This window comes from Dasypus novemcinctus, chromosome 3 (assembly GCF_030445035.2).
Source record: "Dasypus novemcinctus isolate mDasNov1 chromosome 3, mDasNov1.1.hap2, whole genome shotgun sequence".
Classification (NCBI taxonomy): Eukaryota; Metazoa; Chordata; class Mammalia; order Cingulata; family Dasypodidae; genus Dasypus; species Dasypus novemcinctus.
The window spans coordinates 58,433,133-58,577,311 of record NC_080675.1 but is presented as its reverse complement, the minus strand read 5'-3'; the positions used below and the strand labels follow the sequence as shown (position 1 = coordinate 58,577,311).

The 144,179-nt window shown below is 37.2% G+C and overlaps 1 protein-coding gene across 8 annotated transcripts; it reads right to left on the bottom strand.

Moving 5' to 3' along the window:
• Window positions 1–48,636: 48,636 nt before the first annotated feature.
• On the bottom strand, window positions 48,637–140,721 carry DDHD1 (DDHD domain containing 1). Of its 8 annotated transcripts, XM_004449325.3 has the most exons (15): window positions 139,642–140,717; window positions 105,453–105,626; window positions 104,791–104,811; window positions 98,677–98,778; window positions 96,914–97,042; window positions 95,665–95,812; window positions 91,635–91,741; window positions 77,110–77,216; window positions 66,132–66,394; window positions 64,720–64,795; window positions 59,658–59,807; window positions 57,526–57,778; window positions 56,318–56,509; window positions 53,736–53,819; window positions 48,637–51,302 (listed from the first exon to the last, which is right to left on the bottom strand). In XM_004449325.3, the coding sequence occupies exons 1-15, from the start codon at window positions 140,492–140,494 to the stop codon at window positions 51,121–51,123; spliced, it is 2,841 nt and encodes a 946-aa protein (XP_004449382.1). In that variant the 5' UTR covers window positions 140,495–140,717; the 3' UTR covers window positions 48,637–51,120. The 8 variants fall into 8 exon arrangements, with proteins under 8 accessions (XP_004449382.1, XP_004449383.1, XP_004449384.1 ...); XM_004449326.3 differs by lacking the exon at window positions 53,736–53,819 and having other exon boundaries at window positions 139,642–140,712; XM_004449327.4 differs by lacking the exon at window positions 98,677–98,778 and having other exon boundaries at window positions 139,642–140,700.
• Window positions 140,722–144,179: the final 3,458 nt, after the last annotated feature.

Genomic DNA, 144,179 nt, shown 5'->3' with positions numbered 1-144,179 from the left:
GATATTTCATACCTGACTCTCATTTGTTCTTTCTTTAGTGGTTGGCATTAAACTAAGATGCTAGAGATACTGAGACAAGAAAAATGCAATGTCTGTTCTCAAGGGCCCCACACACCTAGTCCTGGATGTCTGGCATGTAAAGAGATAAATATGACTGCAGGTGGTTAGTCTAAGGTGGTGTATACAAATGTGATGTCGTGGGACCCTCCCTGCTTCCTTGGATACAGCAATTACTATAAAGCTGCACTTTCCCTGGACAAGGCTGTTGTTTTGTATTTTGGTACTAATCATACATTTTGATAGTTTAAAAAATATGGATGAACTAATAGAGGTTATGAAGTTAATTAGTGTTAGTTTTGAACGTCCTCAAAAATAAACAATTGTATTCAACCCAATGTAGGAGTCACAAAAAAGTTAAAATAAGAACAGAAGTTACATTTTCAATCAAACTAGGCAAGGTCTTTAATTCTACACTAACTTAGAAGCTTTTGACTACACGTAACAGAAACTCTGACTCAGACTGGCTTCAATAATAGGGAAACTTATTAACTCTTATAGTAGGAAATCCGAAGATAGGGCAGGCTTAACAATATCAAGCTCCCAGATTTTTTCTGACTTTCTTCACTTTTGTCCATTGCATTCATCCTTGTGCTCCTAACATGGTAGCAGGTAGCAATTTTGGTTACATGGTTATTGACCTTCACTGGGTGAGAAAATGAGTAAAGTCCTGATGGGCCAACTGAATTCACATGCCTGTCTCTGGATTGGTTACAGTCACTGAAGGGAATGCTACATGCTGTTTGGCTGAAACCTAGATCCTGAACCATACATTGGCAAATGGGGATTGGGGAGGCATTGAAATTACTTAGACCAATCTTAGCCCATGCCCAGAGTGGGGATATCTTCGCCTGAATCGCCTGGGCTGCATGTGGGAAGGCTGGATATCTGAACAAAGTTAGGTTTCTATGAATACCGAGTGGGCAACTAAAAGTAGTAACTGTGAACCCTGATCTACAATACCTGAAGGCTGCCAGAAGCAGTGAAGATTGTTGAGGACTGGGGAGACACCAGGAGGGGACACCTGTAGTAAGGGCCACAGACTACTTCTACCAAGTGGTACACCATAAGGGGGAACGCAGCAATTCCTCGCTAGAAACCATGGAAACAGGATGCTTAGGCTGGCACTGAGGAGAGTCAGGGGAGGTAGGGTTGAATGAAGAAGCACACAGTCTTGCTATATTTGCAGGATGCAACCTGCCAGTGAAAAGCTCTATGAATTGTGAACAGCCCTGCAGGTGTTGATCTCAGGGGATGGGGGAGAAGAAAAGGCTATAATATCACATACTTGCCCTGATACAAAACCTCATATTCTAAGGAACCAGGAAGCATTGTTACCAGGTGAGTACAACAGTCTGGTTCCTCCTTCACTCAACCTTCCTACAAATTGCTCTTCCAGGAATCCTCACCTCATGTCTCACTCTGCTACTTATTCACGGTATACTCTTAGAAAGTTGCTTATACTTGCTAACTTCATTTTCCTCATATGTAAAATAAGGAAAACAATAGTACCTACCCTACACAGTTGTTATGAGACTCAAATAAGTTCATATTTGTAAAGTACTTAAAAACATACCTGGAACTTAGTAGCATAATGTAAGTGCTTCATAAATACATGAAAAAGAAGAGAACAGAGAATTTTTCACAAATGGCAGATAGAATAATATTGCTATTGAGCTTTGGAAATTTTGAACAATCCTGAACCTGTGAATTGCTATGGACCAGTGACTCCTTTGTACCTCCCATTTTCTTACTTTCTGAATCCTTTACTGGTCTCACCATTGTGTGTTGGGTGTGTGGGGACAGATAGCTTATCTCTTTAGTTCCACAGATCCACAGATCAAGAGGAATTGTGCTGCAGGAGCTGTAAATAACAAACTACATTTGAGGAGCCTCAGCCACAACTGGACCTGATTTAGATGTGAGATTCTGGACTTCAAAGTCATGCTGTAATGGAATGAGACTTCTGGAGAATATGAGAGGGGGGCAAATGTATGTTGCATGTAGGAGGGACACAAGTAATTGGAGCCAGATGGTAGACTGTAGCAGACAGACTCTGATGTAGCTCCCAATGACCCATGCCTCCTAGCATGCACATCCTTATGTAATCCTTTTCCCTTGAGTGTGGGTGGGACCCACGCCTTGCTTCTAACCAATAGAATTATGGCATAGGTGACAGGATGTCACTTCTGTGACTATATTAAATAAGGTTGTAGTTTCTTTCTTGCTAGCAGATGCTCTTTATTGAGTCTTTCTTGCCAGCTTTGATGAAGTAAGCTGCCATATGGAGAGGCCCATATGGCAAGGAACTTAAGGCACTTCTAGCAGACAGCCAGCAAGGAGCGGAGGCCCTCAGCTCAACAACCTGCAAGAAACAGAGCCCTGGCAACAACCACATGAGCTGGGCAGCAGATCTTTCCAGGGTCAAGCCTCAGATGAGATCCTACCCAGACCAAAACCTTGACTGCAACCTTGTGAAAGATTCTGGGAGAGGACCTGGCTATGCCATGCCCTAATTCTTGACCCACTGTAACAGTAAGAAAAAAAGTGGTCTATTTTAAGGAACTAAGTTTGTGGTATTTTATTATACAGAATACTTAACTATTATACATAATTATGGAAATTTAGTATATGATAAAGGTAGCGTCATCATTTTAATGGGGGGCTGGAATTGATTATTCAATAAATGATATTGGAACAACTGGATAGCCATCTGGAGAAAGATATAGATGGAATCCTGCTTCTTCTACATTACAAGAAATTCCAGCTAGGCCACAGATTTAAATGCTAAGCAAATAATAATAATAAATCTTCAAATAGAAAATACTTTCTAAATGCTAAACTTCCTAGAAGCCAAAATGAAAAGATTAATAAATTCAACAACATAGAATTTAAAAAAGTTCTACATAAAATAAACATTATAAGTATGGAGAAAAGAAAAAAAAAACTGGAAAAAATATTTCCTATATATACTTTGAGAAAGGGCTATTTTCTTTAGTATATAGAGTTCAATGAATAAAAAAAATTTGAACAAAAATGTAACAGACCACAGAGCAGAAAACATGTGTGGTTCTTAAACATAAAGACGCATAGCCTCACTTGTAATAAGAAGAATCCAAATTAAAATTACAACACCATTTTTTAATCCATCAAGTGGCAAAGATAAAAACAGTTGGATAATATGCTGAGGAATAGGGGAAACAGGGCCTCTCATATGCAAGCATAAATTGGTAAATTTCTGTGGAGGGCAATTTGACAAAAATATAAATCAAAATGTCAAATTTTGTTGTAGTGATCCCACTTCTAGAAATATTTCCCACATATATACCTGCACACCATATACATTCAAAGATATTCACTGAAGCACTGTTCATAATAAAGATAAAAATCACCAACACATCTATTAACTGGGTATGGCTTAAACACCTAGTTAAAAAGAACAAATAAATAAGGTAGCTCCTATTTGTACTGATATGGAACTGTTTCCAAGATTGCAAAAAGGAAAAGCAAAGAGTGGAACATTGTGTAATGTGTGTTATTTGGACAAAATTTTCACATATATCAGAAATGCTTGTATGTGCAAAAACTATCGTTGGAAAAATACACAAGAAACAAGCAGCAGCATTTACTTCCAGGATGGAGAGCTAGGTGCTGGGGTGGGCAGAAGCAAGAGGGACAGTAAATTTCTAATCCAGAGTGTTTTGACTATTTTGGATTTTGTATGCTAAGAGAGCATCCTCTATTCATAATCATTAATAAAGTATTTAAAAAGCAATAATGTTTTAACTTCCAAATTCTATTTCCAGGATTAAAAGGGAGGAGTACTTTCAGGCACAGAAAAAGAGCCACTGAATGCCCTCTTTGTTGGCATAAAAGGAGAGAACGCCCACTACATTTTAAAAGTGCATCTTAAAATAGTGTTGCAAAATTCAGTGGGCACAGCCCTTTATGATTGTTAGTTAGAGGACAGTCAGGGATCATTTTCCAGCAGCCAATCTGCAATCTACCTTACTCCAGAAGGTTGTTTTTCTTGTGGAAGTTTTTAGGATTTAGAGAATGTGGCTAGAAGATCTGACAGCCCCACACCAAAGCAGGTGGGGAAGCTTCTGGGCAGCGGAGCCCATAGAGCTATTTTCTCCTTGTTTACTTTCCTCATTCCCACCAGTGTTACCACTCCTGTCTCCTGGATCCAGCCTTTGACACAAAGCTCTGCAGCTGAGGCGACTGATCCCTCCTCCTCCCATTCCCTCTCTCAGTCTGGAATAGCCCTTGCTGGCACCTCTTGCAGCTGTGACTCATTGCAAATGCTTTGCATTCCGGGATGTTCTGCAGGGTTTTGGATCTCCCCTGCGGCTCCAAGCATTAGGCAAGTTGAAAGGGAGGAGAAAAAAGAGGTCCCACAGCTGCCAAAACATTGCAGGGCCAGAGGGTGGAATTTGCCGAGAAAAAGGAAAAGGCCAGAAGGACCCCAGCCAGCCTCTCCCCGGTCTAGGCCTGCTGGTAACTTGAGCAGGTCTAGGGACCTCCGCTGCTGCGAAGGCATGAGACTTCCCGGGGCTTGTCCATTCACAGATCCAGAAGCACCGCAAGCCACAGGGAGACCATCTCCAGGTGTCCCTGAAGGACTGGATTGAAGCCACTCTGGAAATGTTTGTCTCAGATATTAGCTTACCTTTAATTTATTGAGCTTAGTTTGTTAGTTTATTCCTCCTCTCCACCACTTTCAGCTGCTTGCAGTTTATGTTTCTATTCAGGTCAATTAACATTTACTTTTAAAACACTGCTGTTCTTTCTCTTAAAGCTATGGAACCTTATGCTGAAAGTCTTTATGTTAAAGAGATAAATGCCAAACTGCTCAAGTATATTAAACTGAGAGGGGTGGGAGCTGGGGGAGAGGTAAACCCTGCCCACTGGCCCTCCTTCCTGTGGAGCACAGGTTCTTTTTATCCTTTTGAATAAAATTTATGGAAGTAAACTTACATGCAATAAAATGTATCCATTTTAAGTGTAGTTTTATGAGTTTTGGCATATGTGTATACCTGTGTAAGGCATATTTTGAAGCCGCTGATTTAGTAGATAATGAACAGAATGAAATAAATAAGCATTTTTGTTGGGGGGAGGAGAGGGAGTCAACAGTATTTAATATTCACCTATATTGTCCCAACCTTATAGGTGTGACATTAGGATGTTAAGGCTCTTTTGCCAGCAAACAAATAACATTAAATTTAATTTTACTGTATTTATAGAAGAAAACAACTTGGATTTAAAAGAAAAACGTAACTGAAATGAAATGTAGAGAACTACTTAATTACAAATACATTTTGCTCTTTATAAGAAATATTAGCTCTTAAAAGATGTAAGATTACAAAGAGATTCTCAAAGTCATTATGTTTTTTGGGGGATCATGTTTCCATTTTATACATCGACTGACCTCTTTTATGAAAGATGAGGATACTAACATTCTTGCACTTTCTCCCATCTTCACGTCTCTCTTCCAAACTTCTATGTTATTATTTTTATATTGATGAGTGTATAGTATTAACATTCTCTTCAGTGACAGTCCAACAGTTTAATATTGGTCTATATTTAAATGGTATTCACCCAAAGCCTTTTATACAGCTTCTCTGTTCCTTCGTTCCTTATTTTAATTCATCTGTTAATTGCCAGGATATCATCATTAAGTAGTTTTTTTGAGCATGGCTCACGTGTGCTGTGTTTCATGAGTTTCTTCATGTTTGGGGAACTCTGTTATTGCCTTTATACCTGAATGACTAGTTACTTGGTTAAGATATTTGTGGTTTATACTCTTTTCTGTCTTTTGCCTTTGAATGCTATGGTAAAAATTCTGAGTTTAGTCTGTCTCCTGCAAATAATTTGTTACTTGTTTGTCTGAATGTCCAAATAATTCTTTCTTTTCCTTGGAAATTCAATAGCTCTACCAAGATATTTCTCAGTATTGAATATTCCATGTTGACTTTTTCTGAAATACAACATATTCTTTAATTCTTCAGATTCATTTTTCTTTGTTTCAGGAATAGTTTCTTGAATTGTATCTTTAATGATTTTTCTATTTGATTTATTGGGCTTTCTACTTCAGGAACACCATTTATCATTATATTAGATAATCTTTTATACAGTCCCCACTAATATCTGTATTCTTTAATCTTTTAGTTTTGTTTTTTAATCTGCATTTACTGTGATTACTTCAAGTGTATGACAGTAACCCAAGTTTAGCTATATCTTATCTTCTGTTCCTTTCTGGTTTTTTTTTAGATTTTTATTAATTTAATTTAATTTATCCTCCCCCCCCCCCCCCTCCTTTGGCTTACTTGCTATCTGCTCTCTGTGTCCATTCACTGGGCGTTCTTCTGTGTCTGCTTGTCTCCCTTTGTTGTGTTATCTTGCTGTGCCAGCTCTCCGTGGGCACGGGCCAGCCTGCCTTCACAAGGAGGCCCTGGGACATGAACCCAGGGCCTCCCATATGGCAGATGGGAGCCCAATCGATTGAGCCACAGCTGCTTCCCTCTGTTTCTGTCTGTTTTAAAGTTATTCATTAGTTTTGTAATTATGTTGTTTTGCCTCATTTTGTTTCTTTCTGCTCAGTCCTTCCTTCCTTCCTTCCTTCCTTCCTTCCTTCCTTCCATCCATCCATCATAGGGCATTTGAGCTCTTGTTTTATTTAATTCTTATTCTTAGAATTGTTTTTGAAGTGTAAACATTTGTAGGACATTCCTTGTTCCTACAGTTATTCTAAGTTGGATCCTTTTCTACCATATTCATGCTTTTTCCCTCTCACTGATTTTTAAAAAAGCAAGAATATTTAAAAATTGTTTTTCTCCCCCCTCCACCCCTCATTCTGATCACATGTTATCTAGACTTTCTATTTGCTTTGATACAGGATTCTTCTTCCTCTATAAATATCTGAAACCAGATTGCTCCAATTTTTTTTTCCCTCTCTGTTCCCACCCATCTCCTGGAGGACACAGATCAGAGCAGCCACAAGACCAAAGAAGACATATGGTGCAGTGTCAGACATGAGCTTTGTTTATTGGGACTCATAGACAAGAGAGATTCTCTGGGGACAGCAAGCTGGATAATGAAAGTAACGCTCTGCAAAGAGGTGGGAAAATGAGGGGAAATAGAGAGGGTCTCAGAACAAAGACATTTCATAACAGTTTTTGCTAGGGTCCCATGAAGCACACAAGTGCCCCCCACAGTCTCCATTCCACAGTTTGAGGGTTAGAAATTTTGTGTCTTTACACTTTTCTGTACCTGAGGTAAGGGCAGGAGATAGAATAAGTAGATGTCAGCAGAGGAAATATGCAGTCTTGGTTAGGATATTTGGGCTCTGCTTTTCCTAAAATTTTGTTAAATATCCTGTACCAGTTTTATTTTACCCAGTTGGAGGTTATATACTATTCTTGGGTGTGGGAGTAGGGTATGCTCTTGGTTTTAGGATTATTTAACAATTAAGATTAAACATTTTAACTGAAATTTAATGATTAGTAATACTTAATAATTAGGATTGTTTAATAAGGGGTGGCTCATGAGCTTTATATAGCAACTACTTATTGGAATTCCAGGCATTTGGTTAAGCTTCTCTCCTTGTTTGCCAGTAAGTAGGCAAATATTTGTTTCACTATTTTTATAAACTATGTGTTCATTTTATTGTGCAGTGGGGTCTCTTTTCACCTCTGGAAACCTATGGAAGTAAAAGTCCATAATAGTGTCTGTTTTTATATTAGATAATTTCAAACTTTCAGAAAAATGTTAAGAATAGCCTCTGTAAGCAGATGAGAACAAACTACCATTGAGCTTACCTCCCTGATGTGGTAATGGAAATTGCAGCACCACCCCCCCTCCCTTTTTTGAGGTATCAGGGGCTGGGGATTGAACCTGGGACCTCCTATGTGGGAAAACACTGAGCTACATCGGCTTCCCTGAGTTGTTTTTTGTCCTTTGTTTTGCTTGCTGTTTGTTTTTGTTTTTTCAGGAGGTGCCGGGAACTGAACCCAGGACCTCCCATGTGGGAGGTGGGCACTCAACCACTTTAGCCGTATCTGCTCCCTGGATATTGCCCCTGAAACACTATCATCTGGAATGAGATGAGAAAAATTCTAGCAAGTCCAGGACCTAAGCATAGTCAATCAAATACTGCAAACTGGGACTTTATATCCTGAGGGAATAATGACAAGGCCTAGGTCAATTAGGAATGTTTCAGGGTGGTTTTGGCAAGAGGAGAGTCTGGAAGGGCAGAGACATGTGACCAGTGACAACAGGCCCCAGCACATGGGCAGTGAGTATCCAGTGGTGGGGATGCCAGCCTTGGGGCAGCAGGTGCCCTATGGGCAAGGGGAATGCCCTGAGTAGCTTTCACTGTGGCAACAGCTCTTCTGGTCCTCACCTCCCTTGGGTCCTATCTGATCTGCTTTCACCTTTCTTTGATTCTAGAAGCCACCAGATACCAATCCAACACATTCCATTTCTGCTTATATTAACTGCAGTTGGTTTCTGTTATTTAAAATCAAGAACCATGACAACTACAATATATTTGCGATTTCAGGATCCACAAATTAACTGAGGAAACTGGATATTTGGCAATTCATGTAAAAAGACCTAGGAATTTTAGTGTGTTGCAATGTATTGGGTGTCAACACATTGACATGGCTGCCAGAAGAGTACAGGAAAGAGGAGGGCAGAGACCTGCTTCATTCTCTGCTTTTGTCTAACCATAACAACAGTATTTTCCTGTTCAGAGAGTTTCATTTTAAGGGAGATGGGGACAAATTGGAATGCGTGCAGTGGAAGAGTGACCAGGAAGGTGATGAATCTATATGAGTAGCTGGAGAAATTTAACTTAGAAATGAAAAGCCATAGGGAAGCCATTCTATGGTTCTTCTAAATTATGTTACCACTGAAATAATATTATAAAATTGTAATTGTACATGGAAGCGGCTGTGGCTCAATCAGTTGGGCTCCTGCCTACCATATGGGAGGCCCTGGGTTCATGTCCCAGGGCCTCCTTGTGAAGGCAGGCTTGCCCACATGCTGTGGAGAGCCACCCAGGCCAAAAGTGCCGTGGAGTGCCACCTGGCCTGCAAGCACTGTGGAGAGCCTACACAGCCAGGTGACACAACAAAAATGGAGACAAGTAAAAACACAGAAGTAAAAAACACAGAGCAAATTGATACAACATACACACAACAAACAAGCCGCAAAGGTGGGGGGGGGATAAATAAAAATAAACAGACACACAGACGAACGCACAGCAAATGGACACAAAGAGCAGACAGCAAGCAAGCCGCAAGGGAGGGAGGACAGAAAAAAATGTAATTGTACCAAGATAGATGTAAAACTGTCTTAAAATAAAACATCATCTACATACAATTACTGGGTCCTTTGTATCACAAAAAATGAGAGAAAACAAGAGCTAAGATGTTCCAGAAGGGGTAGGAACAGAAATTAGTGCTATTTGGACACTGACTCCTACCACTTGGCTCAGAACAATCAGATTAACAAACACTTCCCCCTTGGGAGCCCTCATTCCTGGGGTGCAGTTATCTTTGTCTTGGACAGTGTTCATAAAATAACTAGTTGTTCCAGAGAAGCACAATTTTTACCTAATACTGGAATCCAGACAACTTACCTTTTCTATTGGAGAAAAAATGTAAGATCTAAATGTTTTGAAATATCCCAAAGCTATACTATTGTTTACTGTTGTGTTCTTATTTACACTGACATTTCAATTTGATTTGATTTAAAGAGAATCGCTTTGTTTTCTGGCTTCTAATGTGGTCAAAGGAGTAACAAGCCAAAAATCCTGTTCTTTCCTTCCAACTTCATAAAAAAATTTAAGGCCACTTCCACTGATGTGGGCTATGGGTGGAAGGCTCTTTGTCTCTTCAGAGATAACCTAAGCTGTTTGACTTGTGGGTGTGGAACGGTAAGAGGCTGCAGTCCTGCCCTTAGGGACAACAGCAACGACTCCAGTCCCAGGAAAGAGTTTAACAATGCAAGGGCTATAAACTTTAAGTATTTAGGGGAAATGCAAAAACCAAATATGCTAAAAGCTTATCTAGAATATCTGGAGTCCATGCTAAAAGCTTACCTAAGATGTGGAAGATATATATGCTAATTGAAGCCTATTGAGAACTGAAACAAAGGGACCAGTTGGCCTTTCCTCTCTGTATAAAAGACATTTGAAAATCTTGTTCAGGGCTCGGGATTCAAACAGAAAGCTCCCGAGTCCGGCCAGCTGTCAATAAACCATTTTTCCTTCTCAAAATCATTCCTGAGTCCTGGCCTCTCTATACTCAAATAATTGAACTTCTCTCAAATTCTACAACACCACCACAACATTATCTCTGAGTATAATGTGTGGCTATTTTAACTATTTCAAGTAGGAAACAATAAACTTGTTTTACACATGCATGTATTACTTGCACAATTCTTCCAACTTCTATGTGAAAAATAATTAAAATAATTGAGGAAATTTGCATTTTCAAGAAAGAAAACTTAGCTATCAAAATCTCTGAAGGTAATTAAATCCTTTTTCTAGCTTGTATGTAAACTGATTCTGCCACTCCTAGGATCCACTGGTATCAATTGAGGGAAGTTGTAGGAAATGGAGGTCTCCCCATTTTCTACTCTCCTTGGCAGAACTCGCAGGCCCAAAGCTCCTCCCTGGGAAATACAATCTGGGAACTGAATACTGGCAGGATTTGGATGGCCAAACAAGAGCTCCATTCAGGCTAATAAGGGTTGCTATAAGAAATATCTGCTGTGAGGATCCTTTGGATTACTGAGCTTGCATATTAACCAGCTTAACTTTTGTTCCTTGTTTTTGCAGTTATGGCAAGGGATCTGGGTTGAGCCATTGCCCCTTCTACTTGTCCTATCTTGGAATATACATTTCCACAAAGTCTGAATGAGGCTAGAAGAACAATCTACCAATGGAACAGGCTGTGAGCAACTTGTTGTAGGGTGTAGGGAGCGGTAAGTGTGACTTATTGAGATTTTCTCTCCCCTGCACCAGGACAGTTGTAAGCATATATTAAATGACTCTTGGATTAAATAGTAAATGGAATTAGTTGACCCGTAGTATCAAAACTACACACAGAGAGGGAATACTTGCCTGATATCTAGCCAATTAAATTAATTGATAAAACATCAGGTTAGCAGGGAGGGAAGCTGGGGATATATTTTTCCTTAATTGTCATATATATTGCATAATAATTTACTAATAATTAAGAGAACAAAGAAAGTCCAGTTTAAACAAAGCCATTAAAAAGGTATCTTGTTTTAGTTCTATTGTCACATTAGGTTTGTTGCTTAGGAAGAGTGGAATTGACAACTGTTCCAAAATAAAAACCACAGGACAATTAAATTTGCATTTACATTATCCTCAATAAAGAAAAAGAATTAAGGACGTCATTCTTCATTTCCTTACAAAATTTTGTTCTCTCTGGTTTTCAAAATTCTTCATTTGGACAGTAATAAAAATGGCATTAATTTTTATTTATTTAAAGTTTCCAAAATACTATACTAGGAACAAACTGGCAATATTGCAGTAACTCAGCAAAAGGTCTGTATGAATAAAGATAAAGAAGGTATTAAAGAATTAGAAAACAGAAAAATGGTAGCACTAATAAATAAAACCAAAGAACAAAAAAATTGATAGTTAAGCTAATTTTTTTTAATGAAGTGAGACTACATCGTAAAAATAGAAAATGGAAAAGGGTTAATCCTGCTCAGGCTTCCAATCAATCAACACGCCACTTAAAATGCTCCAGGGTTCTCTTCCCCTACCCAGAATCTTTGAACAACTAGTTAAATTTGGCAGAGCCAATAGCTAAAGAGTTGCAGTAACTATATGTGGACACTGAATCAAGAAAATGCAACTTAAAATCACTAGGAGAAACACATGACGTGGTTGGTAGCCCCTTTCTCACTGCTTCTCAGTCGCATTGTGGAGTCTGATATGCTTTCATTGTGGATCTCTGGCCCGATTCTGGAAGAAGTAGGGTAACCACTATGTGCATATTGGAGTGTCTGAATGTTGGTGCCAATCTATTGGGTAGCAGCCTGAAGGGCTGAACCAAGACACTTATCTCTGGTTTGTCATCCCAGAAATTGCCCTGCATGCAGAAGCAGCTTGTGAACAGCTAAAGCAGAATAAGAAACATTTAAATCAAAGTGGCCTGGGGCAAATCATTACTTGCTTTAAGTTATATAGTAGAGCACCAGGGAAGGGGAGAAAATCTATTTCAAAGGGAGCATTAGAACTTCTATAAGTGGGGGAATTCCTAAGACTATGAGTAAGCACAAGCCCAGGCAAAGACAAAGATTCAGAAAAAACAGAGAGGACCCTGAACTTTGCATTTGCCTCTGACTGATCTTCTTGATAGAAGGGTTGAACTCTCAAAGAGAGCATCAGCCAACACAGAACCAATTTGCAAAAACAGTAAAAAGTTCAGTTTGTTTTTGTTAGCTATTGGCTATCAAGGAAATCTCTGTCATATCACTAGCTGATTACAGATGTGAGGAACTGATGACTTGGGGACTAAAGTCCAGAGTTAATGCATTAAAATATTAAAATGTACAGTGTGCAACAAAGGATTTCAAGACAAAGAAACAGAAAATTATGAGCCATTCAAAGGAACAAGATAAAAATCCAGAAACGATCAATGAAGAAGACCAGACTTTAGCTACACCAAATAAACACTTTAAAGAAATGATCTTCGGGAAGTGGATGTCTACTGATAGAGCATTCGCCTACCATATGGGAGGTCCAGGGTTCAAACCCAGGGCCTCCTGACCTGTGTGGTGAGCTGGCCCATGCACAGTGCTGATGCATGCAAGGAGTGCCATGCCACGCAGGGGTGTTCCCTGCATTGGGGAGCCCATGTGCAAATGTGTGCCCTGTAAGGAATGGCGCCACACACACGGGGAGCTGACACAACAAGATGATGCAACAAAAAGAGACACAGATTCCTGGTGCCTCTGACAAGAATACAAGTGGATACAAAAGAACACACAGTGAATGGACACAGAGAACAGACCACTCGGGGGAGGGAGAGAAATAAATAAAAAATCTTTTTTTTTTTTTAAATGATCTTTGATACACTCAGAAAACTAAGGGAAAACATGGAAAAGAACTAAAAGATAGCAGGAAAATGATATATGACCAAAGTGAGAATCTCAAAAAGAGATAGAAATTATAAAAAAATAAACAAAACAGAAATACTGGGGTCAAAGATCACAATAACTGAAATGAAATATTCCCTCTTAGAGGGCTTCAATAGCAGATTGGAATTGCAGAAGAAAGAATCAGTAAACACAAAGATAAGATAAATGAAAATTTTCAGGCTGAGAAGCAGAAAGAAAAATGAATGGAGAAAAGTGAACAGAGCCTAACAGACCTGTGGGACACCATCAAGTCTACCAATATTTGCATGATGGGAATCCTAGAAGGAGAAGAAAAAGAGAAAGGGACAGAAGGAATATCTGAAGAAACTATGTGTATTAGTCAACCAAAGGGGTACTGATGCAAAATACCAGAAATTGGTTTTTATAAAGGGTATTTATTTGGGGTAGGAGCTTACAGATACCAGACCATAAAGCATAAGTTACTTCCCTCTACCAAAGTCTATTTTCATGTGTTGGGGCAAGATGGCTGCTGATGTCTGTGAGGGTTCAGGCTTCCTGGGTTCCTCTGGGCTCAGCTCCTCTGTTTTCTCCACAAGGTCAGCTATAGACATTGAGGATCTCTAGGCTTTGCCTCTCTCCACAAGGTCAGCTGTAGACTATTTGGTGAACAGCTCTGTCTCTCTCCCTGGGGCTCCAGTTTAAGGCTTCAGCATAAAACTCCAACATCAAAAACCTTCAACTCTGTCCTTTGCCATGTCTTTTATCTGTGAGTCCCACCCCATAAGTGCACGCATCAGCACTGTACATGGGCCAGCTCACTACATGGGCCAATAAGAGATGGGGACTCAATACCCTAATGACATGGCCCAATCAAAACCGTAATCATAACTTAATCCTGCCCAGGTACAGACCAGATTACAAACATAATTCTATATCTATCTTTGGAATTCATAACCATATTGAACTGCTACAATGGCCAAAAATAACCCAAATTTAATGGAATACTTAAACATACAGATTCAAAAAGCCCAATGAACCCTAAAAATGATTAACTCCAAGAAAATGATGATCGGACACATTATAATCAAACTATGAAATGCCAAAGATGAAGAATGAATTCTGAAAGCTGTGAAAGAAAAAGAACATGTCATGATCAAGGGAACCCAAATAAGAGTATGTGGCAATTTCTCGTTAGAAACCATGGAGGCAAGAAAGCAGTGGGATGAAATACTTAAAGTGCTGAAAGAAAATACTTGTTAACCAAGAATAGTATATCCAGTGAGAAGGTCCTTCAAAAATGATGGTGAGATTAAGATGTGCCCAGATAAATGCTGAGTGAGTATGTCACCACTAGACTTGCCCTACAAGCAATGCTAATGGAAGTTCTTCATATTGAAAGGAAAGGACAGTAGACAGTAGATTGAAGCAGCATAAAGAAATAAAGATCTCTGGTAAAGGTAACCACATGAGTACTTGAAAATGCCAGTACTGTTGTATTTTTGGTGTGTAACTCTACTTTTTACTTCTTATAGGCTCTAAAATGCAAATGGATAAAAGTAATGATAAATCTAGGGTGTTAGACACATAATGCATTAAAATATAATTGTAAAAGTACAAAAAAGGGTGGGGGGATGGAGGTATGTTGGGACATGGTTTGTGACTGCTATTGATTTAAAAGAAAATATCAATGGGAAGCAGATGTAGCTCAAGCAATTGGGCTCCTGCCTACCACATGGGAGGTCCATTGTTCAGTTCTGGGGGCCTCCTAAAGAAGACAGTGAGCTGGTGCGATAGGTGGGCACAGTGAACTGATGCAACAAGAGACACAAGAAGAAAAAGTTAATGAGAAACACAACAAGGCAGGGAGCAGAGGTTCCTGGTGCTTCCTAAAGAGGATGGGCAGGACAGCGAGCTGGAGCAATGGGCAGGTGCAGTGAGCTGATATGATCAGATGATGCAACAATTGACACAAGAGGAAAAACATAGCGAGAGATACAACAAAGCAGGAAATAGAGGTGGCTTAAGCAATTAGGCTCCTCCCTCTCACGTTGGAGGTCCTGGGTTTAGTTCCCAGTGCCTACTAAAGAAACAAAGAAGGGAAGCAGATGTGGCTCAAATAATTGGGCTCCTGTATACCATATAGGAAGTCCAGCGTTCTATGCCCAGGGCCTCCTGGTGGAAGCACGCTGACCTATGTGGCAAGCTGGCCCACATGGAGTGCTGACCTGTGTGGAGTGCTGGCTTGTGTCAGTACTGCCCTGTGCAGGAGTGCTGCCCCACACAGGAGTGCTGGCCCACACAGAGAGATGGCACAGCAAGATGATGCAACAAAAAGAGACACAGAGGAGAGACAATAAGAGATGCAGCAGATCAGAGAGCTGAGGTGGCATAAGAGAATGATCACCTCTCTCCCCCTCCAGAAGGTCCCAGGGTCAGTTCCCAGAGCCATCTAATGAGAATACAAGCAGACACAGAAAGCAGACAATGGAGGGGGGGGAATTAAATAAATAAATCCTGAAAAAAAAGAAACAAAGAAGGCAAACAGACGCAGCAAGTGTAAACAATGAGGGGGTGGAAGAGATAAATAAATAAAATAAATCTTAAAAGCAAAAAAAGAAACATCAAATCAAACATGGTTGTTATATATTTAGGATGTTAAATTTAAGCCCCAAGGTAACCACAGAGAAAATATCTGAAAAATATACACAAAAGAAAAGGACTCAAAATGGCTCACAATAACGACGACAACAAATAATTATGAAAGTAGGCAGTAATGAAAGAAGAGAAGGACAAGAAAAGTATTAGACATACAAAAAACAAATAGCAAAATGGCAGAAGGAAGTTCTTCATTACCAGTAGTCACTTTAAATGTAACTGGATTAAACTACAAAGTCAAAAGGCAGAGACTGGCAGAATGGATAAAAAATCATGACCCATGTCACACAAGTCAAAGACACAAGCAGGTTGAAAGTAAAAGGATGGGGGAAAATATCTATGCAAATAGTGACCAAAAGAGAGTTGGGGTAGCTACCCTAATATCAGGTAAAATAGATTTTAAGTAAAAAACTGTTACAAGGGACAAAGAAAGACACTATATACTGGTAAAGGGATCAATTCAACAAGAAGACACTGTAAGTATAAACGTATATGCCCTTAACAGCAAAACCACAAAATATATGAAACAAATATTGACATATTTGAAGGGAGAAACAGACATTTCTACACTAACAGTGGGAGAATTCAATATGCTATTTTCAATATGATCAATAAGGAAATAGATTTGACTGATACTAAAAACCAACTAAACCTAACAGTCATACATGGCACACTTCACTGCAAAACAAAAGAATGCACATTCTTCTCTAGTGTATGTGGATCATTCTACAGGATAGAACATATGTTAGGTCACAAAACAATTCTCAAAAAAATTATAAATATTGAAATCATACAATGTATCTTCTCTGACAATAATGGAATTAAACTAGAACTCAATAGCAGAGGGAGAAATGGAATCCTCAAGTATGTCAAATTGAACAACCAATGGGTCAAAGAAGGGAAATTAGGAAATATCTTGAGGCAAAAGAAAACAAAAGATGGCATACCAAAACTTATAAGATGTGGCAAAGGCAGTGCTGAGATCAAATTTATAACCCTATACACTTACATTAAAAAAGAAGAAAGATCTCAGTGACCTAACCTCATACCTAGAGGAAGTAGAAACAGAAGAGCAAACTAAATCCAAAGTGAGCAGAAGGAAGGAAATAACAATGATTATGATTTGAGTGTAGATAAATGAAATATGGAACTAAAAGAGAGAATGAATGAAACTGAAAGTTGGTTCTATGAAAAGAAACTTTAGCTAGCCTGACAAAGAAAAAAAGAGTAAGGATGCAAATAAAATTACAGACCAATATCCCTCATGAATACAGATGCAAATATCTTCAACAAAATACTAGTGAACTGAATACAACAGCAAATTAAAAGAATTATACACCATGACCAAGTGGGATTGATCCCAGGAATACAAGTGTGGTTCAACATAAGAAAATCAATTAATGTCATATTTAACATTTATAGAATGAAGGGAAAAAAAACCTCACATGATAGTCTCAATTGATGTAGAAAAGACATTTGACAAAATCCAGCACCCCTTCTTGTCAAAATACTCAGAAAACTAGGACTTGAAGGAAACTTTCTCAACATGATAAAGGGCATATATAAAAACCCCACAGCTAACATCATACTCAGTGGTGAAAGACTGAAAGCTTTCCCCCTGAGTTTAGCACAAGACAAGGATGCCCACTGCACTGTTGCCACAGTTATTCAGCCTTGTACTGGAAGTTCTGGCTAAAGCAAGTAGGCAAGAAAAAGAAATAAAATGGCATTCAAATAGGAAAAGAAGAAGTACAACTTTCCCTATTTGCAGATGACATGATCCTGTATATAGAAAATCCTGAAGAAATCCACAAAAGAGACTGATAAATTTAGCAATATGATAGGGTACAAGATCAACATGCAAAAATCAGTAGTGTTTCTATACTTTACTAGACATCAGTAATGAACAATCTGAAGAGGTAATTAATAAAATAATCCTATTTAAATATCAAGTAAAAGAATTATATTAGTCAGCCAAACGGGTGCTGATGCAAAATAGCAGTAATCTGCTGGGTGTTATAAAGGGTATTTGTTTGGGGTAGGAGCTTACAGTTACCAGGCCATAAAGCATAAGTTACTTCCCTCACCAAAGTCTATTTCTGCATGTTGGAGCAAGATGGCTGCTGACTTCTCTGAGGGTTCAAGTTTACTGGGTCCCTCTGGGCTCAGTTCCTCTGTTTCCTCCACAAGGTCAGCTTGTAGTCTATCAGGTGAATGGTTCGGTCTCTTTCCCTGGGGCTCCAGCTTAAGACTTCAGCATCAAACTCGAACATCAAAACTCCAATATCAGAAACCCTCAACTCTGTTCTTTGCCATGCCTTTTATCTGTGAGTCCCCACCCTTTAGTTGGTGGGGACTCAACACCTTAATCATAACTCAGTCATACCCAGGTACAGATCAGATTAAAAACATAATCCCATATCTATTTTTGGAATTCATAACCATATCAAACTGTTAAAAGAATCAATATCCATCAATAAATCTAACCAAGGAAGTAAAGGATGTGTGCATGGAAAACTAGAAAACATTGCTTAAAGAACTCAAAGAACACCTAAATAAATGGAGAGACATTCCATGTTCATGGATAGGAGGACTAAATATTGTTAAGATGACAATTTTACCCAAAGCAATTTACAGATTTACAATCCCAATCAAAATTTCAATAGCCTTCTTTGCAGAAATGGAAAAGCCAGTGATCAAATTTATAGGAAAGGGAAAAAGAGAAAAAGAAAATAAAAACAGTTAATAAAAGATTAACTATTAAGCCTAGAAACTGCACAAGTCCTTCTGCACCTACTATGCAAGTCTTTACTATCTTGCAACCTGATTTGGTGCTTTGCTTTCCAGAGAATGATCTTTTAATATCTAAAAAGAAAGTTTTTGCCTGACACAATGAGGCACTGAGTTATATGCAAAATTACCATATGCAGCTTTAGCCTCTTGTTCCCTTCTGTGAGGATACCTGCAAAGTTCCATGTGCCCTTCTTGCCCTTCTTGACTACTGATTGTAATGAAATAAATATATAATTCGGAGTCATGATACAGTACCTCAGAAACAGCAGCAACAACAAAAAACCAACTCAAAAAACCAACAACAAAAAACTACAGATAAAGATAACAACAACAACAAAATGTATATTCATTCTCAATTCTCTGTCTCTCTCAAAAGTCAGTCTTAATGAGGAAATATAATACTTTACCTGTGACGAATAGGAGAGAAGGAAAATGTCCTACCTGATTTTGGGGACCCAGACCCTCTCTCCAAGTCCTCAGCATGTAGCTGCCTATGTGACCTAGGCATAAGTAAAGGTTTAAACTGTGGCAGTTTGATATTATTGATGAATTCCAAAAAGAAATACTGATTATGTTTGTAAACTATTCTGTTCCTCTGGTCTAGAGATATCCTTAGATTGCATTGAATTCAGAAGTTTCTCTTTAGGTTTCACTTTTACTTGATTAAATTATGACTAGGGCTTTGATTGGGCCACATCAGTAGGACTCCAAGTCCCCATCTCCTTGGTGGGTGGGGATTCACAGGGAAAACAACAAGGCAGAGGAGACAGTTGGAGTTTTAATCCTGGAGGCCAGGCTGGTAGAGGCCCTGGGAAAATAGTTTACAGCTGTAACTATCCCCTGATACTTTACAGCTGGCCTTGTGGAGAGAGCAGAGCAGCTGAGCCCAGAGAGAAATGATCCCTGGGAGAGAGAAAAGACTGGAAGAAGACTGAACCCCTGCAGACTTTGCCTGCCATCTTGCGCCAACAGGTGCCAACAGATTTTGGTGAGGGAAGTAAATTATGCTTTATGGCCTTGTAACTGTAAGCATCTACCCTGAATAAATACCCTTTATAAAACCCAATAGATTTCTGGTATTTTGCATCAGTACCCCTTTGGCTAACTAATACAGGATTTGTACCAGATAGTGGGTCATGCTTTTGCAATTACCAAAATGCTAGAATGGTCTTATAAATGCGTAAGGTTATTTTCTGGAGTAATTGTGAGATGCTTGGTAGAAAAGACCTACAGTGTTTTGAGGAGACTGTTGATAGGAATATGGATGCTAAAAAGACATTTCATGAGGCCTTAGAAGTATTATTGGAAACTAGAGGAAAGATCTGTGTTTTAAAGTTGCAAAGAATTTAGCAAAATTAACTCCTGGTATTCTATGGAAGACAGAATTTGAAAATGGTGAGTCTGGGCATTTAGCTGAAGAGCTTTCCAAAGTAAACTCAGAGAATGTGGCTTGGCTTCTCCTTGGAGCTTATAGCAAAATGCTAGATGAGTGAGATAAACTGAAAACTGAACTCTTGGCCACAAAGAAAACAGAAACTATAATGGAACTTCCAAATCTTTGGAAATCAAGCTCTCAGGTAATAGTGTCCCATTTGAGGACTTAACTAAACTTGGAACTTGTAAGTAAGGATTGAAGAAGCAGTTGTCTAAGAAAGATTTGTGGAAAGCCTTACTGTCAGATGGCTTGAACCCCTGCTTCTTGCACACTAAACCAACAAGCTTTTTAGAGAGCTATATGAACAAAATTGTTGGACTGAAGTTGGACTTATTTGGGGTAGAAGCTTGCAGTCACAAGTTGGACTGAAAGGAACATGGAAGGGAGAGATCAAAGGAAAAACAGCTTTAAGAGGAAAACGGAAGCTGAGGTCTGGAATTAAGACATCACCTTGGGCCAAGAGAGGAAACCCATTCATGTGCACAGAAGTGAGTGAGTTTGCCCAGGCAGTTGAAGAGGGTGGATGTTCCCACCTGATGTTCTGGGACAGTTTTGCCACCCCAGAGTACAGAGAAGGTAGAGCACATTCACCAAGGATTAGTGAGGTTAAGGTCACCACCTAATAAGTCTGACAGGGGTGGACCTGTTCCCCATGGATTAGGGAAGGCCAGATTGCCAACTTGGTGCTCTGAGAGGGTTGGGCCTGTACGCCAAATGTTAAGGAGGATGTTATCTTCACTATGTTGTACTAGGGGGGTTATGACTCTAACCCAAAGATTGGGTAAAGTGTGGCAATCACCCCAGCACTCTTGGAAGGTGAGGTCTGGAGCTCATGAGGGTGGAACCAAGAAAATGGCCATTGGGAAAGCCTGTTGAAAGGGTGGGTCCTCATGAGGCCCCAGGGAGAAGAAACCATCATCTTAAGAACGAATCTCAGACTTTGACATCTAATGAAGTATACCCTGCAGGTTTTCAGAATTGTTCTAGACCCATGACGTACGTTTCCCTCCCAATTTCTCCTTATGGTAATGCAAATGTTTATCCTCTGTCTGCCTATTTATATATTGGGAGCAAATAAATGGTTTTGTAAATTTCAAAGGTCTGCAGCCAGACAGGACTTTGCTCCAAGACAAACTGTATTTCTTTAAACTGATTATGATATGATTTTGGACTTAGCATTGTTACTGATTTGGAGTTTTTTGAATATTGTAATGTCTTCGAATTCAGGGGGTGGAGTATGGCATTTGATATTATTGATGAATTCCAAAAAGAAATACTGGTTATGTTTGTAAACTAGTCTGTTTTTCTGGGCTAGTGATACCCTTAGATTGCATTGAATTCAGAGTTGCACTGTAGGCTTCACTTTTACGTGAATAAATTATAACTAGGGCTTTGATTGGGCCACATCAGTAGGACTTCAAGTCTCTGCCCCCTTGGTGGGTGGGGACTCACAGAGAAAACAAGGCAGAGGAGACACTTGGCAATTTGATCCTGGAGGCCAGGATGGCAGAGGCCCTGGGAAGAGAGATGAGCCATTCACCTGATAGATAACAGCTGGCCTTGGGGAGTGAGCAGAGCAGCTGACCCTGGAGAGGAACAATCCTCAGGAGAGAGATGACTCTGGAGGAAGACTGAACCCCTGCAGACTTTGCCTGCCATCTTGCACCAACATGTGGCAACAGATTTTGGTGAGGGAAGTAACTTAGGTTTTATGGTCTTGTGACTGTAAGCTTCTACCCCAAAGAAGTACCCTTTCTAAAACCCAATAGATTTCTGGTACTTTGCATAAGTACCCCTTTGACTGACTAATACAGTAACCCACCCCAGAGGGGAGAGAATGTAAAATCCTTATAAAGATGGTATCATAAACTATATTCTTCCCAAAGCAGTAAATGTTCTTGATAAACATCCTTCCTATGAGCATAACGAAAACATCACCTCACCTTATGTGCACACTTCATGTGACCCTTGCAGGAGCTCTGTTCTCATATCTCATGGGATGTCCTTGTTCTGAAACCCCTTATATTTCACCCTTCATTTCTTCATCTCTTTGTGGAGCAATAACTTCACTTATTCTTTGACCAGTCACCATCAAAGAGTCTCTCCTGTTCTAAGTCCCAATAAACTTATGTCTGACTCTCTGCCCAGTGTGTTCTTTGGTTTCATGGCTTCATCAACTCATCCCCTTCAGGAGCTGGTTTGGAACACTGATTCAAGTCTAGAACATCCAATAGAGCCTTTTTAAAAACAAAACAAAACGAATGAAACGAAACTCCTCTTGTGTAGTCCCCTTTACCAGAGGTAGAAAATCCTGAGACTCATTTCAGCCAGGGCTGCTCTTTGGGCATGGCTGTGTACCAATAAATCTTTATTTGTAGGCCCACGGACCAAAGTTTGCCAACTCCTACCTTAGACATTCAAGTTGCATCTAATTTTTCACTTTCATTAATGCTGTTGTGATAAAGTTTTGAGGATAAATCTTTTTTAGCATTCAGATTATTTTCTTAGGATAGATTCCTAAAAGCTGAATTAGGGAAAAGGAAAGGGGATCTTTCCTGCTTTCATCAAATTGCTTACCAGAAAGATTGTTCTAATTAACACCTCCACCATTAGTGGGTGAGGGGCCTGTGTACAGAATCTCACCAGCATTTTAAGTGGTTGCTGATTTATTAAGTGTCAAAAGATAGCTTTATGACTAACTGAAAACCATAACTCCATACACAAGTAATAAACAAACAAAACAAAAGGAAGCAGGTATGGAGTAAACATGCCAGGTGCTAGCACTGGTTATTTCAGTGCTATAGGCACTTGTATTGGCAATTGTATTCTCTGCTATAGGCAATTGTATTCTCTACTTTTCTACACTTTCAAGTTGCCTTCAATGAGTGTGTATGACCTATTTCTTTTATAAAAATAATTCAGGGCTGCTCTTTGGAATCAGCAGCCGAGCTGGCAAACCTTCTACCCCTGGAGTAAATGCCCGTGGGCATGAATGAGTAGGGAGAATTTGTATATGTGCATACCTTGTTGCCCATATCAGAATCATAACTGGGAAAACAATGCCTCATTTATTCTCTTTGGGATGACCCAAAGAGAATAAAAGGTTTAATTGATCCAACCTGTTATTGAGCTGGTGTTAAAGCCTTGTAGAATATCTTGATAACAGGAGATGAATGGGGACTGGTGATTTAAAAAACAGAGCGAGAAGCCGTTAAGAAACAAAGAGAAAATCCTGGCACTCAGTATATGCTAGAGCAAATTTAGAAGTCCCAGCAAAAAATCTTAAACAAAATCTAAATTTTGCTGAGGAGGATGCTAAATTAGAGAAGAGAGGAATCCTTAAAACTATATAGGGAATGAGTGAAGTGGTGTAGGAACTAAGGAAAAGTTCCTCAACTTTCCTTAAAAGCCTAATTGAGAAAAGCTGGTGCTTCAAAAGGCAAACAGCACTACTCAAAACTCTAATGAACCAAAGTCAATTAGAGTAAGGTTAGAATAAAAAGGTAAGACACCTGTGCCCACTCCTCAGGGATGAGACACATTTTTTTTAAAAGGAGGTACCGGAGATTGAACCTGGAACCTCATACATGGGAAGCAGGTGCTCAATCACTGAGCTACACCTGCTCCACAAGAGAGAGAGAGACATTTTTAAGAAATTAGAAAACTCCAAGAACAGCTGGGCAGTAAGGGACAGAAACCTAGAATGAAGGGGCTGGCAGAGGAAGGGAGCTTTGCTACTGAATTAAAATCAAATATTTATCCTCCATCAATGACATCCCACACCAGTGTTCCTCCCCTGCCATAGTTGAACCCCACTGTGGTCCAAAACTTCTTAAAAAATGAAGCCTAATATATTATTAAATTCAATTAATAGGAAAATGAAATAGTAGTGGTAGATTTAAGATTAGAAATAGAATACATACTAATTTAGAAAAAGTAAAATAATAAAAATAAAAGTAAATTGGGGTATTAAAAAATGAAAAATATCATAAAACCTTGTTTTTGACATTTTGCCTTTCACTGTATTGATGTTGCCCTGTATGTACAGTGGCAAGGCAATTTCTTTCATTTCTTCCTCAGTATCTGCATCCTTTTTTTTTCTTTCTAATTTTTAATTTTGTCTTCAAAAAAGTTTTAGATCACAGTAAAGTCAAATCACAATATAGGGGACTCCCATATATCCAACATTAAACCCTTTTCCCCCTTCTCCAGCAATGATCTTTTTATATGTTTATGTTATATTTGCTGCAGCTGATGTACAGATATTGAAACATAGCTATCAAACATGGTTCCATTTTAGTTTACATTATGGTTTATATTTTAGACTATGATTTTCTACATTTTTAGTTACCTTATGTTTTACATTATGGTTTACATTTTAGCCTATAGACTTTTATACATTTTTTGGTGTAATTTAACATGTTAGGGCATGTATATAGAGTACATTAAAATGTTCACATATATGTTGGGTATTTTCATAGTAGTTACAGTTACATTTGACAACTGATGGGGTGATGAGTTCCTAGCCAGAGGAGCTCTGTCATATTCCCCAATGGAACAACAACAATCCCCCAAGTGCAAGGGCAAAGACCAGTGAAGGTTGCTCCAATGATGAGCCCTTGATACTGATGACTATGTTTATGAGCCTGTGTGCCTGAAATTTGAACTAGGCCTAGAGCTGCAGGGTGACCTAAGATTGACCTTCTGAGAGCCTCCAAGTTGCTCAACTGTGGCCACTCTCTAAGCCAAACTCAGCATGTAAACACATTATCTTCCCCCCCATCATGTGACATGACTCCCAGGGATGAGCCTCCCTGGTGCTGAGGGATTACTGCCAATCACTAATTGGTCAGAAAAAGACCTTGAATAAAAGGGGGAAATGGTAAAGACAAATGAATATATATGGCTAAGAGTCTTCAAAAAAGAGTCAGGAGGTCATCAGAAGGGTTATGCTTATGCATGCCTCAGCAGGATCCAAGAGACAGTCAAAGTAGATACAACCCCAGGTACTGGTGCTCCTGAGGGCTACAAAGACACACAGGTTCTATGATCATGGCAGTTGGCTCTGGAGTTTAGTGCCTTGTCAGTGGGCCCTACTTTGAAATTTGTGTTCCTGAGTGTGATGGAGTTGGACTCAGATGTGAACTTTCTACACACGCCTCTTCTGTCACTTTTACTGAACCTGTGGTGCTGGGGTTAGTGTATACCCAGTAGACTTGAATCTCTGGACTGGCCATGTGCCAGCTGGGCTCTGAGCCTCAGCAGACTTGCAACTCCTACTGTCTGGTTTGTTGTACTTGCACAGGTCGACTCACAGGGAGGTGAAGATGGTCAACCACCACACCAAGCAGGAGAATAGCATCCATCAACCATGTGGGATATAAGCCCCCTCTTGATATAGAGGTGGAGTGGACATCACCAACCCAGGGTTCACAGGATGTAGGAATAAAATATGGATCAGAGTGAACTTACTGGTATTCTACTATAGAACTGTTGTGACTAGTAATGGAAGAAACTGTAGAATCGATGTGGAGAAAGTGGCCATGGTAGTTGCTGAGGGCAGGAAGAGGGAAGAAGAGATGTGATGTGGGGGTATTTTCAGGACTTGGAATTGAACTAAATGATATTGCAGGGAACGATGCTGGACATTATATATCCTGTCATAACCCACTAAATGTACTTGGGGAGAGTGTAAACTACATTGTAAATGAATCCATGTGGTGCAGCATGCCCCAAAATGTATTCACCAAATGCAATGAATGTGCCACAATGATGAAAGAGGTTGTTCATGTGGGAGGAGTGGAGGTGTGGGGTGTGGGGTATGTGGGAACCTCTTATTTTTTTAATGTAACATTTTTTTTGTGATCTATGTACCTTATAAAAAAGACAATTTAATTTAAAAAAATGAAATATTTAAAGCCTAAACTTTTTTTATGTACCTCCCTTTCTAAAACCAAGTAATGCCCATATAACTTTTCTCCAAATTTTAGGTAAGCATGTCCAAGGACAAGCTTGCACATTGCAAGCAATACTGCTGTTTGCCAAGAAAAATAAGTAAATCATTTCTATCCCAGAGGAAATTTTAAAAGTGAAAAAACCAGAGGTGTGGTCTGATGGAAACCTGGAGAAAAGCTATACCAAAAAATAAAAAATAACAACAAATATATAAAATAAAAAATAAAATAAAAAGAGTAACAGAGAGAATAATTATGAGTCAAATTAGTTTTTTATTTCTGTGTTTCTGTTTTTGTGTGTTAAACTTTCTATTTGTGTCTGTTCAATTTATATTTCCATACCTCCAGGTGGTAATATCAAATTAACAAATGAAAATCTTTTTTTTTCAAGATTTATTTTCTCTCCCCTTTCCCCCCCCCACCCCCCAATTGTCTGCTCTGTGTCCATTTGCTGTGTGTTCCTCTGCATCCGCTTGCATTTTCAGGCAGCACCGGGAAACTGTGTCTCTTTTTTGTTGTGCCATCTTGCTGCGTCAGATTTCCCTGTGTGCGGTGCCACTCCTGGATGGGCTGTGCTTTGTTTTGCAAATGAAAATTCTTAAGAGCTCTTTTGAAATTGCTAAAAAATTTTAAAAGTACACACATATATGTAAATGAGTACCCCTGGAGTCCCAGATTAGAAAAGTCAAGCTTCTGGTGCTCTTTTAAATTTATAATATATAATACTCAGGCCTCAGCCAATTAATTTTACAGGATGCAGATTGAAAGTCATACAGACATCTGAATAGAGAAACTATTTGGAGAAAAGGAATAGTTTTCCTAGCCCCAGGACCTTCTCCTAACTTTGAATTCAATGCTTTCATTACCTTGTTGGGAGAAAAACTGGTCGAGAGCGCTATGGGGGAAGAGCTGGGTGCAGAAAGATGGGGGAGATGTGGGTATAGTTTAGAATTCTTTCTAGTAGATCCAGAAATTAAGAGTAATAGGAACAGAGGGAATATTACAGAATAAACCTTGTTTTGCTTAGTTTGTTCTGTAATTTCCCAATTTAAAAAAATTTAAAAGCCTGGGAATGACAGAATTAATAAACTAACTGCAAAATTTTAGTAAGTAAAGGCAAAAGTCCTTGAAAGCTATGGAAACATTTTTCTAAATTATGAGTGAAACAAATTAAACAATTATAGTATATTCTCCAGAGCCTGGGAGTCAGTATGCTTTTGAGGCTGTTCATAATTTTAGGAAATTATGTAAACCAAGAGGTTTTAACCTCCTACAGAGGAAGAGGAAAAACATTTCCTGTGTTTCAATTTTATTCTACTTGGGTGTAATCTCCCTAGGGTTTATATGGATACTAATAAAATGAGTTAGCATTATATCTATTAAATCTTTAAGATGATGAGAATTGTAAATTTATGCTTAATGAAATTAAATTAGAGAATGTAGCTCTGTCCTAAAGTGAAATGGCTCGTTCTTTACAGACTGAGAAGTAGAAATGTTACCTGAAGTAGAAATATGAGACCTGAGTAAATCTGGAAAGTTGTAGAAGGTTAGTGGTATTCTTTTATTCAATGCTCATAGGCTTTTGTGATTTAGTCCTGAGATAAAACAGCTGGTTTTCACAGAATGAGAGGCAGGAATATGTAGAGCAAAATCTAAATGGTTATCAAAAGTTATAGAAAGTTTGTAGAAACATTTTCTAAACTCAGGCATTTCAATGTAAATGTCTGATTCCATGAAGCCATTAAGTAGAAATTTATGAGTTGATATTGATAACAAAAAGTAGCTTCATAGCAGAGAAACCTGTCAGACACACCTTGATTTGTTGTGATGGATGCTAACTAGGATTTGATGAACTTGTATGTTGCATGGTGTACTGATACAAAACTAAAGTTTGATTTTCTCTCTGTTAAAGTAACACAATTTTCTTTTTCTTTCTTTTTTTTAAAAAAAGATTTATTTATTTATTTAATCCCCCCCCCCCCCCCCCCCGGTTGTCTGTTCTCTGTCTATTTGCTGACTTTTGTTTCTTTTGTCATCAGCTGCACGGGATGTGTGTTCGGTGCCATTCCTGGGCAGGCTGCACTTCCTTTCATGCTGGGCGGCTCTCCTTATGGGTGCACTCCTTACGCGTGGGGCTCCCCTACGGGGGGGACACCCCTGTGTGGCAGGGCACTCCTTGCGCACATCAGCACTTCGCATGGGCCAGCTCCACACGGGTCAAGGAGGCCCAGGGTTTGAACCGCGGACTTCCCATGTGGTAGACAGACACCCTAACCACTGGGCCAAGTCTGTTTCCCAACAATTTTCTTTAATTACTGATGTTTTGAGTGGAGGCTTATAAAAGCTTTTTTGAAATAACCAATATATTAAAGAGTCTCTGCCTTGTCAGAATAGCTTCTTGTATTTCATGTTGACCTTATTGTATCATTAATGGTTTTTTTTAAAAAAGGAAAGAAAATAGAGACTCATTGCTATTTTGGAAGCTAAGTCTTTTTTTCACTAATTAATCTGTCACTTTGTTAGAGATCTGTTTAAACATAATATTCAAACCTAATGACTTTTAATATTCTTTAAAACCCTTAAGGATATCTTTAATTTCAAACTGTTGCAAAGAATTTTTTCTTTCAACCTTGTAAAAAGTGAGGTGCTAAAATATACACATTTATGAAATATTGAAGATCAGACCATTAACAGACACAATACAACTTTTTATACAGAAAATAATGTGAAAATAAGACCAAAACTGATGTCATTACTGAAATTAGCATTTTTAAAATGTTCATATTTTAAAGTCACAATGGAAAAATGTATTTCAAAACTGGAAACTCATCTTACTTGTATAAACTGTGAAAGGTTATTTTGAGTTATTTTGAGTTATTTGAAGGTTATTTTGACAAAGTTTTAAATTTGAGAGTCATATTTTATTCTAAAACTAGTTTGTCATAATATATTGTGCACAATCATGGTATTTATTTCCTAAGACTATTGTGAATGTGTAGACTTAGTTTACTGAAGGAACTATTATGGATAAAATGAGATTAAATCCAATATTAACTAGCCTATTCCAGACACTTAATTCTTGCAGAGATCCATGTCACATTTACCACACTGAAGTTTTTTAAAGAATCACCCTCATTGTTGAAAGTAAAGTACTTTTAGGGTACAAATATTAGTGTTCCAAAAGGCATATGATTATATTAAAAGGTGGTAGCAGGAAGATTATCTTGATTCCATTGGGAATCTTAGGTTTTCATAAAATTATTGGGAAAATTATTTTTCTTGTACTGTTGAAGTTTATTTGTGAATACTATGTATCTTACAGTGAACATTGTGGAAGCTGTTCGTTTTTCAATTTCAAGTAAAATACTTTCAAGAACTTTAAAAAATTAGTTTCACTTAACATATGTTACATTAGAAGTGTTCGGGAAATGTAAAAATTGAAGGAATTTTCTAATCTTCTGTTGGTTAAATCTGTATAAGTAAAAAGCTACTTATATGCTATTTATATATTTAGACAATGTATTAATGTAAAATTCTTAAAGACTTAAATTCTCACTGTCCATTTTCTAGCCTAATACTGATCTGCATGATGGTATTGTTGACTACAGTTTAGTTATTCTTAGAAGAGAGTTATATACTATGAAAACAACCAAAATTCCTCATCAGTTACACTGTTATGCTCTGATGCTTCTCTAAAAGAGCATGCAGTCACCTCATCTTTAATAAGAGACTTTAAAAGTGAAATAAGGGGAAGTGGATGTGGCTCAAGTGATAAGGCCTCTGTCTATCATATGAGAGGGCCCAGGGTCAATCCCTGGGGCCTCCTGGTGAAAAAGAAGAAGAGAAAGCATGCCTGTGTGGTGAGCCAGTGCCCGTGTAGCAAGTCAAGTACTCACACGGTGAGCCAAGTGCCTGTGTGGCAAACTGAGTGTCCATGTGATGAGCCAAGTGCCCACACATGTGCCTGCACGGTGAGCCTAGTACCGTGTGGTGAGCCGAGTGCCCGTGTGGTGGTCGTGCAGTGAGCCGAGTGCTAGTGCTTATGCCCGCGTGGTGAGCCAAGTGCCCACGTGGTAAGCCGAGTGCCCATGCAGCAAGCCAAGTGCCCACGCAGAGAGCCAGTGCCTGAGCAAGTGAGTCGTGCAGCAAGATGATGACACAACAAAAAAGAGATGAAGGGGAAGTCAAGGTGAAGCACAGCAGAGACCAGGAACTGAGGTGGCACAATTGACATAGAACATCTCTCCACATCAGAGGTCCCCAGGATTGAATCCCAGTTAATCTAGAGGAGAAAGACAAGAAGAGAAAACAAAAAGAGAAATCGATACAAGAGGTCACACAGTGAATGGACACAGACAGCAGAAACAGCAGGTTGGAGGAGGGGAAGAGAGAGGGGGAGGGGAAGGGGGAGGAAAAAATAAATAAAATTTTTAAAAAGAATTACTAAAAAAAAATTAAAAACTTAAATAAAAATGAAGCAAGGCAAATCTATCATTTATGTCCTACCTGTTGATTAATATAAACTTGGCAAAGTGTAAAAGTAAAATGAAACAAAACTTCTGCTATGGTCTGTAGTTAATGATCTCTAGAAGCAGTTCTTTTTAAAATACTCATAAGGAAATTAGGGCCTAGATTGTAAGTTCATAGAGGACTCACATTTATTCCTGGGCTTTGTTATTTCTAAATCCTGAGATGCTTTACCCATTATGTATAACCACATAGTTCCCGAGAATTTAGGTGTCTGTGTGACACCTGAAACTCAGAGGTAAAGTTTGCCAGCTCTAAAGGTGCTGAAGAAGCAGCATTAATTCTAAAAGACCACCGCAATTAAAGAAGCTAAAGAAAGACTCAGACTTCAATTAAAATGGTAAATGGGGTTAGGAACTAAGAAGAATCAATATTCAAGGAAAAAGTAATATTATTAATATTTTAAAACTTTAATAGAGACCAAAAAAGGAGCAATTTAGTTTGTCGAGAATTTTTTTTCTCTGGAGCACAATCTAATTTAACTTCTCTGGTCAGTTTGAACAACCTAAGCTAACATGAAATCTAAAATAGGGAATGAGATTGTGATATTCTGTACAGAAATGTTGGAATACCCTGATGCATTTCAAAATGTTTTGGGCATAAGATAGAAAGGTATTTGCTAAGTTCCTTAAGGCTGGGGAGAAAGTGTAGTGATATTGAACTTCTTCACCTGGGGAATTCCTACTATTCTCAATAGGGACTCCCAGTTTATCGAAATTGTATTAATAGAACTCTGCAAGGTAAACCTGTGAAAATAAACTCTAAAATATATGAGCCCTGCCTAATAAAAAGAAATATGCGAAAAAGCTGAGCTCTCAGTCTTGAGGCTTGCACTCATGAAATTTATTCCTGTAATGATGAAGCTAGGACTAACTATACTTTATTTTTGTATGTGTGGTATCAGGGCCGGGGATTGAACCCCAGACCTCATATGTGGGAAGCCAGTGCTCAACTACTGAGACACTCAGCTCTCCTGAGTTGCTTTTTTCAGGTTAGCTTGTTTTATTTATTTATTTATTTTTAGGAGGCACTGGGGACTGAACCCAGGAACTCCCATGTGGGAAATGGGCGCTCAACCACTTGCAGTACAGCCACTCCCACCTCATGTGGGAAGTTAAGGAAAATTATACTGTGAAGCATTGGGAACTTTTTGGTTATAAGCCAATAATTAAAGAACAAAATTCTTGGGCAAAACTGCATAGTCACAGTGTAGATTGTTTCTGTGTCTAACTCTCTATTTGTGTTTGCCTATTCGTTCAGTATATATCTTCATACATCAGGATTATAATATCAAATTAACAAATGAAAATTCTTTTTTTAGATTGATTTATTTCCCCCACCCCCCATTGTCTGCTCTCTGTGTCCATTCACTGTGTGTTCTGTGTCTGCTTGTCTTCTTTTTAGGTGGCATTGTGAACTGATCCTAGGACCTTCTGGAGTAGGAGAGAGGTGCTCAATCTCTTGTGCTACCTCAGCGCCCTGGTCTGTTGCATCTCTTATTGTCTCTCCTCTGTGTCTCTTTTTGTTGTGTCATCTTGCTGCGCCAGCACTGTGCTCAGTCTAGTTCGTAGCATGTGCTGGCATTCCTGCATGGGCCAGCATGCCTCTCAGGCCAGCTTGCTGCATGGGCCTGCACTCCACATGGGCCAAGTGTCCATTCAGGGCAGCTTGCCTTTACCAGGAGGCCCAGAAATTGAACCCAGGACCTCCAATCGCTTGAGCCCAATTGCTTGAGCCACATCTGCTTCCCCACATGAAAATTCTTAAAAGAGTTCTATTCAAATTGTAAAATCAAATATGCCCTTATATATGTGTAAATATTCCTGGAGCCCAAATTAGGCTGAGCAGGATGAAAGGGTCACACAGAAATCTGGATATAGAAACAATTGGGGAAGGGAAAAAGTTTTCCTAAGCTCTTTAACCTATCCAACCCCTAGGGCCTTCTTTTTGCAAGAGCTGTGGAGAAGCAAGAAGTATGACAGATTAAAAGTTTATCTTCTAGGCTGGGGAATTAAGAATCATAGTGGTTCCTATATATCCCTAATTTAAACTTTTACCAGCCTTAAAAATAAGAGTGGTTAATAATCCTATTACCAAATTTCAATTAGTAAAGAAAAAGTCCTTGAAAGCTATGGAAAGATCTTTTGAAACAAATTAAGCAATTATTATTCCAGATCCTAGCAGTCAGTATGCCAAGTTTATTCAGTTTCAATTTCATTTAGCTTGGGTGTTATCTCCCTAGGTTTATAGAATACTAATAAAATAAATCAATATTTATGTATTGAATCTTTAAGATGATGAAAGTTATAAGTTCATATCTAATGAAATTAAGTTAAAGGAATGTAGATCTGCCCTCTTTTAAATGGTAAGGTAAATTTCATTGGTTGCTAATTGTAATTTAATAAGTTATTTGAGGTAAAGCAACCAGTCTATATGGTTATGGTTAATTATAAGGAGTTCGTAAAAGTGTCTTCTAAACTGAAGCACTTAAATGGCTAATTCCAGGAAGCCATTATTTATTTATTTTTTAAAGATTTTATTTATTTATTTATTTCCCCCCCCCCCCTTGTCTGTTCTCTGTGTCTATTTGCTGCATCTTGTTTCTTTGTCCGCTTCTGTTGTCGTCAGCGGCACGGGAAGTGTGGGCGGCACCATTCCTGGGCAGGCTGCACTTTCTTTCGCACTGGGCTGCTCTCCTTACTGGGCGCACTCCTTGCGCGTGGGGCGCTGGGCTGCTCTCCTTATGGGGCACACTCCTTGCGCGTGGGGCTCCCCTACACAGGGGACACCCCTGCGTGGCATGGCACTCCTTGCGCGCATCAGCACTGCGCATGGCCAGCTCCACACGGGTGAAGGAGGCCCGGGGTTTGAACCGCGGACCTCCCATGTGGTAGATGGACGCCCTAACCACTGAGCCAAGTCCGTTTCCCCCCAGGAAGCCATTATTAATTAGAAACATAAACTGATATTAATAACAAAAGTAACTTCATAACAGGAAACCTGTCAGAGGTCACCTCAATCTGCATACTGAAGTGATGGTAAAGAAAGATAACCTTAATTCCATTGGGAATCAGATTTTCATAAAATAATGGAGAAGGTAGTTTTTCCCATGCTGCTAATGTAAAATACCTGTTGATTGGCGTAATCATGGTAAAGGTGTGGAAGTGGAAGGTGAAGTGCTAAAATAGTTAAGTTCATTTGATACGTTATACATTGCATTGGAAGTGTTTAGAAAGTGTGTAAAGATTAATATAAATATGGGAGGAGGATGTGGCTCAACTGATAGAGTGTCTGCCTACCATGTGGGAGGTCCAGGGTTTGAACCCAGGGCCTCCTGGTATGTGTGATGAGCTGGCTCACATGCAGTGCTGCCATGTGCAAGGAGTACTGCAGCACAAAGGGGTGTCCCCTGTGTACCATGCACAAGGAGTGTGCCCCCATTGAGCTGCCCCATGCACATAAAGCTCAGCCCACCCAGGAGTGGCACCACACACATGGAGAGCAGACGCAGCAAGATGATGCAACAAAAAGAGACACAGATTCCCAGTGCCACCGAGGATGCAAGCAGACATGGAAGAACACACAGGGAATGGACACAGCAGATAATAGGGTGGAGGTGGAGGAGAAAAGGGGAGAGAAATAAAAATAAATCTTAAAAAAAAAAGATTAAATAGACTTCAGTATTGTCAAACTTTCTTGTGCATTCAAGCCAGATCCAAATACCCTGTATGATAACTCTCCATTTGAGTTCTTGGCTAGCTGGTCACTGACCCCTAAAACAAAAGAAGTACCTACTACATCTCTGGTCATGCTCCTGAAGTGGATGGAGTTTAAGACTCCTGCAGCAGCTGGTGATGGCTCAATATGGCCAGATGTACAAAGGACACTGCCTCCAGACTGGCTCTCTTTCATAGTGCCGAAGAGTGCTATGCACCAGGCTGGTAAATCTGGAGCCTTACATTTCTAGCTACTTTCTAGGATCATCTGTGCAGCAGCATGTTGGCTGTGTGAAGGGCATACCAGGTGGACCAACAATTACCAGAGTACTGTGAGTAGAACTCAAACCAACACAACTGGCATTATGGCCTGCTCCCATGGAAAGATAACATGCATGATATTGCAAACCTGGTGCTTGGATCTATTAACTGCAGTTTGGTTTACTGTTTTTAACTTAAAGGATGCCTTTTTCTGCATTCCACTCCATCCAGACTCCCAATTCCGTTTTGCTTTTGAATAGAGGAGTCCAACTTTAAACCTCTTTTCCAGCTCACATGAACTGTATTGCTGCAAGAGTTCTGGGATAGCCCCCATATTTTTGGGAATGCCTGAGCTCAGATCTTTGCTGATCTTCACTTGTTTCAGAGCCCCCTCATACAATATGTAGATAATATGTTGCTTTGCAGTCCAACAAAGAAAATTTCCGATGCCAACCATTTTAGTCCTTAATTTCCTAGCCAATAGAAGCCACAGAGTATTAAATCCAAGGCACAAATCCATAAGCGGAAAGTCTCCTATTTAGGGTTTCTTCTCACCCCAGGGGAAAGGTCTCTCTCCCAAAAAGAGTTCAAGCTAAAACCCAGATCTCTCTCCTAGCCCTTACCGTAACTGTCCCTCTCATATACTGGGGAGAAATGGCAGACCCACATGCCATCCTGCCAAGATGGTCTATGATGGGCAACCTTTCCTCACCCAGGACCTGGAAACCAGGTTCTGATTAAGACCTGGCAGGAAAACAAACCTCACTCTCAATTGGAGCCAAAATGGAAGGGAACTTACTCTGTGGTTCTAATCACTCCCACAGCCGTTAAAGGAAATGCCAGCTGGGTGTACTTATCCCGAGTGAAGCCAGATGCCCAAGGAAGTGCCAACTCACCAAGCACCTGATGTGGCATATGAGTGCCAGCCATTGGAGGGCCTAAAATACCTCTTTAAGAAAAAAATCTAAGTAGTGTTTGTGTCAAAGCCAGCTGTTTCAACTCTAGCCCAAACACCTATTGCTAGGGGGAGGACAAGTCAGACACCCCTTAAGAAATCTTGTTGTTTCCTTTTCCTGTATTTTCTCCCAATACAATAACTTAAAGAGTAATGCCTCTTCTCATTTCCCTCTTAGCTGTCTTAAACATAACCACCACTGTGAGAACTGGGGTTAGCAATTTATACCAAACCCCACTGTCCACTACAATCTCTCCCTAGGGCTAACAACATAGAAGAAACTAACCATGCCTTAGCTCTAAGACAGCAAACGGACTTTCTTTCTGTTATAGGGCTGCAGAATTGCAGGGTGCTTAACATGCTAACAGCAGCACAGGGAGGAACATGTCTGTAGGAAGAATACTGTCTTTATGCACATCACTCTGAAATAGTCCTAAACAGCATTCAAAACCTGCAAGATAAACCCCACCAACTTTAGGAGGATGTAGCCTTTGAAAGCACCTGGCTTTTCCTACTCTCGTGGTCCAGTAACCTTTTAGTGGGAACATGTATTTTCAAATTCTAATTTATTTTTTCCAGAATCAATGCCTTATTAGTTATGCAGGGATTTCATCCAGCTCTACCCAAGGTGCCAGATTCATCTTCCCCCAAACACAATAGAGTAGCAAGAGGGTTTTACACCTTGTCAGGTAGGACCTAATGCCCCTAACCAGCAGGAAGTAATTACAGAAGAAAGACCATTGTCCTTCAGCACCCCCTTAAGAATAAGGGTGTAAGCCCTCTGAGGCAGGAGAGATGAGGAAGGCTAGTTTAGGGAATGGAAAGACTAATCTAAAACATGGAAGAAAACATGCCCGTGAAACATGTGGCTATGGAATCCCACCTGGAACCCCCTGAGGGAAAGACTCCACCAGAAAGCTGCTGGTAGAACCCCAGGATAATCTCCTATTTGGAATGCAATTTCATCGGGAGGAAGGAAAAGCCTCAGAGATTCTCCAGGGGCCTTATCATTGTCCCTCCCACACTGGGAATTGACATGTGGGGTAATCAAAACAGCAAACAGGTGGGACCCCTCCCCCAAACATTAGCAAGGGGAAAAAAAAATTAATGGTTTAAAAAGTAACCGCACAAGCTAAATCACACGTTCTCTGCCTGAAGAAGCCCACAACTACATCCGGGAACCTCTAATGTTATTTTTGCCTGTTTCTATTCTCTTCTCCCATTTCCTTAATAAACTATGATCTAATTAACCAGCATGTTCTTCTTTTATGTAACAGTCAAGAACGTAGAGAAATCTGGTTACAGTACATGGAGCAAATTTTACTGAAGTTTGCTTCGTTTCCCTTTTCTCATCTTTCTACCTTGAACTTACCTTTGCTCTTTACTGTAGTTTTCTCTCCTTTAGCTCAATTCTCTTTAAACTACTTACTCTCCTATTCCTTGATTCCAGCCATGCCTTTGCATGTCTCAAAGTTCATTAATATGTTTTGCAAAACAATGGCTCATCTAAGGGGTTGTGAACCTTGAGCAGCACTAAGAATTCCTGGCAAAGGCTTTTCTTTTGGTCTCTGTGTGAAGGAAAGGGAACTGATATTTTCCCACAGATAGGAGTTATTCCACTGCCCATACAAGGCAAAATGGCTATGATTTTGGTTTTAGGTAAATGGCTTCTTCTCCATCATAGAAAGGACTAGATTTCATAGCCATTTGGGTTAGTTTTTTTCCCCATACCTCACATTATTCACACATAAAAGAAACAATTCAAAAGTAAACGAAACAACAAACTACTTTTGTTGTCCTAGGTCCTGTGAGAAAGTACTGGATCTGGATCTAAATCCTGTTGAGCATATTTAAATACTATTACTAAAATAGGACCACTCAAAGACTATGGTTTATGAGCAAGTGTTATGATTTTCAAAGTTATTTAGGTTATTAGGTTGACTTAAAGCCATGTCTGAGCCAACATTCCAGTTACTGAAGTTCATCCAGAGCACCGGCATAGGTAGTTAAATCATCCTACTTTTAAAGATTCTGATCCTTTATTCCCTTAAAAGTTTTCCATTTTCCCAACATTCTACAATCTTCCAATATCTGCCTCTGGGATAAAAATCCTATTAATATTGTTCAATAATCTCAGTTGAAAGAAAAAGGAACATTTTCATTCCATGGTATTTAGATTGTAGTATGTAATCATCTTAGATTATCCCTCATATTATTTTATTTCTGCTATTAGTGTTACATTGTTTATTTCATAAAGAATTTTTTTTAAAACCCACAATTTTGGATAGTAACTCATGCATGCAATTAAAAATTCAAAAGGCACAAAGGGCTATATAGCAAAAAGTGATTCTTCCAGTCCTGGCCCTATTTAGCAAAAAGTGACTCTCTTCCACTCCTGGCTCTCATCTATCTAATTCTCTTCTGCTGAGGAAACAACTAGGACTAGTTTCTTGTCTTCCAGAGGTATTCATATTTTCTAGAGGAATTTCTAGAGGAACCCCCCACACAAATGGTATACATTCTGCACATTATACATTCTGTACACACCATTCTAGGGATTGTTGCATGCCTGTACATAACTACCTCATCTTTAATTTTTTAATCTTTAAACTGCATTTATTCCATCTATTTTATGGAGATATCATACTTTATTTAACCAGTCCCAGTGGGCATTTAGATTGCTTCTAATCTTTTGCTGTAACCAACAATTCCATAGTGAATTACCTTGTATGTAGATTATTCTGGTGTGTGATATTTTTGTAGATGTGGAATTGTTGCATTAAAAGGAATGGATCAGGGAAACGGACTTTGGCCCAGTGGTTAGGGCATCCGTCTACCATATGGGAGGTCCGCGGTTCAAACCCCGGACCTCCTTGACCCGTGTGGAGCTGGCCATGCGCAGTGCTGATGCGCGCAAGGAGTGCTGTGCCACGCAAGGGTGTCCCCCGCGTGGGGGAGCCCCACGCGCAAGGAGTGCGCCTGTGAGGAGAGCCGCCCAGCGTGAAAAGAAAGAGCAGCCTGCCCAGGAATGGCGCCGCCCACACTTCCCGTGCCGCTGACGACAACAGAAGCGGACAAAGAAACAAGACGCAGCAAATAGACACCCAGAACAGACAACCAGGGGAGGGGGGGAATTAAATAAATAAATAAATCTTTAAAAAAATAATAATAATAATAAAAGGAATGGATCATTTTCAACTTTGATGTTGCTAAATTGCCCTCCAAAGGGGTTGTACCAAATTGTTTCCAGTAGCAGTGTTTTTGAGTGCCTCATTCCTTGTAGCCTCACAGAGCATGCATCGAACTTTTGGATATTCTATGTGAAAAATGGCCTCTTATTGTACTTTCAGATTCTTCTTACTGACTGATCTGAAATGCTATCTTAAACATATATTGTTTCCCTATGTATTGCTGGGATTTCTAGTCTATTGATCTCTCTTGTTTCTTCATACACTATATTGTTTTGATTACAGTAGCTTTATACTATGTTTTTTTCTAAGTTAAGTCTAATACCCTTCTTTATTCTATTTCCCCAGATATTTCTTGGCCATTCTAGTTTATTCTTTCTATATGGACTAGCAAAACAGCGTGTCTATTTAAAAAAAAATCCAGTTGCATTTTTATAGGGATTCCATCACATTAGTAGACTTTCCTCCCTTGTTAAAGCTTATTCTTAAAGGTTTGCCAGTTCTTGTCCATATCTTCTGAGTCATTTTCCTTTTGCTTATGACAATTCCTTAAGTGTTATCTTATTAAGTCTTCATGGCAACTTTGGGAAGCAAGTGGGGCAGATAGAAGGCATTAGTCCAAGATTATATTTGGTAGCAAGTCCCAATCGTTTTTTTTTTAAGATTTTTAATTTTTTTCTCTCCCCTTCCCCCCCCCCCCCCAGTTGTCTGCTCTCTGTGTCCATTTACTGTGTGTTCTTCTGTGACCACTTCTATCCTATCAGCAGCACCAGGAATCTGTGTTTCTTTTTTTTGTTGCATCATCTTGTTGTGTCAGCTCTCCGTGTGGGTGGAGCCATTCTTGGGCAGGCTGCACTTTTTTTGCACTGGGTGGCTTTCCTTACGGGGCTCACTACTTGCATGTCAGTGTCCCCTATGGGGACACCCCTGCGTGGCTCGGTACTCCTTGCGCGCATCAGCACTGCGCGTGGGCCAGCTCCACACTGGTCAAGGAGGCCCGGGGTTTGAACCGTGGACCTCCCATGTGGTAGGTGGACACCCTAACCACTGGGCCAAGTCCGCTTCCCACCAACCCAGTTTTATATCTAATATTTGATAATGCCTTCCCAGATTTTATCCATATTAAAAAAAAATTTCTACAAAGGGCTGAATTTTCCTCTTGCAGAAAGCTAGCAAAATTAAGTACAATTCTGCAGTATAGTTCTTGTGTGATGTTCTGTCGCCAAACACTGAAGAATGCATTCCTATCACAGAGTAACAATCTCAGAAGAATTTTGAAAATAGAGTTGGCTTGAATGCTGTACAATGACACCCAGGATCTTGGCCCATTTCCTGGATTTTCCCTTTTTTGGTTTTCTAGCAAGTTCAGTGAAGTCTGGAAATTTGCTGAATATGGAACTTGGATCAGTTATTTACTGAATGAGGCACTGGGATTAAGAGCACTCTTCTGCCCAAGGGTTTCAGGATTATCATTTTTAGACAAAATATATTTGTAGAGGGAAACGGAGCTGGCCCATGTGCAGTGCTGATGTACGCAAGGAGTGACGTGCCACACAGGGGTGTCCCCTGCATAGGGGAGCCTCACGTGCAAGGAGCGCACCCCGTAAGGAGAGCCGCCCAGCGCGAAAGAAAGTGCAGCCTGCCCAAGAATGGTGCTGCACACATGGAGAGCTGACACAAGATGACACAACAAAAAGAAACAGAAAAACACACAGCAAATGGACACAGAGAGCAGACAACTGGGGGGGGGGGGGGATGAAGGGGAGAAAAATAAATTAAAAAAATTATATATATATATTTGTAGAACTGAGACCCTGGACTCCCTGTCACAGAGGTGAAAACCAGATGGGCAGTTTGTTAATTGGATTATGGAGATGTCAAAAATTCTTGTGAGGGTGTTATTTTGTGAATGTTGAGTTGCATACCTGGGCATACTGGAGATCCAGCTGGAGGACTGACAAGTCTTTAAAGATCTAATGGATTTAGGGAAGCAGATGTGGCTCAACTGATAGAGCATCTGCCTACCATATGGAAAGTCCAGGGTCCAATACCCCGGGCCTCCTGGCCCGTGTGGTGAGCTGGCCATGCACAGTGCTGCTGCGCACAAGGAGTGCCATGCCATGCAGGCGTGCCACCCACATAGGGGTGCCCCACGTACAAGGAGTGTGCACCCCGCAAGGAGAGCCACCCCACGCGAAAAAAGTGCAACCCACCCAAGAGTGGCACCACATACATGGAGAGCTGATGCAGCAAAATGACGCAATAAAAAGAGACACAGATTCCTGGTCCCACCTGACAAGAATGCAAGCGGACACAGAACACACAGTGAATGAACAGAGAGAGCAGACAATGGGGGAAGGGGAGAAGGGGAGTAGTGGAGAGAAATAAAAAAATCTTAAAAAAAAATCTAATGGATTTAAAAGCCAACTTTAATTTTTAAAAAAGATTTATCCCTTGCCGCACCCCCCACCCCCCACCCTCGCACCATGGTCTGCTCTATGTCCATTCACTGTGTGTTCTTCTGTGTCTGCTTGTCTTTTCTTTTTAGGTGGGACCAGGAACTGATCCTGGACCTTTCAGAGAAGGAGAGAGGTGCTCAATCCTTTGTGCCACCTCAGCTCCCTGGTCTGCTGCATCTCTTATTGTCTCTCATCTGTGTCTTTTTGTTGTGTCATCTTTCTGTGCCAGCTCTCCACTCGGGCCAGCTTGCCTTCACCAGAGACCCCGGGAATTGAAACCTGGAACTCCCATATGGTAGACGGGAGCCCAATCACTTGAGCCACATCCACTTGCCTAAAAGACATCTTTAATGTCTCTTGATGAAAGCCCACTCACTAAGGTCAGCCAAATCTTGATAAACTAACAGTTGATTATCTGCAGCAATCTGGGTACCTCCTACCATCACCCTAGGCCAGTTAACATGGAGAGAACTGAGAAAGTTTACTGAATATTTAGGATACACGTATGTGTTAACACACATCTGAGTGTTTTTGAATTACATTTCCAGAACAAGTATTGTATTCATTGTTTTGTTCTAGCCAACAATCTTCTCATTGCCATGTGTAATTAAAAGCTGATTTATGTAAAATATTTTTAAAAATGTATAAGCTGTAAGATATACATATCTAGGTAGAGTCTGAGTTTTCTACCAACACATAAATAGGAACATTCTTTAGCCTGACCCTCTGCAACAAAAAGACTACTGTGTTTTAAACTAGATGTTATGCAAGAATCTGAAGAGCACACAGTTTACTGAATGCTCAGCCTGTTTAGTGACATAACCAAAAAGTATGACAAAGGCTTAAAGCAAAACTTTAGGGCAAGTTCTAAGCAATGAAGTTAAAGTCATATGGATGATGATGATGAAATATTTAATTATCAAGGTAGAGACCAGGTTATAAAATTGGGCTAGTGAAAGTATAAAGATGTACAACATAAACAGTGAGCCCAAATGTAAACTATGGACTATCATAAATAGTACAATTATAATATTCTTTCATCCATAAGGTACCACACTAATGCAAAAAGTTAATAATAGGGAAAACTGTGTTAAGGGGGTTATATGGAAACTATTTCCTGCATGATTTTTCCATAAATCTACATTTCTAATTTTAAAAAAACAAAAGAACTATAAAGAACCTGTCATCTATCTTTAACAATTATCAATTCATGGCTATTGATTTAAAGCAACCTTTCTCAACTACAAAACTTCCATATAAACTTGGATATATAGCTGAACACTGTATTCCACTTTAATCAATGTGGTTATTAGAATTATATAAAATATACAAACATTTTTAAATACGAAAATATAGAATCTTTACAGTGCATTGTTAAGAGATAAAAAGTATAAGGTATGGGCCAAGTACTGTAACAGAACTAAAAATACAGACTCAAGATGGAAGTTTATTTTTCTTGTGGACAGTTCATGGTTGGTAGGTGGCTCTGATCCATGTGGTCAGCTAAGGACCCAGGGTCCTACTCTATCTCCGTTCTACCTTCCGCTCAGGTGCTCCTTGTCTATGTAGTTGAAGCTGGCTCACCACCATCATACACACAAAAGTATAAAGACAAGCTAGGAATGGGATAGCTGGTAAATTCAATGATCTCTCTGGTTTTGTTGAGCAACTCAAATGTTGCCAAAATCATGAAATTCAACCTTTCTGAACAGTAGAGGATTCATGGTTGAGATGGTATAGTATACCACTTGCCTTTATTCACACTGTCTTAACTCCTTGGGATATATTAATTATTTATACATGAGTTATTAATCAAGTGAGCAAAATGGGCAGCAAAAGGAAATTCTTATAAGTTATGCATATGGCATATAAGGTGAGAAGAGATTTAAGTCCAGGAAAATGACAATGCCTATTTCATGATTCTCCTTTTAATAGAATTTGTCTCAACCAACTCATATGAGGAACTTTTTATAAACATGGCCATGTTCCCAAGCTTTGAAATTTGTCTTAAGTACTTGTTAAATTCTATGGTTATAGGATTCAGCAAATCACAGATAAATGGAAATCTGAGTTTGACAAGCTTCTCAGAGCAATAAGAAACACGATTTAAACTAAAAAGAATTCCAGTTCCTTTTGATGGCAATTTATTTAAGATCTGTTTCATAGGTAGCTGGAGAGGACCCAAAAGGATGGGGAAAAGAGTGCTGCATAGACAAAACCAGGTAAAGTGTGAGGCATTCTTAGGTAAATGGCATGTAGTTTACTGGGACAAATAGTTTGACTGTTGGGACAACAGTCTCTGGGTGGTCAGGTCGAGCTGAGTTGTAAGGAGTCTTGAATGCTAAGTGGAGCCACCAAAAGGTTTGATTGAACTAATGGTGTGATCAGACCTGTGTGACCCTGTGCTGAAATGTCTAAACTGTTGAATAGCATGACCATGTATCAAGTTTGTTTCCTTCCCCGCATTAGCCTTTTTTCTTAATAGCCTGTGGGAAAAAGTTTAGATTGTGTTTGAACTTCATATGACCGGTTCCTTATTGTAAATGTTACACCTGTTCTACTGTAGATGTTGCAGTTGTTCCCTATTATTGTAGATGACCTTGCAGTTCAGATAGCAAACAGCTGTTTGGTAGTTTCCAATAAATATGAGGTGGAAAGTAGGGTTGAGGCTCTCAGTTCCAGAAGCTGTGAGTCCCCTGGTCCCATCTTTATCTCCTGTCTTGTCTCTCTTTTATTTCGTAAAGTTCTGGGTTGCCTTCCCTTCGAGCCAACCTATTGCTGAGCTGATCTCAGCAACAGCCCGCACAATGTCCCACCTCAATTCTATAATTAATCCGACATCCTGGCTATTCATTTCCCAATCTAAGGTTAACACCGCTTCTGGGAATTACTTTTGTCCAGAACTAAAATTCGAGGGCTCTTACAACATTGTTATCTAAAACTCTATTTTCAGTCACTCTGGCATTAACCAGGGTCAGGGAACAGGGAGGTGAGTGGAAATGTAGTAGTCTCAATCTGCATAGTTTCTTGGGGTTAATTTTCTATCAATTATCACAATATTAGTCTGAAAGCTTGGAAAGTTATGGTCATCTTTTGAATCCTGGACCAAGAAGTTGCGAATGAGTTATACTCTACAGGATCAGAATGTGCTAATCTTTTCCCATATATGGAACTTTATCCTTTGATGTTCTTGAAGTAACTTGTGTGCTGCCACTGCCACTGACCTTCCTCGCAGAACAGGTTGTTGTGGCCAGTCAGCTCACGGCTAGGTAGATTAAGATCTTTAATCATCATAAACATTTTGGGAGGGTTATCACAGACTGTAGGGTAAGGACTATGTTCCCTAGAATGCTTAGAGCAAACTAATCTTCAAGGTTGTTTACTCTATTGCACAATCACTTGCTCCTGGTGTAAAACAGTACCTGGCAATGGAAGAGGGTGATCATGTCACTGATCTTCACTTAATGCAACAAAAAGGAATTTTAGGAGGACACTGGAACTAGGGGTAGGGGTGAGAGATAACCAGTGGAGCAATTCAGCCAGAGAAACAGTATAATTTGGAGAAAATACCACATTTACCTCTCATTTCTTTTAAATTAAGTGTGCTGAGAATATTCAGAAACAAAATATGAGGAGTAAAGGTAGTTTTTTTTTATTCCAAGGTGATCACTATAGAGATAAGAGAAATAATGCATGTTTTGTTAAAATCTGAGATTCTGAGAAAATTAACTTGCCTTGCCTGTTGAAAGAGGTAGCAAAGCAAAGGAAAAAGAAAAAGGCTGCTTTCTAAGAGTTGTTACTACAGTCACTGGCAGCATTTAGTGTTGTTAAGGAAAGGGAATATATAGAAGGGGACATAGAACCCGAAAGGAAATAATTTAACGGTCTTGGGAGAGTCACAGCGCTAGCTGCTTCTGAAAAATGTACAACCTAAGAGCAAAAGGCAAAAAACTTCCCACTTACTGGGAGAGTTAAGATTTCCAAAGACAGATTTAGGACAAGAAAATGGCTATACTTTTCTATCATAAAGCACACAGAAAAGTATTTTTAGAGATGAGGAAGAGATGGTCGTGGGTGTGTGTGTAGTCAAGGGAAGCTATGAGTGGTTTTCACAGATCTTGAGTAAGTCTCGTAGGAGAAAGCATTCACGGTGAAGTATTAACATATTTGTTTTTCATCTTACTCCAACAGACGACCAGATGTAATCTTCCTAAAGAATAATTTCTCAACATATCCTGACAAGTGTAGGGTGGAGAGGAAGCAGGTTGCACCCTGTTAGGCATAAATGAAAAACCATAAGGTAACAGACAATACTAAGCACATTCCCGCCCTAATTTAAACAAAAGGCAGAGGAAAAGTTCATGCTACAATCTGCCAAGAGACTATTTTTAAGGAAAATATACACACGTGTGCACACAAAATCAAAACTGCAAAAACTCTTCTCTGTGTCTCCAAAAACACAGTATCTACATTTTAAAACTTTCTATTAGTAAATTTATGTTGGAAACTTTAGAAGTGACCTACTTGTTATGAATCGATAAAAGGTGAACATATAAACACTACAGAAAGGAATGAAAGGAATATTAAGTACTATTTAACACCATGCAACTTGTTTCCCTCTCAAGTTCAAGTGTAATTAGAATGGAACACTAATTAATTCTTTGCCGAGGTGGTTTTTTTGTTGTTTTTTCCCTTCTTCTTCTTTATTTTGGATAAGACATATAAAGGAGTCTGTCCAGACCTGAGAGGGCACTGTCACGAAGGGCTGGGAACAAAAGTGGGAGACCAACTGGGGGCAGAACTCAAGCCTGGAAACATTTATCAATTGTTTGCTGCCATGTATAGCCTCCAGTTACACAGCATGGTGGGTGACGGGAGACATAAAATGAAGAGAGTCAGTTTCTGCCCTTTGGGAAAGGAGTTCAATATCTAGTAGGAGGAACAGGCAGTATGGTATAACAGACATAGGTGGGAATCAGGGAACTAGGTTCTAATTCTGACTTTGTCATTGGCTGGCAATGTGATCCAATAGGGGAGTGATCCCATGTACAATTGAGGAATCATATGTGGTGATGAAAGTGAAAATGAGGGAATTAAATGTCATTGGCATTTCTCTAAGTACATTTCTAAGTCAGGAATTGTGATTGGCATTTCTCTAAGTACATTCCTAAGTCACATGTAATGTTCCAAGAAAAAAAAGTCTGTTTAAATAAGTTTAAAGATTCACAATACACCTAGTATATCAAAAGGTCCCAAAGTCCTGCTGTAAAGAACCTTTTTAAATTTGGTATTTGTTACATTTTTTTTTTTTTTTAAAGATTTATTTATTTCTCCCCCACGCCCCACCCCCCTGTTGTCTGCTCTGTGTGTCCATTCACAGTGTGTTCTTCCATGTCTGCTTATATTATCCGGTGGCAATGGGAAACTGTGTCTCTTTTTTGTTGTGTCATTTTGCTGCGTCAGCTCTCCATGTGCGCGGCGCCACTCCTGGGTGGGCTGTGCTTTTTTCACGTGGGGCGGCTCTCCTTGCAGGGCACACTCTTTGCATGTGGGGCACCCCTACGCGGGGGCACCCCTGAGTGGCATAGTACTCCTTGAGCACATCAGCACTGTGCGTGGGCCAGCTCCACACAGGTTAGGAGGCCCTGGGGATTGAACCCTGGACCCTCCATATGTTAGATGGACACTCCACCAGTTGAGCCACATCTGCTTCCCTCAGTTATAGTCTGATGTGACATCTATTAACATCTCTAGAACATGCTTTGGGAAATTATGATTACCTCCCTTTCAGTTTTAAAATCCTACTATCCCTAATGTTAATTTCCCTTAGAGACCCCATTGCTTCCATCCTTTGCCTCTTACGTATTCATTCTTTCAGTGAGTCTTTGGGTTGAACCTAACATGCTGCCCCCTGCTTTACTTTCCATGATCTTGACTACTATTTTAAACACATACCTGAAACCAAAACAGGGTTGAATGAAATGACCTCTAAAATCTGTTCAAATCCTGAAATTTTAAGATTCTTTGAATATTACCACAAGTATCCAATGAAAACTGAAACCAAGCAGTCATCATTGCAGTTACTAATAGTCAGTCAATAGGCCCTTTCAGGTGAAATTTTATATCCTGCCATTCTGTGCATTGCTCTAAGCTCTACAATATCAATATTTCCTAGGCAACCTCCTTTACTCTTAACTAACCAAGAAGGAGAATTGTAAGGAGACAGTCTGGGTTGTACTGGCTCCCTAGACCCAACAGAGATCTAACAGTGTTAAGTGTTCAGCTGGCATGCTTCCTGCCAAACCTGCTATTTGTAGGTAAAATTCTGTCATTCCCAGGCTTTTGTAGGTACAGCAAGTTGTTATTTTATGTGGTAAAGTATTACTGTATATTTGAACACTACTTATATTGCCCATACCCAACTATAAAACTGTTTAATGCATATGCTTCAAACTCAGCCAGAGAACCATCAGGTTCTACCTTGAAGGTATCAATAATACACGATTCCTGGTAGAGGCTTGAGGTCCAGAGATATCAGCAAAATCAGGATGGTAAATTTAAGAATAATCACAGTGGCCAACCATCTAACACAGTTTTGTCAAATTCTAGTTTCCTTTTTTCAATATATGATTGCTATAACCTCTTTTTAGTTCTGCCTTGACCCTGATTTACCATCATCTCACTTTTCTTTAGTCCCATTTCCATGACAAGATTCAAAAACATTGTAAAGACATACCCTCAAAAGTTTTCAATTGTCAAAATGTTTAATTTATCAATAGCTGAGGAGACAGAAATGCTAACCAGTCTAGTTATTCAGAAGAAATTCAATTCAACTAGACCTTACACTAAGTATCTCTTGGTTTGGCCTGATTTTTGAAAATTTTTTTTTATTACTTTGGCCTGATCTTAAAAGGTTGAGGTGCTATCACTAGAATGAATGGCTGAACTGGCTGTGACCACTGCACTGTTGGTATCTTTTCCTTCTGTCTACTGTTTTTGGGGGAATGCAAAGTTGGGATATGGTATGTCAGATGTCTACAGACTAGGACACTTTGCCCCCAAAGAGAAAATAACAGAGAAAGAGAAACTGAGGATTAATGTTAACACATAACTATCTGAGGGCTTCTATAGAACATGTTCAGCGTATTTAAAAAAAGCTGTTTAATAGGAGAAAATAAAATAGTTAAGATTTCTAAGGGCTTATATCACATATAAAGGGTAGTTATTGTAAATCCCGTATATTTTATAATTATGTTCTAAAATACAGTAACACTGGATTATAAAGTAAGCATAATTATTGCTAAAAATAAAGTTACAAACAACAAAAGGCCTTGGCTAAGGTTAATTTTTAAGTAAAAATAAACCAAGATTTAATCTAGGACATTATTATCCATATTCAACCTTTCAGAAACTTTTAGGAACCTAATAGGATTAAAATGTAACAATATGATCAGTACTCAGGAGAATCATCAAAGAATGTACACAAATAGAGAATAAAATTTTAATGGTATAAAAAACAGAACTTTTAGGCTAATTTAGTGCTTGTTGGAATAGAGTTGCAAAATGTTACTTAGTAACTGACTTAGCTTCTATATCAAGCCGGAATTACACATACTCTGTATATTACTTGAGTATATACAAGTACATCCCATGATAACATGCAGAGACATGGTAATAAGAAGAGTACTATAAAATCAAAACCACCATCTCTAATGAAATGTATGAAAAACAAAACATCTGTCCTATAGTCTCTTTTTGAAAAGGGGGTGTTGGATGCTGTTCTTTTCAAGAATTCAAATAAATTCCCAGTGGTTAAATTGGACTTTTTCTCAATATGAAAAAAAGGAAAGAGATATATTCTTATGACTATGGGAACATACTTTTAACTCAAGATACAAAATTAAAATGTTTGACAGATTTCCACTCTTCTCAGATAAAAAGGGCTCTTCACATGCCGGTGGTTAAGAATGAATCCCTTAAAGCGTTTAGGTATTTGTGTATCATACTACCCACATTAACATATGCTCAAGGACCTTTAGTGATGCAAGCATATGACATGCTTGATTTTCCTGAGAGCTAAATTAGATTTATGAAATAAATAGGCTATGAAAATGACCTGAGTTTATAGGAATCTCTAAATATGAAAGAGATTGCTTCAACTTTGCTAAGATCTCATTAAAAGCCTTTTATAGCAGGGGTTTCTTAGTGAATCATGTACTTGGCCATGGAAACTTCGTTTTTTTTAAATATTAAAAAGAAGAGCTTTATGTTGTACAAGTTCAATGAAAGGCCAAAATAGACAAGAGTACTGATGGTGCTGAGTAAAACCTACTAGTAAGTTTTTATAATAAAGAAGAGTAGGTGAGATGTACAACTGACCAACTTTGCTCCCAGTTTGACAATGACTACTGGCTAAGAAAATTCTTGCAAGCTAAGCAAAGAGAGCACCTTAAGTGGAACTTAGCGGAAGCCACTCAGACATGAGGGTTGGCTGTGGCAGAGATGGCTTACTAATCCCTTCTATCTCCACCTATATGTGATAGCCCAAGAAAGTATAAGACAAGTAGGGTCAAATATTGGCTTCATGGCCATTTCTCCAAACTATGGATTTACAACTTCTACTATTATTATTGTTTGCAAACTACTAAGAGGTCCAGATGAATTATTAGCCACTGAACAGCATATAAAAGAATATGGCCTGGCTTTAATCTGTACTCTTCTGATCTGCTATGTAATCTAATTCAAGGCACTTTAAATGTTTTTGTGCCTAAGTGTGTAGCAACATGTAACATGAAAATAACACTATTACTTACCTCAAAGATGGTTGAATGTACACTTTTTAAAGCACTTTGAGCTCCTCAGATGAAAAGCACTGTGGAAACTATTACAGCTGAGGAAAACCCTTCTGGTGCCTCAGAATCCTGATCTATTGTGCCTTATGCCTCAATCATGTTTTCCTAGACACTTTAAAATTTGTTAGTGGCACTCCATCCTTTCATTTATGTTGTTTGGCACACAAATGTTTATTCATTTAAAATAGTTGTCATATTCTGTACTTCAAAGATGTTTACTAATTTTTCAAAAAAGTTAATGAAATGTACCCTTTTATGGAGTACTCTACGTCAAGTTAGAAAACTAGCTTTCTCTAAGGTATATGTAATATAATAAAAAGTTCTTTTTTTCCTTGAAAATAACTGAACTGGTGTTATTTGTCTGAAACAACAAGTTTTTAATGAAAAAAATACTGAAGTATCCCACAGTGTCTGTATATTCATCTGAAGAGTACAAAGATGGAGTTCTGAGAAAAAGGGTCTTAATGCTATAGGAAACAAACATGGCTCTTAAATTATGCTCAAAGGAAACAGTAAAAAAAAAAAAGTAACATTTCATACAATGAAATAAAGCAATTAGAGGTAATAAAATTTTAAATACAGTAGTTTAAATATTGTTTCTTTTTTAGCATGTTTTTCTAAACGTTAAATTCAAAACATTTTACATCTGTTATACTGCTCTTTCAATGGAATTGTGAGATGAAGTTTTCATAGAAACTAAAACGATGTTACCATCTCATAATCTTTATATAGAATAACCTGGACCTTGACCATTTTACTTTTATAACATATTTTGGTTAATACATTAAATTCGACTCATTAATATGCCTTTATATTTGGAAAAAATTTTTAGATCGTGCTTTATAACTTTAACATGCAGTTCACCCAAACTTTCCTCACTTCTAGTCTTTCTTGCTTGATGCTCTACAAGGGCTTCTGTAAGATTCATAACCAAAATGATAAAAACAGCAAATAACTTCTTTAGGACTGAAAAAAGTTTTGTTTTTTAAATAAAGTAAAGTGCTTTCAAATTCAGGTATTTCTTGCCGTAATCAAACCAAAATGTACTTAAACCTGAAATCTCCATGTCTTGACATATCTAGCTTAAAAAAAAAAATCAGTTTTGGGCCAATCAATTGTTCAGATTGGATCTAAACTAGGTTTTGCATCATTACTGTGCTCATACTTGTACATGAAGGTTAAAAGAAAGAGGGCAACATCCAAGGATGACCAATAGGCAGTATGAGATGTGACAGCTGACCAATAGCGGCTCTCCACAAGACCTTCTCTGAGTTCGAAGTCAATCCTGTGATCCAATTCCACTAAAAAGAAAAGGAGTTAAACAAATGAATAAGAATTATAATAAGATGTGTTCTATATAGACCTACTAAGTTAAGGGTAAAAACTTAACTAATAAAATTGATTTGCCTAGTTCCTTTTTTTTTTTTCCACTGGGCCAAGTCCGCTTCCCGGCCTTTTTTTTTTTTTTAAAGTAACTTTCCACTCTAATCTTATGGGAGAAATCACTTGAAAAACCTTCAGCAGCTCAAGATTCTATTTCTGGTGGAGACTTTTCCCTTGTATGCTCAGATCAATATAGAATAATAGAGAAGGAAAATGAAAAATTCACTTGCTTGCAACATGGTGTCGTATAGTATATTTGGAGTCAAGAGACTGGGTTTAAATCCTGGCTTTACCATTTAACCCTTGTGCCTAATCTGTGCAGACACCCTTCCTTGCAGTATTATAGACAGAGCCTGCATGCGATAATGCCCATGGTGGTGCAACAGATTACTCAGTGGCTCCCTAATTAATGAGACCCTATATATCAACTGGCTTTGTTGGGGCTATGTTAGAAAATAGCCAATAGAATGTTTTCTTCTCCCCTAGGCTGAATTCCTCATCAGAAGCAGCTACCAAATACCCTACTCTCCACTGCATCAACAGTGCCTAACACTGCACTTAGGACATGTAAGTGCTCATGAAATGAGTGTTTAATAAAAGAATCTACTGGGTGGCTGGGGAAGTTAAATGGGGAGCAACAGTAGTTATTCTTAGGAGGAAGGACTTTGTTTATAATACTGAGTTCTCAATTCAGTGAATCAATCAAGTCTTTTCTAAAACTCAGCAAATCCTTGCAATTCCTGTTAAAAGAAAAATCACCTTAACAAATCAAGGCTATAAGAGAGTTTCAAAGGATTCACTTAATAATCCTTAGAGGTAAATCACTTAGAAAAAAGATCTTTTGCTCATTAGGAACTCCTTTAAAATTATCAATGGGCCATCTAGTATTTTGAAGGATCTATTTTAAAAAAGAAATAAAACAAAAACACCCAAATCACTACCACTCACACTTTAAAGTCTGTTCTTTATTCAGAATGTCAAGGGATGTTAAAGTAAAGCTGGCAAAATTAAGGAATTAGAGAAAAAGTTGGGTTTTGCTTCACACTGTGGAATTTGGTAATGCCACACGAAGAAGTCACAATATGACCTTAGGGAATCATATCATATATATGCTTAGCTAATGTTATGAAATAAGTACTTTGTGACAGTGCCATCTGGTCATTTAAAAATACTTATACATTTGTTATTTTTCTATTCAATTATGCTTTTCTGAGAAGGAATGTCCACTGATCTATCTATACATTTTCAGAGAAAAGATGTATACAATTAGGCTAATAAAACACTTTTAAAAGACATTGAAATAGGCTTTCACAAAGTTTTTTTAGCTGTATTTTTTCCCCTCATTTTAACTACAGTCAGTGGATCCACAAATCAAAGAGTTTAAATCCATACGTGGGTCTGTGTAGTAATGTCCCAATCTTTGATATCTTTTGCATTCCTCGGAATGCATGTGTTATATTTCTAAGTACATTCAGCATAACAGATGGGAAGATGAAAAAGAGGAAACTGGAATTCTCAAGAATGATGAAGAAGAGTCAAGGTGAGATTAGTTATAAAGGGAAAAGGAGAAATAAGAGGAAAAACAGAAGAGATGGAAACATAAAGCATTAATACTGCTGAAGACCACCAAAGTTATCTCCAAGAATTCACTTTCACCTGCCACTGCATAATGTCTTCTTTGTCCAACAGTCTTGGGTTGAATTACTCTGATAACTAGGAATGATTAAATTCCTTCTGTGGAAAAAAAAAAATTCCTTCTGTGGTGGAGTGGGCATGGCTCAAGCAGTTGAGCGCTTGCTTCCCATATGGGAGGTCCTGGGTTTGGTTCCCAGTGCCTCCTAAAAGCAAGGAAAAACAAGGAAACAAACAAAAAAAAACAACTCAGGGGAGCTGATGTGGCTCAGTGGTTGAGTACCATCTTCCCACATATAAAGTCTTGGATTCAATCCCTGGCCCCAGTACCTCAAAAAAAAAAAAAAAAAAGTTTCTTCTATGAAACCCTTTTATGTCTATGTATATTACATGAAAACAAAAGTGAACCTCTTGGAAGCCTTTACGAAAACAGAGAAGAAAATGGCCTAATGCTTTGCTCTTTTCTCTAAAAGTCTCCTTATTTGTAGGAGCGTATAGGAATATCATATATTTTAGTATATTAAGTGGCTAATTAATACTCAGGTTCAGAAAGACTACTGTTAAAGATTAGAAAACAGGAAGAAGATATACATAAAATAATTTGTAATGGTAACATCTAAGCTGATCTCACAGAAGAACTGAGTTTTGAATGAGTAGAAGAACTCTTAAGTAGATCATTTTCACAGTATTTTGAATGTTATTCCTGACATATACCATACCGAGGCTATTATCTTTATTCTGCATTACATTTTCTGGAAAAAGAAGTTGTGGGAGATAAAAGAACGATTCTTGAAGTCTGAAATCTGTGAAAAAAAAACATAAGATGCTGTAAAGGTTGGTGGATGGTTAAAATGGCCTCCAATGATGCAGGGCCAAGTTAGAATACTCCCAAATAAATGGATTAAATATAACACGTAAAAAAGTACACACTTTGGTTTTTGTGAAGAGCTCTTTCATGGAAGATGTTAGCATACAGAACTTTGAAATATGCCATAATTTGTAAATACCCAGAAATCTCCCAACTTTATAGATCATTTATGTTCAAAATTAGAGGCAAAACAATGCTAAAAGAAACAGATCTTTTCTTTTCATTAAAAGTTATAAACACAGGAGGCCACAAGAAATGAAACAGTAAAACCACTAAAAATACATCTAGCCTTTTCAAAAGAAATGAATAGCGTAAAATGCTTCAACTTGATGACAATAAGGTGAATCTCAACTGACAACCCTGACTGTGAATTCAATCTGTGCCCATTTTACTCTCAAACAGTGAGAGAATCAAAATCAGGAGCTTTAGAATAAAGGTTATCCAAAAGAATGGAGACAATCATTTTGAGTAGAAGAAAGAAAAGAAAGCCAGAATCACCTAATCACAATGACCAAATTCCAGAAAGAAGACTTAAGGAAGAAAAGTTTCATGATTTGCAGGGTGTAGTTAAAATGGCAACAACGACATAAGAAATTTGTCTATATCAGGATTACACAGAAGAGAATATTACTGAAGTAAAAAAATTAGTAAGGCAAACCTTAAGGATTTGATTTAAAAGACAGAATTCTACTGTAGCAGTCCAATTTTAATAGTTACGTCTATGTCTAGAGATGGATATATATAACTAAGACTCATGATTAGCTCATATTTAGTTGAGTCTATAATTGACAAGGACTTTATCATTAGGACCAGTAAAGAATTTAGAAAGAAAAATGACAGAAAATATATTTTGTTAAGCTAGCAAAATATAATGATGCAATACACCAAAGTACCTCTATTGACTGATGTGCTAGAAGAAGAAATTGGTGGATTCTCTATTATCATTTTGACATTACAATGTTAGTTAATATTTAGCTGTTTTCTACTCTCTGATATGCTATATATATGTCTTCATTGCATTTTCTCTGGGGCTCAAATCCCATCCTGCTTGCCTTGCTCCCTCATTCATCCTAATGTTTACGAGCATCACTGCTGAACATTATTAGCATTATAAGGATTTGTGACTTATCTAACAAAATCCTTTGAAATTAATTTTCTTCAGAAGTTTAGAGTTTTCTTTTGATATGCCTATCACAAAAGAATTTTGTATCTTCACAATCACATTTATGATATTAAGTAGAAATGAGAGCTTAAGTTAGTAGTGGAAGAGTTAGCACTGGTATAACATAAGAAAACTAAAATATGAATTATTTACATGTAAAGATTTTCTACATGGTATTTAAAAGACTTGTAATTATAAAAGTTCTAGTACTTAGAATATGACACAGATAGAATTAAGTTTAAAATGCTGTTGGCCCAACAGGAATGTCCAACCCTATAAATAATTTACCCTAGAGTGAGGATGACTGTAGAGTAAAGTTCAGCTTCTTCTACAACTGAATAGTACTTACTTCCTTTGTAAGTAAGTTTTGTGGGTGGCAATGAATGCTGGTCATTTTAAAATTTAGAGTAGCAGACACAATAAAAAAGCAAGGGTACACATATCTGAAACAAAATTTGTTCTAATATTTTTAGGAGAAGTCAGCAAAGTTTCCCTCTGGTTATAGTAACAGAAAGGAACTAGCTAGTTTCTGAATCTACATTTCTTATCTAAATCAATGGAAAAATAAAACATGACTTAGTCTTAAATTTCACTTGATATTTAAATACGTACTAAATGTACTAGTATTGCATTAACTACTCAAGATTTAAAATTTTATAAGCTCACTGGAAAAAAAATAAAGCTCCATTCTAATGCTAAGTCTAATATAACTACAAAGACCTCAGCCCTATCCATTCATTCACTAAACATTTGTTAAGTACCTACTTAATACTAGGTAGCTGAAATAGGATTAGAAGCCAAACAGGGAATCCAATAACATTCCTAAGTTTTGAAGATCTTATAATAGGTTGGATGAAGCATTAGGAGCAGGATGGTTTTGACACAGCAGTTTAAAAAAAGCCTCAAGACTAAATACAGTGTAGATTTGAAGGAATTGTGTGGTTGTCAGAATTTTTAAGATTAAGAAGACCATAGTTTTAAAAATCTACTTTATAAAAATCAGAAGTGCTTACCACAAAGAGACCTGGTTTATGCTTGATATATAAGATTTTGATGCCACAAGACCCTGATTAATGTTCTTTACTATTAAATCACCAATGCAGAATAAAATTGAATTTCCCTGGAAATTATTCTTAAAAACGAGAGCAGAACAAAAAGAATTTTTTCTTTAAAAGCTTAATGTATGCTTTAGATTCTGGAGTTTGACTGTTAGTATCTTAATCTTTCCTGCCTTCTAGTATAAATTTAAAGAAAGAATATTATGAACTAACATGCAGAATCAAGAAAGCCAGAACTGCTGTGTGGAAGAGTCTGTGTTGCCACAGTGGTAGGAGGAGGAGAGGCAACTGGCTTCTTCTCATCTTCTATTAAGTCTTTTGATGTCTCAGATGGATGTGATGTAGATGAACGTCCAAATCTTGAGAATAACATTCCTCCAAGTCCTTTTCCAATGCTAGCAGCTCCTGTATTTGGCAAAGCAGGGCAGTCATTCTGTTGAATTATACCACATACCAAGCTAAAGAGCACCACCTGTAACCACAGTCAACTGGCAGAAGGAACCAAGCACAAGTCATGGTTTTCCAGGGTGGGAACATAAACCTTAAGAAAACCACAATTTATGTTGTAAATTTCTAAATAAAAATGGTGTCAAATAGAATAAAAGCTGTACAAACTCTAGGAATATAGGTTACAAACAAAGGAATAATGATTCTATTTTATTCAAGTGATCATAGTTTATTAAAATATTTGGCAAGAATAAAAGCTTTAATAAAAGAACCGTGGCATTGGTATGGATATATATTTACTATTGATATACTACCAAAATTAAGTAGATATGGCATAAAAAAAATGTGAGTATGAAAAAATGAAATATCCAATGAGTCTAGCAGATTAATTCTACTTATAGTGCCATCTTGTGTCTATTTATATTAAGGCAACTTGCAACCAAAAGCAATGGACAAATCCAAATGGCATGTAACTGAGCTCCATTAATACACAATATATTATGCTGGTACTGGAAATCATTCAGAGAAAAATTATATATCCTCGCTGCCCCCAGGGAAGTACAGTTTGAGAGGATTTCAGAAAATAAATCAGAGAACTGGTTGGGAAAGCCACCCTTAGAATTCAAGTAATCCTTTTCTCAGAAATAGAACATTAAAAACCATGTAATTTGTCCAAGGTCCTACATTCACTAGTAGGGCCAAGGTTAAATTGAGGGACTTGATTCTCAGAAAAATGTTTTTCATGTCTATTCAGCTATCTCATATTCTGAAACTATAGGAGCTGATCAAAGTAGAGTACTTTAGGCTTTCAGTCTTCAAATATAAACTGTAAGAGGGTAGTTAATTCTAGACTCTGGTGTTATCAGGTATAAGTTTTGTAATATATATAGTATTCCCAAGTTCCCAAAAGTTACTGCCCCATTCAAAAAGTGCCTATATCTACTGTTTGAATAGGAATATATAAAAGAAATTACCTAATATGCTTGCTTTGCCTATATTTGTTATAGATTCCCCGTAGTGTCGGCGAGATAAGACGGGTGAGGTCACTGGGCTTGGTATGGTTGGAATGCCTTCATTTTCTGAAACTGAGGTAGGTTCTTTTGCTGGGTTGAGAAAGCTTGGCTTCATGTGCTCATAAGGTAGAGGATTTGAAGTATTATACCAGTGGATTTGGACAGGTGAAATGTTGCTGTAATGTTTCAGTATTAATGGTTCTAATCTGTAAGCCTTGATTAAAAAAAAATTCAAAGAAATACATCATTAAGTCAAAATGCTTGGATTTTAGCAAACTGTTCTTATTCTGCAGCATACTCTATAGACCTTAGAGAAGGAATTAAAAGACAAATTGGTATTTGAAACATGTATTCCTATTAAAATATGTGATTGATCTAATTACATATCCTTAGTGATGAGATTATGAAAAAACAACAAAAATTATAGTTAGTCTAGGCTAATAGTACCTAGTGATTAATTTCTCTAAGAATAAGATGAATTTTTATTATGTTCTGATCTCATCTAACAATTAATGTTAGTCACATACAAAACTGAAGTAGATGGTAAATTGGAACACAGAAAATAATATCAACTTTAAATATCTTAGAAGTTCTTATTAAACTCTATTTAGTACACAAGAAATTTTTCAAACAGATTAATAGCACAAATTAGATGCCGATATAAGACCATTTGTCTAATATGAAGTAGGGATGATGTAGCAGAAACAGCAGTGGACTTGATCAGAACCCCCTGAATTCATATTCTGACTCTTATCACTATTCACTAATATGATGCTTGTCAAGTCACAAGGTTTCAAAGTCTCATTTTCTTGATCTGTAGAAAGGAGATAGCACTTCTTACTAAACAAGGACATCAGAAAGAATAGGTAATGTTTGCAAAAATTGCATAGCACAGTTCTGACATTAAAAAAGCATTATTAAAAAATAAATACTAAAATGAGTCTGGAACCCTCTTTTACAATATAACAAAGTTTCAGGTATACACAGGACAGAGTATACAGAACAGGATATACACTAAAAGCTCAGAGCTTACCTATTAACTCAAGCTCACCTTTGAGTTATGAAAGAATGAGTTAAAATGAAATATGCCATAATAAAATGTTCACCCTCTAGCTGGTGTGTTCATATATATTTACCTGAATCCTTTATAAGGATTACCTATCAAACCTATGAGGTAATAGATTATCACCTGCATTATACAGATAAGAAAGTTTCAGAAGAGATTTGGCCAAGATCATGCAGTCTGTATTTGACTCTGAATTCAGTGAAGATTATTCCTTAAATATAGCAATTTTGATTCTTTAATATATGGGACATTTTCTAAAATTTCAGTGTTTATTCAGTATTATGTTTTACTTAGTACTGCTAAAGAAGTTTTAAAAGACTTCATACAGTTATATAAAAGTACTTTTCATAGAATCAATGCTGTTTAAAATATTTTGTTTTAATATTTACTTTTTACCCAGCCCTGTCCCCAAAAGGATTTAAGGGAGCATTTTCTTTATCTAACAATCTTATCTGGCATTAAACTTTTTACCTGAATGCAAAATCCTTGGAGTACTCACATTAAAAAGGATTACAGCACAAGCATAAGAGAAAATATAAAAATCCAAAATTTTACAATTCCACTACACTAACATAAAGAGTCTCACTTTTTCATGTTTAACATGTTTGAATACTTTAACTTCAACGAGGATTAACCAAACATATTTCAATATTGTAGCATGCTTTACAGAATAAGTACTTAAAATGAGATTTTCAAAATTTTATGTTTGCTATGTTACCAGTATCATAACTGGTTAAGGTCTGAAAGTCCAGAAGAATCCTATCTTTCATATTAATTTTCAAAGGATATTTTTACATTATGCTGTTATATTATAAACACAACATAAATAGATGGTCTCTAATATATTTTATTTCATGAGTCCTAAATTAACCAAAACAATAATGTTTTGAGAATATGAACTTTTTACAAATAAATTAGATGACTAAACTCTTTTCATTAATCCAGTGGTATCTTTCAAGGTTTCTTACAGATTTTCTTTCAGGAACAATTTAATATTGAGCAAAAAACATCTATATGTGTAACTCACCACTGGATCTGTTGGATGAAAAATATTTAGTAACCGGTTACAAATCTCTCTGGGCAAAATATGGTCTTGACTTCCAGTGTTTCCTGGGCGGATGCCACGCAGTGCCAAGAAAACAGCTAGTGGGGATCCCATACAGAAGAAATTCTCAACCTAAAATGATAAAGTAATCCTAAGTTTAAAAAATGGTGAAATTTTATTTTTTCAATAGAATTTGGCACAATATAATAGTAAAATACAAATTATTATCTTTTTTAAATGAGCTTTGTCTAGATCAGAGATTCTTAACCAGGGTTTGGAAAGATTTCAGGGAGTCTGTGAGCTTGAAGTGAAAAAAACCAACTTAATATCTTTATTTTCTCTGACCTCAGATGCTGAATGTCATAAAACTATCTGCTGTGATATTCAGAGAAGGGGTCTGTGGTTTTCACCTGACTGGTAAGGGAGTCCATGGAACAAAACAGGTTAGGAACCCCTGGTCTAGATGGTTTTTCTGCATTGTTAACTATATGCCACTATTAATCATTCCAGAACAATCTATTTCCAGGAGCAACTTAATTCATTATCTTTACATCTAATATATACTGTAAAGAATGAGAAGAGAAGGAGAAGGAAGATCATGCCATTATGTGAGAGTGCTCCTATATAAACTGTTCAAAGATTTATTAAGTTACTATTTTCTGTGAAGTAATATGCTGGCTGCTGTGTAAGACAGAAGAACTTGTAAGAGATTCCCTGCACTTAAGGAGTTTATGATCCAGTGGAGAAGGCAGAATAAAACAAATACATAATAGAGGGAAGGAGTGCTATAAAGAGTGGAGAAAGGAATAATTAATTCCAACTCTGAGTAGCAATTGCTACTCTCGGGTTGGGACATTGGGGCTGGAAAGAAGGACATTCCAGACTGATAGAAATGCATGGACTAAGTAGCAGAGGCAGGAAAGAACTTGGCTTAATATAGAGAACATACATAGTGTGGTATGGCTGAAAAAGCATTGGATGTAGGAAGATACAGCTAGGAATGAGAACGTCTTTGATTAAGAAAGTTGGATTGTATTTTATAGATTGTGAAGGAGAACTGGATTTGACCCATGTTTCGGGATCTTAAACCTGTATAGTATACAGATGACTTGAGAGACTGGTGACTTGAAGAAATTTTACAAAGCTATTTAAGAATTTAGGTAAAAGATAATCTGAAATAGGGCAGGGCAAATTGTTCCAGTCAGAAATGCAAATGTGAGGTGATAGAATGGAATTAACATGATTTGAATGGAGATGGGGATGAGGAATGAGACAATTGACAAGATTTGGGTCTGACTGATTAGAAGGATAATAGTTCCATTCACTGTAACAGAAAATTCTAGGTAAATTCTGTTTCTGGTTTTAAGTTTGAGGTATCTGTTATGTATCTAATATGTAACTGAAAATTTAGGTCCAGAGATACAGAATTGGTTGTGCCATCATCCCAGTCTATATGTCACTGTTATAGAAGACACATGTGAAGCCAAGAGAATGGATGAGATTACCCAGAAAGTAGAAAAAGTAAGGGGTAGGCTATAGATAGAACTATGAGGAATGCCTCTTCATTTAATGAGCAGGTGAAGGTTATGGACTCTGAAAGGTAGAGAGAAAGGAAGAGAGAGAACCAGGATAAGAGAGTTTCATGGAAGCCAAGGTAAGAAAGGGTGTCAAGAAAAACAGGGTGTGGGAAACGGACTTGGCCCAGTGGTTAGGGCGTCCGTCTACCACATGGGAGGTCCACGGTTCAAACCCCGGGCCTCCTTGACCCGTGTGGAGCTGGCCCATGCGCAGTGCTGATGCGCGCAAGGAGTGCCGCCCCACGCAGGGGTGTCCCCCGCGTAGGGGTGTCTCCCGTGTAGGGGAGCCCCATGCGCAAGGAGTGCACCCGTAAGGAGAGCCGCCCAGCGCGAAAGAAAGTGCAGCCTGCCCAGGAATGGTGCCACCCACACTTCCCGTGCAGCTGACGACAACAGAAGCGGACAAAGAAACAAGACGCAGCAAATAGACACAGAGAACAGACAACCGGGGGAGGGGGGGATTAAATAAATAAATAAATCTTTAAAAAAAAAAAAAAAAGAAAAAGAAAAACAGGGTGGTTACCAGCACTGCATTACATACAGAACTTAACACCTTTCCCACATAAACCCATCCTACCTGTTATATGTCTGGTCTTGATGAGCCAGGTATCTCAAATTCATCCTTCCCTCTCACTCCCCAAAACCGTTAAGTCACTCTAACAGAGTCTAACTTGAACATTTCAACTCAATATCTTTCACCTTTACTTTATTGTAAAGGTGTCTCTGTGTCTAATTGCATACACTTTAAAAATTTGTTTTTTGAGGCACTGTGTGGCTGGAGATTGAACAAGGGACTTTGTATGTGGGAAGCTGGCCTTGACCACTGAGTCACATTGGTTTCCCTGAGTTGGTTTTTTCATCTGTTTTACTTGTTGTTCCATTTTGTTTTTTCAGGAGGCACTGAGAAGTCCATAGAATCAACGACTTTCCTTTATGATAGGACTGCAGTATGATAGACAAACACACAAAAACTATTCTATCTCAGAAAAGAGTAATGATTGCTTTAGTGAGATCTACATTTGGAGAATTTTAAAAGTAAAGTGTGTTAAACACTTAGTTTCATTCAGAAATGAGTAAACAGATGAGTTCAGATATGTTAAATGGTTTAGCTAATTTTACATATATAGTTCGTGGCAAAGCCTCATGATCAGAATCCTCAGATTCCACTCTCCAGATCAGCATTTTTTAATTTTTTAATTTTTAAGTTCAATGGTCAATTGTGACATATCTAATACCTGTAATTCTGAAAGCTAACCCAACTGCTGGTTAACAGGCATGGAAAGATTTCTATTCCCTGTAGAATCCTGGAGTCCTAAATATTAATTTGTCAATTCATCAGATATTCCTTTTAACTTGCAAATTTCAAAATGTTTTTTCTCTATTAGTAATTAAATATAATTAAAACAGCACATTAGGCATTAGAGGATAACTAACAGAAGGATATACAGGGAAGCAGATTTGGCCCAATGGATAGGGCATCCGCCTACCACATGGGAGGTCCAAGGTTCAAACCCAGGGCCTCCTTGACCCATGTGGAGCTGGCCCATGGGCAGTGTTGATGCGCGCAAGGAGTGCCGTGCCACACAGGGGTGTCCCCTGCATAGGGGAGCCCCACGCACAAGGAGTGCACCCTGTAAAGAGAGCCGCCCAGCATGAAAAAAGTGCAGCCTACCCAGGAATGGTGCCACACATACCGAGAGCTGATGACGAGATAAAAAGAGACACAGATTCTGGGTGCCACTGAGAAGAATAAAAGCGGACACAGAAGAATATGCAGCAAAAGGACAGAGAGCAGACAACTGGGGAGGGAAGTAGAGCAGGAGGCGGGGGGGGGGGGGGGGAAGAAGGATATACAATTATAGGACATAAGTTCTAGTAATCTGACATTGAATTTTTAGATCTCAATATACTTAACCAATCACATCCAACTCACTAGTAAGAAAAAAAAAAAGCCCAAAACATGAAATAGAAGCATTTACTTCTTCTACCAGATCAATTCTATACATTTAACCTGACAAAATAAAATACTGATAGTGTGAATGGAGCTCAAATTCCAGGTCAGGATAACTTCAAAGACCATGGCTTTTAAATGTATAGTATAATTTTACATTATACATTTTGAAAGTATATGGTGTAAGTGAAAAAAAAAAGCTTTAAGTCATGGAGATAGATTCAAAAGAAAATTCTTATAAAAAAATTCATAATGCTACTTCTTAAACTGTATATTAAATTCTTGTGATAAAAGAAAGATTTCAAGAAGAGGTAATAGAGCACACTAGACATAGCAAATATTCAATAGGAAGTAAGTATTAGGAAACTTATGACCATTCTCCATCCAACATTGCCAATACGTTATTTAGCTATAAGCTGTGTTCTTTCCACCAGTCTAGTTAATGTCAATATCTTGTTGCCAGTCTTTATTCTCTTTAAGCCACTGCTTTCAACAGATCATTCTGATGCTCAAAAACCCAGAAAAGCTTTTCACTACCCATATCAAATATAATTTCCTTACTTCTAGTTACTCCTGCTCCTCCAACAGCTTCTCTGCCCTGAGTAGTCCTGTACACTGCAAAACTGGTTTGTTTGCTCTGCTCCAAACTAGCCATGTGTCTTATGCTTTTGGTATACATTTCTAATTGACTGAAATGCCAGCTTTCCATCCCTGCAGTCATTATTGACATATTTCCACTTATTTTTCTTACTACTCACAACTAGTTCTGTTAATTCTAGATACAAAATATTTTCCAGCTCTGCCTCTACTTTTCCATTTCTACTACTCCAGATTATTTGGTGTTTCTTGAAAGTACAATGACGTTACATGCCTCCATGACTTTGTTAATGCTGTTCCTTTTACACAAAATAGACTTTCTCCTTTCCTCTATCTGGCAATATCCAATTTATGAGATCAAGTACAAAAGTTATTTCTTTGTAAATCTTTCCAGACAAAATTAAAATCTCCCTCTCTTGTGCATACATCATGCTGTGTACTACTAACAGCACCAATAACAAAGTGTTAAAGTAACATACATTGGGAGCAGATGTAGCTCAAATGGCTGAGCGGCTGCTTCCCATGTACGAGGTCCTGGGTTCGATTCCCGGTACCTCCTAAAAATAAAACAAAGAAAGAAGAAAACCATCTCTCATTGGGGAATGGATGTAGCTCAGTGGTTTAGCACATGCTTCCATGCATGAGAGGTCCGGGGTTCAATCCCCAGGATTTTTTCTTTTTTTTTTTAAAGTAACACATATAGTTATATAATTCTATGTCTTCAGGGATGGGGAACTGTCTCATCTATTCTTTTTTTTGTAGAACCCAGCAACTAGAAGTGCCTCACATATATGTTCAATAAATATTCATTTGAAAGAACAATAATTAAGCTTACATTTGAATCCTAATGGCATGTTTCAAATGATGTTTGGGAAAAAAAAAATTGAGATAAATAAAAATCTCATCAGTCTTCCCTTACCTTAAATTTTAAGGCAGGTATTTGTGTCACAGATGAGGCCTTTAATCCATGTAATCGTTCTTCTATTTCTCTCAGTCTAGTAAAAAAAATATGAGACTATTTATATGCATACATTTACTATTTCATAAATATTAGAAGTTTACCAGTTCGCTAAAGTGTAAAGTAAATGATGACTCATTATCCTATCCATCAGATTAATCCCTGTTAAGAATATTAAGTAGATGTATCTGCTACACTTTCACTAATTGTTTTATAGAGTTTATACTCTTGCTCCTTAGGATACCTACTGTTAATAGTTTTGGGGGATTCTTTAGTAAAATATGAGGCAATTACTAGCAAATAGACATCTTTTAAAAACTGATACCAAATGGTTAATACCATACACACTATTTTTCTATACTTTACAATGAATCTTTATTTGATTGCCTCCTGGCCTACTCTTCGACATTTATAACAGTTGTGCTGTCCATCATAGAGATGAACTATAATTTATTTAAGCCTTCCTTGCTGATGAATATTTGGGTTGTTCCAAGTTTTCCCCCATTACAATATTCAAAATCTACTTACATTTTAATAAACAATGAAACAAAGTTAAAAAATGTATAGTTCATTTTCTAAGCCTGTTTTTAAAAAATGTTTTACTTGGTTTTATATATCTAAATTGCTGCTCTGGAACTTGCTAAACAAGACATTTTCTTTCAAAACTACCAATTATTTTGATATGAAAAAGTTTATGCATCTAACCTATAGTACTCAAAAAGATTCAAAATGAAATCCTTAGCCAACCTCTATAAGACTTAAATAAAGGGTACCTGAAAGTTAAACATTTTGTCAATTAAATTAGCCGTTTTTATATAATGGTAAACTATCAAAATGATTTTTTTTTTAAACTGTTCTTTTAGAATTGACCAGAAGAACTTGTGTTATTAAGAAAACAAAGAAGAAAGGGCATGCAACTATAGATGAGGCTAGGAATGTAGCAAAAAATTAAAAGATAGTATTAGGAAGGCCATATATGATCCAATAATTATACAATCTGCCAAAAATAACAAAAAGGTTTCTAAAATTATTTTCATAATAATAAGAAAGGTAGAAACCGATTTCTAAAGGTAAGTAAAACTACTAATTATAAATTTGTAAACATTTTCAATCAGAGTTCTATGCAACCTGGAACAAATTTTAGGTTTTACTCCCAACAAATTGTGAAGAAAAGACAGAAGGAAATAAAAGAGGATGACAAAACAATTTATTTTATGCTGTAGGAAAACACAAATAATTTGCACGAAAATACCTTCTAGCTTGATTTGGCATGCTATCTAGTAATCTCTGTATCCTGAAAAATATATTTTCCTTTATTATGAAGTTAAGTAATTTTCCATGAGAACAATTTTCATTCTTTTAAGATATTTTACCTTAGTTTGGTTATATAGAATTCATCAAGAAGATGCCGTTCTTCATAACTCATCCATTGTTCATCAGGCAACACTTCTTCCTTCTCCAGTAATTGTTCATAGAGTCGAACTGGATTCCAGCCAGTCATTATGTCATAAGTGATTACACATCCCAAGGAATGTGACACTATTGAGACTTTACCCCCTTTTTCTTCAAAGTCTGGATTCCGAGAACAGAAAAGGGAATATAATCGATTCAGCTCTTGCTGAAGGCCTTTAACTAGCTGTATGAAATAAGAAAGAATTATCATATTAGAGTTATCACTGACTGCTATAAAGTTTATTTCTATACTCAACTATATTAGGAAATTAAAGCATATATTACTGGTCAAATATACCTAGGTTATTAAAATTAACATAGATGCCCCAAAACTTTGCAGAAATTATCATTTAGTAATATAAGCAGATATTAACCACATAAGATTTTGTAATCCTTAAACCAACTATATGAGTCAGTAGTTTTCACAGATTTTTTTTTTAAGTTTAGTGGTTTTAATAATGTGGGAAGTATTTTTTTTTTCATAAAATTTGTTTCTTTGAAATTTATATTTAACAAATGCTTCTAAAATATTCCATAAAGACAGAAGAAAAAGGTCCTTTTGTTACTCAAACCCATACTGGGTGAGTTTGAGGACAACCTTCTCTCCCAAACATTGCTTACTACTACTACTTTGTTATAAATCTCTTGCTTGAAATTCAATTTCTCATTTCAGTACTTCTTAACACAGCAGCAGCTATTTGGATATACAATATATATCAACTGTGGTTTTCAATATTCAACCTTGTTATGTTTCAAGAGACAACTAGCCTCCATTAGCTTTTACTGAACATTTTTTACCTGCTGACATAAATTGAAAACCATCTGAGCACCTTATGGTTGGTGGGGTTAGGAGTGACATGGTGCTCCCTCGGTTGATATCTCAGAACTTTATAATGCAATACTGAGGTCAAATTATAGCTACTGAAATCATGAATCTTATCTGATGAAACATATTCAGCCAATGAAAGAAGAGATGGACAAGATGTGCTGGTAGCATGTAGGATAATAAGCTACCTTTCTTCTAGAGAAGAATTTAAGGTTTACTTCTACTGAACATTCTCTTCCCAGGAACAGCAAAAGAATGACAAGATTTAGTATAATGGTTTTCTAGCTTTTAGTGTGCATTAGAATTACCTGGAGGACTTCTTAAAATACAGATTGCTAGGTCACATTCTCCGTTTCTGATTCACTGGTCTGTGGTGGGGCATGAGAATTTGCATTTTTAATAAGTTCTTAGAAGACATTAAATAATAATGTTGTTGGTCTTGAGGAACATTTTGAAATAAATCTTTAGGAAAAATATATAAAGTCTTTGGGAACACATTGCTGGTCTTTAGGAATCATGGCTTTAGTGGCAAATGCACATGAAATTCTTCTAAGAAATGATTTGTATGTAAAATTCTAGATAATATAGTATGAGGAGTATGTACTACGGTAAGAAATTACATGGCTCTGTTCAAAGGGAGCTCTGTAATATAATTGCATTTGATTACCAATTAATCCTTAAAATGTTGTAATTTACCTTTTTTACAGTCTACACAAAGGGAGGTATAGAGAAGACAATGCTTAATTAAAGTAAATTCCTTTGAAAGCAAGACTTTTTAAACAGTTTATATTTTTGAAGTCTTTGCTTTTAAGACTTGTACCATGTAAACTTAGAACTACTAAAAGGTGCATGCAGTACTTAAGTATTCTAGGCAACAAGTATTCAATCTTTTCATTTTTAAAAAAACTAACATCCGGAATTAAAGGTTAAAAATAATTGGAAAAGAACACGTATCTCTACCAGTGATTAACCTATTTCACATTCAAAAATTTTAAAGGGTCTCTTACTATACCAAATCTTACATTAGCCTGGCAATTATATATGGATACCAAACCAAGGGTAAATTCCCAAGACACAGAGAGTCTGTTTGATACTAAGATACTTGATCATGGAATGGAACATTCAATGGAATATTTCTGAAGAGTTGATGATTTCATCTGTTTTGATAATTATATACTTGAATAGACATCATCTTTGTATTTTTCTTAGAATTTATCTTGATATGGTAGCATTTTCTATCTTTGCCTGTAGCTTATACGTACAGGAATCTTTATGGTCAAGGTATTATGATTTTGAGAGCAAACTTTAAGTGGCTTTGTATTATCTCACTGCTTCTATAAATCATTCACTCAGCAGCAAGACAAAAAAAAAAAAAATTCACCTCTATGCTGTAACCAAATTAGGCTTCTTCCCTCTTCTCTCTGATCCAATTATATTCTCCTAGCTAGGGCCCCTTTGTGAACAAGCATATTTATTTGGGACACATGAATCAAAATTAATAATATACCCTGTGATCTTACTTTTACCTGTGCTACAATATTATCTAATTAAATCAGACAACCTCTTTCACAGTAGCCATCTGATAATTTTTCAAAATAATTTCTAATTCATCACCACTGCTTAACAGTTAAAATTTATGAAGAAATCAACCCAAGGGGTTGAGGGGTGGTGGAGACAGCAGCTTCGAGAGTGAACCCAAAAACACAAAATATGGCTGAGGAATAAGTCCACTGTCCTTCTCTGTGCTCCATGAAATTTTAGTGAGAAAAATTAAGAAGAGTTTTAGCCAGATACACCAATAATTTTCAAATAATAATGACGATATAACTATGATCATTCTTTTTGCAATTCTTCATTTTAAAAGCCACTGAAAAGAGTTCGGTTGTATAAAAGAGACACAGTTCTATTTGGATTCTCATGTTACTTTATTTAGGATAGAAATAATGACCAAATGCTCTCTAACGATCTAGATTCCTAACCATGGCTTTCTAGTGATTATTCGTACAATCACTCATTAGAGTCCTCCTTGAACATCCTAGAATCTCAGAGTTGAAAGGGAACTAAAAGATGATCTAATTCAAATTATTCTGAAGGTAGGAGATTCCTCAGTAGTTCCCTGATACGTAGTTGCTCAGCATTTACCCAAGTGAAAATCTCCATTTTAAAATGGTAAATTACATATGTTTAGGCAGCTCTAGTTGCTATAAAGTTCATCATAGTAAATAAACCTATTCTTTTCCATATGTTCTATTCATTGATCCTTACTGTAGTTTGTAGAGCTAATAGAATAAGTGTATTTTTTTTATATACTCTGAAATATTTAGACAGATATACACAGACAGACAGACAGACACACCTAATCACAACCTGAGTATCTAGAACAAAGGACCAGTAATTGTATTGGGAACTTCATATTTATATTCATTTTATCTTTATTCTCATGACAATAAAGCTAGACATTTCTAAGAAAATGAGAAATTTCATCTAAGGTTACATAGCTAGTTAAGTGGGAGGTTCTGAATTTACATCAAATTTGACTAAAAAAGGCTCTTTCAGTTTATTAGTCTCCCTCTCCCCATACTATCCTAAAGAATATCATAGGACATTGTCTCAAATCCAGATGTACTGGGATATAGAATTTCCCTGTTCTACTACTTTTATATGCTATATATATATATAAAAAAATGAGGCTCATTTACCAGGCATGACTTACTCCTAATGAATCCATGCTGGCTGTTGATTATCACTACTTCCCTAAGGAAACATATACTAGCCTTTTAAAGAACTATTCTAGAACATTGCCCAACATCAACCTCATACAAAATGGACTTTAACTTGCAGAATCAACTTTCCTTTTTTAAAAATAAAATTTTGCCCACCTCTCACTTATTAAGCAGATGGACTCAGAGAGAATTGTTAAAAATACAAATTCCCAGGTTCTATCTCAGACCCACTGAATCAGAATTCCCAAGGGAGGGACCTGAGAAACTATTTTTTCTCCTTTCCTTTTCTTAACTTTGTATGTAGAAATAATTTCAAATATATAATATGGTACTAAATAAAAATAGTACTAAGATCACCCATATGCTGTTTACCCAGATTCATCCACTGTTCACATTTTATCTCATTTGCATTATCATTTGTTCTCTCTCTCTCTATAACATATATACCCACAATTTTGGGGGGAAACACTTGAGGATATGTTACACACTTCACAGTCCTTTACTCTAAAATATTTCAATTTACATTCCTAAGACTAGGAATATTCTTTTCCATAATCACAGAACAGTTAGCAACTTCATGCATTTATACTGATAGAATATATTCATCTAATCTACCATCCATATTCCAATTTTGTCAATTGATCTAATAATGTCATTTATGGCACTCCTCTCTGCCCCCTTCAGTACTGGATACAATCAAAGATCCGGTATTTTATTTAGCTATAAATCTCTTTAGCCTCCTTTTATCTGGAACATTTTTCACAGCTATTTTTTGTCTTTCATGATACTGATACTTTAAAAGAACACATTCCCATCCTCATATTTTAAATCAGAATTTCCTCATTTTGTGTTTGATGGTTCCTTAGGATTATCAGATCTTCATAAGTGATGCTGTGTCATTCTTAGGATATCACATCTCAAGGCATGTAATATCCATGTCCTTCACTGGGAGACCTAGTAAAAAGTATTGCCTGATTTCTCCATCATGTAATTTTTCAGTTTTCTTCTTTTTAACTAAAAATAGGCAGTCTGCTGGGACACCATGCAAATACTCTAGTCCTCATCAAAATTTTGCCCTACATAAAAATTTTAACAAATCTACCACACTAAAGCAAATTGCTAATAATAAGGTGGTATATGGGAAATCTAGTTCATGCATTATTTTTCTGTAAATCTACAACTTCTCTAATAGAAAACAAATTAATATTTGCTAAAAAATGTTTAGATTTGGCATCCATGGATGATTCTTGCCTGATTCTATCTTTACCATGATGTCTGAAAAATGATGATTTTTCAACTCCAGTGATCCCTCCATATTCACCATTCAGACCTCAACATTCTATTGTAGGTAAGGGACTTTCTTTCTTCATTTACTAATTTATTTATAATATATATGGATTAATGAAATTTTCAATTTTTATATCCTTATTACATACACTATTCTCATTATAATTCTGTATAAAAGTAATAATTCCTTATTGAAAGTAACAGTTAACTATTTGCGCTCAAATTGTCCCAGATATGGTCAGTGGAAGCTCCTCCAAACTGTTCCTATGTCCATGTGACTTGCCCCATCATTCTTTTGAGCACTTTATTTGTTGTACTAACAAGCTTCATCTTGAACCTATCCTGCCCAAGCAGCATTTTTCCCCAAAATATTCTAGTTCGTTTAAATGGGGAAAAATAGTATTAGAGACAAAGATCTTGGTGCTAGGTGTACTCATTGCAACTAGGGTATCTTTGCTTCTTGGCATTTTCAGTGAAAAGAGCTAGTAAATATATACAGATGTATAAATATATACTTACATATAAACATACATGCCTACATACATACCCACGCTTTAAAAACCATGAGTTCATACTGACACCTCCAATTTCTCTACCCCCACAGGGTTCTTTCTTGCCTATGTAACAAGCAACCCAATGATTATTCTAGTCAGGGATGTTTGGGAAATATTGCTAAAGATTGCTGATGAATTGCAATCACATGTTCCCAGTGCTTTTCCAAGAAATTCATGTGGATCAAAAAACTAATTCTAAGCACTGGGTGTTCTCTTTCTACCTCATTTATCAGTTCTTCTTTCTACTAAATATGTGCTTTATTCAATTCCATTCTGAGGATATTTACCTTTGAAAAGATAAAATGAAATAGGAAATGATCACTTTCTAAGTCATCATTTGCCAATAGCCAGAGCTTTGAGTCTGACACTTCTGTTTCTTCTTGTTAATGCATACTTATGGGAAAAAAGCCCTTATTGTTACTTTTGGGTGACATGCCTCAGCACATTTTAGCCTTGAACAGTCACGATACCTTTTTAGGGATATGATTACTTATCTTCATTTATTTTTGGTTAATGGTCTCAGCCATCCTCTTTCCTTTGGTTTTCTTCACTGTTTTCATTTAATAATATATTTCAATTTTCAAGCCTTTAGGGTATATCTAACAATGCCCACTGTATATTTTAAAGGACTATGAATATATAAGTTATTGGTATTTCTACTTCACCAACTAGGCCAATCAACTCTAGTTAGAATTAGGCCCAGAATAGCAGTTCTCTTTGTAGCTTCTTTTATCTTTTGGGAAGCAAAATATGAGCAGGACAAATAAAGAACTATATTGAAGTCATAATCATTGTTAGCAAATGCCTAGGAAACTAAAGTTTTCATTAACTTAAATCAAACCTAGACGAGTTCTGTGAACTATGTGGAGAATACAGTATCTACTTCCTTTGTATGTTGGAAACTGCATTGTTATACTTTTGCTATAATATCAAATCATGGCCTCTACCTTTGAACTACATGTCCCTGATCTCAAGCTGTCATCCACATATATGTTAACAGAATTCCCAGCAGGTGCACCGTTCCTCTATATCCAGTGTAATTTCCTTTGCCTTCTAATGAGTTTATTGTTTTTAATCAAGTGGAAAAGATAATGATTTGGTTTGAGATGCCTATGGGCCACCCACCTGTAGATGATTACAGGCAGTTGAATATACAGGTCTGGAATGCTGAGGAGAAAAATCTGTACTAAAAATAAAGATTTAGATTCTTATCAACAGAATTATAAAGTGATGAATTATGCCCATACTGATCCTTTCTACTTTTCTTCCCCTTTTGTTTCTCATCACTGTCATTCAGATCAAAGCAGACCTTGCAATGACGGGATATAGAAAGAGGAATGGAGAAAAATCCTAAAGGGATGGTGGCCAGGAGAGAAGGAAGTTTCCCTGACAACTAACCAAACATATTTCTGTAGAAATATAAAAAGACATGCTGAATGAAATCAGGAAATGGCTATGAATGACAAAATGAGAAATGGATTTGCTTTGAGCAGTAGAGAGCAGCTCTGCTGGAAAGCTTCATTCATTCCATAGAGACCCCTATAATTTGTATGTCTAATAAGTAGTAAAACCCAATATTAGAAGGAACCAAGGTAATAGTTTATTTAGAATTAAGTTTATTGCTATCATTTTTTTAAGTTATTGAGTTGTTAACATATATAGTACTTTAATCTATAACTTAATATTCAAACATTTAAGGGGATAGTTTTAAATCTCATGAGACAAATGGGGAAAACATTCATTAACAATAATGAATTTTGTAGAAGGGATCTTATTTAGAACAGTCTAAACTCCAGTAAATAATTAATACTGTTAAAATTTAAGTCATTCCTCTTGAAGTGGGCTAAACAATTTCCTGATATTTTGGATAAATAGTTCTTAAAACATAAAAATAATGCTTCTGAGTTCTGCTTAGAAGTTGACTTAAACTAAAGGGTGCCTATCTATGAAAGTTAACTTGCAGAAGTGTTGATTAAATATAGTGGCTAACATTATAAAGTTTTCTTCCTGGTCAAAAATCCTTTACCAACCATGGTATTTTGATATCATGGAAACAACTTTGGGTCAAAATTATACCTGGAATCTTAAAGTTCTACCCATTTATCCTGTAACAACCTCTTTACTTTACTTCCTTTTTCACTGTCTTCCATGGTCACCAACTAAATTGCAAAATCTTCTTCCCCAAACTTCTCTTCTCTGCATAGTGCAATCCAATTAGATAGTCTAATTGCTATCTCCCTATCCTCACCTCTTAACCATTTCCAATTCTTACTCCTAGGCTTTGTACATAATGGTCTCTTCACCTATTTTTTTTTTTTTTTTTTTAAAGATTTATTTATTTATTTAATTTCCCCCCCTCCCCTGGTTGTCTGTTCTTGGTGTCTATTTGCTGCGTTCACCTATTTGCCTTATCAGAAACTTATCAGAAAATTAGCAGATGCTCTTCTCATTCTCTTTGAAGAAATCACTCTTAAGTGGTTAACTTTACCACCCTTTCTTTTCCTGAATCTCTTTTGCTCTATTCCTCTTCAACAGTTGTACATTAACTGTTGATGTTCCTCAGAGATCTGAGTTGGACATTTTTCTCTTTCCATTCTATATTCTTTTAATGGATTATCTCATTTTACTGCCACTACATTTCAAAGAAAACTGAACATGGATGATTTCCAAAACATTATTTTTACCCTCATTTGTATAAAGTCTAAGTTTGTGCTACACCAATGTATTAGGAAATCTAATTCATTATTTCCCCTATGTCCTACCCTCCAAAAAAAAAAAAATCTGGTTCCTTTTCTGTTTCTAGTTAATATCAGAACCATTCATCAGTTATCTAAGCTAGAATTTTTTTTTTTTAAGATTTTTATTTATTTAATTCCCCTCCCCTCCCCCGGTTGTCTGTTTTTCTGTGTCTTTTAGCTGTGTCTTGTTTCTTTGTCTTTGTCCACTTCTGTTGTCCTCAGCATTCCTCCGCAGGCTGCACTTTCTTTCGCGCTGGGCGGCTCTCCTTACGGGTGCACTCCTTGCCTAAGCTAGAAATCTTAAGAGTTATCTTTGTCTTATCCCTCTCTTTTATCACTCATGAAAAGTCACTCCAAGTCCTCTTAATTCTTATCTTAAAATTATATTTTGAGTCCATTCCTATTCTTCATTCCTACAGATGTTATTTTGAGGTATACAATTGTTAACTCTTGCTTGATTTTGAAGGCAAAATTGATGTGTGGGATAGAATTAATTTTCTTTTCCTCCCCTCTCAAAAAAATTAAGAATGTTTGGGATAAATGAGATGCAAGCAATACTATTTTTCACTGCCTTTACCAAATTCAAGGGACTTTATTAGCTTATAAAAATGAAAATTTATCAAAATGTGCTCAGAAAACATTGGGCAAACTAAACCTATAATTTAATACATTTAAAAGCAACAAATGTGCTAATTTTGAAATGTTTTACATATTTATTATAAAGATAGCTATGGGATACTGAACCCTAAAAAACTTATGTTCTTTTTTTTTTTAAAAAATGTTTAGAGAAGTTTTTTTTTTGTCTTTATTTTTTTAATGTTACATTAAAAAAATACGAGGTCCCCATATACTCCCCACCCTCCTCCCCCCTGCTTCTCCCCCCACTTAGGTTCTTTTGAGAAGCATACATAATCTTGAAAGCATCAACATTAAACCCTATTGTCAGGGTCCATCCCATACTCACTTCTCTGAAACTTGGTTAGGAATACTTTAAGAATAGAAAAGATCAGTAAAAGAAAGTTCCCGCAGAAAACACCAAACCTTTCCTTCTCCTATGAAAGGACAGGTGTCTGCAGGTAGTAAAGCACCCGTTTCATCATTGGAGAATTTTACTCAAGATTCATGAATTAAAATAATCTGATTGTATAGTACCGGTGATAATAGTAAATAATTGACTGCTATGTGCCACATACCAGTACAAGCATTATTTAAATTAATCCTTACCAGAAGACTATGAGGGAGCTACTATTAGAATATCCATTTTTAAGATGATGTCACACAAAAATTGAGTGTTACAGTCGGATTTGAATTTAGGCAGTCTGTCCCTAGAACTCATATACAATTTACATAAAATAATTTTTACTACATGGTTTTAGAAATAACTTGGAGCCATATATGGTTAAGGAGAAATATGAAAATATAATTTACCTTAAGTTTTACAACAATAAGCCTAAAACATTCCCTGCCTCCCCCCAGGGGGGGAAACAAAAGCACAATTAAAAAATTTCCATGGACTTCTTTTCCTTAGATATTACATTTTATGTATTATGTCTATGTATTGTAATCTACTCTTTTAAATTTTCTTGAGGGCAGGGACTGATATTTTTGGTTCTGTGTACAGAACGTAGTAAGTACTTAATAAACATAAACTTTCAATAAATATATAGATAATCTCCTTAGTTCAAAACACCTTTAACCAGCTAATTCAGCATATACATATTATTGAATCTTAGAAGTTGTGATTGATCTACAGAGTTGGGATTTATAAATAATAGAAATGATCTCTGGAATTCCTGGTAAAGGAATCTTACTAAAGAAATTGAATTTTACTTTTGAAATCTGATTTAGGGCCTTTTCATTACTACCCCATCCCAACTCTCCAATGCTGACTGAAGGTTAACAGTTTGCAGTCAAGTGGCCCAATGTTAGCCAGTGATTAGTATACAGAGGAGGTCTAACAAAATATTTTTTGATTAAAGATCCAGTAAAGTCAAAATAATCACTCAGTAAATAATGGGACAGCCTGATTATACTGTGACCACAGAGGAGTGGAGAGGTGGACAGTGTAAGCGGTGGAGCTATACTGCCTGGGTTCAAGTCCTGCCTCTGAAACTTACTAGGTGAGACACCTTGGGCACGTTCTTTAATCTCTCTTTGTACCAGTTTCTTCATCCTTCAAATGAGGATAGTAATCATACCTACTTTGCAGGATATTTAATATGATTTAACAACACATGTTATACAATTAACAAATGTTATTCCTATGAAACAGAATTCTTTTTCTTTTACCAGGAGGACAAAATGCATTTAATGGAGATTCTCTTATCCCACTGAATGAATTCTCACCTTTCATTCCCCCTTTAGTGCTATCTTTGTGATACATTAGCATTGCTACCATTTGAGAACCATACCATTGCAGAAATGAGGCAATAAAACTTTATATATGCAAATAACTTGAAGGAAATTTCTAAGTGTCTAAAACTTATGAGGACAATAATCATGGATAGAGTTAACCAAATTTAAGACATATGGTATTTCTATTTTAAATATATTTTCTAACCAACCCTCAACCCCTAATACTATCCATTTTATTAAGGATCCCAATGGTTAGTTTGAAGACGATCAAATTCACTATTAAATGCACCTATTTACAGATTAAGAGATTCCTATAATTTCCCACTTGTTTTAAAGAAAGAGCATAAAATGTTAAAGTTCAGGACAATTATATTTTCACTCTAAGATATCCAACAGCAACAAGATAAAATACTTACTTCATCCCTATAAAGTGGACTAGTATAATACATTATATCCATTGCGCTGCTGTTCAACATATCCCTTAAACCTCGTACTTTGTCAGGAGTAATAGAATCAACAGTGTCTACAAATTAAAAAAAACAAATTTAAATTTACTTAAGATCTGTTTTTAAGGAAAAAATACGTGAAAAAAAAAGACATTCTCTGAATAACAGCTTTTTAAGTTAACATTACTTAATATTCAAGGCTAGCTTTTATATAAAGTATTCCATGAAAAAATATTTATGCAAAATACTCCATGAAACATAAAGACAAAAGGGGACAAGAAAAGATAAGGAACACTGAAAGATAAGGGGTATTATCAAATTTATATAAAACCTCACTGTTTTTGATATATACTGGCTTTTTTATGTTATTCAGGGGTACCTAGAACAAAACTAGGTCATCTCTTCCTGGAACAGGTGTCAAGGAACACAATCTTACCCCTTCTGTACTTTCTTTTCTGCCTCCTTTCTCTCTTTTTCTTGTCTATGCATCTTGGGCCTGGCAATACCCATGGAGATGCCTATAGCCACTGATGGCAAACCAACAATAAATTAAAAAAATAGCTAGCTCCCTTATATATTTTTTATTTTTATTTTAAAAAAATATTTTTATTCATTTTTAAAAGATACATAGATCACACAAAATGTTACATTAAAATCTCTTACATTTCACATGTACAAGAGAACCAAAAAGACCCTTTAGTGAACTAAAGATCCTATGAAGAGCTGTCAAATTACAAATATACACAGAGGCAAAGAAATCAGCAATGGGCCTCCTTTAGTTAACAAGATAATATCAATGTTGGTATAATCTACTGCATTGGAAAACTGTTACATAAACTGCATTTCAAACAAATACAGCCCTCCATATTTGGCATATGGAAATTCTAACATGGGAAGATTAGTCTGTTAAACATCTAATAAAAGAGATGCAGAAAATTTTGCATTTCCTATGGAAATACACAGAAATCCTATATTTGAGTGACTATCACGATATCTTTTATTCTCCAATTTTCATTGAATCAGCTTATTTTTATTTATTCCCCATTTTAACACAGTCTATAAGGAAAACTGTAAGGCAAAGATTCAAGCAAAGGCTGGAAGTCTTTTCAAAGACATAAAGAGAAATATTGTAGCTATTCATGGGTAGCACAACATATTTATAGCCTGTGCTTACTTAAAAGTTTTTAAAGTAAAAGGTGTGACTACCATGCTGATATAAAAAGTGTTGAAGGTGAATACATTTTGGAGCACTGCTGTACCACATGGATGATAGTTCACATTGTAATATACACTGTCCCCCAGAACATTCAGTGGGTTATGGCAGGATATATAAAGCCCAGCATCTGACCCTGCAATATCATTTAGGACAACTCCAAGTCCCGAAAATGCCCCCACATCACATCTCTTCTTTCCTCTCCCTGCCCTCAGCAACTACCATGGTCATTTTCTCTACATCAATGCCACAATTTCTTCCATTACTGGTCACAATAGTTCTATAGTAGAATACCAGTAAGTCCAATCTAATCCATATTTTATTCCTCCATCCTGTGGACGCTGGGATGGTGATGTCTACTCCACCTCTATATCAAGATGTATTCACCAAATATAATGAATGTGCCACAATGACGAAAGAGGCTGCTGATGTGGGAGGAGTGGAAGGGTGGGGTGTGGGGTATATGGGAATCTCACATTTTTTAATGTAACGTTTTTTTGTGATCTATGTATCTTCAAAAAAATACAATTAAAAAAAAGACATCACTAACAGATTTTATGTTCAAGTAACAACCTTAGAAAGATTAAGCTTTACCTTCCTGAATCACTGCATGTGTGAATGTCTTTATATTTCATGATCTAAATTCATGTTTAAATTCATATTCATATGTAGAATATCTGTCTAAGTTATTTACCTCCAGATATTTGAACATTTGTATCAATTTTATTTGAATTGTTGGGTAAACTGATCAAAACTGAATACTTTCTGATTATATTTCTTTCATTTTCTTGATATTATTTGGTATTGTAATTTTTTCATTTCTTGATTATTTTTGAGTGTGTTATTTCATTAATGTGCCCAGCAAGTAGTTACTATATTAATGAGAATATTAAATTTTCAATTTCTGAAAAAAAAATAGTTGAAGGGGAGCAGGTATAGCTCAGTGGGTAAGTGCCTGTTTCCCATGTACTAGGTCCCGGGTTCAACCCCCGCTGCCTTCTAAAAAAAAAAAAAAGAGAGTTGAAATGTCATTTTGATGCATTTCCCCCAAAATGTTTTTACTGTGAAATGTGCATACAAGAGTGAAATTAATATACATGTGAAGTTGGAGTAATTTACAAAAAGAAATACATGTTCTACCACCTAGCTTAAGAAACAGAATATTACCAGTATCCTTAAAGCCCACAGTATATTGCTAAATAATCGCATGAAGTAACCATAAGGTTTGTATTAATTACTTTTATTTTTCTGTAGATTTACTACATGTTCAATAATATTAATAATTGCAGCTAATTGTGTATATAGTATTTACAATGTATCAGAGCCTAAGTGCTTTATTTCATCTGTTACTGAACACTACATAAATTGAGACATTCTCTATGGTTTGCTTTTTTCCTCTACATGTTGTTTCTGGGAATCATCAATACTGAAGCATTTTGCTGTAATCCATTCATCTGAGAGTATTCTACTCTCTCTGTATATCTCACAATTAATCCTTCTTTGAGAGACACTGTAGTTGTTTCTAGTTTTTTGCTGTTATAAACTGTGCCCAATAATGTTGTTTTACATGTCTGCTGGTGTACATCTTCAAGGGTTTCTCTAGGGTATATATCCAGGAGTGAAGCTGCCATGTCACAGGGCATGTGTATGTTCAACTGTTCAACTTTATGAGATAATGTCAAATCGTATTTCCAAAGTGAGTGTACCAATTGACATCACCAAAAGTGAATGAAAATTTTCAGTGCTTCAGAGCTTCACCAATGTTTGGTATTGTGATCTTCTTAAATTTCTGACTAATCGATAAGTATAAACGATATTTCACTGTGGTTCTGTGTTTCCTTATTACTAATAAGATGGATATCATTTCATGAATAAAATCCAGCTGTTTCCTATTTACTGAAATTAGTTTTTCTATTGAGATGTCTATCTTTTAAAAAAAAAAAAAAGATTTATTTCTCCTTCCACCCCTTGTAGTCTGTTTTCTGTGCCCATTCACTGTGCATTCTTCTGTGTCTGCTTGTCTTCTCTTTGGGCAGCACCAGGAATTGATCCTGGGACCTTCCAGAGTGGGAGAGAGGCGCTCAATTTCTTGCACTACTTTGGTTCTCTGGTCTGCTGTGTCTCTTCTTGTTGTGTTACCTTGCTGTGCAAGCACGCCACACAGTCTAGCAATGTGCACCTGCACTCCCCATAGGCTAGCTTGCCGTCACCAGGAGGCCCTGGGAATTGAACCCTGAATGTCCCAATATGGTAGCCAGGAGCTTAATCACTTGAGTCACATCTGCTTCCCAGGGATGTCTATCCTTATTCATGTAAAGGTTATTACATGGATATCCTGAATAGTAAATCTTTGGTGGCCATATTTGTTAAAACATATTTTCTCAGTTTGTAGCTTACATGTCCTTTCTTTTATGGCATATATTGATAAAGAGAAGTTTTAAATATTAATCTAATCAAATTTATCCATGTTACTTTTTACTTGTATGTTGTCTTAATAATCCCTTCCCTACTCTGAGGTAATAAAGATACAGGTTTTTCTTTTATTTCTTTTATTAACAACTTTATTTCAAATTCATAAAATTAAAAGAATAGAAAAAAAATTATGGAAAAATTACTCTTAAAAAGTTCATTTTCTTTTTTTTTTTTTTTTTAAATATTTATTTATTTATTTAACTTCCCCCCCCTCCCCTGGTTGTCTGTTCTTGGTGTCTATTTGCTGCGTCTTGTTTCTTTGTCCGCTTCTGTTGTCGTCAGCGGCACGGGAAGTGTGGGCGGTGCCATCCCTGGGCAGGCTGCTCTTTCTTTTCACGCTGGGCGGCTCTCCTCACGGGCGCACTCCTTGCGTGTGGGGCTCCTCCACGCGGGGGACACCCTTGCGTGGCAGGGCACTCCTTGCGCGCATCAGCGCTGCGCATGGCCAGCTCCACACGGGTCAAGGAGGCCCGGGGTTTGAACCGCGGACCTCCCATATGGTAGATGGATGCCCTAACCACTGGGCCAAAGTCCGTTTCCCAAAAAAAGTTCATTTTCAAGCACTTTAATACCATCTAAATCTGACTGCTAACTCAGTTGTTCCTCTAACATTCAGAAAGATACATAGATGAACAGAGATTGGTTAAATGACATAGTGAAGGTATCCTTATTAATGAAAAAGAGAAAAAAAATGCTTGTTTTCATACCTCACAAAACAAAACCCCTTATTCTTTTTTTTTAACCTTTAGAATTAATATAGTATCAACTTTGTTTTTGCTACACACATGACAATGTTTTTAGCTATAGACCAAAAATTAGTTTTCTCATGTATCACTAAAGTCTTAACACCCTGTAGTAGAACATTACTATATTTATATTATTAACCACAAACCTCATCTACTTCCAAAATCACTATTATACAGTCCCAATATTATCCTCTAGCTGTCCTCCAACTAATATTAATCTTCCTAGACTACTAGTTTCAGCCACAATTACACCCATACATTACCAGTTTTTTTTACATTCATTATAATGTATTACTACTGTAGCAGTTTGAAATTATTGATGAATTCCTAAAAGAAATATTGGATTATGTCTGTAATCTGATTTGTAGCTGGGCATGATTGAGTTATGATTAGGGTGGCATGGCAAAGAACAGAGATGAGGGTTTTTGATGTTGGAGTTTTGATGTTAGAGTTTGATGCTGAAGATTAAGCTGGAGCCCCAGGAAGTAAGCTCACAGAGGAAAGAGAAGCCAGCCCCAGGAAGAAAGGAACCTTGAACCCAGAGAGAAGCAAGCCCCAGGAACACAGGAACCCAGGAAGCCTGAACCCTTGCAGATGTCAGCAGCCACCTTGCTCCAAAAAGACTTTGGCGAGGGAAGTAACTTATGCTTTATGGCCTGGTAGCTGTAAGCTCCTACCCCAAATAAATACCCTTTATAAAAACCAACCAATTTGTGGTACTTTGCATCAACACTGCTTTGGCTGACTAATACAACTATCATTGACCTTATTAAACATTCTACATATACCCAGCATCTTCTCCCTCTTCTCAATCCACATTTCATCTCCCACCAACCTAATTTCATAGTCCAACTCCAGAAGTCTACTCATTGTATTTAGATCATATGAGTGAGACCATATAATATTCATCCTTTTGTGTCAGGCTTAATTCACTTAACATAATTTTCTCAAGGTTCCTCCATGTTGTCATGTGCTTCCCCAACTGATTTCTTCTTATAGTTGAATAATATTCCATCATATGAACATACCACATCTTGTTTATCCATTCATTGCCTGACAGACACTTGGTTGTTTCCATCTTCTAGCAATTGTAAATAATGCCGCTATGAACATCGGTGTGCAAATATCTGTTCGTGTCTTTGCTTTCAGTTTTTCTGAATATATTCCTAGTAATGGGAGTACTGGATCATAAGGCAGTTCTATATTTAACCTCCTTGAAGAACCGCCAGATCATCTTCCACAGAGGTTGCGCCATTTTATACTACGACCCATAGTGAAGGAGTGTTCCTATTTCTTCACATCTTCACCAGTGCTTGACGTTTTTTGTTTTTTTTAATAATGGTCATTCTGTGTGGTGTGACATATCTCATTGTAGTTTTGAACTGCATTTCCTGAATAGATAGTGGTGTCAAACACTTTTCCATGTGTCTTTTGGCCATTGTATTTCCACTCTGGAAAAATGTCTGTTCAATTCTTTAGCTCACTTTTTAATGGGGTTGTCATTTTATCATTAAGTTGTGTGATCTCTGTACATAATATGGAGATCAATCCCTCATCAGATACATGGTTTCTGAAGATTTTTTTCCCATTCAGTAGGCTTTTACTTTCTTGAAAAGTCTTTTGAAGAACAAAAATACTTACTTTATCTGTTTTATCTTTTGTTGCTCATGCTTTGGGTATAAGGTCAAGAAACCACCATTAGCCACAAGATCTTGAAGATGTTTTGAAATAATTTTTGTATATGGTGTGAGATAAGGGTTCTCTTTCTTTCTTTTAAATATAGCTATACAGTTATCCAAGCACTATTTGTTGAATAGGCTATATCTACTCCGAAAGATAGGACTAGAAGGTAACTTTTCAATATGATAAAGTGCATATATGAAAAACCCATAGCTAACATTGTACTTAATGGTGAAAGACTCAAAACTTTCCCACTGAGATTGGGAACAAGACAAGGATGTCCACTCTTCCCTCTACTATTCAATACTGTGCTAGAAGTTCTAGCTAGAGCAATTAGGCAAGAAAAAGAAATAAAAGGCACCTAAATAGGAAAGGAAGAAGTAAAACTTTCATTTTTCATTGATGATATGATCCTATACTTAGAAAATCCTGGAAAATCCACGAAAAACTATTAGACCTTATAGACAATTTCAGCAAAGTGGTGGGATACAAGGTTTATATGCAAAAAATCAATAGTATTCTATGCACTGCAATTCAAGGAGGAAGTCAGAAAAAAAGTCCATTTTCAATAGTGAATAAAAGAATGAAATATTTAGGAATAAATTTAACCAAGGACATAAAGGACCAGCATTCAGAAAACTATGAAACATTGCTAAAAGAAACCAATGATGATCTAAATAAAGGAAAGGATATTCTGTGTTCATGGGTTGAAAGACTAAATATCATAATGATGCCAATTCCACCCAAACTGATCTACAGACTTAATGCAATCCTGATAAAAATTCCACTATCCTTTGCAGAACTGGAAAGCCAATTATCAAATTTATCTGGAAGGGTAAAAAGTTTGACAGCTTCTTATGAAATTAAAAACTCACTATATTCTCCAACAGTTCCACTCCTAGGTATTTACCCTAGGGGAATAAAAACTTATTTTCAGATTTCTGGAAAGATGAAGAATTAGAGGCACAAGACTCACTTCTCTCCAAGAAAAATAGCTAGGGGACAGGCAAAAACTGCCAAGAAAACTGTTCTAGGACTGAGGACACCAGGGAAAGGGTAGGCACCACACTGAAGAGAGAGCACCAAAAGAAAGAAGACTTAGTAGGGAGGATCCGTGAATAAAGCTGCAGCTGCTAGTGCCCATCCTTCCATCCTCAGAGCAGTCAGTAGTAGGTCCTCTGGACCCTAGCCTGACTTCCTAGAAAGTGGGTCACAGAGGTCCACTTCCCCAGGAAAGGGGAGAGGGAGAGATTCAGCCTACAGCCCATCCCGCTTTCGGCCAGTGAACTTGGTCTACAGCGTCCCACAGGTCATGCCCTTCCAGACTAGGTGGGCTACAGCACTTTCCCTGGTTGCCTGCAGGAAACTAAAGAGAACTTGCCTCCTCAAACACCTTCTCTACTGACCTGGACTGGTTGCTGAGTGTAAATTTAATTCCTCCCAGGGAAAATGGAGGGTGCAGTCAACTGAGGGAGGAAAGCAGCTTCTGAGCAAATTTGATTTGCCAAGTTTGCCCTGAATAGTCCTCCCTGAGTGGGAATTCTCTGGAACATTGATTCTATGCTGTCCACCAGGCAGGGTTCCAGTAAACACAGTCCACCTAGGGTTTGAGTGGAGAGGTCTGCCAAAGAGAACCATCTGCTGTGTGGCAGGGCGCTCCTTGGGTGCATCAGCACTGCGCATGGGCCAGCTCCACACGGGTCAAGGAGGCCCGGGGTTTGAACCGCGGACCTCCCATGTGGTAGACGATGGATGCCCTAAGCACTGGGCCAAGTCCGCTGCCAATTGCTAGTGATGCTGAACATCTTTTTGTGTTTGTCATTTGCATATCTTTTTTCATTAAATGTCTGATCAAGTCTTCTGCCTACTTTAAAAAAATTGAGTTGTCTGTTTTCTTATGTAGTGGTTTGTAGTTTAAAAGTCCTTTATCAGGTTTATAATTTGCAAACATTTTGCCCTAATCTGGCACTTTTCATTCTCTTAAGAGTCTTTTGGTGAGAAAAATTTTATAATTTTGATGAAGTCCAATTTATCATTCTTTTATGGATGCTTTTGTTGTTTTATCTAAAAACTGTTTGCCTAACACAAGATAACAGAGATTTTCTATGTTTTCTTGCATGAAAGTTTTATTTTATGTCTATTATCAATTTTGATTTAACGTTTGTAAAAACTGAGGTTTAGATTAAGGTTCTTTTTTGGGCATACAGATACCCAATTGTTCCAACACCTTTGTTGAAAAGATCCTACTTTCTCTATTGACCATATTTATATGAATCTATTTCTGGATATATATTCTGTTCCACTGGTCTATTTTTCTATCCTTTTGCCAACACCACAGTCTTTTTTAAAAATTGATTTCTCTTCCCTCTCCACCCCACCCCCCATCCCAGTTGTCTGCTCTCTGTGTCCATTTGCTATGTGTTCTTCTGTGACTGCTTCTATCCTTATCAGCGGCACCCGGAATTTGTTTCTTTTTGTTGCGTCATCTTGTTATGTCAGCTCTCCATGTGTGCGGTGCCATTCTTGGGCAGGCTGCACTTTCTTTCGTGCTGGGCAGCTCTCCTTATGGGGAGCACTCCTTGTGTGTGGGGTTCCCCTATGCAGGGGACACCCCTGTGTGGCACGGCACTCCTTGCGTGCATCAACACTGCACAAGGCCAGCTCCACACGGGTCAAGGAGGCCTGGGGTTTGAACTGCAGACCTCCAATGTGGTACGCGGATGCCCTATGCATTGGGCCAAGTCTGCTTCCCAACACCACAGTCTTGATTACTTGATTTTACAGTAATTCTTGAAATAAGGAGTAGTGAGTCTATCAACTTTTTTCAAAATTGTTTTTGCCATTATAATTGCTTTGCATTTCCCTATAAAGTTAAAAACAACATCGTCTCTATCTGGAACAATACTGCAGTGATTTTGAATGGAATTGAATTAAATCTCTAGGTGAATTTGGGAAGAACTGACATTTTAACTATACCAAGTCTTCCAATCCATGAACACAGTATAATTCTCTACTTATTTAGGTCTTCTTGGATTTCCTTTATCAGCATTTTGTAGTTTGTAGCATACAGATCCTATATGTATCTTATTAGATTTATATCTAAAAACTTAATTTTTGGGAGTTGTATTGTAAATGGTGTTATTTTGTTTTTCATTTGTTCATTGCTAGAATACAGAAATACAATTTATTTTTCTATGTTGACCTTGTGTTTGGTAATGTTGCAAAACTCATTATTTTTAGTTTTTGTATATTCCTTTACAGAGTATACAATCACGTCATCTACAAAAAGGGACAGTTTTGTTTCTTTCTCTTCAATCTGTATGCCTTTTATCTTTTATTAACTTATTTTGCTGTGATTTGCAGAATGATGTTGAATAAGAGTGGAGAGAGTGGACATTCTTGACTTATTCTCAACCTTAGGGGGATAGCATTCATCTTCCACCATTAAGTATGATGTTAGCTACAGGTTTTTTGTAGATATCCTTTATTAGGCTGCAGAAGTTCCCTTCTTTTCCTGGTTTACTGAAAAATTCTATCACGAATGTTGAGTTTTGCCAAATGCTTTAAAATTTTTTTTTTTTACTGGAGATTGAACCTGGGACCTTGTACATGGGAAGCAGGCACTCATACTACTGAGCTACATCTCCCTGCCAAATGCTTTTTTTACTGAAGCAATTTGATGTAAGCATGTGGTTTTTTCCTTCTGTAATTATTTAATGATAGATTGCATTGATTGACTTTCAAATATTGAACCCACTTTGCGTTTCCAGGATAAACTCCACTTGGCCACTGTGTAGTATTACTTTTTTATATTGTTAAATTTGATTTGGTAATAATGTTTTGAGGACTTTTGGAAATATGTTCATGAGGGATAATGGTCTGTCATTTTCTTTTTTTGTACTGTCTTTGTCTGGTTTTGGCATCAGAGAAAGGATGGCCTCATAAGCAAATTGAGAAGTTTTCTCACCTCTTCTGTTTCTGGAATAGATGTATAGAACTGATGTTATATACATTTTAATGTTTCACAGAATTCACCACTGAAACCATCTGGGCCTAGTGTTTTATTTTTTTGGAAGGTTACCGACTACAAATTTAATTTCTTTACTAGAAATAGGACTATTCAGATTATTTCTTCTTGGGTGTGTTTTGGTAGTTTTTGGTTTTCAAGGAATTAGTCTATTCTACACTGCTGAATTTATGTGATCAGAATTATTCATAGTATTACCTTTTTATCTTTTAAAAATCTGTGGCAGTTTGTAATAATAGCCCCTTTTTCAGTTCTTGATGTTAGTCATTGTGTCTTCTCTTCCTTTTATGGAACAGTTTGACTAGAAATTTATCAATTTTATTTGTCTTTTCAAAGGTGAGCCTATGTATGTGTGTGTGTGTGTGTGTGTAAACATTTTGTCCCTTATGAAGTTCCTCTTTCTGCTTGCTTTGGGTTGATTTTGCTCTTTTTCCCCATTATTTTCTTAAAACAGAAGCTTAGTTTATTGATTTGAGGCCTTCATTTTCTTTCAGTTCAAAATATTTTCTAATCTCCCTTGAGATTTCTATGGCTCATGATTTCTTAGAAGTGTGCTGCTTAAATTCCAAGTATTTGGAGATTTTCCAGCTCTCTTTTGCTATTGGATTCTAGTTTAAGTCTATCATGATTAATCACTTCCCATGAGCTCAATTTTTCAAACTTTATTAAGACTGTTTTATGATCCAAGATGTCTGTCTTGGTGATTGTTCTATGTGCACTTGAAACAAAAGTGTATACTGCTGTGTTGAATGGAATATTCTATAATAAATATCAGTTAGATCCTGATGGTTGATGGTGTTGTTCAGTCTTCTATATCCTTACTGATTTTTACTATTATTGAGAGGTGAGTGTTAAAAGTATACTACTACAATTGTGGAACTGTCCATTTCTACTTCTATTTCTATCAGTTTCCGCTTCATGTATTTTGAGGCCCCACTGTTAGATATATAAATATTTAGGATTGTTAAGTCTTCTTGGAGAATTGGATATTTTATTATGTAATATCACTTTTTATCTGATTTTTTTTTTGCTTTGAAGTTCACTGACTAGGTCATTTTATTTTTGTTTTCTTTCATAATTTCAACATCTTCTTTAAACACATTACATGTGCGGTATTTGTGGATCAGATTTAGGAATGTGCAGTTTATGCAAACTCTTGCTGATAATAGCTTGTGCTCTTATGTGTTCTATGACTTTAAATTATTAATTCATGCCCCCATGGACCTCATCTATGGGAAATCAATGAGGCTCCATTTAAAATGTGTTTTGGAGGACCTACGTTTGCTTATGCCAAGTGCCTAAGGATGCTACCAACATGAGGCCATTTTAAGTTATTTGGCTCCCTCACCAAATGGTGTCTGTTTATTAAGAGTGTATTCAGTGGAGTGGGTATAGCTCAGTGGTTGAGTGCATGCTTCACATGTACGAGGCCCCTGGTTAAATCCCTAGTATCTCCCAAAAAAAATTGTGTAACCAGCTAGTGTTATGACAGAATAACTTTTCTTGATTGCCAAGAGCTAACAAAAAAAGAAAAAGAAGGAAAAGAAGAAAACACCTTTCTAGTCTTTACAGATTGATCTTTGCAAGTGCTCTTCTTCAGTGCATAGCCATAAAATGAGTTTAGAGAATAGCTCCTGAGGGTCAACTCTGATCCTTTCTGAGCATGCATCATATCTTAGGCATGTACATATGGTTTTAAGAATTCTCCCTTGGGAACCTCATGTTTTTTAATGTAACGTTTTGTGTGATCTATTTATCTTTTTAAAAAAATACTAAAAAATAAATTTTTAAAAAAAAGAATTCTCCCTTATGTATGGTTCTGAATGTTACTCTTCCATAGGAAACACTTCCTCACAATTCTGGGCACTGCATTATTATGTCCTACAGCCAGTAATCCCTTGATTGCTCTTCTACAGTATTCTGTAGGAGAGCTCTGTGAGCTGCTTCTAGACACAGGGCAAGTTCTTAGAGATCCAGTCCCCTGGCCACCACTAGACAGACTGTGCCAGATATATGTGTGCCCAGAATGTACACGGGGGTTACTCTCCTCCCTCCAGAAATGGGATCAGGGATCCTCATTGAGAGCACGAGCCAGCCTCATGCCAAATTGGTGAGGGGTGGGGGACAGGCAGTGAGATCCTACCACTTTTAAGTAGGCTTTTTCTTAATTCAATGCTAGCCTTGTATTTTAGTTTCCCAGCTGCTGAAACAGATACCATTACAACAGGCTGGCTTAACACAGGAATTTATTGGCTCATGGTATCAGAAGCTAAAAGGCTTGTTCCTTCCTGGGTCAGTATCTTCTGGCTGGCCCATAGTCTTTGGAGTTCCTTCACTTTTCTATCACATGGCAATGCACATGGCAGTTGTCTTCTTTCTCTTCTGGGTTAGACTTCCAGCTTCTGGCTGCACCCCTTGTCTTCTCTTTCTGTGTTCAATTTCTTTTTCTAATAAGGACTTCAGGCATATTGGAAGAAGGCTTACCCTCATTCAGTTTAGATACAAATTAACTAATAACATCTTCAAAGGACCTATTTACAAATGGGTTCACACCCAAGTGTTAGGGGTTGGACATGAACATGCCTTTTGTGGGGAACATATGTCAATCCCCAACACTCTGTTCCTGCAATCCTTTAACTATTTTCTGGAGCTTTGAGAAGGATGTTTCTGCCACTTGCTGGTTGTTCAAGTTCTCCATGGGAGATGGAGCTACTCTGCCATCTGCATCAGGGTAAGGCCTGCACTCTGAGTTTTGACCATGCCCAGGCCACAGGCTTTGTCTTCTGTTCCTTGTGCTTGTGTTTTATTAAAAACAAGGCCCTCAAGGCAAAAAATGACTCTGATTTTGTTTGCTTAATCCTGACACAGCACTCTGAAAGGAATTGCATTACTTCCCCACAATTTCCTTGAACCAAAAAAATAATTTTTAAAAAAGTTTATTATTTTTAGGTGAACTGTTTCCCAAGAGGTATCTGCATAAGTAGACTGAAATATTTCCAGAACCAAAAGTCCCTGCTGCAATTTTGAATTTAGGCAATATTCTAATAGTGCAAAAAATCATCAAAATTGGGACAAATGCGAGTCAGGAAGATCAGTTATAGCTTATTAAACTAAAATGGCATGAAAAGTTATAATGAGAAAAAAAAATGCTGTTGACTGATAAAAGGGAGTCAGCAGCAATTCATAAGTAAAGTTCTGGTGTAATAAGCACACATGCTTTTTGGAACATCCAATTTACCCAGATAAATTTCTTAGGCTCCTCAGGAATGTGGCTAACATTTAAGAAAACCCCTAAGGAGTTTGCAGTTTTCTGTTAGGTTTAAAACTACTGAGGGAATCACAGACTTGTAAGTGATCTTTGGAAATCATCCAGGAAGGCAGTTCAGCACTGTGATAAACATGGGTTCTGGCATCATACAAAATTGGATTCTGTTTGCTATTCTTAGTTGGGTTCAATTACCTTTTATTGAGCTTCAGTTTCTTCATCAGTAAAATGGAGAGAATAAAGTAGGTAACTTACATATTCGTGAGACAATTAAAAAAGATAATCCATATAAAATGAATAACGGAATGCCTGGTACATAGTAAACATTCTACAAAAGGCAGCTGTTATTATGTCCAGTACACCTCCTTCATTTTCCTGATTGTGTAAATTAACCTAAACATTCTATTTTAAGGGTTTTAATAATCAGTGGACATAAATCTGTGTAAAAAGAGATGCATATTTTGGCTGTAACAGCTCTTTAAGGAATGAAATAAAAATGATCTAAATTTTTTTTTTTTAGAAAATATTAGGGACTGAACCCAGGACTCGTACATGGGAAGAAGGTACTAAGCTACATTTGCTCCCCTAAAAATGATTTTAAAAATATAATGTATAATTTCTCTAAACTAGATGATTCATCATCCCAAGGAATGTAGGAGCAAAAACCAAATTACACCAAACCAAACCTGAGATTTTTATCTTCTAAACATAGTAGAGGAAAATTATTAAAAAGAAAATGTAAGCTCAAATGGAATTGTGGACAACAGATTTTTTAAAAGTATAGATAAATCACTTTTCCGTCAAAAAATTTAGAAAACATTTTGGTCCCCCCCAAAATCCACAGAAGATGTTCATGAAAACAGCACATTCTGTGAAATCTATTTGGTGGTCCAAAATGGCATGACAATATAATTATTTTAAAAAATAAATGTATTTTTTCATAAATAATCTAGAACAAAGGACATATATCTCAAAACAAATAAAGTGAAGACACTTTGTTCCCCATGAGCAAAAAGTATTTTCTATGACTTTCTGCATAACTTGGTAAGTTCTGCCATTGGTTAAATTATTTAATTTTTGAACAAAATATACCTCCATCAAGAGTAAGTTTTGACCGCCACTCAACAGGCAGAAATTCAACATGTGCTGCATGGTTGGAAAAGTGCTTTTCCTCTATTTTTCTTGCAGCCTCTCTCATCCTAAAAAAATAAAGACAAAATGAACAAAGTCTGTCAGAATAACTACATAGATGCATTTTACATAGTATAAAATGTCTTTATTTGTAATGCTTTAATTTACAAAATTCTATTTCATCCAATTATATTTTAATTACTGCAACACTAAGCAATAGTTGCAACACTAGGATACCATCATTTCAAAGCTATTTTCCTAAATTTGTATCTATGATTTCAAATATTCCAAGCCTTCACATTATATGCTAAATAATTAACCTAAGTTTTTAATGAAAAATTTCAAGGTATACAAAAGTAGAGAGAATAGTATAATGAACACCTGTCTACCATCAGCCAGCTCCAATACAAGTCATGGCCTGTTTTATTTAGTGTATTCTCCCACTCATTCTCCTCACAATATACAGTTTTAAATTTTATATTTTAAATTATAATACAGCCAAATAGACTTTTTTCCCCTTTTACTACCAGTTATGTGATTATAGATTTGTAGTTAGCACCACCACAATCAAGATAGAGAACAGTTTCATTGTCCCCAAATTTCCTTATGCCACCCCCTTTATAGTCAAACCCTCCCCCACCCTCATATTTTAAAGCACACACCAGACATGATCATGTCATCTGTAAAGTTTAGTATATGCTTCAAAAATGTAAGGAAAATATAACCTATTCAATACTATTATTACTCTGAAATAATCCTTAATTTTAGCTAATATTTGGTTCATTGGTCCCAATTGCCCTCTTGGACTATAAATGTTTTAATATTAAAATATTTTCAGTTATTTGCATTAAGATCTAAATGCAGTTGATGTATTGCAATTGGTTGACATGTCTCTCTCTTTTTTTTTTAAAGGCTTTTTTGTTTTTTAACGTTTTATTTCTCTCCTCTTCCCCCCGTTGTCTGCTCTCTCTGTCCATTCGCTGTGTTTTCTTCCCTGTGTTGCTTGCATTATCTGGCGGCACTGGGAAACTATGTCTCTTTTTTGTTATTATCATCTTGCTGCATTACCTCTCCATGTGTGCAGCGCGACTCCTGGGCAGGCTGTGCTTTTCGCGTAGGACGGCTCTCCTTGCGGAACACACGCCTTGCACGTGGGGCAGCCCTATGCGGGGGCGCCCCTGCGTGGCACAGCACTACTTGTGCATATCAGCGCTGCGCGTGGGCCAGCTTACCACACGGGTCAGGAGGTCCTGGGGATTGAAACCAGGACCCTCCATATGGTAGATGGATGCTCTTATCAGTTGAGCCACGTCCACTTCCCTGACGTGTCTCTTAAGTGTCTTATCTATTGGTTCCTATTTTTTCTTATTTTTGCTTTGCAATATTTTTTTTGCCTGTAGAGTTTCCAAGAGTTTAATTTTTACTGACTGCAACTCCATGGTGTTATTTAACATGTTCCTTGATCCCCTATTTCCTGTAAATACAGGAAAATACAGAGAATACAGATTCTGTAAAATATAGAATTTTGATCAGATTCAGGTTCTACTGTTTTAGCAAGACCACCTTGTAGGTAGTTTTATACACCTCCAATAAGAGGTATGTACATTGCGTTTTCCCCTCTTTTGGTGATGCTAGCAGTTATTGATGATCATTATTTAGATGCATTAATTTACTATGGTTGCAAAATGGTATTTTTCTTAATCCAGGCACCCCTTATATGTTTAACAAGGACCATGAGCTTTTCCTACCCCTTTTAAGTAGTGTTTCCTTGACTCAGTGCTTGCCTTGTTACTTCAACTCTTTAACTGTTCTGGAGCTCTGAGGAAGATTGCTCTGCAAGTTTTTGTTAGTTGTTCAGATTCTGTGGGGGAACAGAACCTGAGAGCATCTCATGCCACTGTCTTGGTCAATCAGAAGTCCTTTGGATCATCTACATGCAAAATCATATCATCTGTGGTAAACAGTTTTACATCTTCGTTTCCTATGTAGATGGCTTTTACTTCTTTTTCTTGGCTAATGGCCCTAGCTAGAACCTATATTACCATGTGGAATAGAAGCGGCAGAGGGTAGACCATGGTCATATTCTCAATTTTGGGGGAAGAGACTTTTACTATTTTGTATAATTTTAGCTATGGGCTTGTTTTGTTTTTTGTAGATGCCCTTTGCCAGACTGAGGAAGTTCCCTTCTGTTCCTACTTTGAATGTTCTTATCATGAAAGGGTGTTAGATTTTTGACAATATTTTCTGACTATTGAAAGGATCATGTTTTGTTTTTTTTTTTAAAGATTTATTTATTTATTTAATTTTCCCCCCTCCCCTGGTTGTCTGTTCTTGGTGTCTATTTGCTGCGTCTTGTTTCTTTGTCCGCTTCTGTTGTTGTCAGCGGCACGGGAAGTGTGGGCGGCGCCATTCCTGGGCAGGCTGCTCTTTCTTTTTCACACTGGGCGGCTTTCCTCACGGGCGCACTCCTTGCTCGTGGGGCTCCCCCACGCGGGGGACACCCTTGCGTGGCACAGCGCTCCTTGCGCGCATCAGCGCTGCGCATGGCCAGCTCCACACGGGTCAAGGAGGCCCGGGGTTTGAACCGCGGACCTCCCATATGGTAGACGGACGCCCTAACCACTGGGCCAAAGTCCGTTTCCCGGATCATGTTTTTTTTATCTGTCCTTTGTTCTATTAATATTAATATGGGTATTATATTATTTTTCTATGTTGAACCAATGTTGCATTCCTGGGGTAAATTTTACTTGCCCAGGGTGGTGGATTCAGTTTGCTGATACTCTGTGGAAAATTTTTGTCTATTAGGGATATTGGTCTATAGTTTTCTTGTGATATTTTCATCTGGTTTGTTTATCAGGGTATTATGGCCTCATAGAATGAGCTGGGAAGTCTTCCTTCCTCTTCTATTTTTTTAGAAGACTTTGTTAAGAATTTGTAATTCTTTAAGTGTCTGGTAGAATTCACCAGTGAAGCCATCTGGTACTGCCCACCCTGCTCTTTTTTTTAGTGGGAAGTTTTTGATTATTAATTCAAACAATTCTATTTGTTACAGGTCTATTCAGATTTTCTATTTCTTTTTTAATCAGTCTAGATAATTTGTGTTTCTAGGAATTTGTCCATTTCATCTAGGCCCTCTAATTTGTTAGCATACAAATGTGTACAGTATTGCTTTATTTCTGTAAGGTTGATAGTAATGTCTCTTCTTTCATTCCTGCTTTTATTAATTTGAATCTTCCCCCCTTTTTCTTAGTTAGTTTAGCTAAAGATTTTTTGATTTTGTGGATCTTTTCAAAGAACCATAGTAGTATAAAGAGATCTTACTCATTGAAACCGCATAGTACTCCACTGTATGGATAATAACCATAGTTTACATAACCAGTCTTTTATCACTGAATATTTGGGTAACTTCTATTACAATTAATGCTTCAATAAATACTCTTGTGCACAAATGTCTCTGTACTTTTGAGGATGTTATCTTTGAGATGAATTAATAGAAAAAGATTTGCTGGGTCAAAGGGTAAATGCATATGTCATTCTGATAATGTTGCCAAATTCTCCTTTATTGCATTTCACTAGCAGTATAAGAATGCCTCTTACCTATTGCCTGGCTAAAGGAATATGTTGACAAAAAATTAAGTTTTATTGAGATTGTTGTATGCTATTGTCTTTTCTCCCATTTGTCCCACATTTAAGAGTTTATGCCTTTTTCCCTTTTAAAATTCCTTTGCTAGCACTTTGAGTGAGGTTCCAGAAAGGAGTAAGATAAACTGGTGTGTTCAACCTGCCATGTTTAACTAAAAGTCTTTATACTCTTCTAAAATCCTAGCTTTAAAATCACCAATTTATGGCATTACATATATATGTTCAATTAAAACTTCTCTTGCAAATAAAACTCCACAAAAAGTAAATCCAGTTGTATTTCAAATACAGTTGTTCCTTTTAGCAAATAAATTCTGATATTCCCAGAAAACTAGGACCTGTGTAAACTCACATAGCTGTATTTTTGATGATTCTTCCTTGGTCCATTTTCTGCCCAATGCCATGGACAACAAATACAATATGGGTAGTCTGGGATGGCTTGTCTTCTAATGTGGCTTCTTCTACATAACCTCTGTGAAGTCTGGTCCCACTACTTGATGCTGTAGAAAAATTATGATTCTAAGTTTACTATTTTATTCTGAGAAATAGCCCTTTTACAATATGTTGAAAGAAAAAAGAGAAGCAAAAGGAATATAAAGAAAAAGTTTCACTGGGTAGGGGAAATAAAATTTCTAAGAAGATCTCAATCAATCAATTATGACAGAGTGCTCAACTAGACATGACACCACAGCCAGAAACTATAAGGAAAAAGAAAAGGAAGGAAAGACAAACTGAATATGTAAATATTTAAAACTTCTATTAAATACCATGAAGCAAAGATAAAACATGAATGGCAAACTAGGAAAACTTTTGCAAAGTATGACACATACTAATTATCCACCTACACATACAAAGAGAGCTTACTACTAAAAAAAAAAAAGAACGAACATTCATATAGCAAAATGGGCTAACGATATGATGAGTTAATTCACCAAATAAGAAATACAACTGACTGAAAAAAAATATAAAAAGATACTGAATAAAAGAGGAGTAAAAGGGATGTAAGCAAATTTATGAAATTAAAATAAAAAATAGGATAGTCAAAAAATTGTATCAAACTTAAATTTAAAAAAATTATTCTGATAATGTTTTCACATCCCACAGGTATCATTCCTCCCTCTTCTTCCTTTCAGTCAGATTTCTTTAAAGTGTTGTCTATTCTCACTGCCTCCATTTCCTCATTTTCGACTTAAGTTTCAACTCATGCCAATCATGCTTCTATCCCATCAGTCCATCTAAGTCATCAATGAACAACTTCTTGTCACTAATTCCAGGGGAAAATAGGTAGTTTTTGTCTTTCTTGACACTATGTTTCGACTGCCATGTTTTATTTTCACATCACTGCCTCTGGCTTGATTGCTTTTATGCTTTTATAAATATAAGAGATATTTATTAATCTTGTCAGATTATAAATATATAATTATTCATTGATGAATACAGGTCAACTCAATCACCTAAAGTTTCATTTAACAGGATAGTAACTGTCACTAAATTTGTACATATTTTAAAGGTATTAAAAATAGCATCTATCTAATTTGGGTATATCAGAAAAAAGTCAGATTCCCAAAATTTTGACAAACTGTAGTAATATTTATAATTACCTTTAGAAAATCCCAGTTTTTGGGTAACTGTTCTTGCAATTTTAGATGTTGTTGCGTCACTGTAAAGATATACTTCATCCACACTATGCCAGTCCACATGGTTTCGACTCAACTTGAAACTATGAATAGCTGTTACAAAAAGGAAAAATTAATCTGAAGATCTCCAAAACAAACTTCATTGTATAAAAAATAATACAAGTATTTTTGAGTTAATATTATTTAATTCAAGTCAGATATTGAATTCAGTTCAACAGAAAACTATTTCAGTTAAATCCATATTTATGTGAAGCAAATAGGCAGGGCTTTTGTTTTTTAAATGATTAACCATACTATAGCGAATGGCAGCTTGTTAAACTGGGAGTATATGTAAATCACTAGTACTTATTTACAGGATTGAATCAACTATCAGAATTTCAACCTGTAATGCAGTTAATATGTATTTTGATTATTATTGCTTTTCCAGGTGATCTGACTGTTCCTTAGGTCTAAGGGATATATATCTATTTGATAGTCCTCAATAGTCTGGACACAAAACTGAAGTTCCATTTCTTCTGTGATTTTACTGAAAATATCAAAAGACCTATGAAAATTCCCACAGTTCAGAAAAAATATATATATATTTGGGGGGTGGGGAAAGTTATCTTTAAACCAGGAAGAGCATAATCTTATATTAATATAGGGTATTTCTGAAATGGATATTAAAGTCAATTATCACTGGGTATTGTTCACCACAAAGAAATCTGAAGTTGAAAAATGTCTTAAAACAAAATCAAAGAATATTTTTTATCATGGATTTTCAAATTAGTATGATATTGCATGTCTATAATTGGAGGTATGCTTGGTAAAAACAATTCTCTTAAAAAAAAAAAAAAAAAATCAAACCAGGAAATAATAAGCTCCTTGGGGGCAGGGAATGTGTCTTAATCATGTTTATATCCCTAACACCAAACAGTGCCTAGCACTGTGCCCAGCACATTGCCCAGGTGCAATAATGTTTGTGGAGGCAATGAATTGAGAAAACTGCCATAACATAACCATCTACTCCTAATTTGAAAGTTCTGAAGGCCTTAAACTTTTCTTTAATATCTGTGGTATACAGGTAAGAAAACTTCACATACCTGTCCTTCAGAAAACCAGGCACCTTTAAAATGTATAAAAAACCAATTCATATTTTACTTACCTGCCAAGATAATTACTAACATGGAACATAAGACCAAGATATAATTAACATAATAATATCTTTGGTTGCAAAGAAAATAATGTACAAACTCAGCTTTTAAAGGAAATTTTCATAAATTATTAAAAAATCTTTTGCAAAAATTTAACAATTATTTTGCTTTTTAAATTTCATACCTAATCCCAGTCAGTGTTTTTATTTTAAGTATTTCCACTCAAAGCTTCTAAACTACATTCTGGTTAAAATAGTTTCAAACAACATATACATAAAATATTGAAACTACAAACCAACATATTTAGAGAAATAGTGTTAAAGCCAACAAAATTTTGTTCCTCCTTAAATGGTCCATATATTGGTTAAAAGGGAAAATCATCATATTGGTGAACATCCCATTTCTGGTCTATACACATTGTTTATAAGTGATTACACAGACTTATAGTTGTAACACGAAGCAAATGGCAGAGTTTTAAAAAACTAATAATTTGACTTTAAACATACTCTTTCAATACATTTGATGGCAAAATAACTGAAATGATCTAAGCCAGGAATGTAACTACATGGATAAATAAAACTACAATTACTGTACCTTGGGAACGCTTTCGTTTAAGACCTGCGGCATCTGTACTCTCCTTATATCCTCTCCATTTGAACAGAGAAGGGAGGGAGAAGGGAGGGAGGTGGTAGACAACTAAGAAAGCAAAAACACTGAGCTTCAAAGTAAATTTTAAATGAAGTTTGCCATTTTGCCTTTCTGTTGCAGTATTAACTTTAAAAAATGAGTTATATTTGACAAACATTCTAAATGTTTTATATAATTTCTAATTAAAAACAGTAAAGCAAAATATCAGTTTAATGTTTATCAAATATATGCTCTACTTTTACTGAAAGAAAAAAGGCAAATCAGTTAAAGACAACTATGTGATTATCACATGTAATGTTGCCAAAAAAACACAAAAAAACCCAGAACATGGCATTTTTTGAGCACTTAGATTTATAAATCCCATCTTCACAATAACAAAATTATTTATTCTCACCAAATTTGTAACTATACCATAGCCAACAGCTGATATACAAATAGAGAATGCAATACATAACAATTCAAACATCTAATGCAGCTTTTCAGAGGAAATACCAGAGTAGACAGTCTGCTAGATGCTTTCTCTTACTCAAGTATAATGACAGCTTCTCACAGAAATATTATTTTCACAACTCTGTTCAAGTTATTAAAAGATTTTTAAAAATGAAACTTCAATTATAAAACATACTCAAATTGGAAGCCCTACTGTTAATTGTCCCTTTTGTAAAAATTTATTAATGATAATATAATGAAAAAATGTCATTAGTAAAAGTATATGCTGTGACAACTTGTAAGCATGAAACAGACAACACAGACTAAAGCCAGGCACAGACTTGATATTTTGCAAATCAGTATATAACTTTACAGTTAACATTTTCCCTGTCAATTTTACTAGTTATACAACAATAATTTTTAACCAATTTTAAGTAAGCAGTTATTTAAAACCCACTTGAAATTGAACCTCACAAATCAATTTCTTACCAGTTCCGTTAATGAACTACAGAACCTTTATGATTTAGTTCAAATTTATGCTCTATACACTTGATTTTTATCCTCACACCCTTCTGTAAGAACATGACATTCAAAGGTTAAATACTGCCTGAACACAAAATATTGAATTCCTACTGTACTATATTAGAAGTATAATAAATCCTTATAAATACAGAAAAATTATAGGCAAAGATTTGTATAATAAAGGGAATTGACAAATGCTACAAGGCATTTTAAAATAATGATACTTATATATAATAGGATGGTTACAGGAGACTAGAGATTATGACTAAAAGCTGAGTTGTTACATTAGGATTATAAAAACATTACAACATGTCAGATAGAAAATGACAATTGAAATAGTTTTCTTCACTGAAAATGTTTCTTCTTTCATGTGCCTTCAGTCAGTTATTGAGGAGCAGATGTATCACTTAGATTAAGAAACATCTTAGAACAAAAAATTAATTAGGAAAAAGCTAACATCGAAGTAGATCAAACTGGCATAAACCTTGAGACTTTACTACTCAAAGAAACAAAAACTAGATTTTATAAATCTAGTACTGCAACTTGTATGAACCAATTCAATATATACTAAAAGAGAACTAATGGGAAACATGGACCATTTGACCATATTTTAAAATGATGCATACACTTCTAAAAGCCACGTGAGATACAAAAATGAAAGGTTTTCCTTTCTAAAGGAATAGTATAGTATAAGGATTAAAAAAAGACAAGCACCCCAATATACTAAAAAGAGAAACACGTTTACCTTCTTTTGGAATTTTATTCTTGTTTTCACTTGAAAGTTACGTGCTTTATTTGTTAAAGATTCTATAGCTTAATTTAAGGAATTTTTGACACAACCCATTGAATTATGGGTAAAAGCACATTAGAGAAAGGGTGTTTACTACCAATTCGAACAGGCAAAACTATTAAAGAAAACACAATGCCAAAAAGGATTATTTTTCTCTTTTTAAACAGTTTAAGTTAGGAATTCTTATGTGGTATTAGCAAAAGTAAGTATACATTCAAAATATACCTGAAAATGCTAGTTTATCAAATGTAAACATTAATTAAAACATTCTTTTATGTTTTAAAGTCTTACACAACAATAAAAAGAAAAAATACTAAAATATAATAGCCAATAAATGATTAATTTATCTCTTAAAATTTTTTTTTCATTATATAATTCTGAAGGCAGATTATTAAAAAAAAAGGGGGGTGTTGCTAATGACATATTAATCCCTGGAATGGAACAGAAAAATTCAACAACCTTTCCCTTCATGAAAGCTGGCAATCCGGATAATCTCAAACACCAAGGGAAGCAATCTTGCCTATCTCAAACCTGCAACTATGAACAAAAGAAAACTCGTGCCAATCTTTCTTGGACCTCAGAGAAATTTAGATAATTTTATAAATATTAAATAATAACTAAAAACGAGAAGATGGAAAGTCTCTTGGTCACCCAAGTGAGAGGAAAAGGAAAGCTGGTTAAAAGGTAAATTTAGCACAACCCCCTCACCCCTTACTTTGTGACTTTTGAACTATTTTCACAGTTTAGGATATCCTTATTCAGCAACAGTGAAAAGAATACATATTCTACAAGCCATACATTTGTAAATGTTGTAAATGCTTACAGATCCAATATCTTTTACTTTAAGCTATCTGTGACTTCATACTTATAGTATGACACTTGACTTATAATATCACACTTGTAGGCATCATATAATTGGCTCTTGTATTCTTATCAAATCTGTCACTCTGCCCTTTAATTGGAGTTTTTAGTTCACTTACATTTACAATAATTATTGATACAGTTGGACTTAGGTCTACCGTTTTTAAAATTTATTTTCTCTTTTGTCCCACCTGTTTTTTGTTCTTCTGTTTTCCTTTTCTGCTTTTTTTTTTTGGGTTAACTAAATATTTTTATTATTTCTCTTTAATTTCTCTACTGGCCTTATTTTTCCTCATTTAAACTTTGTATTGTGAAATAACTTTAGACTTACAAAAAAGTTGCAAAAATAATACAGAGTTCCCATATACCCTGCACTCAGTCTTTCCTCCTGAAAGCATCTTACATAACTACAGTACACTATGAAAACTAAGAAATTAAAATTCATACAATACTATCAACTAAAATACAGACTTCAGATTTCTCCAGTTTCTCCACTAATAACGTTTTTCTGTTCTAGGATCCAACCCAGGGTACCACACTGCATTAACCTGTTATGTCTCCTTAGTTTCATGCAATCTGTGACAGATTCCTCCAATCTTTGTCTTTCATGACCTTGGCACTTTTGAAGAGCACTGGTCAGTTATTTTGTAGAGTGTCCCTCAATTTGGGTTCTGTTGATGTTTTCTCCTGATCAGACTGAGGTTATGAATTTCTGGTCAGAATGATGTGCAGCACTGACCCATTTTATTCAACCTTTAATGACTGCATGTACTTGGATAGACAAACTGTTAAATGAAACACTAATGTAGTACTAGATTTACAAAATTATTTATTTGAAGGCCTGATTTCATTTGTATGATTCATCTCAGGTGAAGGGTCAGGTTTTGTTATGCTGTTAGATTAATATTGCCTAGGCTAGGGTAGAGTGGGGAGAGAATCAATTTTTGTTTTAACCCTCAGAATATTAAAGTATCTAAAATCACAACATGTGACATTTTTGTGTGTTTTATCTGTATACAAAAAATAGTTATACTAAACTCTCATCAATCCATGTTTGAGATAGCAGAGATATTAATAAAGGGGAAATATGAAATATATTCAATTTATTTGTGGCAACAATTACCCAACCAAAACACAAAGTCAGAAAGAAGAGGATTTATTATTTAATTTTAATGTCACTGAGGGAAAATCTGTCTAGTTTCTTTGAAACTCCCAAGAACACTTAATAAGAGTCCCTGGATATAGTATTTTAAAAAGCTTTTAATTATTAAATGGGATTTTTCCAGAAAGACTCATTTAAACAACTCCACTGCACTCTAGTTACTGCCTCTTTTTATTCCAGGTATTTCCTCAATGTATAATATTAATTGTCTACTATGTTATCTTGTACTTATTCTTTTCTGTTCTCATCTGCAGGCTTTGTTTCTCTAATAGGTTTAACACTCTTTGAGGGTAGAAATTTCATTTCTTTCACAACACTGCCTAGCATGTTTTCTTTGCACATGGAAGCATTAAAAATCTGACAATATGAAGAGTCAAAGCCTTATCACATATACATTAAAAATTTAGGTAGAAAAGGTATTTTCCTCCTCAGAGTAATGAAATATGAATTTCAGAAGCTTGGAAGTAATAAGCAAAATAATTAAATGATTACATTTTTGATCTTTATCAACAATCATGACTTCTAGACTGCAAATGTTCTTTCCTAAAGACCAGTACTAATTTTGGAAAGTACTACAAAATTTCCCATTATCTTCAAAGTCAAATGTCATATCTCAACACATAAACATCTGTTTAACAAAACTGTGCATAACAAATAAATGACTAGAAATTTATTATAATGGGATATACTGAACTGAATTTTGAATCTTTGGTTAATAGTAAAATAAGCTGATGCTTTATCATATGCTATAGCAATTTTAAAAAATCAATTCTTCTATGATTTTGAAACATTGCAATGCAAAAGTATTTTAACAGTTTAACAATTTTCTATTATTAAATTATATCAATGTATACAACCTTTAAATGTAACACAAAGATTATTATATTATCCTAGACTGATATCCTAGAATTAACACACATACACACGCAGATAAGAAATACTAAAAAAAAATCTACTCAAGCTATGTACTCATATCATTATATCAGACTTACTTTAGGTTCATAAAATTAGGGCAATTTAAAGAAAATTGAAATATTCTGCTATAGTTAACATAGGTGGGGAGAAGAAGTAAAAAGGAAACATAAAATTCTAATTTGTTTTGGTTATAGAACCAAGGTTACAAGTAAGTGGACTCTAAAGGCAAAATAGACTGATGATTAATCTCGAAAGGATGAATTAGCAAGTGAAGTGTTCTGAACACAGTATTAGAAAAGGGAACAATCTACTTACTTTTCACATTTATCTGTTTTTCCTCTAAGCTCCTGAATTTTTTCATGCATATTATAATAGTAAGCAATTTGAACAGCTAACCTGGGTTTTTTAAGGTACATTTGTGAGACAGAAGACTTGAGAATCAATAGAAGGGGAAAAGATTGAGAGCTTAGCCTTCTCAAACAGCAATGAAATTATTTTATGATAAAAAAGTTCTGTGCTCCAAATACTATGAAGCAGGTTTTTGAGATTCGTATAGTAGTGGTGATAAGAAGTTAATTTCGGTCACTAACAAGGATCAAATTATATATATAATTTGTTACAATCAGAACAAAGTATTGTTTCAATGACAATCTGTAGGAATGTAGGCACAGTTCTTATAATGAAGTGCTCATCACAGATTAATATTTAAGAACCTTTAGTCTGAATTTTATAGTGAAATAAGGATATATTTGATTCTATGGATTAGGAAAATATGATAATATAGTTAAAATTCCAAGAGCATGGTATCTGGCACATAACAGACAATTATATGAATTTTTTAGATTTCATAAATTTAATTTGTCCCACAATTTAAGCCATAACTTTCCTCATTATGTAGGCTTTTAATCAACCAATATAAAAGATATTTTAAGTTGTTATAAAATTAAACTAGAAAGTTCCCTCACTTGTGACAAATGTACATGTATATATATGGTCAGAGAGAGATATAAGAAAATGAGAGCAAAAGTAGGAGAGAAAAAAGACTTCAGGTGTTACTAATTAAAAGGGAAAAAAAAATTCCCAGCCAATCTAAAGCTTAGTTTGCCGTTAATTATGTTATATAAACAATTACTTCCACATAATCCATTTTCAAGCTGAATTCTATGAATTACTTGATCAATAATGAGTTTTTCTGCTTTAGAGATGTTTTATGAAGGGAAGAAAACAATCACTTAATTTGCATTTCAATTCACTAGACTCAGTAGGGCTTGCCAAGAAACCTCCCCCCAAAAGGCAACAAGCATGGATGAAGAAATGCTTTTAGAAAAAAAATATTCAGCAAAATCTACAAATTCTAATCTACCTGCACTGTTATACTTACCAGAATAGTTGATTCCACTGCCTGCAGTAAATGGAACAATAGAAGTATTTTTAACTTTACCATACATTTGAATTTTATTCAAGATTTAGACACGTAACACACACATGGCCACCTTCCCTATTATATAATGCTTTTTAAACTATTACAAACATCTCCAAATGCTGAGTAAGGAAATGAAAGAAGTAATTTGTTCAAATTTGAAACTCCTATGATTTTCAGTATGAAAGTGTTAAGAAACATACAAAGGTAAAGTTTTTTTTTTCCTCTAACTTTTGGAAAAGAACCAATATTAAAATATTAAACTGCTGTTTTGATACAATGGCAAGGGATTTTTTTATACATTTAATTTTCTGTGATAACTAAAGAAAACTGATAAAAAGGACTAATTCAGGACCATATTATATCAATTTGTACATTTATAGTAGATTATGTTAGTGTCATGCCATTGATACATATATTAGGTAAAATAAAAATTGGGGAAAGTTAGTTCTGGAATTCATAGTAATTTCTAATTCTAATTCTAAAATAATAATATGTTTTTTAAAAATCAGAAATTGGATAAATCCTAACCTTCCCACATAACTATATCAAACTATGAACTACTCTAAACTTTACCAACAACTTAGTTTAAAGAATATATTAAATACATTAATTCGTCTTACCATCTTTTCCATCTATGGATTTTGACACTTCAATATCAAAATTTTCCTGCATTTGCTGGCCCCTAAAACAGCTGAGATGTGCTTGCTCAATTAAATTACTTTCTTCTTCTTCTAGTGGTTGCCAAGTACCATCAATAAACCACTGCCCACGCATTACTGGTATTTTATCAGCCTCTGAAAAAAAGAAATCACAGAATTATATATCTGAGGATTCACCCTCCCAGAAAGAGACATGGTAACTACAATTTTATATTTTGCTAATACTGGAGCAAAAACAGACTTTTATGACACAATAGAAACATTTAAGGTTCTACAATCCAGGTTTAAAGCCAGATTTTGTAATTTTTACATGATAAAATTCAGTTATACTAAATGAAAATTATATACAAAAATTACTTTGGCATTAGGAAGGCAGATGACCAGTTTATACCTATATAACCGAGAGGCCTTAGTAACCAAAATTAGTAGGCTAAGGTATATTTAATACAAGTTTCATGAAAAGCTCTTATGACAGTATTAATGTTTTAGAAAATAATGATATTTAAAATCAGTAGTGTTTTAAAACAGCATATGTTTTAGAAGTGTGTTATGTTTTTAGGGTTGAACTCCCAGGTAGTAGTAATTTATAGGAATGACTGAAACCTTAATTATAGCAAATTCCTCTGTCATTTTAGAGAACATTGAGAAATATTTTCTTGATTAACATTTCCTTGACTAACTTAACACTGTTCCCATAAGTTATTATTTTAAACAAACAACCTTGACTGTCAGTTAAAGCTACCTTGAATCCTTATTTTTTTTTCAAGTAAAGCAAAAATAAAAATGGAAGCACTGAAACTCAAAGTAAAAAGAAACAAGTGAAACTAATTATGCAGGGAGTTTGTAGTTGAACCACATAAAAAGAAATTATTTCAAGCAAATTTAAAACAGTTATTTGTAATACATATCCCAAGGACAAAAAGAACTATGAACTTACTTAAACATTTTGCAGTAACCACACTATCAGTATTGTTAATTCAAAACTGTAAGTTAAGATGAACGTATCGATTTTGTTAATATATGGTTAGGAACCAAAATTTTCAGCATAAAAGTGATACAAATATAAAAAATAAAAACCTTGTATTCCTAAATTTCAATTAAAAATGTCAGCATGTATTATATAGTTTTTTAGAAGTTTCCTAATTTTGTCTACTGAAAAGACCTAGAAACAAAGTCCAACCCAGTATAAGTGAGTACTCCGGACATAAAGATTTTAACCTCTAAACATTTTCCACTAAAATAAACCACCAAAACTCTTTATAGAAATGGTGAAGTTCAAGTTTGGGACAGGAAATATACTAGAGTAGGGGTTCCTAACCTTTTTTGTTCCACGGACCCCTTTGGCAGCCAGGTGAAAACCATGGACCCCTTACTAAGTCTACACTATACTGTGTTTTCTTTAGTAAATACATTACACCCGCACCAACATGTCCCCACAAGAGTAATGTTTTCTTGAATTTCAACTCAAGCTCACGGATTCCTTCTTAAGAACCCCTGTACTAGATGATCCTAAAACATCTTGTTGAACCAGGTCAGGAGGCTGGTTTTATAAAAGGGCATGGAAGCCCATTTTAAGGGGTTCTCACTGGTCAAAGATAGAATAATTGAGGCATAGATGTAAAACATATCAATTATGTTAAAATCTATTAATTCAGAATCATACTAAAAAGCATATTAGTCACCTTTGGAGCATGTTAGGAAAAAAACTATATTGAAAACTGATAAAAGGAAAAATCAAGCATTGTTTTTTTTTGATACATGTAACCCAGGTTAACCAGAGAGTTATGAAAAAGTTCTTTATAGAAGAGTTTTAGTTAATAAGTGCATAAGGAATGATAGAGTTACAATATCACCATTTTGTAGCCCCTATGAAATAAGAGATTTAGACAATGATAATCCAAGGCTGCTGAAATTATTGGAAAAAGGTTAATGAATGGGGAACTTTATATGGATGGATTGGGTTAATAAAACTTGAACCAACCCATTATAATCAATTCTAACCTCTTTAAGAGGGACAACAAGGCAGTATATGCACCCCTGACATGATAAAATAGAAAGTACATAGCACTGTCTGTAAAGTATACTTATTTTAAACAAAAACTCCATCTATATCTAAATAATCCTCTAGATCTATCAACCAGTTTAATGGAAATGAGGCAAGATAAATGTTAAATGACACCTTAGGAATACAACTGACACGATCCACACGTAATATGGATATTTAATATGCATTTCCTGTCTGGATTGATTCAAACAAACCAACTGTAAAAGAGCATTTTAAGATAATAGGGGGAATTAAGGGAAATTGAGGAATTAAAGAGGGAGATATAGAAATGGAAGTATTTATGGAATAAATTACATATAATATAGGTAATTGCTTTAAAATGGTATTGTATAAGGAATGGGTATAGACAAAATGAAAATGATACACTAACTGTTGAAGTTGGGGTGATAATTGTCAAGATTCATTTTACTACTCTCTCTTCCTTTTTATATACTTGAAATTTTCCAGAATAAAAAGTTTGGAAATAAATTTTTTTAATGGGCAGAAGTTCTAAATGTTCCACTAAAGATATTAAGATAACAGGCATATGAAAAGATGCTTAACATAGAAAAATGCAAATCAAAACCACAATGAGATACCACCTCTCACCCACTAGAATGGCTAAAGTTAAAAAGACTGACCATACCAAATGTATTGAGGATGTGGAAGAACTGGAACTCTCGGTGGGAATGTAAAGTGGTACAAACATGTTAGACAACAGTTTGGCAGCTTTCCTGAAGCTAAACATATCTACCATATTATCCAGACATTTCACTTTAAGATATTTACCGAGGAAAAATGAAAGAATGTGTTAATATGAAGACTTGTATACAAACGTTCATAGCTGCTTCATTCGCAAAAACCCCAAACTGAAAATAACCCATGTTTATAAATAGATGAATGGATAAACAAATTGTGGCATATCCACACCATGGAATACAACTCAGCAATAAAAAGGAATGAACTGAAACACAACATGAATCTCAAAATAATTACATTGAATGAAAGAAGCCAGATTAAAAAAAAAACTACACACTGTACGATTGTACTTTTATAAAGTTCAAGAAAATACAAACTAGTCTATAGTGACAGAAAGCACATCAGTGACTGCTTTGGGATGGGGAAAGGTGGAGGTCAGACAGGGACGGTCAGAAAAGAAGGATTAAAAAGGAACACGAGGGAGTGGATGTGACTCAAGAAATTGACTCCCACCTCCTACATGGGAGGTCCCAGGTTCAGTTCCTGGTGCCTCATAAAAAAACAAAAACAAACAACAAGCTAAACAAATGAAAAAAAACCAACTCAGGGAAGCTGATATGGCCTACTGGCTGAGCACCAGCTTCTCATATACAAGGTACGAGGTCCCGGGTTCAATCTCCGGCCCCAGGACCTCAAAAAAAAAAAAAAAAAAAAAGACATGAGTAGACTTTTGGGGAGATGGATATATTCATTATCTTGATTGTGGTAATGGTTTCATGGTATATGCATATGTCAAAACTTAGCAAATGCTATAAGTTTCAAGTATGTGTAATTTATTGTATGTTAATTATAGTTACATAAAATAAATATACAGTCAAGCTGTAAAAAAGGAAGATATACAATGAAAGTTTTCCTCTATATCACTGTTACATTTTCTAAGTTTAATAACTGTATTTATACGAGATGTCTTTGTTCTTAGGAGACATGCACCAAAGCATTGAGGGATGAAGTGTCATATTTGGAAGTAAACTCTCAAATAGTTCAGGAAAAAAAGCAAATGAAGCAAATTGTTAACTGGTGAATCTAAATATTCAGTTTACTATTCTTGTACATTTTCTACAGGTTTAAAAATTTTCAAAATAAAAATGGGAAATATTTGATCTGGAATTTATATTATGTGGTAAGTTATGGACCATGTTTAATTCTTTCCAGATGACCATCAAAAAGTCTCAATATAATTTATAAAATAACCTATGTCCTCCTCCCTCCCCCACAATGCCCCTTTACCCCAATTTGAGATGCTGCATGTTCTATATTAAAATCCTGGTGGGAATGCAAAATGGTACAGCCACTTTGGATGATGGGCAATTTATTACAAAATTAAACATAGGCTTACCATTTCATTCAACAATCTCACTCTCTAAGTATTTGCCCAGAATAGCTGAAAACTAATGCCCACAAAAAAAATGCACTCAAGTATTTATAGCATTATAGTATTATTCCTAACTGCCAGAAATTGGAAGCAAACAAAATGTCCTTCAATAGGCGAACGGGTAAACAAACTGTGGCACATCGACACAATGGAATATTACTGAGCAACAAAAAGAAATGGCCTATCGAACCATGAAAAGTCATAGATCATCAAATGCATACCGCTACATGAAAGAAGGCAGTGAGAAAAGGTTACCTACTAATATGATTCCAACTATATTATATGCTGGAAAAGGCAAACTATAGAGATAGTAAAAAGAGCAAGTGGTTGGCAAGGGGGGGAGAGGGGGATGAACAGGTGGCACACAGAGCATTTTTAGGGCAGTGAAACTCTTCTGTATGATACTGTAATGGTGGATATAACATTATGCACTTTTCAAAACTCAGTACACAGAGAGTGAACCCTAGGTACAAATACAGACTTTAATAATAGTGTACCAGTATTAGTTCAGGAATTGTACAAATATACCCCACTAAAGCAAGATATTAATAATAGATGAAACTGTGCGTGGTAGGGGGATGGTAGTGATAATGTAGGAATTCTGTACTTTTGTACAATTTTTCTGTAAACCTAAAATTGTTCTTTAAAAATAGTCTTAAAATCCTTTACATGTGGTTGTCTATTATTCCTATTGTTTTTTTTTTTTTAAAGATTTCTTATTAATTTCTCTCCCCTTCCACACCCCTAACCCCCACCCCCACCCCAGTTGTCTCCTCTCTCTGTCCATTTGCTGTGTGTTCTTCTGTGTCCGCTTGTATTCTTGTCAGAGGCACCCGGAATCTGTGTCTCATTTTGTTGCGTCATCTTGCTGCTCTCCATATGTATGGAGCCATTCCTGGGCAGGCTGCACTTTTTTCACGCTGGGCAGCTCTCCTTACAGAGCACACTCCTTGTGTGTGGGGTTCCCCTTTGTGGGGAACACCCCTGTGTGGCATGGCACTCCTTGAGCGCATCAGCACTGTGCATGGGCCAGCTCCACATGGGTCAAGGAGGCCCTGTGTTTGAACCCTGGACCTCCCATGTGGTAGGCGGATGCCCTATCCATTGGGTCAAATCTGCTTCCCCTATTCTGTTTTATTTAGTCAGTCTAGTCTTGTGCCAGCATTCCACTGCTTTAACTGAAGTTTTTAATGTTTTAGAATCTGGTAGGAGTCTTATCTCCTCGCTGCTCCTTTTCCCCATGGGGGGAATTTGGTTTTCTTGGGTATTTTGTTTGCCCTTAGGTCTTAAAAAAAATACTACTCCATTTGGTACACAACTTGGTCCAGAGTGCTTTTTAAGAGTTATTTTTATTTTTATTTTTTAATTTACTTATTTATTTCTCTCCTCCCCCACCCCCAGTTGCCTGTTCTCTGTGTCTATTTGCTGCATGTCCTTTTTGTCTGCTTCTGTTGCTGTCAATGGCACGGGAATCTGTGTTTTTTTGTGTGTGTGTCATCTTGTTGTGTCAGCTCTCCGTGTGGGCGGCGCCATTCCTGGGCAGGCTGCACTTTCTTTTGCACTGGGCGGCTCTCCTTACGGGGCGCACTGCTTGCACATGGGGCTCCCCTATGGGGAGACACCCCCGTGTAGCACGGCACTCCTTGCGTGCATCAGCACTGCGCGTGGGCCAGCTCCACACGGGTCAAGGAGGCCTGGGGTTTGAACTGCAGACCTCCCATGTGGTAGACGGACGCCCTAACCACTGGGCCAAGTCTGCTTCCCCTACTGCAGCATTTTAAATTGGACATTGAATAAATCTGTAAATGAAGGCACAGACTGAAAACTTGTGAAGTTCACGCTCAACTTTGCTATACTACTACCTTTCCCTCTCTCCACCTCCATGGATATTCTCCTCACCCTGCTCAAGTTGAGAACACCTCACACCAGGTTTGCCCCCACACGTGGATACCCTCCTAATCCTTCGTGATCCAGAAATAAGAATCAAGTCAACATTTAAGCAACAGCAAAGCATGGATAGTCATACTTTTTTGCAAGTTGTAAACTTATGCAGACTTTCTATTGTCTGACTTCTCACCTAAGACCCTACCACAGAGTTTGAAAAAATCCACACCTCAATCAGGCTCCCTCTCTTCGACAATGATGTAGAATCACCCTGGAGAATGCCAGCAAATCTCTAGTACCAGGAAGCACAAGGCAGCACGCATCCTGGGACTGATTTTGGGTACATTCACTTTATCTTGGCTGCCATTTTTCATCAAAGGGTTCACTGTGGGTCTCAGCATCTACACTGTGTCCTCTGAAGTGACCAACTTTTTGACATGGCTTGGTTATGTTAATTCTCTGATCAATCCATTGCCTGGACACCCAGACACCCTCCTAATCCTTCTTGGGCTCTGATATCCCACACTAAGTCTTCACCCCTTGTGGCTGTTCTCCTTACCCTACCTGACCTCCAAAATTCCACACTAGATGGTTCCCCAATGTGGACACTCCTTCATACAATGTGGGCTCTGATACCTCACATCAGGCTGTGCCTATGTGCAGAGAAGAGAGAAAAAGAGAGAAGGGCTAGTGTATTGGCTTTCAACCAAGGATGATTTTGTGCTGCCAGGGGACATTTGGCAATGGCTGGAGATACTTTTGGTTGTCACAACTGGGGGGTGGGGAGAGGTCAGGAATGCTGCTGAAATATTCTACAATGCACAGGATGATACCACCCCACCCCACCCCCAGCCCCTGCAATAAAGAATTATCTGGCCCAAAACGTCAACAGTGCCAATGTTGAGAAAGACTGGTCTAGTGGTATCTTTTAAAACATAAAACAATGATACCTTTTAAAATAGTATTTTATAAAATCTCTTGCAAAAATGTCCAGAAACAGTATAAAGATATTTACCCAGCACTGTTACAATAGAAACAAAACAAAACAAAATGATCTAAATTTCTATCAATAAAGGATTGGATAAATAAATGTTACTTGGCCTATCATAGGTATTAAAAAGTATTCATTAAATAAATAAAAGGATGAAAGAATGAATACATCCATAGTAGAATAATGTTCAGAAGAAGCAGGCCTATGTTTACTGACAAGGAAAAACATCTACAATAAAAATGAAAAAATTAAGTAACAGCTAATGTATATATATTTGTGTATGCATAAGTAGAAATAGAATAATCCTGTTTTTGCAAATGACATATACTGATATATATATATTAAAAGGAGTCTAGAAGAATGTACATTAAGTTCTTCAGAGATATCTCTGGGAGATGGGACTATAAGGAATTTTCCATTTCTACATTACATATGTATAAATTTTTATATACATTTATTACTTTTATATTCAGGAAATATATAGATCACATATTGTGCAAGACTGCTAGATGCCTGCCCTGTTTCTATTCTCCTCCTATTCTTTAACAACAGAGTAGCAATTTATTTTGGGTAGCAATATCCCAATTAAAAGTCATTTCTAGTCTCCATGTGCAGCTAGGTTTAGCCATGTGACTGAAGTTGAATAATGGAACACGGCAGAAATTACTGGGTGGAAAAGCTTTTTGTTCTTTCCCTCTTTCTTTTCTGACACTTATATGTCTTGAGCTCCAAAGTTCTCTTGGATCAAGAGGAAACCTTGGGAAGCAGATGTGGCTCAAGCGACTGGGCTTCCGCCTACCACATGGGAAGATCAGGGTTTGGTTCCTGGTACCTCCTGGAGAAGGCAAGCTGGGGTGACAGGCAGGTGCAGTGAGCTGACACAACAAGAGAGACACAAAGAGGTAAGACAATGAGAGATATAACAAAACAGGGAGTGAGGTGGCTCAGGTGGCTGAGTGCCTCTCTTCCACATGGGAGGTCCAGGGTTTGGTACCCAGTACCCCCTAAAGAGAAGACAGGCAGACAAAGAGAGCACAAGGCAAATGGACAGAGAGCAGACAACGACTGAAAACAATGAGGGGGGAAGATAAATAAATCTTAAAAAAAAAAAAAAGGAATCCTTGAGGATGGAAATCACTAAGGATGGCAAAAGCAGAATACCAGAAAGACCCTCTGCCCCTCAATGCCAAACAACCCCGTACTCTAGGCCAACCACACTTTTTTAAATGTTGACAGAAATACATCCTTTTTTGTTTAAACCACTGTTATCTTGGCTTTTCTATTATATATTTAATCTAATGCTAACTGACATGCACATGCATACACATAGGGTGTTTCTTTGTTTTATTTTTTTTGTTTTTAGGAGATACTGGAGATCGAACCCAGGACATCACACATGGGAAGCATGTACTCAACCTCTGAGCTACACCACCTCCCCTACATGTTTGGTTTTTTTTTTTTTAATAAAAGATTTATTTCTCCCCACCCCTTGTTGTTTTTACTTGCTGAGTCTGTTTGTCTTGTTTCTTTGTGAGGCATCGGGAGCTGAACAAGGGACCTCTGATGTGGAGGGAGGTGTCTAACTGTCTGAGCCACTGCTGCTCCCTGCTTTGTTGGGTCTCTCATTATGTTTTTCCTCACCACATCTCTTGTTGCATCATCTTGTTGCGTCAGCTCACAGTCTTCTTTAGGAGGCACTGGGAACCTCTGCTCTCTGCTTTGTGGTGTGTCCCATTATGATCTTTCCTTCTTGTGTCTCTTGTTGTGTCAGCTTGCTGTGCTAGCCTATCATGCCAGCTTGCTGTCTTCTTTAGGAGGCACCGGGATCCAGACCAGCAATGTCCCATGTAGAAGGTGGGAGTTCAGTTGCCTGAGCCACATCCACCTCCCTTCCCTACTTTTTTTTTTTTTTTAAGATTTGTTTTTATTCTCCCCCCACCCCCACCTCCCCATTGTCTGCTCTCTCTGTTGTTTTGCTGTGTGTTCTTCTGTGTCTGCTTATATTCTTGTCAGGCAGCACTGGGAATCTGTGTCTCTTTTTGTTGCATCATCTTGCTGCGTCAGCTCTCTGTGTGTGTGGCACCACTCCCGGGCGGGCTGCGCTTTTGTCACGGGGAGCGACTCTCTTTGTGGGGCACAGTCCTTGAGCGTGGGGCACCCATACGAGAGGATCTCCCCTGTGTGGCATGGCATTCCTCGCATGCAGCAGCACTGTGTGTGGGCCAGCTCACCACACAGGCCAGGAGGCCCTGGGTACAGACCCTGGACCTCCTTTATGGTAGGTAGATGCTCTATCAGTTAAGCCACATCTGCTTCCCTCCCCTACATGTTTTATTTTATTTTTTGTTTTTTTTCCCCCTACATGTTTTAAATGTCAATTTAATTTGTGTTAAAGAATGGTGATATCTGGACACATTTGTTACACAATGGACTATGCAGACAGGGACCTAAGAGAAAAAACTTAGAGTTAATGGATATAAAGATGAACAAAGTATTACCTTTCCATTTATAACAATATTCACTGAAAGTCTATTTAAACTTAAAGACTAGTACTTATTGTTTCATGCCTATGAAAAAATAACTAAGTCATTATTCTGATTACAGTATAATTCTTACACAAATCATGATAAAAGAGAAATGATATTACTGGAATCATAAGACAATCATGTGGTAATAGTACAAATGGATTGTGACAAATGTACCACACTGGTGCAGGTTAATAAAAGGGTGGTATATGGGGGAAAATATACCTTGTGTAAACTATGGACTATAGTTAATAGTACAATTTTAATATTCTTACATCAATTGTTAACAAAGGTAATACACTGATATAAAGTGTCTTCTGTAAATCTATAATTTAAAAAAAATTTTTAATGGTGGATGTATAAAGGTAGCCACAAAGTAAAATCAATTATATTTAAACTATAAATACTACATTTGAAGTTCTTGGTTTTCATTTCCTACAGTCATACTAATAAATATACAAGCATTTTTAAAAAAGAAAGGAAAAACACCCCCCAAAACACGTGGAGTCTTTCTGGCTGGAAAACAATTCCAAGGTCCATTTTCCACTATGAACACTTCATTTATGCAGCTGCTTGAGTGACTCTCTTATGTGAGTAGAGGGAAATTTTCAGCAATGATTATTAATAAACAGCTACACTTAACAGCAATGGGCAGAGGGATTAACTATAATGTTCTTAAAAGCTCGATTTTCAAGAGCTATTTCCATCCGTACTATACATTGCAATATATGATATATATAGAGCAGAATTCTTAAGGACCTTTTCTCCAGCTTAGCCATGCCCACTTATTGTACAAAGATGTTCATACTTCACTGCTCTAGAAACTTACAGGGGAAATCTGACCACACAGGACCTACAGAAGAAGGAAGCCACAGAGCAAGGAAAAAATAGGAATGATATACTAGTGCTCAGAGGAAAAAGAAATCAGCAAGGATTATAAGTAAGAAAAGTAGAAAATACAAGAAGAGGATATGAAGATATGAGAGACAAGGACAAAGGGAAAGAGGTGGAAGATTAAGAAAACTGCTATCATTCATTTTTTATTTTAGTTGATTTTTATTTACCACATTCATTCATGAGGATTGTTGTAAACTTACCGCCTGGAAACTCTGAATACACTTGCTCACGAAAACAGCGCTATAAATGGTGGCTAAGCTCCCAGACCAGCCTACTTAAGAATTAAGTCTACTTAAACCATTTTGTCCCTTAAGAACTGAAATGCAACATTTCTATCACACCATACTTTATAATGTTTTCTTATAGAAAAATACATTCTAACTTCCTATTTAGAATACCAGGCACATATTTCTCTATTAGGGAAGAAAACTATATCCCATAAGTCTTTGTATTTTTTAATAGCAGCTAGATCTTGGTAGGTAGTCAAGAAATACTGACTTACTGAATGACTCTCCCTCCCTTTTTCCTTGTAGCTATGTGCTACAGCAGAAGAATTAAGACTGTGAATTAGGAAGTCAAAAGGCAGCGGATTCCCTTGGGACCTGTGTACTGTAGACTGACTTTTCTATATATAGGTCACACAAAAGCTGTTAAATGTTAATAAGAGACTAGGTATCTTGGTATTTCAGTAACTATAAAACTGGTTATAGAAAAACCCCCCAAAAAACACATAAACAAAAACAAACATTAGACTCAGTAAAACTAAGCATTTTTCATTTCAATGACATATAATATATGCTGAATTAAAGGAATTTTATACAAATTCAAAGTTTCAGTGATTCAGATACAATTTTCTTGCTTGACTTCCTCAAAATTATCTAAGATAATAGGAAAATTGGTTATTCAAATATACTATTACCAAGCTGTCCCAAAAGTTGAATGTCTAACCCTTAAAGTACATAACACTTTCCATAGTAAAAAGAAAATGCAAATATAATTTTACCTTTTCCAGCTAATACCTTATTATGAAAGTGAGCTTTGCTGTGGAAGCTAGATGCTCTGGTAAGAGCACAGGACTGAATGGGTTCTGATCACAGAAGACAAACTATTGTCTCAGTCACTAATATCAACTTTGTTTGCTAGTAATTTGCACCATTCAAAGATGAGTATAAAAAAGGTACGAGTATAATAAAGGTACACAAGCAACTAACTATATTCAGTTAGATTAACATGAACAAGTCTTGTAAAATTACTTGCTACTGTAAACAGCTATTTTCTCAAGTGATTTCCTTATCACACATAAAATTATCTTCTATGGTGATTATGCTTTTTGCACAATATCAGTGTCCATGATATTCACCACATTTTATTACTCTATATTACTAACAGAAGATATCTGCTTACCAAAACATCTATCTCCTTTTCTGTTCTTATTATTTACATAAATACTATGTAGTATAGTCCCTATAGTGTCAATCATATATACTAGTGTAGTTTACAGAACATACAATGTTCTGTAGAAGACAATGACAAAAATTCTGTACACCTATCACTAAGCCCTGCTGGATTTATAACAGAAAAATTATTTACATGCTACTTATGAGATTGGAAATCCTGAAGAGTATCTGAATGCAAAAATAAATCAGAATCATTTAATAGAGAAATGTGTAAAAATTTAAATGTCATTTTCATTGTTAAACAAAATTTTAAAAAGCATTAGGATTGGAATTTATTCCCAATGCATATAATCATTTTCTCTCTATATCTTTAAATACCTTCTACAAACCAAACAAAAAATACCAGCAACTTGATTTTAAAATATGGTGAAGGATAATGTGTAAGTTATCAATTTATTGCTTCTCAGTTCAAATCCACCCTTCCTTCCATGCTCCACAACAAGGGAGCTGAACTCTGTAACTATTTCTCTCTTGCCGGCCAGCCCAATGTTAGGCTTTCACAATAGAGGGCACTGGAAAGACATGGGAAGAGGAAGGGGGTTTCTCTTCCTGGTTCTAGTATATTCACCTCCTTGGGTACCTACCTGTAGAGTGCTCATTATGTTTTCCAGCAGTAGTACCTTCCCACAGGCAGCTTCCCCTGGGATCATATTTAAAAATAACAATTACGCTAAAAATACTAAATTATTCTTAGGTAAGAACTACTGTCAATAATTTCTACTACTGATGAAGTTTACACCAATTTTCACAGTGGTGAGAAACTAAAGAATATAATTTATACCCTAAATACTGTTTGCTTCTTTTCATTTAAGAAACAAAGCTGCAAAGTTATTAAACAGTATTACTGTTAAATAAATCATTAAAGATGTATTCCTTCAAAAACTTTTATTATATGAGCCTTTCATGCATTCACATTACATTTCTCATCCTTTTTTTGAGTTTTAGATGTTGTTAGCAAACCCTTCCATTTTAAATGGAGAATAGGCTTTAAATCATAAGCTCTTTTGTTCTAAGTTTAATATTTTGGTGAATCTAGGAAATGCAGGCACTTGGCTAGACAAAAAATGTTCTACATAATCTGTATACATATGGTGATAAACCTGTGCCAAATATGGAGTATATAACATTTAAACAGACATTTGAATTTTTAATATCATAGCTTAGTGCAGATGATAAACAATATTAACTATAGTCATTCTATCACATTACAGAAATCAAATGAATATGTAATAACCTAGGTGAAACAATTAGAATCAGCATGGCATCCATCAAACCTGTCTAACTTATAATTTCTTTCTACTCTACATGTTTTCCATGGTTTAAACCTATGACTTTGAAACTTGGCCTATTAATAGAATCACTTCAGAAATTAAATTAAAATGTATTCTCATATTCTTTGTTATATACTTAATAAGTCAGAGTCTGTGATGGTTTGGCTAATGTGTCAACTCAGCCAGGTAACTGTGTCAAGCTGTCTCGTCAAGCAAGCATTGGGCTAATTGTAATACAAGGACATTTATGGATTTTAGTCATCAGTGAGTTTACTGCATAGATGGCCGATTATATCTACAATCAACCAGGGAGATTGCCATCGGCAAAGAATGATGTTTTATCCAATCAGTTCAATGCCTTAAAAAGGCAAGTGATTTCTGCATTCATGGAGAATTTCCCAGCTTGTCTTTGGACAGCCAGTGTGTCCTGGTAACTCATCAAGGACCTTCACTGGACTGTCATCAGAGTGCCTGGCTTGCAGCCTACTGCAGAATCTGAACTTGTGCATCCCTGCAATCACATGAATTTTATAAAATCTCATACTATTTACAGATAACTCCTGTTGAGCCTATTTCCCTAGAAAACCCTGACTAATACAGAGTCTGTAGATAGGATCCAGAATTATGTATTTTAAGAGTTCTCAAAGTTATTAATATAAAACAAAACTCTCAAAAATGACAATAGTTCCCAACCAATTTATTTTTAAAATATTTATTTATTTTTATTAATTTCTCTCCCCTTCACCCCTCTTCCCCCCCAGTTGTCTGCTCTCTGTGTTCATTCATTGTGTGTTCTTCTGTGATTGCTTCTATCTTTATCAGCAGCACCAGGAATCTGTGTTCCCTTTTGTTGTGTCATCTTGTTGTGTCAACTCTCCGTGTGTGTGGCACCATTCTTGGGCAGGCTGCACTTTCTTTCGCGCTGGGCAGCTCTCCTTACGGGGTGCATTCCTTGCACATGGGGCTCCCCTACGCGGGGGACACCGCTGCGTGGCACGGCACTCCTTGCGCACATCAGCACTGCGCGTAGGCCAGCTCCACATGGGTCAAGGAGGCCTGGGGTTTGAACTGTGAACCTCCCATGTGGTAGGCGGATGCCCTATCCATTGGGCCAAGTCCACTTCCCCCCAACCAGTCTAAATCAGTAATCTCCAAATTTGATCAGGTACCAAGTACAAAAATATTTTGAGCATACCCTCAAATACAAATACAAAATAGAAAATCTAAAAGTGTGTGATAGAATATATAAATTCAAACCTTTTCATTATACAACACAGTGTACTTACTGGTGACCTACTCCATTTTAGAGACCATTAATTTATATTACTGAGGATCTTTGCATCTTTAATTCCAGCACCATCCTCTTATGAGCTTCAGACCTATATATCCACCTGCCTACTGGATGCTTCCACTGGGTGTGCAATAGGTGATTTAAATGCCGCATGTCAAAATATACTAATATTCAGTCTTCCTGACGCCCAACCCCACAGGTGAAGTGGAGTTGGCTGCGAAACCTGGTCTCCTTTAACAATCTACCCTAGTAAAATAACATGGGAGAAACATGTACTATCCTTCCTCTTACACATACAGCACTGATATTGTATATTCTACTCCCTTAATAGCTTTCTCTACCTCTCCAATAACCATTCAAAGAGTGCCCACCCAAGATCTTCACTGTCTCACACTTGGAATCACGCAATGATCCCAAGACTCTTTAACTAGGCTTCCTGATTATGGTCTCACTTTTTCAGCTTTCCATTTATCTTCCACACTGCTCCCAGAGTAACTAAAAGTGCAAATCTGGTGATCAAGTTATTTCCTCATTTTATGCCTTTCAACATTTCTTTGTCATAGGATAAAGTTCAGATTTTGAGTATCAAAAGGCCTGTCCTGACCTAGTTCCTGCCTTTCTGTCCAATTTCCTTCTTCTGCCCTCTCCAGCTTATTACCAATGCTCCTGCCAAATAGAACTTTTAGAGTCCTCTGAATGCATTATTCTCTGAATGCATTATTCTCCTTCATGACATCATGCCTTTAATAAGCATGACATTTTTTCGGCCTAAAATGTCCTTTTTTAAGAACCAGCTCAAGCATAAAATTCTCTGGAAAGTTTTTTGAAAAGTTTAGTCTTATCTAATCTTTTACCTAGTTGTCATTGGGTAAATATTTGACAAACTGAAGTTATAATATGTATTCTTCTACATATACACACACACACACACACACATATATTTTATATATATATATACTTAAAAGTATTGAAAGGAAACAATTTATATTACAAAAGAGAAGCACAAAGTTTAGGAATATGGCAAAAAAATATTCCACTGTTAAAACAGTTACTCCTCAGGAGGATTAACTAGCTATAATTGGTCAAAATCAAAAGAAAAATTAAAATCTTAGGGAAAAAAGAGGGATATGGGAGAAAAGAAAAATTTGTTTAGGCAAAATTCATAATTCTAACAAGCACAAAAGGGCCTGAATACATGCAAAAAGAAGCTAAGAAAAAAATTAACTTCAAAGACAAAAGTCACAAGTAACTTATTTGAGGAATATATTTCATTTTGTTCAATCTCGGAGAGTATAGTAAGAATTCAGGTCCCCATGGTGATACACTTGTGTTTTCCAGACCCCTCAGAGGGTAATTAAGCAAGTTTAAGATGAACACATGGAGATACATACATGTGAATATAAGTGTATTCATGATCATAAAGTTTAGGTGGAAGTAATTTTGGTAGAGCCACAGCTTCCCACCCTTTTTCACAAATAAGACAGATCTGCCATATACCTTTTTATTTTCAAAAGCTAGGTTTCTAGTGGAAGAGTGACTATACCAGCCTGGTTTATATATAATAGTTAATACTTACTGAGTCAGATACTGTGCTAAGTACTCTACGTGTTTTTCAACTGGATATTCTTAACCACCCTGTGAAGTAGGAACAACCTCATTACAAAGGCAAAACTCAGCCACAGAGACATTATAAATTGCCCAAAGTCATACAGCTATAGTAAATCAGAAATTCAAATTAAAGGAATTTGACAACAAAGATTTATTCTCTGAATGTAATCAGCTTTTATCACCAAAACTGGATAAGGAATGGTTGCCTCAAATCCCTGGACCAAGGGTAGATGCGAGATGATGTCAAACTAGAACTTGTACTAGGTGCTAGACCTAGCTGCCATCCCCACCCACTGCTGGAACATGGCAGGTCAATTAGGAGGAATATCTCAAAGTTTTCATGCTGAGGTTTGCTTTACTGTAAGAGGAATTGTGTGCTATTTCTTTCTTGCCAACATGACCAAAAACTAAGAACACCATGGGCACTGTCTCAACTGAAAACTGAGCCGTTTTCAACTTCTTTTATATAAAAATTTCTGGTAGTTGGTAGAGATCTTCTAAATGAGCTTTTGGTGTGGAGAAAGTACTGCCCATATCTGGTGACAGGGTCTGCAGACCAAATGAAGTAAGTGCTCAAGAATTTAGAATGCTTTTGTGAGAAAGAGTTCTTCCTTTTCCACAGGCAGATTTGTAAGAGAACGACTGATATACACTCCTCTGGGGTCCAAGTTGGGAAGGCTCAAGATAGCAACATTCTTTCTGGGGCTTGAAAGACCAGGCCAAAATCAGTCACAGCTTCTTACAAGGGCAGGCAAGAGTTAAAGGAGTTCTAGGGCTCTGCCTAATCAAGAGTCGATTACTAAGATACCAGGCCAAGAAAATGCCATGTCAGGCAAGAGAATACAAATCAAAATAGGAGAGTTGAAAGCTGAGAATATCAGGTGGGTTATAAATTTGGAAGAATGAAAAGGCAGGAAGATGGAGTAACAATATAGCTAATGGTTATATAGAACTTACTGTGCATCAGGGGATGTTTCAAAAATCTTTCAATATTTTTATTAATTTATTACAATCATCCTAAGAGGCAGGTACTATTATCCACATTTTGTAGAAGAAAAGGCATGGGAAATTTAAGTTGCCCAAGGTCACATTGATAGTGAATGGCAGATCTGGGGTTTGGGCTCAGGCACCCTGACTCCAGTGATCAATTTTTTTGAAGATTAATTTTATTTATTTATGCCCACCCCCTGTGTCCATTCACTGCATGGTCTTCTATGTCTGCTTGTTTTCTCATCTTCTCTTTAGGAGGCACCAGGAACCAATCCCAGGACCTTCCAAGATGTGAGAGAGAAGCACTCAATCGCTTGAGCCACCTCAGCTCCCTGGTTTGTTGTGCCTCTCATTGTTTTTCCTCTGTGTCTCTTTTTTGTTGTGTCTTGTTGCATCAGCTCTCTGCGCGGGTCAGCTCACCTTCACCAGGTAGCCCCGGGAAACAAATCCAGGACCTCTCATATAGTAAACAGGGGCCCAATCGCTTGAGCCACATCTGCCTTCCCGGTCAATGACATTCTAAACCACTACATGATGCTGCCTCCCTAGAGTTGAAATGGAGGTGGCAGTTGATTGGAAAACACATGCTATAAACCAGGTCTACCCTTTATGTGTGACCTATCATATTTTGATGGGTTATAGGTCTTTACCTAACAGTATTCTGTCTCTTATGGTATTAGAATTCCAAATAATTTAATTCAGCATTCCAGGATTAGAGGCATTCATTATATACAAGGGACAATTAAAGAACAAACTACGACTATACTCAAAAAGATATTCTCAAATATAAGGTCCCAGTTTTTTTCTAGTGAAAGGCAAAGAGCATAAATATGGAAGAGTTGTGTTAATTTAAAATAAGAAGAGCAATAATGGTTGGCTGTACTCATAAAAACATTGAGCATAGGCAAGTATCTCTTTATAAGTCTTACAGATATGTATACTGGTCTCGTGACATGCTAGCCACACAGTAAGGATTCATTAAAGCAGTGAAGAGACAGCACGGAAGAGTGAGTGCCATTGACAGTGCTTCAGCAGCCTACTTGTACTTTCTCAGTTTGAGTGGTGCTTTGCTTTGAGTAGTCTCTTTCCACTTTTTAAACATCTTATTTTCTGATGACTGTCTTTTGATTCACAGGAAAAAATTTGTTTTCTAAAGTACAAACTTGGGAGTACTTGATGTTAAAATATATATTAGACATTAAAATGCTGGTTTTACTGAAGATCTAGGTGGGTCAATCAAGTAGACACTGGACACCCTGAGCCTACCAAGAAGCAATTCTATAGAATGAGAAGAAAACGGATTCAGTGAATAATATTAATTGAAAGTTGATCATTTGTAATAGGCAATAAATTACAAGGTGGGATTACATTTAACTATACCTATATCAGGGCTCAGAATTCCAAATCTGCTTCCTGTCTAGTGGCACATAATTTTAAAATCTTATGTTTTAGCATAGTTCATCCAGTTCTTGTGCCATTTAATGTGTCTTAAGGGCTATCTTGCATCAATGTTCAGAATGAAGGTGTAACGACAAGAGGCCAAAGGAAGAGTTAGTATTATTGGAGAGATTTCCAAACATATAGCTAAAATTATATTCTAGCAAATGAAGGCTTATCTCTTAGCTTTTTGGAAAAGCCACCCATTCCATCTATCCATTTCCAGATATCTGATGTCTTGGGATACAGAAGTACCAATAACAATGTAATTTCTAAAGGCTGGCCTGGCCCCAGCAAGCAATCAACAAAGTTTATCTGAACATACAACAGCAATGAATATAAAGATTATCTAGATAGAGTTTAATGAAATAAAACAAACATTAATTAGCAAATAGTTTGTTCTGTTTTAAGGCAATCTGGTAAAATTGGAAAGCACTGCATAAAATTAATTAGAATTACTTTCACACAATCAAATCAATTTTTCTGTTTTCTTAAGTTTTCTGGCACAGGCAATAACCTACTTTTTGTCACCTTGCATTTCACCTGTTCCCTAATCCAGTGGTATCAAAAAGTATCATATTGATCAAATGGCAGAGAATTGTGGGAAGATGGCATTGGATTAGGCAGATAAGGCTCAGCTCTCACAAAAAAACAGAAGAGAAAAAGTGAAAAGGACAGGGCTTCACAACTCCCAGGAGGGTGAGGGACAGAGAGAGGAAGAAGAACCCATAACAACAGACTGTGAGTTACTAAAACTCCCAGCTGCTGGGAAGGGCTCCCCTCCCCCACCTCTAATATATTAAGCTTGGGCAAAACCCTTGCCTCATTGCAGCTAACTGAGAGGGGTGCAGATGTCTTCCTCCCTATCAGCTGTTATAAGGGAAAGGGGATGGGGAGTCGGGGGCTTTTCTTCAGTGAATTCAGGCAGCAGAGTCTGCTTTGAATCTTGGCTATGGCCAGACCAAAATAAAGGAAAACCCCATGGAAAAGTGTGCCAGCGAGTGCCATCTGCTGGTAGGTCTGAAAATTGCAAGGCCAAAAACTGCAATTGGGTCTCTTTGTTCTCTAACTTCTGGGAGAAAATCTGTACACCCTTAGTGAGTCCCTGGCATAATTCTGATAACTTAAGTCAGGCAATTTTAAAGATTTAGGATAAGTTGAACTACATACCAAAGAAAGGCTGTGAAAAATAACAGGCAAGAGAGAGAAATTGGCCATCAGAGTAAATTCACCAACATATTCAGATGCCTAGACATCAGCAAAAAATTACAAGTGATACTAGGGAACAGGAAGACATGGCCCAAAGGAATAAACCATATATCCTGAAAAGATATAGGATTTAAGACAATTAATCAATGATAATCACACAACTCTCCTAAATCAGTTTAAAGAATTGGAAGAAAATACGACTAAAGAGATAAAAAATAAGACACTGGGTGAGCAGAAAGAACAAGTTGAAAGCCTACATAGAAAAGTAACAGACCTTATGGGAATGAAAGACACAATGGATGACATTTAAAATACATTAGAGGCACAAAAGAACAGATCTGAATTGCTCAAAGACAGAACATCTGAACTGGAAAAGACAGGAGAAGAGAAAGAGAAGAGAATGGGAAAAAATGGAACAGATTTCCAATATTAAAGGCATTCATTATTTAAGAAAAAAAAGGAACAGAGTCTTGGAATTGAATGACAATGTGAAACACAGAAACAAACACATTATCAATGTCCCAGAAGAAGAAAATGGAAAATGTGCAGGAAGAATATTTGAGGAAATAATGACTGAAAATTTCCCTCCCTTATGAAAGACATAAATATCAATATTGAAGGACAATTCATCCCAAACAGAATAAATCCTAATAGACTTATTCAGAATGACAAATATCAGAGATAAAGAGAAGATTCTGAAAACAGTAAGAGAAAAGCAAAGCATCACATATAAGGGAACCTCAATTAGATTAAGGGCCAACCTCTCATCAGAAAGCATGGAAGAGAGAAGTAGGTGGTATGATGTATTTAAAGTATTGAAAGGGAAAAATTGCCAGCCAAGAATTCTGTATCTAGCAAAGCTGTCATTAAAAAATCAAGGGGAGATCAAAGTCTTCACAAACAAAAACCGATAGAATATGTTACTAAAAGACCAGAATTGCAAGAAATACTAAAGGGAGTGCTACAGGCTGAAAGGAAAAAACAAGGGCAAGATACTTGGAGGATCGTGTAGAAATGAAGAATATTAGAAAGGGTAAATTAAAGGGTAAAAAGATAGACAACAGTACAATATGACAACAGAAAGCCAAAGTCAAAATGGATGAAGTAGTAATGCCTTTATAGTAACAACATTGAATGTTAATGGGTAGAACTTCCCAATCAAAAGACAGAGACTGACAGAATGGATTAAAAATATGAGCCATCTACATATGTTATCTACAAGAGACTCATGTCAGATATAAGGACACAACCAGGTTAAAAGTGAAAGGCTAGAAAAAGATATTCCATGCTAACAGTAGCCGAAAAAGAGCTGGAGTAGCAATACTAATATCAGACAAAATATATTTTAAATGCAAAACTGTTATGAGGGATGAAGAAGGTCATTATATATTAATAAAAGGGTCAATTCAGAAAGAAGAACTATACTAAATATTCATGCACATAACTTCAGTGCCCCAAGATTCAAGAGGCACAAATTGGCAAAGCTGAAAGGAAAAATAGATGTCCCTAAAATAATAGTTTTTTTTGTTGTTGTTGTCTCCCTCCAACCTCCCCCCCCCCCCGCCCCCCGCCCCCTGGGAAAGGGACAGCGGGTCGCCCTGCGACGCACACCTCCACACCTGGGCCTGGCCCGTCGCTCTCCCACCCAGTCCCAGACTGGGGAGGTCCCCGGTGGGGTGGCAGAGAGACGGGATGGCAAGGCGAGGACGCCACGGGGGCACACGGGAGAGCCTGGCACGCGAGAAACCCCAGGGCAGGACAAGCGCCGCCCTGCCACCCTAGCAGCCCGCCCGTGCCCCGGAGGGAGGGCATCGCGGTGCGAGGCCCGGTCGGCGCGCGACACCTGCCACCGCTCAGACGCCGGAGCCTGGGGCGCGTGAGGCCGAGCTCCCTTCTCCTTCCCTGGGAGAGGAGTGCACGAAGCCCCCGGGGCAAACCCTTGTGTTGAGGGCTGACTTTCAATAGATGGCAGCGAGGGAGCTGCTCTGCTACGTAGGAAACCCCGACCCAGAAGCAGGTCGTCTACAATAAAATAATAGTTGGAGACCTCAATACACCATTCTCAGTATTGGATATCACATCTGGAAAGAGAATAAAGAAAGAAACAGAGAGCTTGAATAATAGGATAAATGAACTAGGTCGAAAAGACATCTGTAGAGCATTGAACCCCAAAACAGCAGGATATACATTCTTTTCAAGTGCCCATGGATCCTTCTCCAAGATAGACCATATGCTGGGTCACAAGACAAGCCTCTATAAATTTTAAAACACCAAAATTATATAGAACACTTGCTCTGATCACAATGGAATGAAGATGGAAATCAATAATGGATGGAAAAGGGAAAATTCATAAACATGGAGATTAAACAACACTCTTAAATAATCAGTGGGTCAAAGAAGAAATCGCAAGAGAATTCAGTAAATACCTTGAGATAAATGAAAATGAGAAGACAACATATCAAAACCTATGGGGCACTGCAAGGCAGTGCTGAAGGGAGATGCATAGCCCACAAAGCTTACATTAAAAAAGAAGAGCTAGGACACAGAGAGCAGACAGCAAGTGCAAACAACAATGGGGGTGGGGGGTGGGGTGGAGGGAATTAAAAAAAAAAAGGGGGGGGCTAAAACTGAAGACCTAACTGCACACCTGGAGAAACTAGAAAAAGAACAGCAAACTAATCCCAAACCAAGCTAAAGGAAAGAAATAGTAGAGAGCAGAGCAGAAATAAGAAATTGAGAACGAAAAAAACAAAAGAGAATCAACAAAACCAAAAGTTGATTCTTTGAGATCAACAAAATTGACAAACCCTTAGCTAGACTGATAAAGGAAAAAAGAGAGAAGACAAAAATAAAATCAGAAATGAGATCGGGGACATTACCAAGGACCCCATGGAAATAAGAGAGCTCATAAGAATGTATGCCAAAAAACTAGAAAATGTACACAAACCACCTACACTGACCCTAGAAGAAACAGAAGACCTCAACAAACCAATCACAAGTGAAGAGATTCAAATAGTCATCAAAAATTTCCCAAAGATGAAAAGCCTGGGACCAGATGGCCTCACAGGTGAATTCTACCAATCATTCAATGATGATCTAATACCAATCTTGCACAAGCTCTTCCAAAAAACTGAACAGGAAATAAACACACCAAACAAACTCAATCTATGATGCCAACATCACCCTAATAACAAAACAAAATAAAGATACTATGAAAAAAGAAAACTATCAACTGTATTAGCCAAAGGGGTACAAAATACCAGAAATCTGTTGGCTTTTATGAAGGGTGTTTATTTGGTATAAAAGCTTACAGTTACCAGACCATAAAGCAAAAGTTACTTCCCTCACCAAAGTCTGTTGCCATGTGCTTGGGCAAGATGGTTGCCAACACCTGGCAAGAGTTCAGGCGTCTTGGGTTCCTTTCTTCCCAGGCTCTGTTTCTCTCTGGGCTTAGCTGCTGTGCTCTCTCCACAAGGCCAGCTGTAGAATACAGGTGAATGGCTCTGTCTCTCTCCTCGAGGGTTCTGCCATGTCTAAGGAGCTGTCTCTATTCCTGCATTCTTCTCCTGTGTGTTCACTTCCTGGGTTCCAGCTCAAAACTCCCAACTCTATCCTTTGCCATGTCTTTTCTCTGTTAAGTCCCCACCCACCTAGGGGTGGGAACTCAATGCCCTACTCACGTGGCCTAATCAAAGTCCTAATAATAATTTAACCAATTAAAAGTGATACCTCTGACAGACCAGTTTACAAACATAGTCCAATAACTATTTTTGGAATTCATAAACAATGCCAAACTGCTACACTGACCAATACCTCTAATAGATGCAAAAATTCTCAACAAAATACTTGCAAACAAAATTCAGAAGCACATTAAAAGAATTATATACCATGATCAAGTGGGTTTTATCCAGGTATGCAGGAGTGGTTCAACGTAAGAAAATCAATTAGTGTAATAAACCACATTGATAAATTGAAGAAAAATCACATGATCCTCTCAATTGATGCAGAAAAGGCATTTGACAAAAGAAAGCACCCTTTCTGGACAAAAACACTCTGATAAATAAGAATAGAAGGAACTTTCTCAACATGGTAAAGTGCATATATGAAAAATATACAGCATTGTATTCAACAGTGAAAGACTGAAGGCTTTCGCACCGAGATCAGGAACAAGACAAGGATGTCCATTGTTACCATTATTACTCAATATTTGTGCTAGAAGTTCTAGCTAGAGCAATGAGGCTATACAAAAGAAATAAAAGGCACCCAAATAGGAAAGGAAGAAGTAAAATTTTTAACTATTTGTAGACAACATGATCCTATATCTAGAAAAATCCAAAACAAAACTACTAGAATTAACAAATTCAGCAATGTGGCAGGATACAAGATTAATACACAAAAATTAATAGCATTTCTATACACTACTGATTTGTATTCTGAGGAGGAAATCAGAAAAAAAATTCCATTTATAATAGCGACTAAAACAATAAAATATTTAAGAATAAACTTAACTAAGGACATAAAGGACCTATACTCAGAAGACTACAAAACATTGCTAAAAGAAACTGAAGGAGACTTAAATAAATGGAAGAATGTGTTCACGGATTGGAAGACTAAATATCATTAAGACATCAATTCTACCCAACCTGATTTACAGATTCAATGCAATCCCAATAAAAATCCCAATAGCCTTTTTTGCAGAAATCAAAAAGCCAACAATCAAATTTATCTGGAAGGGTAAGGGGCCCTGAATATCCAAAAATGGATTTAAAAAAATGAAGTTGGCGGACTCCCACTTCCTGACTTTAAACATATTACCTACCTACAGTGGTAAAACCAGCATGATACTGGCACAAGGATAGATTAACCAATGAAATTGAATCAAGAACTCAGAAATGGATCCTCACATCTATAGTCAAGTGAATTTTTTTTTTTTTTTTTTTTGAGGTAGTGGGGGCTGGGGACTGAACTCAGGACCTTGTCTAAGGGAAGCTCGTGCTCAACCACTGAGTCATATCAGCTTCCCTAAGTTGGCATTTTTATTTTGCTTGTTCTTTGTTTTTTTTCAGGAGGCAGTGAGCACCAAACCTGGGATCTCCCATGTTGGAGGTGGATACTCAACTGCTTGAGCCACACCTGTTCCTGTTAAGTGATTTTTGACAAGGCTGTTAAGCCCACCCAGCTTAACAGCCACAACAGTCTATTCAATGATGCTGCTGGAAGAAATTGATAGCAATATCCAAAAGAAAGAAAGAAGACCCCTATCTCACACCTTATACATAAATTAATTCAAAATGGATCAAGGAATTAAATATAGAAACAACATAAAACTCCTAGAAGAAAATGTAGGAAAGCACCTACAAGATCTTGTGGAAGGTGGTGGTTTCTGAAAGCTTACACCCAAAGCATGAGCAACATAAGAAAAAATAGATAAGTGGGACTTCCTCAAAATTAAATGCTTTTGCACACTAAAGGACTTTGTGAAAAGGGTGAAAAGGCCACCACCGACTCAATGGGAGAAAATATTTGGCAATCATATATCTGATGAAACTTTTATAACCATGATATATAAGGAGATCAACAATAAAAATACTAACTATCCCATTAATAAATGGGCAAAAGACTTGCAAAGACAACTGTCCAAAGAAGAAATACAAATGGCAAAGCAACACATGAAAAAATGTTCAATATCACTAGCGATTAGGGAAATGCAAATCAAAACTACAATGAGATATTTCGCACCTATTAGACAGGCCACTGCTAAAAAGTCGGAAAACTGTAAATGTTGGAAAGGACATTTAGAGAGATAGGAAAGATTATTTACTGTTGGTGGGACTGAAGAATGGTACAGCCACTATGGAAGATGGTTTGGCAGTTCCTAAGGAAGTTAAATGTATAGACTTGCCACGGGACTCAGCAATACCATTGCTGGATATATACCCAGAAGAACTGAGAGCAGTGACACGAATAGACACCTACTCATTGATGTTCATAGCAGCGTTATTCACAGTAGGCAAAAGTTGGAAACCCAGATGTCCATCAACTGATGAATGGATAAACAAACTTCAGAGTATACACACAATGGAATATTATACAGTGGTAAGAAGAAATGAAGTTATGAAACATGATAACATGAATGAATAAGGAGGATATTATGTTGAGTGTTGCAAGCCAGACACAAAAGGACAAATACTGTATGACTGCCCTATTATGAACTAAATATATATTATGTGAAATATGAATATGGGTAAAATTGCATACATAAGACTGTTTTTCTTTGAAGCTGAAAAAATGTAGGTTAATACTATAAAATGTTAATATCAGACAAAACAAACCAAAACAAACATACTAAGTGAAGGAGTCCAGACACAGTACTACATATTGTGATTCCATTTATATAAAATGTAAATATAAATCAATTATAAAGATGAAGTTAGAGTAATGTTTATGTAATGCTAAGGGGTGTGGATTCTTTTTGAATTAATGAAATTGTTCTAAAATTTTTGAGATGATGAGTGAAGAACACTGATTATACTAAAAGCCATTGATTAAACAATTTGGATAGATCATACAGTATGTGAATATATCTCTATAAATCTGCTTAATAAACAAATAATTGTGCAAGAAAAGCGAGAAAGAACAGCTATGTACAGCAGGGGAAACATATTGAGAGGTGAGGAATTTCCTTGTTTGTTTTTTATTATTGAAATAATGAAAATGCTTTAAAAATGATTGAAGTGAAACACACAACTATGTCATCATACCAAATCCCACTGATTGTAAACTTTGGATAAACTGAATGCCTTATTAATATGTATTAATAAAATTGATTTATTTAAAAAAAATCAATTGGCCAGGGAGCAGATGCGGCTCAAGTGGTTGAGTGTCTGCCTCCCACATGGAGGTTCTGGGTTCAGTTTCCAGTGACTCCTGAAAAAACCAAACAATAACAAAAAAAAGCAAAACAAATAAAAGAATATGCTCTCCATATCATTAATCCAGTCATTTTTCAGTGATAAACATGTTTTGTGGATACAATTACCCTTTGCCAATGCAGACCCAAAAAAGTAGACTTTTAGGTTATATAATGGCTATAAAAAATGTTTTTTCCTTGTTCTACTTTTTAATTGAGCTTTAGGAATGTATTGTATTAAAAAAGAAGGGACTACCTATAGTAATTTTAAGTGTTGACAGTCTTTCTTGATAACATGCACAGTTTAAACTCCATTATACTCATGAAAAGATAAAGGTCTTAGATTTCTTAACTATGAGGGATTCCAAGAACTACCTACACCTCCCTGTTTCTTCAATAATCTTCATCTTAAGCTTCCTGTGAATATATTCCCCATTTTCCTCTTCCCTTCTTCCCCCTCTATTTTCGCCATAATTCTCAAGATTCCTTGACCAGAATATCTAGTGTTTTTGTTTTCTACAGAAAACAATCAGCCTCAGGGTTTCAGATATCAAAGTTCTTATCAAATAAGAAATTGGGTACCTAATTTTAGGGATAAAAGGCCCAGGAAATAAAATTTGGAAGAGGGAAGAGTACAAAAGTTTCCTTTTACAACAAAATAGTAAAGACGGGGTTGACAGAGGAAAGAAAACATCACTAATTACTCTTGAGTTTTTATATAAAGCACTTGCACAAACATGCATTATGACATTTAAGCCATATATAAATAAGGTGGACAGATATAGGTAGATCAGTTTTTAAATTAAAGGTACAATACCAAGTGAAAGAGAAGTCCTGAACACCTTGGTTAAGTCCATACATGCCACTAGTCATTCATATCATTCATTTCATAGTCAATGAAAAATGCAGTCTATCATTTATAGTTTCCCTACACATGGCTTTTCTACCCCTTTTATTTAACATATAATTGAACATATAAGAACATATAATGTCCTTGTGCTAATTAAGTCACAGAGACTTAAATCTTCGGTCTGTTGATGTGTTGTTGGAGCCCTGAATCTCAGTAGAGTTGCTACACCTACTCTCCAGTTCATTGGATTCATCCAGGACAACCAACAAGGGGATAATGACGGACAACGCCTATCCCAAGGAACAGAATGTCTGCAACTGCAAGCAAAACAGTTCCACCCATCAGTCCCTTGGGATCTAAGGTCCCATTAGTCAGCCAAAGGCATACTGATGCAAAGGACCAGAACTCCTGGCTTTTATAAAGGGTATCTGGGGTAGAAGCTTACAGTTACAAGGCCCTAAAGAATCTAACTCAAGGTACCATAAGAGGTACTTTCTCATTCAAAGTCTGTTGACACACGTTGAAGATGGCTGCCCATATCAGCTACGGTTCAGCCTTCTTCTTTCCTCTTAAGTCTCCAATAGGCCCAGCTTCTTCTGATTTCAGCTGGAGGCTGGAGAGTTCATTTCTTCCTGGGCTCAGCTACTCTGTTCTCTTTACAAGGTCAGCTGTAAATTATCAGGTGAATGGCTCATGTCTCTCTAGGCCACAGGATAAAAAGTTCATTCCTCTTCTGAGTCTGTGGAACTCTCCCTATTGCTCTATTTCTTCTTTCGTCTGCTTGATTGAGTCTCTTTATATATATGGCCCAACAAGGGGGCAGGGACTCAACCCTGCACACCCTAATGAAATGGTCGAATCAAAGCCCTAATCTTGATTTAATCAAGTAAACATAAAGCCTTTGAATTTAAATCAATCAAAGGGTATCATGCTCAGAGGAACAGACCAGTTTACAAATATAATCAATATCTTTTTTGAATTCATAAATAATATCAAACTGTGACCCACTCTCAATTAGAAAGAGTGGGTATCACCATTCCCAAATCCTCAAGATAAAATGATTCTCTTATAGACTTATTATTATTCTAGCAATGGAAGAACTTGTATCATTGATATAAAGGCAGTGGCCACAAGAGGTCCCAAGGGGAGGGAGAGGGAAGAATAGATGCAATATAGGGGCATTTTCAGGACACCAGAATTGTTCCTCACGACATTTCAATGATGGATATAGGCCATTATACATTTTGTCAAAACCTATAAAATTGTGTGGGGCAAAGTATAAACTCTAAGGTAAACTATAGTCCACGGTTAGAAGCAATGCTGCAATATACGTTCAACAATTATAACAAATGTACCACACTAACGAAATATGTTGTTAATGGGGGGAAAGAGTGGGAGGGGGAGTGGTGGAGTATATGGGAATCCCCTATATATACATTTTTTAAAAAAAGATTTATTTTATTACTCTCCCCTTTCCCCCACCCCTGCCAGTTGTCTGCTCTCTCTGTCACCGTTCGCTGTGTATTCTTCTGTGTCCGCTTGTATTCTTGTCAGAGGCACTGGGAAACTGCATCTCTTTTTTTGTTGCATCATCTTGCTGCGTCAGCTCTCTGTGTGTGGCGCCACTCCTAGGCAGGCTGCACGTTCCTCGCACGGGGTGGCTCTCCTTACAGTTCCACCCATCTGTCCCATGGGGCTCCCATAGGCGGGGGACACCCCTGCATGGCATGGCACTCCTTGCATGCATCAGCACTGAGCATGGGCCAGCTCCACATGGGTCAGGAGGCCCTGGGTTTGAACCCTAGACCTCCCATGTGGTAGGCAGGCACTCTATCGGGTAAGCCAAATCTGCTTCCCATCCCCTATATTTTTGATGTAACAGTTATGTAATCTAAAGCTTCTTTAAAAATAAAAAATACATATTAAAAAAAAAATGCAGTCTAAAGCAGACTATGGTGGGTTCCCAAAAGGTGAGGAGCCAGGGCTACAATACAGACCAATGCTGCCTTTCCAGGCTGGGTGCATGGAGTGTAATGCAGTTAAATGAGTAACACTATTTTCAAGGTCAGGCATGTCAATACTGGCCTCTACCCCCTATAGTCCTGCTTTTTTGGAGGCAGAAACTGATCAAGAAAGAGTGATTTTATCCCCTTGCACACCATTATTTTCCTATAATGCTTGTGCTTCATAATGGACTGTTAATATCCCTTGAATGAAAAAGACCTAAGAGAGATGGTTACATCTGTGCCAAATTAATAAACATTATATAATTTGGGTACTTGTTGAAAAAGACCTAATTTTTCTACCTCATTTTATTGGAATATTATTTTCCTTTCATTCTAATATACCATGACATTACCTGGCTATTTTCTAAAGTGAAAATGAAAATGGTTTAGAATTATAATAATGCAAGTCAGCCTCATTTGTGCACAAGGAGAAAAATCACTAGCTTATAGCTAATAATTGCTTCTGGAAACTACACATTCATGTAAAGACTTGGTAAATTAAAGAACTCTAGTTCTAGTCAATGAATGGAAATTACATATTCCCTACTGCTATGAGACTATACTTTCTAAGCTCATTTCTCTAGAATGTTCCACCTGCCTTCTCATCGGTTTTACTAAATGTTTTGGCCACTTTCTCACCATTTCTTTACACACATACTCTCATCTCTGATACAGGCCAATAACAACAAATCCTGGACACAGCAATTTTGCACTGGTCAACCTTATTAACCTCCAAGTAAGCGTCTATAAATAAGGCATAGGGAAACAGACGTGGCTCAACCAATTGGGCTCCCGTCTACCATAGAGGAGGTCCAGGGTTGAATGCCTAGGGTCTCCTGGTGAGGGCAAGCTGGCCCACGTGGGAATGTGGCCCTGCATGGGAATACCACCCTGTGTAGAAAAGCTCCCTGTAGAAAAGCAGAAGTGAGGGCTGATGTGGAAAGCTGGTGCAACAAGATGATAAAAGAGACACAGAGGAGAGAGAATAAGAAGACGTAGCAGAGAAGGGAAGCTGAGGTGGTGCCTTTCTCCCACTCTGGAAGGTCCCAGGATCAGTTCCCAGAGCTGCCTAATGAGTCTACAAGCAGACACAGAAGAACATACGGTGAATGGACAGAGAGAGCAGACAACAAGGGGGAATGGGGGGGTGGGGAGGGAGAAATAAATAAATCTTAAAAAAAAATAAGGTATATAGTTTTTGAGATCTACATAGATAACAGTTAACACTTACCTAGTACTATGTATTAATCACTGCTCAGTACTTTACAAATAAGAATCTTTAAAACAAGCTTATGAGGTGGATATAAACAACTTAGGGAGAACCCTGGGATCAAGGGAGTTCATTTAGACATCACTCAGCAATGATCAGTTTTGATCTGACATGTCCACATGCAGCCAGAATAACTAAATGTAATAAAGCAAAAACAGATTTCTTGTAATTAATACTGTTTACATATGCAATATTCGCTTTCTCCACACAGATGATAAATTCTGTTCCCCTTCTGTTTATTTATTGTAAACCAGTTTAAACTGTATCTGTTAATAAGGGTTTAAAAGGAAGGACAAATTAATATAAATTAATGCCTTTTTTTTAGACTAGGCTTGGCCTACTTGTTAGCCTTAACATCCAGATGCAGTGGGCTCAGTTAGGTTGTAAGTTGAAATGACCACTTGAATCCTAACACCATGCTAATAGGAACTTGTTAGATTCTTTAAATTTAAAAAAAATTTTTTTAAAAGACTTTCATTATCAGAAAGTTTCCAGAAAGAAAATAAGAGGTAAGGACAAAACCTGCAAAATACTTTAATGCTTGCATTTGAAGAAGGGCTGCAGAGATCATACTGGGATTGAAACTTCCTGACAGAGTGTGAAAACTTATATAATACAATAGACTTGAAGATTCAATTAGAGCAAAGTTATATGGGATTTTGTGAGAAATGGTAAGTTATAAGTGGCTACAAGAAGCATTACTGTTTTCACTGTAGCTTTTTATGAGGGCATTGGACATCCACAGGTTGTACCATTCATAATACTGTTTAGAAAATGTTAAAATGGAGTCGAAATAGGTGCTGCTGTTATGCCAGTTAACAAAAATTAATCAGCCAATTGGTGATATGCTTTTTTAGGAAAAAAGATTCATGAAAGCTAAGTCCATTTTCCTTGCAGGTTAACTTTGAAAGGCCCTCGCCATTTTTCACTTGATTTATGACACTAGCATTCTAATCATATCCTGTTTCCAACCCTTCAATCCAATCTATAGACTGTCACTAATCACCTAAATAACAGAACCTTCAATTGTCTGATTCCCCATTAAATCACAAAATAAAGTCCAAACTCCTTAGCACATTCCCTCTTGCCCCTTTTCCAGCTACTCTCCCCAAATGAGCCATTCACAAGTGATCTCCATCCTGTCCTGGAACAAATGCCAGGCTTCATGCCCTCTCTGTTGTCATGTTCCAAATCCATTCTGATGTGTCTTGGTCCCTGCAGGTGGAGCCCATTTCCTTAAAACTGCCATGCAGTTTTATGTCTGTGTCCTTGCTGATGTCACTCCACCTTGCTGGAATTCCTTTCTCTCCACTTTTTTCTTCCTTATTAAAATTATCCTTTAGTAATCACCCTCATATCTTCTGGGAAGCTTTCCTGATATACTCCTCACCCTTGGATGGATCAGATGCTCTTTGGACACTGCACTTTATTCCCCCACTAGACTATGTATTGCTATAGCATTTCTTAGCTGTGTGACCTTTGACAAGTCCATTAATTTTATTGAGTCCATTTCTTCATGTTAGTATTAATTTGATAGCACTCGGAAATAATCAAGATGAAAATCCTTTTATAAACGACAGTAAAGCACTATGCAAACATTAACAATTTTATCATAAACTAAAGTACACAGTATTCTAGGTGATTATACTTCAGTTGTTCTAAGGGTAAGATTCATCCTTTGGTTCCCAGTCCTCTCTCCAAGAAGACCTGCATTTTATCCAACTTTCTGATTCCACTAAGTCTTTATACTTCTACCTCTAGGGGGAAAAAAAAACTATTAATTTAAAAAATATATTATATATATATAATCTATGATTTTAAAATATATTTTACATATATAATCTATGATGTTTAGGTCATTTGAAGAAAAGATTAAGTGGGAAGCTCTCTAAGAGTAAGGATTTTCCTTTCTACCATTCCTAATGCTTTCACAGCCACTTCATACATAAGCATGAAACAAATGAATAAACTAATGGATACAAACATACTTTACCCTTAGTGAGCTTATAACCAAAAAGTAATGTGACAGATGACACATGAATCTCACCTTGTAACGATGGTGACAAATGCCTTCAGTGTCACCTAAAGAGTAGTAAGAAGTTAAATTTCCTGCTATGCCTATTTTATTTGGTGATTTGGCACATGCTGTAATTGCTATCTTAGTGACTCATGCTTAACATAAGAATTTTTAACATTATCAGAATCACTGATGCAATTTAACATCTATTGAATATTTACTGCACTAGGCCTTGTGAGTTGAAAGATAAAGTTGAGGGACTCTGCCCATAAGACACTAAACACATAAAAAGGAAGCCAAACCATCAATATACATAAAAGAAGACACAATATTTAAAGATGTATGGAGGACCTGAGGCTAGAGACAACCAGGGAAGACGCTTGAGTTAAACCATTAGGCCCATGAAAATTAAAATCGGATATTACAAATTATTGGTAGCCCAGTCTCTGTTTATCTGCTATATATTACATATGTAACATTTGCTACATGCACTAGCAGATATTTTCTCTTTACTCTAATTATAAAACTAATGTGGTGTTGCCTAACGAAGGAGCGATTAACACACAACACATATGTTATAGTTTCAAGCCCTTTATGTATATTATCTCACTTAATCTCCCTTACAACTCTGTGAGGTTGGTACAATTTATCCCCGTTTTACAGAAGAAACCAAGGGACAGATCTTGAAATTTTTCAAGGTTAAGAGGCAATAATAAAAACATAAAAACAAGCCATTGAGACAAAAATGCATATTACATAGAATGAGTGGGGCCACTTGCCAGACTTCAGTTGCTTCACGCAGTGCTTTCCACCTCTCGCGAACGCACCCCGTGGGAACAACCTATCTGCCTTCCTTTCCCGCCAAAGATTTTCCTTTCCTAAATTCCTAGCTGAACTGTTGATTCTCAGGCAGATAGATCCTCAAATCATGCCACTCCAGAGGACATGCTGCTATATAACAATTCAGGTAAACGGGGTCGAATCAGGTCCCCAGGTGGAAAACGCTCTGGTAGGATCTCAGAATTAAACGTTTCGGGCTGGAAGTCCGTTTCTGGATCCCCTCCACGGAATGAAAGCAGCACCCAGCTCCCTGAGAGGCGCTACCCCATCAGTATTCTCTCCTCCTGACTCCAGGCAGTTTGGGATTGACCATCTGCTCAAATACCTTCACCTGTTCGCGATCCCAGCCGGATCTCCATCCTTCCCCACCAAACGCCAGGCCTCACGCGCCGCCCTCTCCGCGGGCGGTCAAGTCCCAGACCCACCCGGACGCCTCTCGGCAGGGCAGGTGCCCTCCCGCCCAAACCCTGGCCTGTTTCTAGAGAGGGGCCGCCGCGCGTCCACCCCCGACCGGCTACTCACGGTTCCAGTACACCGGGTAGCACTCTCCTTGGGTCACATCCACCTCGTAGAGTCCGCCCCGCACGCACACTGGTTGGATATTCACCAGCTCCTCTATCTCGGTCTCGTGCCCGGCTAGGCGAGAGCAGAAGCCGCAGGCGCTGTCCTCCTCGTCGTCTTCCACGGAGCCGCAGGCCCGGCCCCCGGGGGAGGCCAGGCCGCACACATGGTCGCCGTCCGGGTCCTGGGCCTGGGGACCGGCACCCGTGGCCTGCAGCAGGGTCCGGAAGGCGAGCTCGATGCGGAGCGAGTCGTAGCCGATGAAGGGCTTCCAGGTCTTCTTGTCTTCCTTGTAGAACCAGCGCACCTCCTCCGGGCGGAGCTCCGTCACCACTTCGTAGCGGTGCCGGGCGGCCGCGCCGCCGGGCCGACTGCGCTTCCTCTCCCCTGGTCCCCCTCCCGCTGCCCCGCCGCCCCCGGAGTTCGACCGAACCAGAGGCGGCGGCTGCTGCTGCTGCTGCGGGTGCAGCGACGAGGAGCTGCCTCCGCCGCCGCTCTCACCCTCGCTATAGTAGCGCAGCGAGGAGCCCGATTCGGCCGAGCTGAACTCATAGTTCTCGTCACTGAGACAGGAGTCCAGCGCCAGGTGGTGATTGTGGTCCTCCACGCCCGGCGCCAAGTGCAGCCCCGGTTCCCCGCGCAGCAGGGCTAGGGGCACCTCGCCGTCGCCCGGGTCCCCGCCGGGCAGGTGCTCGAAGCAGGAGACCTTGCCGCTGAACGCCGGCTCCTCATCCGAGCCCAGCTCCCAGGCGCCGCCGCCGCCCGGGCCGTTGTGCTCGGGGCTCCGCGGGGACCCGAGGCCCGGGTAATTCATGGTGTGGAGATGCGGCCGGGTGCCGGGATCCTCATCTAGCCGGGACGCATGGCACTTCCGCCACACATTAAACGCCGCCGCCGTGCCCACCAGGAGTTTTTAATCGTTCAAATCCAAATCCGGGTGGCAGCGGCTCCGCCCCGCCTCCCCCTCCGCCGGGCCCACGGCCGCCGCAGCCGCAGCCTAGTTCCACCGCCCACCCCATTGACACGCAGCCCGACGTAGGCGGCGCTGGGGCCTCCGGCCCCGCCCCTCCCCGCCCCTCCCCGCCCCGCCCCGCCCCGCCCCGCCCAGCCTCCTGCGGGCTTGCGCGCTACCGCGCCCCCTGCCCTTCCGGCTGCTCGGTGGGGTCAGCCTAGTTTACCCGCCATCTTTCAACTTCTTTGACTGCTTTCTGCCCTTCCTCTTTTAGTTTTGGAGAGCTGCTTTGGCCTCCGCCTTCTGGGGTTCAGAGCTAGATGTGGAGAGGCCTTAGCCCACTCATTCTTGCAATCTGGGTCCTGATTCCAAAGGCCTAACCTCTATGTGGAGAGGGCCCTGGAAGTTGGATTCCTCTGACAATGCTTTTGTGAGCTTAGACCGGCCTGCAGCCTTTGCTGGGCATTCTCAGTCACCTGACTCGGGTTCCCTCCACAATTGTTGGCCCACAAGAGGCACTGCATCCCCAGGCCTAAGCCTACCGATTGCTCACCTTGGCTTCAGCACTGGCGCTCAGAAACCTAAGTCTTTAAACCTCCCTTTATAAGCCACTTCATATTGTCTATCTTTAGGTACCTATTTCCTGTTTACTCAGGTGCATTGGAATACCTGAGACAGTGACTATTAACCAATTCAATTTGTCTCTGCCTCTTCCACATTGTAGGGTGTGTAATCAAGATTTGTTTATCATAATGACAAATTCAGCCGGGTGTAGCACAAAGAGTCTTAGAGTAAAGGCAGAAAAAAAAATCAAATCCATTCTAGACCTACTTTTGTTAACCACAGGCAAGTCACTTTATCTCCCTGATCTTTTTGGTGAAGTGATTATTGGACCAGATGATCTATCTCTAAAGTCCCTTCCAGAAGTGAAATTTTAAGACTTTTTAAGTTTCTTCCAGTTCTTTATGCATCTCTGATTATGTAACTCATGTCCTGGGATCAGGTCTAACGCTAAGGCTAAGGCTTTCTTACATGGTTCTTTTTATACTTAAAAATATGTATTAATTTATTTTATAGGCTCATAACCCTATGTTAAGAATCCAGAGAAAAACAGTCTCTAACACCATTGTTCTTAAAATCAGAAACTTCATAATTTCTTTTACTCTCTTTGTGGTGGCATCAGGTTGGTAAGGCAACTTCTCTTGTTCCTCATACCTAACAGTTTACTCTTTCTAGTCATTACTTAAAGCAGGACTGTCTCTAGCTTGTACAATTCTTTTTTTTTTTAATGGAATTGTCTCCTGTGGGCAGACATAGACCTTTATTGGAGTTCATGGCTCTTACTCAAACCCTGTAAGAGCAGAGTCATCTTTTCCATTCATGCTGCTTTCCGAGTACCTGCATATCAGTTTCCCCTCCAATATTTCTATTGACAAGATACAGAAAATGTTCTATTCTATTTACTACACATAAAAGCATTCATTAGACAATGTTTTGATGGCCACTGATGTGCCAGGCAGCTATATGCTAGGTTCTGATACAGAGAATGGAAGACTCGGGTTCTTCTTCAAGGACCTCACAGCCTAGAGGGGGATACAGACAAGTAAACAGATATATTATAGTACAGTGTGAATTAAAAATAAGGGATATCCCAACATTTAAAATCTCTCTCTCCCTTTAAGTTTTTTTGATGGAGCATAGCCTAACTATATCATTATCTGGTCAGATTATTTAAGTTAAATTTTAACTCTTAAGGACAATACAATTCCCATTAATGAAAATCAATCCTGGCCTTTTATGAATGAATGCTTCTATTTTAACATTGTGTGTATTTGGTTATATTGAGAAAGTGATCCTCTTGTGAGCCACTGGGTAAAACCACTTTCTTTTAGGTAGGATGACCTTCCTTGAAGGAGATTGTTGATTTGCAATGTAGATGAAAAAAATAAACACAATTCATTTGGCAGGAGAAGGGAGTTCCAGGCTCTCTTTACACCTCGCTGTCTTGACCTAGACCTTGTTGAAGGGAGATGTCTGTTTTTGTGAGGGTTGGGATTGTTTCTGCCTCTTGAAAATGAGCTGGAACTAAAAGTACAGACCTATGGGTGGTCCTCAGGCTGACAGTGAGTAAAAGATACTTGGAAATAGATCTAATTTCATGTGACTGCATGTGTTTATTTCTTTTTTGTTCCCTAGTCATATCAAGGCAAATGCCATGAAACTGCTCTCTTCCACATTGTTTTCCGCTTTAAAAAGTCATCCTTTATCTAGTGCTTCCTGCTGCTGCTCTGTCCCTTTTACTTTCTAAAGCACTTTTTCAGATCATATCCTGCAAGAGGGGAAGGGCTGGTACCTCCATTCCAGTCCTCACCTTCTGGAACAGGTGCCAGGTGGCTTCTCACCAATCTACATCATTAGTGTGTTGGACTGACACAACAGTATCTGGACTTACATGGCCCCATGTAAAGCATTCAGTTGTATTTTTATTTATTTATTTGTTTGTTTGTTTGATGTATTTTAGTAATTCCCCAGGAACAAGCCTCTTTCACACAAGGCAAGAAAGTTTGATTGAGATTCTTGGAATTTGTGGCCTGTACTGCTGCAAGAACCAGGTGAATATGGAACAAAGCCTGAGGGATTTCTTGTTGGTGGGGGAGAGGAAAGGAACTAAAGCCAGCTGGCTTGTGCTATAAAAGATTGGAGCAGATCACCTGCGCCTTTCACCATCCATCCTTCCCCCTTAGGCATATGGCAGAGGCGATTGGGCAACAACAGCCATCTTCCCTTCCCCACCTCTTCGAGTCATATGATGCAATTTCGTGCCACCTTTCCCTTTTCTTCTTCCTTAAAGTTTGTCTCTGTTGTCAATTTTAACCCCTTTTTCACCTTTATAAAAATATTAGGGGGTAGCCTTATGCCATGTATTTATTCTGAGCCAACACCCACATCCCCACCTGAAATGACTTTATCCGAAATTAACAGGGGAATATGTATATTTAGAATGAAGAAGGGTGTGTGTGTCACATAACCATACCCCAATTCTGTATCTCCTGTTGAAAAGCCATCCGCTACATTTTAAATTTTAGTTTATATTTTATTTAATAAAATGAGAGTATCTTCTTTGGTGCAGAGATTAAATGGAATGATAACCTAGACTGATGAAGGAGACATCATTAAACACATATGAGGTGTCTGCTGAGTTTTAGGCACCTTGCTAGGCCCTGTCTACATTGAAGCATTCACAGTCTAGAGGTATCTGTAAGTAAAACCAGAATGGCAACTTTTTAATTCCTATGAGGAATATAATTGTAATGCTAGATTAGTTGCATCTATTCCATAGAGTCACTCTCTCCCTATACACAGATCAATATATAAAGCCAAACTGCCATCAAAAGGTATCTAGGTGAGCAGAAATAACATAAGAATGCATAATGATTAAACTTTTTATTATTTATTCATTCAACAAATATTTATTATCTAGTGCTAATTTGATGATAATTTTGTTTTCAATGGAATGTAGAATTTTCAAATGCATTAATTTAAAGAT

Bases quoted from the DNA above. Each gene is read 5' to 3' on its own strand.
- DDHD1 (XM_004449325.3), bottom strand. From the start codon at position 140,494: ATGAATTACCCGGGCCTCGGGTCCCCGCGGAGCCCCGAGCACAACGGC. The intron at 105,627-139,641 runs GTGAGTAGCCGG...TCTTTTTTTCAG, and splicing joins CTACCCGGTGTACTGGAACC to AGGCTGATAAAATACCAGTA. The intron at 98,779-104,790 runs GTAAGTATAACA...TTGCTTTCTTAG, and splicing joins CAGTGGAATCAACTATTCTG to TTGTCTACCACCTCCCTCCC.